This window comes from Typopeltis vanoorti, chromosome 3 (assembly GCF_054136105.1).
Source record: "Typopeltis vanoorti isolate ZY-2024b chromosome 3, IOZ_Tvanoo_1.0, whole genome shotgun sequence".
Lineage (NCBI taxonomy): Eukaryota > Metazoa > Arthropoda > Arachnida > Uropygi > Thelyphonidae > Typopeltis > Typopeltis vanoorti.
In genome coordinates this window covers 29,541,038-29,685,216 of record NC_143551.1, presented here as the reverse complement: position 1 = coordinate 29,685,216, position 144,179 = coordinate 29,541,038, and positions in this window count along the sequence as shown.

Genomic DNA, 144,179 nt, shown 5'->3' with positions numbered 1-144,179 from the left:
CCCTCTAAATGACTTAAATGTTTGGCTAAATCTTTAAGTTAATTTTATTATTAAACAGTTATTAGGAATTATTTTATATTATCATCTCGTCGTTAAAAATCCATTTTCACCTAAAGAATAACAAAATATGTATTTCGCATTAATCGAAAGAACTGATGATTGCACTAAGAATCGTTTAACTTTCTAAATTAATTGCGCTTTTGGCAAGTTTATATTGCACAAATAATTTCTTAAGTCCTATAATTATAAGTTCATTTCATTGCTTTTGTTTAATCGTCAAACAAATCTGAATCTGAATCTTTCAAACTCCTTGGATTTTTTCATAAAAACCAAGAAAATTGCAGTAGTTCATATCAGAAGTTATTCATTTTATACGGACGCCATCAACTGGACAGTTGAGGTTGCATATTTTAAGGAAAAACTTTAAGAAAAGTACATATTGTAAATTATATTCAGTTTTAAAGAATAAAGAAATTAGAGCGATATTTGTAAACTGTCAATCCTAAAACTTTTTAAAGTTATATTTTAGCAAATCAAATTAAAATATTCGAATTATGAAGTATTGAGTTCTTTCTATTTTCCTTTGTTTATTTATTATTTTTTTAAATTCTTAGTCCTTATTCTCCAATGTTTATTTTTCACTAGTTTCAGTGTTGTTTATTCAACTAGAAGAGATTACCATTGTTGATTCATGGTTTTCTAGTTATATGTAATTCGATATTTATGAAATAAATCCGATCATTTACGATGACTGTATGCGCTCATATTCTTGATAACCATTGAAAATATTAAAATGTTCTAAAATTAAATTTAAAAAATGTGCTTTTATTCCTCTTTTTATTAAAGTGTTAAAGTGAATAATAATAGAATTCGGTATTGAAAACAGTGATATACAGTAACTAATTATTTTAGAAAATGTCTACTGGTATATTGATAAATATTTTCCCACAGTTTCCACAATCGAGCCAAAGACCCCAACACTTGACTAAATATCCTCACAGAATTCTAATCTCTAATCATTATCCATAACGCCACACTCGAACAAAAAACTAATCCGATATCAATGACAAACATAACCACACCCCAGGATTCCACGCCCTGACCATTATCCACAAGCCCACACTCGTACCAAACACACAGCACATGGCGTTACTTATCTAATTCTTATCTTGTCTACATCTCAATCTTGTCAGAATTCCATACTCTAACCATTACCCAGGATTCCATACTCTAATCATCACCCAGAATTCCATACTCGAATCTTTACGACAATTTCACACTCGAACCAAACACACAACGTTATATCATTGAGGGATGTTTCACCAAGGGAAATTCCATGGATTTCATACTGTATCTTATCTCTAACCATTACCCACAATTCCATACGAACAATTACCCAGAATTCCATACTAGAACCAAAACACACAACGTGATGTCACAGCTACATGTGCCCCCACCCAGGGAAATTCCATATTCGATCTTATCTGTATCCTTCACCCACTATTCCATACCCAATCAGTTACCCAGAATTCCGAACAAAAAGCCAACGCGACGTCACAGACAGATGTGTCCCCAGTGAAATTTCAAACATTCAATAGTCAAGAAGTCACTGATCTTATCAAACAATGAGGTCACGGATCCTTATCTTGATCTTGATCTGTTTCAGAGTGTCACCCAGACTAATGGCATATTATAATAGCAGGGTTATGGTACAAGAAACTGAGAAGGCAAGCGCTCTAGGTGTATCTGTGAATAGGTATGTAAGTTCGAAGGTCATATAGCAAACGTTTTCAAATACAAGTCAGAGCATAATTGCGATGTTGAAGGGAACCTTGCCATGTAAGGATATTGAAGTCATTTTCATTTTGCTACTTTATAAGGCAGTGATAGACTAGACCACACTTGGATTACTGTGCACAGATTTGGTCTCCTGGTTAAATAGGGGATAAAGAAACTGAGGAATGGGCGTAAAGAAGAGTTACAAAGATTATATCCGGATTATGGGATTTTGTTAGGAGAACAGACCGTGCGTTCGTGGATTTCTGACTCTGGTTAACAGGCCAAAGAGGGGGGTGATACGATAGAGGTCTATAACCTTTTCAATGGGTATTATAGGATATGATCTGATAAAATTTTTCGTTATATGGAAGATAGGGAAAGAACACAGGGGCATCCATGAACGATAAGTTTGTTTATAGTCAAGAAAGGGCTAAGAACTAGGTTTTTCCCCAGGAGAGTGAGTGGGTGGATTAGTTCGCCTTTAGGAGTAGTAAGTGCGTCGAGTGTGAATGAATTTAAGGGAAGGTATGATAGCTGGTTCGGTTGATTTATATTCTCCCTCGTGAGTCCTTGACTCACTAGGGGTCTTAAATAATAATAATAAATGTCCTACGGTTTAATAAATTGCCAGAGATGGAATTAGAAACTAAATGAAAATACTACTGAAATAATTAAAATTAATAATAGTTTAGTTTATTAGCAGGTAACAGAAACAAAGCACGATTTTTTATGCGGATTACCCTGTCTTCATTTTCGAATGGCATAAGTGGCTGCAAACAATAACTCAAGGAGGAAAAACAACCTCATGAGGCTTTTTTAAGCAGTTTCTGAATACTTTCAGATATAACACGATATATACCAACATTTTGATTATGAGAAATAGACTCTGCATGCAAAAAATCTTAAAATACTTTAATAACACCGTGATCACATGAGTTACTCTCTGACTTCAGCTAATCAAGAATAATAATTATTAACTTAATCGTTAAGTATTGTGAATTATTTCGAAAAATAATAAAATCAAAAATAATCCAATACGTTTTAATTAAGCACAATATTATTATATGACGTCACAATAACAGTCTGCACTGATTGGCTGAGGAAACACCTACTCTCTCACCCAGCAACAAATTATTTCCGAAAATACGACTGTAGACCTCGAAATTCATTTTCTGAACTAACATTTCACAAATTCTAACATTTCACAAGCGGGCGGTTTTCTAAATTTTTGAAAAAATCAAGTCATGGATACTGATGAAACTTCCCAAAATCAAGTAAGATTTGATATTTCAATTTCTTGAGTATGAACGTGCTCTTTTGAGATTATTGGAACTTGAAAAAGACCTACAATCTGTAAATCATTTAAATATTCAACAAGATCTTTAAGTTAGTCCGTAATTTATAATTACACGGTTTAGTGGGAATTATTTTATATTAGTCTTTCTTAATTAAAACAACATTATACTGGTATATTCTTAATTATAGTGGTTTCGCATAAAGAATGAAAAATATGTATTTCCCAGTAAGTAAAAACCCGATGGTTGAACTAAGAATCGTTTAAATAACTTTCTAATTTAAATGGAATTTTGACACGGTTGGTATTACGCAAATAATTTCTTATGTCCTATATTTATTTTGCTGTTATTTAATGATCGCACAAAATCTGATAGTACCGTTTATAATTCGTTGGAGATCTTCATAAAGATCAAGAAAATTATAGTTCATATCGGAAGTTATATTATTTGTGCAAATCTATATTTCACAATATAAATTGTTATACTGGTGCAATTTTAACATAATTTGAAGACCACGATATAAAATTACGTACAGTTGACCTGCACAAACGTCCAAACCAAATTTTGCAACTAAAATTAAAAAGAATCTTTGGTCTGACCAAATCGGAACCATTAAGGGTCACCTTAAAGGAAGAGTGATACAAATTACTTGTCTTAAATTATCCCAAAATTCTAGAGAGTACCAATAAAGAGAGAAGAGTGTGGTCACTGCCAAAATGGGACTCGTGTATCTCGTCCAAAAATATAATTTAGCTCACTCTCTCTTATTCTATACTTTATGTGTTATTGTGGTTATTTATCCAAAGATATTTCAGAAATAACTTTCAGGTGCATTTGTCAGATGGGTTGGCTGGTTTCTCTGGGCTGTGGAGATTCGGCGTATTTGAATGTCCTCTTCCGTTTAGTGAACCTGAATTTTATATGGAATGTTATAGTCTTGTCAAACAGTTTATCTTTTGATTCCAGAGGGATACTCAATAATTTTCATATAATTGTTGATTATAATAATATGAAGGTTTGCAAGAACTTCACAACTATTAGTATAATATCTCCTGCAAAAAAGCGTTATTGAAAATCATGATAAATAAGATTGAGACGAAAGTTGAGGCAGTTATGCAAGTGGAACATACAGGGTTTAGCTAAGGGCACTAGAGATTACATTTTTTGATTTAGACAGATCATAGAAAAATATGAACACTATAGACTCCCTCTGGTATTGTGTTTATTAGAATACATTGTGGCTGTGTTCATCATATGAAACTGTGGGAAGTAATGAAAAGGATGGGTTTTCCTCAAAAACTCTCTTGTGATAGCCAACTTGTACAGGGAGCAAGAACCCAGGGAAGAACAGCTGATATATTAACTGGGTAACTTCATGCTGGAAAGAGTGTTTACTTTCTCCTGATTTGTTTAGTATATATGGTAACGATAACATGCGTTGGCTGAGCTCAAACATATATTTAGGATAGGTGGTAGACTGATCAGTAATCTGCGGAATGCTGATGATAACGTGCTACTCTGTAATGACAAGGAAGAACTAGGAACAAATACTTGATAAAGTTAACAAGGTCAGTAATAACAGAGGACATAAACTCAATTCTAGCAAGACAAAGATCATGGTTCTCAAAGGAAATAAAAAGAGCAAAGCTGTTTCTAACCAAATGTACCTTAGTGGAGAGAAAATTGAGGAAGACAGCAAGTTTCAGTATGTGAGATACAATATTAATATTAAGAACTGCTGTTCAGAAGGAGAGGAATGGCTAAGACAACAGTCGGAGACTTGTCTAAAATCTGGAAGGATGGATGTAATTAAGATGCGATGATAAGATAAATTAAGATGTGATGTTAGACAACGCTGTAGATAATATCATATACTGACAAATGTAGAGGTGTTAGAAAACACCAGTATAAATTTAAGACTTCTTAAGGATATTGATAAAAGTATAAAAGAGGACTAAATGGCGAGCATAGTGTTGTACATCACCGAGCATCAGAGTGACAGTACGATATCTGTGGTTGCCCAGTGAGTAGATGGATGCTGACTGTGATAATGAACTATTTGTCCAGATATTCGAAGTTCGTTTTATAATTTATATTGAATTTTACAGTTCTACGTCGTGGTATTTTAGTTCCTTCGTTTCTTTCTCTTTATTAACTATGATAGATAGATAGACAAAAAAAAAATTCTGTTCAGTAAATTTGTATTAAACAACTCAGGAAAACCAGGCCAGAAGTTGACGAGTAGTTAATGGAAATTCAACCTTTATTTCTTCGCCGTGATTACACAACAATCGACCCTGTACATCGACTGATATGCTAAATAAGCCATTTATAATTTTCCCATACAAATAATGTTTCATTAGGCTACACAAAGAATATTACATTAGACTATAAAACGTCGATATATATACTATAGAACTCATTTAATAATCAGTCTCTTTACTTTGTATCTAAGCTTCATGGATTTCACAAAACTACTATATAAATATAAAAAAAAAAGCCTATACTTCTACTAAAATAGTTTGATAAACAAGAGATAAATTTTGGAAATCTTAATCTTTAAGAGTGTCATATAATGTTTTTTTTTTTTTCATTTGCAGAATGTGGAAGAACACAGACCTATTTTAGCCTATAGGCATTCCGTAACATGGGATCGTCAAGATGACAAAATAAAATTTGTATCCGGATTTAATTACCTGTTGGCCGAAATGCAATGGGGGTCACAAACCAGATTCTTTACTTTCAATAGAGCCATTAATATTAGACCAGCCCTGTGCAGGTGTCAGAGCTCAAGATTCGTTCATTTGGGTGAGTGTTTATGCTGAAACTTGTACATTCGTGACGTGTTGTACTTAAAAAAAATGAGAAATAATAACTTCATGAACATTCTTATAAGCTGCTACTTTGATAACAGTTATAACAAAAATATCATTATTTATTGTTCAGAATATGGATCGGTGATAAGGAAGAATATAAGAGAAGTAGTTCTTCTTGATCCTCATGGAATCAACAAACTTCACGTAGCAGTACTCTGCCAGAATTTGGGACTTGTTAGACAACTCTTGAATAGTGGTTGCGATGTGAATGCTAGAACAGCGCACAACGAAACTCCTTTACATCTTGCTGCCAGGAATTCTTCTACACGTAAGTAATCTATAAGCAGATTGGTTACTTTTGTTTCTTATATATTAGATCAAATTATCTTAAAAATATGAATTTCGAATGTATGGAAGTGGAACAACTAGTGGGGTGTCATGAAAATTCTGTTACTTTAATTTGAACACTTAATGTGGCAAAGCTGGATAGCAAGAGTGGCAAGGAAAAAAAAAACGTTTATGATGTGTCATGAGAATTGCTTCAGTAGTCTAATACTGTGGGAAGAGGACGTGATTGCATATTTCATAATATTTATCCCAACCTTTGCTGTTTCGGACTGAAGAGATTTCAGGTAGTATACTTTATTGGTGGGAATACATTCAAGGAGATTGAATGAGACAATCACAGATATCTCCAGAAGATAGATATTCTTGTTTTACTGTTAAGTGATGGATTAGTTATAGCAGAAATGTGGTCTCATAAAACAAAAGAGCCGGAACGAAGAGGCAAATCGGTTTAGGTTGGGATGCTGAAATAAGTTTGATAAAAAATAAGATACTCGTCTTTCATTATCAAATGAACTCTCTAGAAGGAAAAACAAGTAACATGAAATTCATTGTTTTGTTGAACAACTGCACACCCGTGAATTTCAAAATATGGTTCGGTTATTAGATGAGCGATGACTGCAAATGAGCAAGAGAAAAGTCAAGACGACAACAACAGATTTCTTCTTATTTCTTTCTAATGTAATGTGAATGCTAGAACAAACTCCTTTTCCTCTGGCTTCCAGGAAAACACTTATGCGTAAGTCATCTTTAACCAAATTCTGTTACTTTTGTTTCTTATATGTTCGTTCTTTTTATTTATCTTAACAATATGAATTTCGAATATATGGTTCGTTTGTCATGAAAGATCCTTTGATTACCGCACATCATTGGCATTTACGGGCAACAGAAAAAAAAAGAGAAAGGGAAGAAATCTGTTATTGGTTTGACTTATCTGATTTAGATTGTTTATTTTTTTTAAATATCAATTGGCATCAAATAATATTTAAGAATGAATATTAACATACATTTTACAAACTGTTTACAATGTCTGATTGCAACTTTTTCTTTGTACAGAGATTACAAAAGCCCTATTGGAAGCAGGGAGTGACATTGAAGCAGAGGATAAAAGCGGACACACCCCTTTAATTACAGCCTGCTTATGGTGCAATTTCGGAACTGCACATTTGTTAATTCAGAATGGCGCTGATGTGAACAAGGCTGATGAGTGTGGTTGCACTCCGCTTTTCTACGTTGCAAGTTTGGTATGTCCACATGTGGAATTCTTAACCATACTACTGGAAAATGGAGCAGAGGTAATTATTTCAATATCTAAATTTAATATTAATTAATAAACTATAAATACTATTCAACGAAATTATGTATGTGTTATAACCAATGGCTAATAGCTATAACAAACATGTCAACTGCACGTATCGCTTGCTAACGCTGTCTCATTTATTTTCTGATGTGCAGAAAGTTTTCCAACTCTTCCTGGTATTTATTGAAGCCTTAAATTTTGAAACTTGGGATTTCAAAATTTTTATTTTTCCATTTCAAAATTGTACAGCGCATTGAAAGTTTACGTTAAAATTTAAACTATGCCGATAATAGTCAACAAGGACTAAATATGTGCGATTTACTCGTGGATTTATTGTAAAATACATATAAAATGTATTTACTGTGAAGCAACAAATTCTTAAGGATTTTTGTTTATATTTTATTTTGCTTACTTCTTTGTTCAGTATAGTTCAGTCCTTAACAATCACTTTAAATTTCATTTTACTTTCTTATCCAGAGCTTATGTAATAATAATTCGAGATTTGAATAATGAGAAAATAAATATTCTTTAATTTATATTTTAATTGAAAATGTCCATTCTGGAAAGCATATGTACATTTTCATTTCTGTCTGACCAAACGCCATTTCTTACTACTTACCTTTTTAATTAAGTAAGTTACAACTTTAACTTAAAAGTTACGACTATTCCTTGTTCTTTATTTCAATCGTGCTTTGGAAAATCTATTCTGCTATTAGTTTAAAATATCGTTTCCGCCTCCCGATGAGACCGTATCCCATTATAAACATTATCAGTTCTAGGTGTTATGAGAGGAATAACAATTATCTTAACATTCAGCAGCATCCTTCTATACAGAAATGATGACGATAAAACACCATTATCTTCAGCCAACCATTACTTCTTCAGAGAATACGCATGTTTACGTCTAGAAATCGTTTTAGTTATTTGCTCTGAACTTATTCCACACGCACACACACACACATATATATATATATATATATGGTCTTTTCGTTCTATCCTGGTATCCATCTGAAATACTGTGTTCCACTCTCGGAGAGGATATATCAACTTCATGATGAACAACCGTTATTTTAAGTGTTTAATATATTTTAGGTACACAAAATTTGTGGCGAACGCGCTGCTTCAATTTTGGGACATTCTGTAATGAAGTTTAATTTAACATAAGGTATTAAAATTGATTAAAAGAGAGAAATAGATTTTTTATTATTTTTATTCAGGATTTCTAATAGAAAACGTTCATGTGAATATTGAATAGTACATTTTTATGATTATCCATTTGTTAATACAGAGATTTTCTTTTTTCAGGTTAACGTGCAGAATCGGCACAGTTGGACACCTCTAATTGCATGTTTGGCTACTCTCAGGGCAAGAACAAATCAAGATGTATCTGTTCATCCCAATCTACAACAAGCTGTCCAACTTTTTCTCCATTACAAATGCGATGTGAACATTTTCCATCATCAGGACCTCCATCCCTTACTCTTGGTTACGGAGCACTCGTTGCATTCTTTGGTAATGGTTTTCATTCGTCATGGATGTGATGTTAACGTCACTTGCAGTTGTGGCCTTACGCCTCTGTATTATGTGGCCAAAGATAACAGACGAGACCTGGTGGAGCTTCTACTTTCATTAGACGAAAAACCACAAAATCATCGATGGGTGAAGGTACCCGAAGTACTGAATGCCATAGAAAACAAAGAAATTCGCCAATACATCCAGGAAAAGTGTAAAGAGGTCCCAACTTTGAAACTTTTATCCCGCCATTGCCTTCGAAACCAATTAGGCACAAAATTATATCAAGCAGCCGACAGTTTTAATTTACCTACTACTCTCACTTCCTATTTGAAATTGCAAGATTCCTGAACTCTCATGGATAGTCTCGGATGAACAGAGCTGTTCCTTTATTTGAAGAATGCAATGAATTGAAATGCTGAAGTGTTATTGCCATGTGGAAGACCGATGTGACCATGTAGAAATTGTTTGATGTCTTATCATATTAGTAGATTTTTTATCAACTGTGATTAGTATAACACAAAATAAATGTCTAAAAACTGAAAGGTGGTTCGTTTATACTTTTAATACTTTCACATACCTCTAATTTCGACCTTTCAGTTGAATCTGCAGGTCTTTTACGGACTCAAAGATTAATGGAAGTTTTTGGGTCAGACTAATCTGTTCACGCCTTCTCGAATTGCATGGGCTGAAAATGACAATCATATCCCTGCTATTTATTACAACAGTAAATTGTCTGTCTGGTAGGTTTAGGGTTGAGATGAATAACTTTATAATGATACATTGTCCTAAAAAGTGAAAATCTGAAATATATGGCAAGGAGAGAAGGTAAATGCTTTCCCACATCTTTGCCTTTTTTAAGATTAAGTGAAAGAGATGTGTTACTTATATTAATCTTCACTAACTCTATGAACGAGCTGTAGGAATTTGGTATTATGATGTAAGAATTTAGATCATATCTACCGTTTTTATTTATTTATGTTTAACAAACTTTCTATGAACATTAATAGAACGCTTATCAGAAAGGCTTGACATATTAACACATATCCAGTCCGAACGATGTTTAGCTGATCAATGCTGATATTACAAACATTTTCCGTGATTGTTTTTATTAATATTAATAAGATATTCTATGCACCATATTAATATTAGTAAATCAATGTAGATCATGTGTCCAAATTCATGTGATTCTCTTTCTGAGCGCCGGCATAGCGCAGTACATGCAACATTCGCCCTTCGGTTGGAAAGGGCTCAATTTGAATGTCGTTTGGGATTTGATAAATTACATAAGGGACTTATGTAATTTATCAATTGTTCGGATATTTTTAAAATTTTTGTAATCTACAAAAATTTAATTCATAGCCCTCGGATCTTGGTTATTCGCGATTCTTACATCCCATAAACCGATTCTATATCAGCAATTAGTCCATATCAAAATGATTAAAGGTCTCATGAAAGAGAAAAAATTCCTCGTTGTTCTCTACCATCAGCGTCTTTATTACGAAAGCAATTATTATCTGAGTTATCCTTTATTATCTTTCCAATATGTTTCTGATCATCAAATTCCCGTTTACCGTCACGCAAAGCACATTATCCTCCTTGATCGTTTGAAAAGCAATCCTATGAACATGATCTACCGCTGACAATCTCTTCAGTGTACGTACAATTCAAGAGCATGCATACTTATCAACATTAAACTGGTGTGCATTATCCTCTGCCGCACTTCTAATGTGTTCAAGTCCTCGTTAATTAATGTAATTTTAAAACCATTTCTTATCTCCTGTTCTAGATTCTTACCATCAGCACTTTAAAAAAAAGTGGAATTCTATTTAAAATACTCTTCTTCACTCGAGGCAAAAAACAAGAATCTTATGAAATTAATTTCGCATTAGTTTTCAAATTTACATTCCACGACTATTTTTTTGTTCTCTTATTTAATATTAAGGCCACTTGAGCAATTTCAATAAAGCTTTTCAAAACTTTAGTTAGGTTTTGATTACAAACGAAACAGTTAAAACTATGGGCTGAGCTGCAGGTAGTTTTAAGGTGATTTCCCTTTTATCAGAAAACAGTCATAGTTTTTTAGGTGGTTGTGGGAGGAAACAATGTCTCCTGTATTATGAGACCGACTAACTCACATACAATGGATAATTCGTTATAGATTTCTTTATTTCTAGAATGGACTCGTAACCAATTTTCATATACACGCTCTGTCCGAAAAGAAACCGAACTTTTCTAAAATGGAAGAAACTAGTGGCCTAACGTGTTGTATTTTTTTATTGTCGAAAGCTGCAACTTTCATTACACTTTCAAACAGAGAGCTGCGATTTACTTTTGTGTTAAACTTGGTAAAAGTTTTACCGAAACGCATCAAATGCTTAAAAAAACATACGTGATGAAGGCTTATCCCGTACTCAAGTTTACGAGTGGTCGTGAGACGCTTGAGGACGACGAAAAGCCGGGCCATGCAAAAACTGTACCGAGCTAAGTTAACATCCAAAACGTGCGTGATATACTCAATGAAAACCCGAAATCGTCGGTGAGAGTGATCGAAGATGAATTGGGTATTTCAAAATGTACTGTGCACAACATTTTTACCGAGAGTTTGTGCCTTCGTAAATTGAATTCGGGATATGTTCACCACAATTTGACCGACGACCAAAAATGTATCGAATTGAACATTGCAAGGAGCTCATTAAAATCGCTCGTAAGGACTCGAACCTCCATACACCAGTAACGATCGGTGTATGGAGGTTTGCGGAATGCGGTGTTTTGTATGAGTTTGCGCACGAAACAGGGTGCTGAGTGGAGACCCCCACAAGAGGACCATCCGAAATAAAGTCACTTGGAGAAGTCAAAAGTAAAGATAATACTGATTTGTTTCTACGATTCCAAGTGCACTATCCACAAAGAATTCATTCCGCCTGGTCAAATGGTCAATGGTGAGTTTTATTTCGAAGTTTTGAAGCAATTGATAGCGAGAATTCATCGGGTACGGCATGAGTATCGTGACCACCGACCGTTCGTCAAAACACAGTCACTCTTGGCACTATAACACGGCTTCTAATGATACAAATGCCATAAATAGTTGACACAACACTAACGACGGTTGCCGCTTTCGACAACAAAAAGATACAACAGGTGGCGCCATTAGTTTCTTCTATTATCGAAAAGTTTCGGTTTCTTTTTAGACAGAGGGTGTACAAAGGGAATCGGTGTTAGTGGCCGAGATGCCTGGATTTCAGAAATACAAGTCTTTGGAGAAACTGTTTTTTCAGCAAATTCCCTTATTGGTTTACTTTTAGCACGAGTCATAATTCTAATGTTAATTACATGATCGGTTCTTTTAACTGCCACTCCATTTATTTCAGTCTTTAGGAAATAAATCGAGTGGGAGTCAAATGCTTCTTTTCTTTTTCAAAAAACTTGCACTGTTTACAAATATATCACTGTCATCGTTTCATTTTATTTCTTCGACAACAGTATTCTTTTAAGCACCTTCAAACCTTTCTTCCCTGTAATTTAGCTTACATATCCTATCCTGGAAAAAACGATGTTTTTTTATAACAACCTTACAAAACAAAGCGATTGAAAATAGCAGCATCTTAATGGAATAACTCGTTAAGTAACAAGAGATTATTTAGAGGTGTTTTTGAACAACTGGAGATCGTCTTCCTTGGATTACTGTTCCTGAGAGCAAAGAGGAGAGATGCGATTAAAAAGCAGGATGAGAAATGGATTGGTAAATGTTAAGCTCGACTGTGTATTGATGTTCATCGAAGGTGGCTACCATGTGTACTATCAATTAATATAGTAATATAATTAAGTGTCCAGTTTATAGATAGAAGATCGTTAAAAGTATAAGATCCCGTCTCCTCCAATTAGTTCGGAACTCAAAAGTGAGGGAGCGGTACTTTTAAACTTCTAGTTACCTGTTGATGAATTTTCAACCCCCCCCCTCTCAGTAATTGCTTTGCACATATAAAAGTCATCTTCAGGTACTTGATTCTGAGAACACACAAATCCAAACCACCTTATAGAAATATACAAACATTTGAATAAGAAAATTTGGAATCCATCTTATTAAAAATGCACTAATTTTATTATCTCAGCTTATCTTCGTTGTTATGAACATTACATGCATCATCAGACAGGACCAGATATCTCTTTAGACAGACATTTACTTATAGTATCTGTTGGCATAAACATATTATATTAATTTATTGATATGATGCGTTTGTACTCAAAACAGCTTTACACCCACCCAGATACGAACTCGTGATGCTGTTCAGAGGAGAGAAATTCTTCTTATAAATGACCCTTCTTGACCCATTCACTGCTTCAGTTCTATGCCTCTTCAATAGGTTGTTTTAATGTCACTCCTCGAGTGAATCGATAAAGATCATTTCTATACTTAATGTTGGACCTTTTAAAACAAGAGCAGCAACTTCCAAACTTCCCATTTCGCTATAACTGAAAATGCATCGAACTTATTTCTACTCTTCCTCTTTTATTCAATCTATCTCTGCAGACCATACGAAGTTGGGAAGAACTACACCTACTGAGCACTGAATTAGAAACTTTGATTTAATAGCGTGTTAGGCCTCCTTTTCCTCGTACGTCTAAAACATACCAATCGTTCTAAAAATAAACTTATTAAAAAAAAAAATTATTCTTTTAACAAAAGGAATACAAAGCAGCTATAGTTCAATGTCCAGTCCAGAAATCCAACCCAGGTCATAATCCGTCACATCGTGGATGTCCTGGAGGCCATCACAGTGAAACCGCCGGCTTAGTCAGTCAATCACGATATGAGTGATCGTCTGGGCCAGTTGCAATAATGGTGGTCTGATTTATGTAGTTGGTCTCCATTTATGTAGTAGGTAGCCACATCTACTATGGTTAGTTCTGATCTTGTTGACAGATGACCAAATCATCCTAGGAAGTACGAAAGCAAGCTGCGTAGTACAGGCATCTTCAACCATGAAGCCATTTGTTGGCAGATTATTGGACCAGTTTTCTCTCCAGACGTCAGGTGTTGGTGGACTGCAGGATCTTTTTCTTCAGGTTATCTGGGGTTTTTCAGTAGACAGCAAACCGGCCTTGAGAACACAACGCCTTTACAGACATAGGATAACTGGGAGGCATATTGCTAATCAGCTTATCCTTCTATATATATAAGGACCACTTAACCTACTCTCACAAGGCATTTATTTTTTACTTCCCCAAGAACATTGTATAACATAGGAAATAGGAAAGTATACAAAACCGGAAGAAAACTCACATACAAACACTTTATTAGCGTTATTGAAAGCTACATTATTTCTGATGCTTTATTCAAATAAACAAGAATACCTCATGTTAGATTGTGATCTCTGAAGTTATCATGGAATTCCTGACATAAACGACTACCATAATTTTTAATGCTTTATCTGAAAACAAATATATATATTAGTATTTCTTTTTATTGAAAATTTTGTCATTAGTTCTATTCATGAACGAAATCCAAAATATTGGCAAAATTAGTGCCTTAAGAGACAATCCAGGAAAATACATGTTTCATGCCTGATAAAAAAAGATAAAGGCAGGGTTAAAGAGAAATCTCATCCTTCTTTCATAGTGTACGAAAACAACCTTTTCTTAGATGTATTTCTCGAAATGTATATTAGATCTTAGCAAAAACTGTGGTCATTTTAAATAAAATGAGATACTTTTAGCACTGAAAAAATTCCCCAAATTCATTGATCGAACTCAATAAATGGATAAAAGTCCAGATTTATTTATTTATTTTATTTTTTGTTGAATCTGCACAAATTTCGTTTCGATATTGCTGGTTTACTGAGAATGTTAAGATGTTTCTAAATGTAAATAATTATGCGATGTTGTCAAAAAATACATATACAGCTAATTTATCCAACTTTAGTTGCAATTACAAATAAAGCTCCACCATTTATAATTGGCTCCTTCCTCTCTTAAATCAATGAATGAATGAATGGTTCATTAATATAATGAAGTTGGACGTGTTCGTTTTGGCTTCCATTGAAGTTCCAGCTCTCTACTGGTTTCAGATGAGGCTAGGCTACTTCTAACCTTTGCGATTCCACTTCCTCAAACCATGTTGTCATTATCAGTTGGAGGATAATTAAAATGCTGCAATGGAGCAATGATCGCATATGGCAATAGAGAATAGTTTAGAAAACAAATGCAGTGTTCATTTTTTCTGCGCGCTGCGTCAAGAGATCCTATTTTTAATTAAGGAGAAATTTCATTCCACTTAACAGACAATACACTCCAGTAAATAACTCTCATATGGAAGGCAAACATTCTTTAACCTAATTTAACATTCTTTGCCTTGATCGGATTGCTTCGAGTTGTTTCCATACTTTTTACATTCTTCTTTCTGAATCATTTGTGCTTTATCCATTAAAAGATATTCTTTTATGTATGATAAATCATCCAAGGTATTTGAACATTTCTTCTAAAAGTTTATTTTCAATCATGATTTTATTTCTGACCGAAGATGTTCCTTGTAAGACCAGGATTCTGTGAAGTTTACTTCGCTTCTTATTGCGCTAATTTGGTCATCGGCAAACAAACGGATATTGAGTCTAGTTCAACGATCCAATTTAAATGTGGTTTTATATATTATTTTACATTTTTTGTTTACGATTTCTTCTATATGGATAATGGATATTAATTTTAATTAAGAGTTGGCGACATGGAGCATCCCTCAGACTCGTCTTTCTTTTTTTCCATTCTTTAAATTTTCGTTGATTCTTGCAGCTATTTTCCTGTTGTAATACATGATAATTATTACTTAGAACAACTGATTTGGAATGTATACCTTCTTGAGTATGATTCACAGCTTGTTCCTTTTAAATTAGTCAAAGGCTTTCTGGTGATCAACAAATGCTATGTTATTTGATTTTGAATTTAAGACGCTTTCCCATTAGGATTTTGAATGTAAAAGCGGGTTGATACATGATCATCTATTCCAGAGACAATTTTGCTCTTCGAAACGTTGCTTTACATATGATTGCATTTTGAAAGATACTGTTTTTAGTTATACACGTGTTTATGAGACTTTTTGAGGATGACAGATTTTGCTAAATAATTGACAAACAGGATGACTGAGTCTTCTTGCCAATTATCCTTCTTTTTGTCAATCAATGAAATGTGATGACTTTTCCGTAATACTTAGAGATCTGTTTTAGTTTAAATATGATTCCAGTCATTTCTTTGTTTTACTAACAAAGAAAGAAAGAAAGATTTTTCCTGGAATTCCAAAGAGTAAACATCTGATACAATTGGTACCGTCTGATTATTCAAAAATTATCGCTTACATGAAAAATGAATATGCACAGGCGTTTATGTAAAGTCCAGACACTGCATGTGTGGGCTAATTGTATTGCACTAAAACAGAGCAAATATTAATACCAAAATTGTTATAAAAAAGCCAAGCATAGAAATGTGAAAGTATGTTAACAAAAGCGATTATTTTTCGTTCGAAAACGAAGAAAATAACGGTTATGATTCAAATTAACTGAGCTTTTAACATCTTTGAATAGTCATATAGCAAATTTTACATTATTTCAAAGCCGAATGTGTGGAGAAACTATGAAAGTTTCGTAAACATGACCAGAGCTTACAATTCTCAGCATCGGAGTTGCCCTTAGTTTACACTACTTAAGACATTAGCGTTGCACACGCGTCCATATATTCTCTTTTTTATTCTGTGAATTTTAAGGTTTCACTGGCCTGAAAACGGTTTCGTTCTGGTTTCTCTTCACACCAGGCAGAAACCTTAAAAGCAACTCATTCAGTACTCATTCTTAAGGAAAGGAAATGTATTTCGTAAGTGAACCCTCGGTCCATGAACTAAAAAAGCCCTAATGCTTCATTTCGGTGATGTAAAATTATATATTCAAAGTAGACAGTAGATCCAACATTGGCATGTGAAAAGATATGCGAAACCTTAAAAAGTGAACTAATAGAAGGAGGCGAATATATATGGACGCTTGGTCCGCGCTTGTCTTTTAAGTAATGCAAACTAAGGCAGCTCCGATACCGGGAAATTGTATTCTCCTAAGCTCTGGTCATTTTTATGAAGCTTTCATAGTTTCTGCAAATATTCGGCTTTGAAATAATATTGGATCTAATAATCACTTTGCCTATGTAATTTTACATCGCCGAAATGAAGCCTTACGGCTTTTAGTAATTGAATCTTTGAAGAGTCCTGTAACTGGAATAATTCATTTTAGTATAATCATTTTACTTTTGTTTAATCTGAAATATCTGATATTTAACATCTTAAATGCGAGGAAAATAGCTTATCAATGGAAACTCATGCAGTAATCAGCAGCAATCCACGATTTGTGACAGGTTTAATTTGTTGGTGTTAATAGAATAACGTTTGTCCTATCACTACTCTTTGCGGCAAAGAATATTATGATCGAATATTGCGCGTGTTTCGGCTCAATTTTTACTACTTTCGTAAAAGTATTTTACTGTTGTCTCATTTTACTTTTTCCCCGTTGAATAGATGCATTTCAAAAATCAGAAAATCCATGACTTGAAATAAGGACATTTTAAAAATCTTTCTTCATTAATTCTATTTAAATATTCATGAGTGATATATAAGCGAATCCGTCATTTATATAACATTATTTTGCAGAGGACTGAGGTGATGGTAGAACTTCTCTCCATTTTGGAATAGGGTGGATATGTGATTGCTTCCACTCGACGGAGTGGATCTCTGGATCAGTGTTTGAGAACAAACGGAGAGATGCCATCAGGACTAGGAGACTTTAGTGTTCACGTTATTTACTTAACTGTTAAAACTGAAATTTTAAATTGGTACCTATAATTTGTTCATCACTCTGATGAAATTTACCTCTCTTTCGTGCTTAGCAATGTAACATCACGCGGCTCATTCTACTTTTGAATAATCAATTGTTTGTATTCCACCTTGTAAAAACTGTTCCTACAAAGCCACTGATGACGGTATGTTAATTTCAGATTGAAATATTTAGCAAATATTAAAATATTATTCTTGTGCTAACGTGGTGATAGTTCTTAATTTCATGTCACAAGTGTCTCTGAAGAATAGAATCCAGTAATAAGGGAGTATCCAACCTATTCCCTAGGATTTAGGTTCCAAATACCTACACGATAAAAAGTGTAGGTCTACTCTTGAGTGCAAATTAGGATAGAATTACATATATGACTACATGTCAACGATTTCATTCTTGAATTCAAATTCGTCACTTATGCTCAATTAGATCATGAGCCTACTAGGAGAAATCAAGAAGAGACCAGTGAGCTTTTAGGCAACAAGTTTACTGGTCCAATAGATTTTAAGAAAACGTTGAAATCAATGCACAATGTAACTCCACGACTATATGGAGTATGTAATGTTCACCAAGCAGGCATTCCTCTTAGACTTTTGCGGATGATATCATTTCACTTACATATATATTTCATCCAACACCTTCGTAATGTACTAAACAAGCATATTAGACACACGTAATCCTTCATTAAGAACACTGACCAGTGTTTCTAGAAATTATCGGAAATTTCTATCTTGCCGTTGGACATTCTATCTAGTATAGACATTACTTCTTTGATCATTCTTCCTATAGATGAAATCCAAGATCTGATAGGCAATCTCATATCTCTCAGCTATTCAAACATTGTCTTCACTCTAATTACGTCAGATAGCATAGAAGCATTTTCAAGTAGCTTTTCAGTTTTGCAATGAGCAGCTCCTTGTCTCCTACATATGATGATTTATTTATGGAAAATTTTGAAACATTTTCTTAAGTCAGCAAAGCACTATTTTTCATCTTGAAATAGTATAGTGCTGCTGATTTACAGGATTCCTTTTGTGTATCATCGCATTTCATCAAAAAACAAAATTTACTTTGTATATTGAATGAATGCTGAACAACTGACTAATTATTACTGCCCAAGTAATGAATGTTACGCCCCCCCCCCCAAAAAAAAGAGATTTTTTATTTTCAGGAATATTGCAACTCAGATGTTTCTTACATATTTTGGATTTTTTTTACTTGAATTCCATTCAGGAAAGGTTAAACTATTCTTCTCATATATCCACTAATTCTAACGACTGATAGGGTGTATATTGTGGTGTAAATTCCATTTATACAAATTGATTTCTTTAAATGGAATTGATACAAAAGGAAATTTGTACAGATTTATGGTATAAATCCTTTTTCGATTTTCTCACGTCGTTCCATTATTAAATTTATTTATTAATTTAATAAATAAATTGATAATTTATTTATTAAATTACTAATTATGTTTCTTATGACGATATTGCCTGTCTTCAATTTGGTTGAGGATAAGTTTGTTACCGAAGCTGGCTTTTCGTAGTTCACCATGGTTTCCAACGAAAGCGTCGATTCATTCTTTAACTTGGACACACTTGTCGATATGACATTTGGTCATGTTACACATTCACGTGTGTGATGACGATGACAGTACAACATATTCACATGTTGTTGTGTTGTAAATATTATTTAATCCAGAATATAGATTGGTTGGCTAAGTTGTGAATTATTAGGTTTCCTTCTTTAATAGCATTATCAGTTATTTTACATTCAATAAAATAAAGAAAGCTGCTTTACATGGAAGAAAAGTTACCTTGTGTTAACTCCTCTATTGGTCCAATTCACAGACTAGTAAAATAAAGTCAAAGTTAATAGAAATCAGTTGAATACTTAACATCAAATGTTAACAGCCAGTGAAGATCTCCTTGTAGCTTTCTAGATTACTCGATTATTGGGTGAGAGTCGCCGGTTTCGCCAAGAGAAACTACCCTATTCCAGCGATCATCATGGAGGTGGGGAGAACGCCACTGGCAATATTAATGAATTGTGCCTATAGAAATATCTCTATAAAATGTTCGAAGAAGAAGCTGAACACTTCTATGAAAGACAAAATGTTCAGATTCAAATGGATTGTGGCTGAAATCAGAACTAAATTGAAAAGATGAGAATGACTGACGACAAATTTAACTCCACTGTTCGATGATTGAATAATTCCATATGTCAATACATTTTTCCTGAAGTATCATTTTCAAGCAGCGCAAGATTCCGTCTGCTGATTATGATGTCCATAATTTATTTTATCAATAAAGAAAAAGTAATGACCATTAATACTGTTAACTATGTTACGTTAACTATGTACTAATTACTAAATATTTATTATTTAGTAATTGCACTGTGATGTAAAATAAATTCAAGTATCCATAATAAAACCAAACTACATCTGCCATTTATATTATTTTTTAAGATAGGTATAATCAGGTATAATCAGAAAGATAGTGAATGACGATGTGTTCCGAGAAGAGTTAAAAGCATGAGGAGAGAGTGGTTGCATCCGCGAAGAAAGGAAATCTTTTCATAACCTGAGTTTATATCGTCAGCAGATGGCTTTCGTGTTACTTATTGGAGCTCACATCACTTCACTTCTGGCTCTCTTGAATTTGAAAACATATCTTGTAAATTGAACTTCGCTGAAAACGACGTGCAGGTTCAAATAACTAAAATTCAGAACTACGGACTGTTAAAGATTATTTGCTTAAATATTTTTTCCCTCATGAAATAACACTTGAGGCAGTTCGTTTCTGATTACTCTGAAGTATAAATAACATATTGTTACAAATATAAAACACTCTCTTAAAGAGAAATGGGATGGCTGAAATCTTGAAATATCGTTCTTTCCATAAGGTTCTCAAATCGAAACCCACAGATAAAGATGCGTCTGAAAGTCTTTTGGAGATAGATGATTATCATCTCATAAAATCTGAGCGCAGTATAACTTTTCATCAAATTTTCCTTAACTTCTAACGTTTAGGATTCATTACTATCAATAGAGTGTTGTAAGTAGGCTTTTGTTTTATAAATTGTTTGGTTTCTTTGAAATGAGTCTCAAATAAGATTAGTTAGCGGATCAAATAAGAGGATGGTCGGAGTTTCCCTCGTTTTAAGCGAGAGTTTTCATCGAAACACAGGCCTACAGGGTACATTCATCAACAGAGATAATACACTGTTAGCCTCTTTATAGTTGTTTTAGCCGTAACCAACCACTTTCAATTCTACCAGTTAGTTTAGTCAGTTGCAGTAATTATTGTCATGTGTTTCTCTTTAAGTTAATATATTAACTTAAAGAGAAAGACATGAAAATAAGAAGAGGTGTAGAATCTAATGCTAACTTTTATCATCCGGCTCTTGTTCTTGCAAGGGACATATTTCATCCATTACAAGGACATGCAAGAACTGAGCGACAAGTACTCCGTGACATCCATTTGGAGTTTCGGCAACAGTAACAGATTTGGAGTGCTTATGCTAGTCTCCCCCCTCCTTGGAGCCTTCCGCAACATCCAGAGGACACAGAAGGGAGAGTTCTAGCCATCCACTGGAAGTACCGGGGCTGTACCACTAGGTTCATCAACATCTATGCCCTGGTAGATGCACCATGAAGATCAACAGCCTTTTAATATAAGTTAATATATTGAAACCAGCTGCTTCTGCATTCAACAAAAACACTTTCATTCTTATCTGATCCTTGTTTCCATAACTTTGTACTACAAAATACCAGTGAATGTTTGATTACTATTATCATAAAATTGGATTAAAAACACGTATTGAAAATAAGTGTAGCAAATACGTTTTCTAAAATATTCATTCGAGTATCTTCCTCTATACATTTCATAACAGTCTTCGATCATAATTGAAAGCAAGCTTTCAATTATGCTTTGTTTTTATTTATGAATTTTTTTCTGTTTAAAATTTTGAAATGAAACGAATTGAATCGCTACGAGTGGACTTGATAAAGCTACGTGAAAATACACTGCAGTATACAGCATATGATCGTGCATAGTTAATGTCTAAAAATTTTAGGAAATATCTATACATTTCCTCACGTTATATTTGGGTACAAAGCGTGCTTATAACACTCTTTACTCAAGTGCGTTGTCCAATTATGAAGTTTGAAGGTGGCATTGTAATGATGTAGTTTTGGCTTGCTTCTCGTGGTACGCCAGTCATGGTGTACGAAATCGAAGTCATACCGTTTTGAATAAGTATTCTACGATACTTGTCTTCAAATTATGTATTTATTAGCATTCCTTTGTGATATGAAGCGTTCAAGAGATCTTTTTTGTTGAAATTGTTCATGAGTGAAGTTTATCTCATTGCAGTTCGTATTGGAGGCCCCATGACTTGAATCCGATCGAGTGGAAAAGTGTGTCAACAAACATACTAAACATGGACTGTGAATACAAGAAAAACAAGCGCATTACCTCTACTGCTTTGGAATCAGTAATGAACAACCAATCAACAATTCTAAAATAGCCAATGGATTGAAAGGCTCACTAGATTATGTATACGTAAAAGAAGGCTGTCCTAATTGATTCACAAAATTCCCTGAATAGCATCTTAAACTGAAATGAAGTTGTCTGAATGATTTTTGTATTGTTGAGAAGAGCTAATAGACACTCCTTGTTCTGGAAGACAACAAATAAAGTTCATAAGTTCTGATTCTAAGATATCCGCAGCACTTCAGATCTAGAAAAACACGACCGATTGCAGACAGAAGGACAGGAATCTGTTATGTTCCGCAATATACAGTCGGAAGAGAAATTCAACTGCAGGAAGAAAAAAGGAGTGGATTTTTTACTGACTTGTAGGTTGTGTCGAAATTAAATTTTGTTTATGAGAATGGAAAAACTTTCACAAATGTGCATTTGATGACATTATTGACAGTCGTTATTACACGCATAGAAGCAAAAAGATAATTTGTTCAGCTGTTTCAGTTTTAGACTATCAGACATTTGCATCCTGCGATACATAATTACGACAATAAGTGCAATGGATGCCGTCCCATACCCAACTCCAACTAAAATGAAAGCCATTTCCAAGTGATCCAGATTTAAAACCGTATTATCACTTTCGCTTTCCAGATAAGAATAATTTTGTCTTCCTCTGTACTCCACTAGATAGATGAAATCAGTCATTTTCTTGGAAGTTATGCCAGCTTCCATAATCTTTATGATTCTGGAATAATAATGAATAATAAATAAAACGTTATGCAAAAAATGTTAATATACATTAATCTGTAATATATATATATATTACAGATTAATGAAAATTTAATTGTGACATAAACAATAAATTACTAAAGAAAAGATAAAGAGATCGTAAAATAATTATTAAAGTATTTAAAGTATATACTTTAAATATACTTGAGAAAAATATTCAGAAAGGAATTGCAGACTATGAGAAGAGATACAATAACACCCTAAAATACGTTAGAACTCTATCTGAAGGCACTTTAGATTGCATTTCCATTAGATTATGCTAAGAAAATGTTCTTTCATAAATCTGTGTATTCGAAAAAAGCTGGATTCGAACCAGGTTTTTCTGGAAAGGGTTGGTTCGAATCCAGTTCTAAGATGCGAAAATGTTCAATAATCGTTTGTTGTAGTTGAATTAGGTGACTCATCTGGGGATGCCATGTTTTTTGCCTATTGGATGTTAGAGTTTTAGATCTCGCAAAATAATCAAACTAGCCGGAGATCCTCATAATTAATAATAAAATGCTGATTTGTTGTTAGGCTTGTTAAAACAAGACAATCAACATTCCAGCATTCTTTTAAAGTGCAACTGCCAACTCATTGAATCTGCTTCTCCTTTTCTTCATTTATTCCATCTACTTCTGTCCTCTGGAATATCCTTCCCTATGCTGTGCTTCCCAATAATTTCAACATCCAACTCTTTAAGGTGGTGAAAGTGGAGTAATGCCGATCACTTTCCTTAGTATTTTACCCTAATGCAAAGCACATTCCCTTGCGGAGATGTGCGATGCTATGCATTAAAAGCAAGGGACACTACACAGACCAGTTTGCCCTTTATTGAGGTCTCGTCAGTGGGAGCCAGACCTAAAAATGCCAAGGTTGAAGTAATGCAGAGCTTATAAATATTAACTAAACAAGTTGCCACAAGGTGATTTGACCTTATTAAATAAAAACCTCAGGATGAGAGTAAGATGTAGAAAGTCTCTGCATCTGATTAATATGCATCTGATAAAATGATAAATAAACGTTTGTCTCTATCGGATCTTCTTTTTGAGTGATAGTGAGATAGGAGAGGAGTGAACAGCTGTATGCCGACAAAATTATGAAGGCAGAGATCAGCCAGAATCCTGAAAAAACGGTGAACGGAAAATATCGAAATGAAGATCTTTCATACCTGAAAAGAAATATATACTCCAGTTACTGACACATGTGATGCTAATGAATAACACTATGCAAATAATAATAATAATAATAACTATTGTTCTTCGTACTACGAGAACAAACCTGCTCTGCAATCCATTGTTTTTGCTACATCTATTCATCCGGTTTTGAAGCCGATTCTTCAGTCTAGTTACACGACATTTATTTCATATAGTTGGTGAGATTCAAATTTCTTTGATGGAGAATAAATCCGTTTTTGTTTTCACTCTTCCTCATAGCAACTTTAAGATTAACTGCCAAACGATTATCCAAGATCACAATCAATTAAGTTGAAAAATATTATATAAGATTAATATATAATAGTTGTTCTATTTTTTTCTTCTAAACCTCACTTAGAAGAATATATTCTTCTAAGTGAGGTTTAGAAGAATTGGTAATGTGATAAATCCGAAAATTTATCACATTACCAATTCCAGAATTGCACACCGATGTAGAACAGGGATAGATAGAGAGCATTTTAGTACCTGATGATCAATTGTTTAGTAGTATGCCTATATACTTTTAAGGAACTGAATACCAGTTGTCTCTTACCTTGCATCGAGAGTGTCGAAAAGAACATCCCCATGTTATATTAGCGAATGAAATACTTTCCACTTTTCTTATTCCAGAACGGAACTGAAATACGAAGTAACCAAACACGCTAGCCACTACAAAAGCAGCAGTTACCATCACCCACAGCTGGAGAAAAAAATTATTTTTTCTCAATATTTTCTATGTGTACAAGATGAATGAAATCTTATTCGAAGCTAACATATTTAAATTGAAATACTAATCGGCAAAAAAGTGATTATCTTACTAAGATCGGAAACGGTGAAATTATTGCAGTAGAACTGATCACGCGTCTTGGAGAACGGATAACAAACACTCCTGGAAATATCCAACGTGGAAACAGTTGCTCAATCACCCTATTTCTTGCATAGGTCATATCCATGAAGAGGCTTCTATGGATATGACTTCTATTTCAGCTTCCTGTCGAAAATTAGAAATAGACTGTAGACTAAAACGGATTTATTGAAACATTAAAGTACTTGATCAACAATTTTCTATTGAACTTGCTATCTTTTTGCTATGTTTTATATTTGCTATCTTTTTATAATAGAGTAACAGCAGAATTTTTTCATACAAACAGAGTCTTTTTGTTTCATAGGAAACACTGATTAATTGGATAAGAAGGGGGGGGGAGCTACCGGGCAAATATCAAAAAGTGGTATATGGAAAGGCAGAATCGAGGCGAAAGCAGGTAACTAGTCTTTTTGCTTCATAGGAAACACTGATTAATTGGATAAGAAGGGGGGGAGCTACCGGGCAAATATCAAAAAGTGGTATATGGAAAGGCAGAATTGAGGCGAAAGCAGGTAACTAGTGATGTGCTTCAAGGCCCAGTGCTGGAACCATTTCTGGTACATAAAGTTGTATATATAAATAATATAGGAAATATCCTGAAAGGAAATATTCAGTTGTTTGTTGATGATGTGGAAGAAACAGTTAAGCAAGGCGATGTGGAGAGAGCTTTTCCCATACTTACAACCGATTTAAATAGACTGTCAGTATGGGAAAAAGATAATGGATCTCAGATTAACGAGGAGAATTGTAAAGTTATTCATTTCGGGATAAACAGATTTCAAGCTGTGTATGATATTGATGACACTGTACGTTAGATAATAGATGAAGCTAGAAATTTAGGAGTAGTGGTAGACAGAGAGCTAAAGTTTAGGGGACATATTGCTAAGGTAGCCCATAAGATTACTTGGCTATTGAAGAACACATTAATAAGTAAAGATAAGGAAGTTGTTATTCCTCTTTATAAGACCTTGATACGCAAACATCTTGAATACCTACTCAAGTGTGGTCTCCTGGATATCTTGGGAATGTGGAAGTGATGGAGAACATTCAGAGGAGAGTCACCAAGATGTGATTGGTCTGTGGGATGTTCTCTATGAGGATAGATTGAGTGTGTATGGATTGCAGTAGTTGGGCTATAGAAGAAAAAGAGGGGATATGATAGAAACATTGAAGATGCTTAAAGGGTTTTTTAGGAATAATTCAGCGGAAAATGTTTCAACTCTTGGCTAGCAGTACAAAAAAAAAGAGGTCATCCCTGGAAGTTGAATAAAGATGTGGTTAGTAGGGGTGCGCGGACTAGATTTTTGTTTGAAGAATTGTGAATAAGTGTAATGGGTTGCCAGAGTCAGTTGTGAGTGCTTTGTCTATTAATGGATTCATATGTTTGATGCCCCTGCATTGAGTCTTCCGACTCCGTGGAGGTGCCCGTAAAATAATAATAATAACTGTATATATAAATTACTTTGTACAGGTGTTAGCAATAATAAATAATAGTTTTAAGAGTGCTTTTTTCTGGCATTACGCAAAGGTACGCAGTACTGGCACCCTTTTCTTACGTTTTTAAAAATTTGCGATTTATTGACAGCAAAATGTATTATAAATATTCTTGTAGACAGGACTGTGTTTACGAATTGAATTTTCAGTTTTCGTTAGTCATAAGTTGGAACCCTGCTTTCCAGTTTCATAGGGTGTTACGTAACTGGAAACAGGAAGTTGCGTTCACTTCCGATTGCTTTCAATATCAGTTTTATATTCACTCTGCAATATGCAGCTGTTCACGTGAGTTTTGAATTAATCTAAGTTAAATCAATACAATCATGCTGATGTTGGTAATATAGACGACATACTCTTAGGCATGGCATACAATGGTCTTGATCCCAGTAGCAATTGAGGACAGTGACAGCTGTCCATTTGACACGTCCTTGAGGCTATCAACTTTTGTGTTTATAAGATGTTGAATGTCGCGTCCGGGCAGTGCAGCAAATGGAACCCCCAAGATCCTGAGCGGGGGTCGTATGTAGGGACGAGACCTATATGGATGTTATTTGGGTCCAGGTTCCATACATCTTGATCTGAGTTTTGTCGGGGTTAGATATCAGTCCCGACACTTTGAACTTCTCTAAGGTTTTGAAGAAATTCCATATTGAGTCGTTGTCCCTCAGGATGGTCACCGTGTCGTCCACATCGGCTGTTACTTTGGAATCATGCGTGGTGAGCAGTTACGGAATCCCTCTGGTTGCACGGGAGTTATTAACTGCCTATAGAAATGGCTCACGGAGTAGTGCGAAAATCAGCAGACTAAGAGGTCAACCTTGTTTGTACCCTTTCTGGATGTTGATGGGGTCGGACAAATGTCAGTTGATGAGGAGGTGGGTGCAGCTGTTGTTGTAGCTTCCTCTAATGATGGAAAGTAGTCTCCTGCTGACCCTGAATTTCTCCAAGATGTCGAACAGAAAGCATTGTCGGACGCTGTCGAATTCTCGATTGCGATTGATGGATAACAATGCCATGGAATACTTTTTGATGTTAACCAGACGGAACAGTTCTCGGATCAGGATGAGATTGAACTCCATCGATCGACCAGGAACACCATTATTGTCCAGACAGCCTTGAGTAAAATTAAAACGTGTCCTGCAACAACAGCAGAAGAAACCGTTTCTCGCCATCCGCTGAGGAAACTGTTTACCCTTCCGGCACTTCCACTCTAACACCACACCACATATAAAAAAACAGTTAACAGCCGAGGGTGCAGATGAAGTTAGCATTCCACCAGCTACAACCCCCTCACCAACATCAGAGGAGAATTTATGTGTAATGTCCGAACCCAAGTTCACACCCGCAGTAGTCAGCTTTCTCTCCTGCACAAGACATACAAATTGATAAGGGGGAAACTGTCATCTCCTACAGAAACACCAAAGAAACGGAATAGGATGCTTCACCTAAAAAAAAAAAAAAAAAAAAGAAAGAAACATCGAATCCACTCCCGACGAACCGCAGATACAAAATCAGAATTGGAAATGGAGGTGTGAACCCCTCCAAAAGAAACGACATTGTCAACTTCAAAATAAGTATATAAACTGCATCCTAGTTTAATGATTATGAATATAAAATAACCGACAAGATCACTAGCTTCAAGAAAAGACAGCCGACACGAGTTCGAGGTTCTCTCGAGCTTCTACTCAAAACTGAAAGCCATCTTGCATGGGGGATGGATACGCTGCCTTCCCCTAACAGATCTAGTCCTTAATAAAGTTTGTGAAACAGCTGCAAATTAAGGACTTAGGCTGGATATAACATGCTGAAACATCATAATGCAGACACCCACATCTGTGTTGCCTTAAATAATATCAGAGGGCTCTGTTCACCAATAATACGAAGAGATGTAGAAGCTAATGCTAACTTTTATGATCCGGCTCTTGTTCCTGCAAGAGACACATTTTTTCCATTACAAGCACATGCAGGAACTGAGCCACAAGTAACGCGTGACAACTATTTGGAGTTTCAGCAACACTGAACAGAGCTAGCGTTGGGGTAGTTATGCTAGTCCCCCCCCTTCCTCGTAGCCTTCCGCAACATCCAGAGGACACAGAAAGGAGAGTTCTAGTCATCGACTGGAAGTGTTGGGCCGTACCACTAGGTTCATCAACATCTATGCCCCTGTAGAGGAATCATGAAGATCAACATACTTCCAGTCGCATTATATCTATTTGATTGCTCCCATGATGTCATCCTGATGGGGGATTTAAACTGCCTGGCGGATCCATCCTATGACAAAACAAGTTGAAATGCCAGGTATTAGCAATAATAAATAATAGTTTTAAGAGTGCTTTTTTCTGGCATTACGCAAAGGTACGCAGTACTGGCACCCTTTTCTTACGTTTTTAAAAATTTGCGATTTATTGACAGCAAAATGTATTATAAATATTCTTGTAGACAGTACTGTGTTTACGAATTGAATTTTCAGTTTTCATTACTCATAAATTGGTACCCTGCTTTCCTGTTTCATAGGTTGTTACGCAACTGGAAACAGGAAGTTGTGTTCACTTCCTATTGCTTCCAATATCAGTTTTATATTCACTCTGCAACAGCCAGGTGTTCACATGAGTTTTGATTTCATCTAGGTTAAATTAGTACAATGATTGTTCAAAATGAGTAAAATAAGTAGTTCCTTTATGCCAATGAGTAAAAAAAAAGAAGAATGAATTAGCAGATATTGTTGAATCTAGTTGTGATCCTGTAAAACAGAAAACTAGCATCGAAAATACACTTGGTAAAGTGGATCACGAAACCAAGATCGAAGATTCAAGTGGTCAAAAGGAAGCAGATTCTGATAATAATGATTGGTTCGAATGTTGGACACTTTTGTAGAAAAATGACTTCTGTGAGAGAAAGGAGTGGCTTTAAGTCAAGAATAAAATGTTGAGCTGTAAAGTGTGTCATGATGTTGGAAGTCATGCAGTCAATAAACTCATGGGAACGAAAATTTCAGCTGAGTGGGCAAGTGGAAAACAGTCATTTTGGATAATCTCACAAACAACAGAGGGCAGCACACAAAGCGTGCCAAAAATAAAATCTGAAGTAAAAAACGAAACATTAGATAAAGTTTTCCTAAATACTTTGTCTCAAAATAAAGACCTAACAGGAAAACTGTTTCTAACGGCTTACAAAGTTGCGAAGAAATCAATCATTTAACAACTTTGAAGAGGAAATAAATTTATAGGATCTTAATGGCCTCATCTCATCTCATCTCGTCCGCTTGATAACAGGTTGAGTCCATTAAGAAGAAAAGTTCTCCATTTATCGCGATATTTAGCCATCTCAATCATGACTCTATAGCTGGGTTGATGGAAATGTTCTTTCATCAACTTTCTCCAAGTACTTCTTGGTCTGCCTCTAGGTCTTTTTCTTCCCATATATCCATTCAGAGCTAAATATAGGAATCTATGAGGGGGAGCCATTCTCTGAATATGACCAAATCAGCTCATTTGATGCTTAATGCTTTAGACATGGGATATATATTGTTCATTCTGAAAATGAAATGAGAAAACCCATTAATAGATAGTATAGTGAACTCCAGGAACAAAATATCGTTACCTATTGATGAATCGACAACTCTGAGTAACACAACAATGACTGTTATTGTTCGTGTAGTTCTTCCTGAACTTTCGGTTCTTGAGAGTCGTTTCCTAGATTTGATCGAATTATCAGATTATTCTCAGAAAATTATCAGATGCTTGAGGAATTCTGAACTCTTTAATTAGTCATAGTGAATGTTTAGGATTATCTGAAGATTACTTAAAGGAGTATTTATTGTCTGTAACTTGAGATGGTGCAGCCGTGTTGTTTGGTGTGCATAATGATGTAAGGAGGCTAATGCAAGAGAAGTTTCCTAGCGTTATTTTCTGGTAATATGATAGCCATCGCCGTGAATTGTCTGCTAGTGACACAGTGAACAATGTGGAAGGAGTGAATAGCTGTAAAACGTTCATAGAAAAACGTTATGCGAGTTATCATGCTTCAACTTAGAATGCTAGGACAACTACAGGAATGTGCAGCGAGTGTGGAACTTCAACTTCTTAAAATTGGCAGAAGTTTGAGCAGTCGCTGGGTTGCACTTGCTTTCGCACTGTTTCTCTAGTGTGGCAAGACTTTGAAGCCATCGTCCATCACTTTCTGGAGACAAACCAAGACAGCAGAAGAAGCAAAACAGATCACTTTCTTTATGAGGGCCTTTTAAGAAAAATAACTTCATGCGAGTTTGTTCTTGATTTGGGCCATATGTGTGACGCTCTCCAAGAAAATAATGCACTAAGTATAGATTTACAAGAGAGAGAAACATTGACTTGTACAAAGCAGATAGGATGATAAAGAATACAGTTCAACGTTTTGTAGAAAGAATTGAAAATCCTAGTCCGTACTACAGTATTTCTCAGTAAAGGGAATTGAGCTCCACAAAAATGAAACTCACAGTCCTGCAATAAGTTCATAGGCTTTCTATAAAAGACTGAAAGATGCTGTTGGAAATCATCTGCTTGAAGGAGATGATGCTGATATGCCTGAATGTGCTAAGATTTTAGATTCCCAGTATTGGCCAGAAAATCATGGGATGCATCTGACAGTTGCTGAAGCTGCAATTAAAAAGTTACATTACAAATTTCGCTTAAACGCAAGAGAAGCAGTTCGTGGTTTCCGGGAAAAGTCACGCACATACTACTCCCTCAAAAGCACACTTTAGGCACAATTGCAATAACTTCCAGTGAATATGAAAGGGGTTTCTCTCAGATGAATTTTATAATAAACTCATCTATGTCATATCTGCTTGTACAGACAAGTTAGGCACTGATGTTCATCAGGATTGTAGGACCTGCTCTCACTGATTTCAACCCTTATTTCTTGAGGCCTGGGATTACATCCTTTCCATTCATGTGGCGCGCTACAACAACTTCCTTAACACCGGAAACGAGCAGGGAGAATTTCTTGATACTTGAGACATAGCTGATATGAAAAACTGGAGACACATCAGTCTGTCGAGTACTGATTACAAGATCCTTGCCCGTGTTCTAAACAACAGACTGAAGGTCGGGATGAAGCATATCATCAAGAGCACACAGGTGTATGGTGTTTCTGGTTGATTGATGTAGTTAAATCTCATTCTGATCAGAGACCTGTTCCATCTGGTTAACATCAAAAAGAATTCCATGTCATTGTTATCTATCGATCTCAATCGAGCATTCCACAGCGTCCGGCAATCCTTCAGCAGTGGGCTACTGTCCATCATTAGAGGAGGCTACAACAGCATCTCCATCATCAACGGACATTTATCCGACGCCATCAATATCCAAAAAGGGGTCAAACAAGATTGTCCTCTTAGTCCCCCTACTTTATGCACTAGCCCTAGAGCCATTCCTATAGGCCAGGGTTCGGCAACCTGCGGCTCGCGAGCCACATGCGGCTCTTTGGATGTGAAGCTGCGGCTCTTTAGTTTCATACGCAAATATTATTTATTTTATCAAAAAAAAAATATTTAAAAATCGTTCTGAATCGATTAACGAGGGGATTAGGCACCGATTCTATCTCTCAGCCACTTGTACTCGCTTTTCACCGCACCCCTCCCCCGTGACACTCATCGTCACTGTCGTCAGTCCGTCGAAAGCGTTCGGAAGTTTATATGTTTGGCAATTTTCATTGATTTCGGCATAGCTGGGCATAACACCTTTACTCGTAAACTAAGTATCTAATATTTGCCAAAATTAAAAAAAAAAAACTAAAATGTGCAGACTGCGCCGTGATAAACACGTTCTGACAAGTCCGTTCGTGCCAGTCGGCGATCACCGCACACGGGAGGCGACCACAGATGCGACGAAACTATGTACTTATAGTCAATCAGTACGTGAGAGAGCGAGACAAACAGTGTTTCGTGTCTAAATTATTTATTTTAATAATTAAATTATTAGAGAATTATTTATTTTATTTAGGTAGGTATTTTTAATTGGGAAATATCGTTGTAAAATGTTTTTTGATAAATTATATTTCATTATGCCCAGCTTGTCGTATCCGCTAAAACAGTACAAGATAGAATAGCTAAAATGTCTTCAAATGTAACATATTTGCAGGTGGAAGATATTCAACCTTCTTCTGCCTTATCACTTGCTATAGATGAGTCTTGCGACATAAAAGACACTGCACAAGTTGCCCTTTTTGTCAGGTATATGTCTTCCCAAGGTCCAAAAGAAGAACTTCTAGGATTGCTACCGCTCTCGGGACAAACTAGAGGGGAAGATATAGCGAATGCCGTGCAAAAATGCCTTGAAGACAATAAGATATTGTGGCTCTTTAAAAACTTTTTAAAATTTTGTGGCTCTTTAAAAACTTTGAAATTTTGTAAATTGCAATTTTTGACTCTTCAGACTCAAAAGGTTCCCGACCCCGGCTATAGGCAATTAACAACTCGCCTGCCACCAGAGCGATTCTGTAACCGCTCACCACAGGTGATTCCAAAGGAACAGCCTACGTGTACTCGACAAAACTCACGTTAAGACATTTGAAAACTGGGATCCAAATAACATTCCCATTGGTCTTGTCCTACAGGAGACCTCCTCACGATCTTTATTAATATAATTAAAATATATAATATAGTGAATGGTGTACTACATTTTCTGGTTAGGGAGGATTATCAGAGATCGACTTTGTTGGGCAATGGATAGCAATGCTGTAGCCAATGAAGTTCTAACTGAGGATCGGCTATTGCTGTTACCCTTCTGCCATGATCTTGTAAACACAACAGTTGAGAGCCTCAAAGACTGATCAAATGGACAGCTGCCACTTCCCTCTAGGACAACTGTGATCAAGACCATCGTATGCTCTGCCTACTAGCACGTCGTCAATATTACCAACATCAGCGAGGATCTGGAAATATCGCTCTACAGAAACCCCTCGGGCAATCTATGCAAGATGTTGACATTAAGATCCTTTAAATTCCAGAGAAGTTGTGGGGTTCGGCCTTCCTGTCCTTAACATCAGAAATCTAAGTTATACGTCCTTCTATCTCAGCAGGCTACTGCAAACCAATCATCCATGCAGCTATTCTGTGCGGTATTTCTTAGGTTTCAAACTTCTCCTGTTTGGAATTAAAGTCCACCACAGTCGCAAGGTGGATATTGTCCCAAAAGACTACAACAGACAAGATTCGGAACAGCAAGACCTGGTACGACTTGTTCAGGATCCTTCATACCGATGTTCCGGATCTAGGAATTGAAAACATCTTCATCAGCCACCCTCTCCAAACACCGAGCTACCCATCGAGAGAGGGCCTGGCTTTTAGGATAGCTGTCGAGTCGTCTTCCCCTGTTTAGGATCACAGTACCAAGGCACATAGAACAGTCTTTGCCACCTAGTACAACAACTCCACTCGTCAGGTGTTAACACCGCCGAGATCCAGAACAGCAAGTCCTGGTACGAACACTTCGTCAACATCCTCCGTACCGGATATAGGAATTGACAACAACAACTTCTTTGGCCACAACTCCAAACACCGAGCTGCCCGTCGAGAAAGCATCTTGCTTGAAGGAGAGCCTTGACAATGACAAAGGTTTTTAGTGCTTTCTCAGAGCGACTAGCATTTCCCAATAGTTGGGGTTATCACTTAATGCGCATCCTATCAACTAGCTGTGAGTTAATTTCCTATGAATTCTTCTTACATTAGTTTTTAACTATAATTCCGTAACAGTAGTCATCTTAAAAAAAATTAAGCAAAAAAACAGAGAAATTAGTCATTTCTCTGAGGATGTCAAAATATCATAAAAGCAATATTATCTAGATAGAATAAATTATCACATCAATTAAGAATAAATTTTAAATTATATTTTTATTTGTTTATGTCACGAAAGGTGATAAAGATATGTTATTAAATTCGCGTAACATCTGTAACTTTTGATTTTGGAAATAAAAATTATATTTTTGAAAACAATTTATGGCAAACTTTCAACCTGAAATTTTGCAACCTGCTGTCTCTGGGTTGTGGAACGGTATAATTTGGTACTATGCTATACTAGATTCATCTTACAATTTCATTTTAAAAATTAACAAGAAACACAATTAGAAGTAACTATCAGGTTCAAATAAATGTTTGAAGAAAAAATTACTCATTATTAACACTAACCCAGAGGTTTGTAAAAAAGACAATATTTCTATGCACATGTAAGACAACTGATTTAGAAATAAGAGTAAACACACTCATAATTATATTTATTAAATATTTATTTTTTCATTTTACTGATAACAAAAGCAATTTAATATGGTGATAAATGAATCAGCTTCTCAAATTGAAAATTTGAATGGCAGTCAGTATTGTATCTTGTTGCAATCTTCAAATAAATCTAGAATTCTCTTCATCTGGTGTTTATCTCCCCACATCAGCAATCTTGTAATTTCAAATACGAAACTAGAGTGTGGGGTAGGCTAAAACTATCCGCTGCCTGATATAGTTTTAAGCCTAGTTGTTTTCGAAGGCAATGCCGGGATAACAGCTTTAAACTTGGGACCTGTTTACACTTTTCCTGGATGTATTTGCGAATTTCTTCGTTCTCTATGAAATTAAATAGTTCGGGTTTTTTCACCCATCCATGACTTTGGGGGTTTTCGTCTAATGAAAGTAGAATCTCCACTAGGTCTCGTCTGTTATCATACGCCACATAAAACAGCGGCGTCATGCTACAGCAGCAGGTGACATGCACATCACATCCATGATTAATGAAATCCCAGGTCAGGGAATGCAAGGAATTCTTCGTAACTAACAGTAATGGATGAAGTTCTGGATAAGGAGGAAGAATACTCAGGTCACATTTGTATTGGAGTAGAACTTGAACAGCTTGTTGGAGTTTTGGATGTTCATATACGTCATGATCTGTTCTTGTCTTCAGAGTAGCCAAACATGCAATTAAAGGTGTGTATCTATGACAATTCTGCAAATTGACCTGAAAAACAGATATATATTATTTAGATCATGTTATTAATATATTATATGAATAACGTTGTTAATATTTTTATTGAATAATTAGTAATAGTTCTCGTGCAAAAAAGGAAAATGTTAGAAAAGTTTATTATATTAATATATTAAAGCTAATGTTTAACCCGAGATAGATTGGAGAATTTGGATTACAACTGTAAGAAAGCGTTTTGTCAAAAATGTTAACAGAGAGGCCATTTTGAAGATGAAGAAGCAAAATTTATCAGAATATCAACATAAGATTCTATCCTTAATAATGAAGTAACACCTTTTGAAAAAGTGGAAATTTAAATGATAAGGAACTGAACATTATCACAATACTTCTCTCTCTCTTTCTATATATATATATATTCATATACTCGTACTCCCGATAATAATTAATTGCCCTAATGAAAGTACTCTAAAATACCGAATGCATCTGTGTGAATTATAATGAGTGCATAAATTAATCTTACTATTAATTTCAGATATTGAAATAATTACCTGTGCACCATTTTCCAGTAGCATGGTCAAAAGTTCAACAGACGGACATATCGAACTTGCAACGTAGAAAAGTGGACTGCACCCACATTTATCAGGCTTGTTGGGATCAGCACCATTCCTAATCAAAAACTTTGCATTTCTGAAATTGCACCATAAGCAGGCAATAACTAGAGGTGTGTGACCGTCTTGATCCACTGCGTTGATATCACTTCCAGCATTTAATAGAGCTTTTAATATTTCTATAAGGATGAAAAAGATATATATCTTTCAGAGGTTGTGAGATGTTTGCACAACGTTTGTTAAATCTCCTACTTATATATTATTATATAACATATAATATAAAATAAATGACGAATATACTAGAAAGAGAAGAAAGGCAAATTGATTAAGAATAACTTACGTTTAGTCGCATTCATGGCAGCGAGATGTAAAGGAGTTTCCTGATGCGCTGTCCTAGCATTCACATCAGCACCAATTCTCAAGAGTTGTTTAACTTGGCGTACTTTTCGGTAGAGCACAGCTAGATGAAGCAAGCTCATTCCATGAGGATCATGAAGGATCACATCTCTTATATTCTTCCATACCAATGATCCATATCCTGAATAATGAGGAATAAGAATGTTATTAGAACTATTATGCAACTGACATATTAGAATAATATTTATGAGCATTTCGCATTTTGTTATTTATTATTACAAATGCAGAAAATTGTAGCAAGGAAACTTACCCTTATGAACGAATCTTGAGTGAAAACACTCGCACAGAGCTGGTCTAATATTAATGGCTGTTAAGCAGGAATCCCATGTAGTTTGTGATCTCCACTGCATTTCAGCCAAAACTGGATTCAACCCTCTTACATAAATTATTTTGTCAGCTTGAGGATTCCATTCTACAGAATGTCTGTAAGCAAAATCAGGATCGTATTCTTCCAAATTCTGCAACATAATAAAAAATAATTATCATTATGATTATCTTAAAATAAATAACGTATTTTGCAAATTTATTTTATAATTTATATGAAGCTGATGTTATTACTCTACCTAATAACCTGAACATATAGAATTAAAATAAGATTTTTTACTGCAAGACATACATGAATATAAAAAGAAGATCACTATTTATTTCAATTTTCTGGAGTGGATAGCAGGGAAAAAAACTAACATTATATGAGATTGGTTGGACATTACAGAGAACAATAAACAGTTTATTTTTTCGTTTTATGTCAGCAGTTAGAAATGAAGTGAAGCGTAAGAATATTCTGTGCGAGTCTTTAACTGAAACTGAATTTGGCATGAAAATGAGAAAAGAAAAGAACAAAAAACATGAAAACAGGTAAGAACACACACACACAGATGGAATTCTTGATGCCAATCCTATACGACAAGTAAAACTTTTCAGCTGGTTAAAATATTTAGTTTTAACAAAGGCGGCTTATTGAATTTGGAGAATAGATAAACAGAATAAGCAAAACTTTTATGGTGGAAATCAGCTAAATAAATTCATATATACAAGAATAAAGAAATTAATCAAAATACTAACTCATAATCTATTCAAACTAATATTAATTTACAGATCGGAGACTATTGACAGATACGAGTGTTGTGATAAAACTTAGGTGTCACAACTGTATAAACTAAATAAAGTAACAAACGAATACTGAAGTTTTCTGGATTTTTAATAAGAATTTAGCCGAATTCGAAATTGAACTGTCTTATCTGTGCAACCATGAATCAAAAGAAAAGCGATCAAAAAAGCATGCAGAAATTTACGAAATAATTAAAGTAGTGCATTACCAAAGCAACTCGTGCTAAAACTCAGTACCATTACTAGAGAAAATTATTTAAAAGATTCTCAGTTGGAGCATCCTTATCCTACTTGAAATGAATATTTTTCTTTCTTGTAAAACTAATAAAGTTCAATCATACTATTTAAAGAGTAAAATTTTAAATTATCTTAAGGATCCAACTATTTGTTTTAAACTGTTTTAAGAGAACTGATTCACTTAATGGAAATATGGAAACTTACTTGATTTTCGGGCGCTTCTTCTATGTTGGCTTCAACAAATTCCATCACCCACCGGTATCAGATCAGTATCAAAAAATAAAATTTTAAAGATTTGAAGTGTATCCATTTTTTTCCTTTTAAGTACAGATAAATCACTTCTGGGTTAGAGAATAGGAATCGCTTTCACCAATCAATGCAGACGATTAAAATGACGTCATTAGTCCTATATCCCAATACAATGGGTTAAAGGTTAATATTGTTCTTCAGGGATTCCGTTTTAACACGTTTATTGCCAATCACGCGATATCGCGCGATGCGAGATCTCACAAAACGGCCGATCACGCGTTATCGCGTGGAAGTCGTTAACTAAATAAAAAAATAAAAAAAATTTGGCCACCACACGAAATTCCAATTTTCAGCTTGGCAATGAAAGTGTTAAAAATGATACATGTATTGTTTTTTTTGCATTGTATTCTATGCTAAATTCTCTTTTTTTTTTATTTAGCACACAATTCAGACCACACAAGACTAACAGAAACGGCGTGCGCTATTATTTGTTTATTAATTGATTTTGCATATCAACCAGGAATAATTAGTAAATGATTACGTTTTATATCGTTCCTGTTGGCTGAACTCACTAAAAAATCAGGTGATCAAATCCCATTTTAGGATTTAGCTATTTCTTTGTATTCAATATCTATATACTTATATTAAAATGACAAATATTCGACGAAGCTAAGATTTTATATTTTCTGGTATACTAATATCGTTATCATAAACAAACTATTATGAAATTGCTGTGGAAAGAAACGAGTAGTATCTCTTAATCTAATACAACTGTTCGCAGATAGCTTATGAGTTTGAAAAAAAATCTTCACAATAAAACCATCTTTTCCATATATGCTTTCTACTGAAAGACAAAAGAATAATATAAATTACCATTAGTGATGAAACACATCACATGATTTCTTAAATCTCAGCACATTTCGGATTGTTAGGGTCTAAGTAGCTGGGCATAGAACAGAAAGAATGGAAATACCGTAGGCACGAATAAGTCTCATTGTCCAGTTCCCCATTCTCATATTTGCCCACATCACTGTACTTGAGACTGCCTGCCACACGTAGAACGAGAACGAATACGATGTCCTATGTATTAATTATTCCAATCATTAAATATTTAAGCGCAACACTTATTCTTCTGAAAAAAAAAAAAGGATGTCTTCACTCAAGGGCAACAATTTTTATTAACGTAACTATTACGGATACCTGCGCGTGATGTTACTGAAGAATTGGTTCTCACCCTGTTCTTAGCGGCATTAATTCTCAGCTTGCAAGGATGCGACCTTTTGATTTCCTCACCCTCTAATTACTGAAAAATTCCATCAGTCGATATCCTGTATGGAACTTTCAGAAGTTTGTATGTCTCAATCATGTCACCCTTCTTTTACTTGTTTGCTGGTGTCTACAGATTACAAATTCTCCACCTGTCTTCATAATCCGTATTCCACCATCCCAGTATCATTTTAACAATCACATTTGCAGTCTCTCCAAAATATCAGAATCACAACGAATAACCAGGGCACATTTCTGCGCAGCGTAGTCCAAATGATGTCTTATCAACTCCTTGTAAAGTGGCAAAATGACATCTTTATCTTCAAATGCGAACGTACTGTTCAGCATTGCAATTATCTTTTGAGTTCAAATCATTGTGCAAGTACTGCATATCAGAATCATCGTGATTACCCTACCAATCTTTGCGTAATCAGCAAGTAGCTGTATGTCGCTTGTCAAATCCTTCCCAATATCATTAATGTACAGATTGAATAACAGTGGACCAAGCAATGATTCTTGTGGCACATCACTGGTTACCTTAAAACTTGCAGACTCATATCCCTTGATTTTGCAAGTATTTTTGGTAATTGCCAGTCAGCCATCTTCTTATCTACATTAATATTCTATAATCCAAACCCATATTCTACAAATTATGCAACAGTCAACCATGCTGTATTCTGTCAAAAGCCTTAACAAAATCCAAAAGTATCATGGCGTATCCATTCCACTTGTCTAGTTGAATGGTAACATTATTATAGAAAGTGAGCATGTTGCTAAATCATGACCTCCCTTACTAACCATTTAACAGATTGGACGATAATTGAATACATCGCTCTTTGTATGGAATTACAATACCTTCTTTCGATTCCTGTGGAATATTTCCTGTTCTGAGACTTATATTAAACAGCCTGGTCAAAGGCATAAACATATTAAACAGCCTGGTCAAACATCACTCTTATAGCAGACGTGATGATATCCCATTAGTCCGAGAGGTAGCAGTGAGCTCAATGTCGCATACAGCAATTTGGTATTTTTCAACAAAATGGGCAGTCATTAGTTGAAGAACCTCTTCTGCATCTGTAACCCTCACGCCATCTGCATTTAGAAAAGTTATTTTTTCAAATTCATTCGTTTACTTCCTTGCTTTCCTTTACTTATATCGATAGAATTCTTGTGGGTTGGCGTTAGCACGGAGAGCAAGTTTTTTCATACTCAGACTTTGCTTTCCTTACAACAGCTGTGACTATTCTGGCATGCTGCTTATAATTTTCCTAACGGACATCATTCGAATGCACACAGTATTCCCATCACATCATCTTTTTCTTACGAATCTCTTTCTTAATAACATTGCATATCCATTGACTTCTACCCTGTTTATTCTACGAATTCTTGGGGCACATTCTGATATCGCATCATTTAAGTATTTTTTAAATTCTTCCGATCCAACAACGAATCCCATTCCACTGAACTCAGTATATTCCTGTTGGTCATAATTTCCTGCTTTGTAGTTCAGCATGTAACCATATAAACGGAACGTTATAAACTTAGTCACTTCCCAAGTGAGTATCGCATGACCACTGTCTCACCAACCGGAGGCAGAATAGTAAGTTTTCAACTGAAACTCCCCCTGACACTGTAATCATATCTAACACTCTTTGACCTGGAGTTATCGCTGAAGATGATTTTGTTCGAAAAATACGCATCCACTTGTTGTTGTTCCATAATCCATTCAACGAACTCTCTTTGCTGTGTGTGGTTAGTAGGCTTCAGTTCTTGAGTCAATTGAACTTTGTAAGCATAATGATGCAAATCTTTCGTGAGAATATGCTGTAGAGAGCTTTTCGAAATGCCGAATTCAAGACCACGGTGCCGAATTGATGTTCCTGGACTCTCAGCAACACTCTCTCACGAACTGCTTCGATGTTTTCTGTTGAACGACTTGTTGAAGGACGGCCAGAGTGTATAAGATCACTAATTGATCCGGTTTCCTTGAATTTTTAAATTAATCTTTTCACAGTTGATGAAGTTAAATCACTATTCCGACTATATTTTATACGAAAATTGCGAACTATAGCTGCCAAGCCTTCATTTTTTTTAAAATGTTGCTCAACAATGAAAATGCATTGTCCTTTCGTGTAGCGCTCCATTTTTATAACCCTGAACTGTCAGCTGTCACGCTATCTTTTTTTTTTTTTTTTTGTTGGCAACACTTTACCGCACAAATGGCGCTAAATTTAAATCTTGCAAGAATTTTGGGACACCCTTTATATTTATATTTCCACTTAACTTAGTTGTATCCCCCCTCTATTGGCATTATAATAATATTTAAAATGAGGGTTGACATACATTTTACAAATTATTTACAATGTCTGAGTTCATCTTTTCTTTGTATAGAGATTACAAAAGCCTTCTTAGGAGTAGGGAGTGACATTGAAGCAGATGATAAAAGGGATCATATTCCTTTAATTACAGCCTGCTTATGGGAGGATTTCGGAACTGCATATTTTTTAATTCAGAATGGCGCCGATGTGAACAAACTTGATAAGTGTGGTTGCACTCCGCTTTTCTACGTTCCAAGTTTGGTATGTCCACATGCGAATTCTGAAACATGCTACTGGAAAATGGAGCAGAGTTAATTATTTCATTATCGAAACTTAATACTAATTAATAAACTATGAATACTATGCATCCAAACTATGTATGTTTTATAACCATTGGTTATAACAAACAGATCAAATGGGCATATCGGAAATTATCTTGTTAACGATAGTTTCTCATTTCTTTCATTATTTTTGTTCTGGAGAAACTTCCAACTCTTCAGGGTATTTCTTGAAGCCTTAACATTTGGAAAATTTGTCAACATTTTTATTAAAGCATTCAAAAATTTTCCTCCAACAATGAAAGTTTAGTTCGAAATAATTATAATAGTTAACAAGAACTCTACAAATGCTAGATTGTCTAATGAATTTATTTATTGTAAAATAGGCATATAATATATGTTTCGATGTCATCTAGCAAATTCGTCAGGATGTTTATTTATTCTTCAGTTTGCTTTGTTATTTGTTCAAAACAATCTAGTGTAGGTCATAAGAATCACTTTAAATTGATTTCAGGTTCTAATGCAGAATTTTATCTAACAACAATACGAGGTTTGAATAATGAGAAAATAAATATTAATTTATTGATATTCTAATTGAAAATGGCTATTCTGGGAATCATTCATACATTTCGATTTCTGTCTGATCAAACGGCATTTCTTACTACTTACAGTGTACATGAAGGCGCGAGTATTAGCTTCTTTCTTTGTTTAGGTCATTCAATGGTAATTCGTACGATGCACTGCATCTTTTTCACATCCAAAATCTGATGAGGTCTGCACTAACGCTCCATATATTATCAGTTCTAGGCTTTACGTGAGTAATGAAAACTATCGTATATCTAATACCCGGAGGAATCCTTCTAAATAAAAATAATGAGGATAAAATACCAGGATCTATATTCAACTATCAATTCTTTACGAATTACGGTTTCAGTTATATAAACTAAACATATTGCCTCGATGTTCTTTTTTTTTATTCGATTTAATTAAGTGACTTTTTTATGCAGGAAGTAGTTAACAAGTGCGTTGTTACTACGACATATACACCCTCTGTCCAAAAAAGAAACCGCATTTTTTTCCAAAATAGAAGAAACTAGTGGGGTCACCAGTTGTATCTTTTTGTTGTCGAAAGCGGCAACCTTCATTAGTGTTGTCGTTTGTTTCAAACAGACAGCTGCAATTGACGTTTGTGTAAAACTTGGTAAAATGTTTACCAAAACGCATCAAATGCTTCAAAAATAATACGGTGATGAATGAGTATCCCGTACTCAAATTTACAAGTGGTTTAATCGATTTCAAAGTGGTTGTGAGACGTTTGAGGACGACGAAAAGTCGGGCCATCCAAAAACTGGACTGAGCGAAGTTAACATTCAAAAAGTGCGTGATGTCTTCAAAGAAAACCTGAAATTGTCCATGAGATTGATTGAAGATGAATTGGGGATTCCAAAATGAACTGCAACATTTTGATCGAGAGTTTCGGCCTTCGTAAATTGAATTCGCGATTTGTTCCCCACAAGTTGACAAACGACCAAAAAATGAACATTGAATTGAATTATTGAATTGAACATTGCAAGGACCTCATTAAAACCGCTCAAAGCTCAAACGTCCTTGAAACGATCGTTACTGGTGAAGAAACTTGGTGTTTTCCGTACGAGCCCGAAACAGAGTACTGAGTGAAGACCATCAGCAAAGGGGCATCTGAAAAAAAGTCGCTTAGAGAAGTAAAAAGAAAACACAATGCTAGTTTTGTTTCTACGATTCCAAGGGCATTATTCACAAACAATTCGTTCCGCCTAGCCAAACAGTCAATGGTGAGTTTTATCTCGAAATTTTGAGATAGTATTTGAAATTACAAGATTCCTGAAATCCAGAGGAGAACAACGGATGAAGAATTATTGTTAATTTATAAAATGTGATGAGTTATACAGAAGTTTTTTGGCGTGTGGAAGACAGATTATGACTATGTAGAAATTGGTTGAGGTCTTACCATAGTAAATGCTTCGTTTTAACTGTAATTAGAATAATTCAAAATAAATGTCTAAAAAATGAAAGGTGTTTTTGAAAGAAATTTTTTTTGGTCTTATTAAGCTATCACACTTTCTCGAATTGCATGGGATGAAAACGGAAATCATATCCCTGCGATTTATTAAAAAAGCAAGTTGTTTCTCTGGTTAGCAATGAGATGACTCATATTGTATTATTGTTATTATTATACAAGGTGTCTCCATGGAGTCAAAAGACTCAACTCATCGCGGGAGACTCAACATTGACACAGTAATCGTTATTCACACAATACCTGTGTGAATAATCGTTATTCACACATACTCCCCCTTAAACTCATTCAGAGATGAAGCATTAACAACCACCTCTGGCAACGCATTCCATCCATTTAAAACTCTGCAAGCAAAAAAATCTAGTCCTAACAGCTTTATTAACCACAGTCTCCAGGAATGACCCCTCGTTCTCTCCCTTCCTGCACTGGCCTTAAAAAGGTTATTACTATCAATCCTATAAAATCCTTTTAATAATTTATATGCCTCTATCATATTCCCTCTCCTACGTCTATCAACTAGTTTTTGTAGGCCACAGACCTTCAATCTATCCTCTTAGGAGACATCCCACAGGCCTGCAACAATTTTCTTAACCCGCCTCTGAATCCTCTCCACCATTTCCACATCACCAAGATATCCAGGTGACCAGATCTGTGCACAATAGTCCAAATGAGGTCTTATTAATGCTTTATAAAATGGGACAATCACTTCCTTATCCCTGCTTGTCAGTGTGTTCCTCGATAACCATGTAATCTGATGTGAAGTTTTGGCAACCTTTGCAATATGCCCTCAAAACTTAAGTTCTCTGTCCACAATAACTCCCAAGTCCCTAGCCTCATCAACTTCCTGGAGTTCAGTTCCATCAATATAATAAACAGCATGTGATCTCATCCTTCCGAAGTGCATCACCTTACACTTGTCCACATTAAACTGGCAAACATTTAGCGTAGCCCAAAACGTCAGCCTATTTAAGTCATCCTGCAAGATATCGACATCATCTGAATTAAATATCGCTCTTCCCTGTTTTGCATCATCAGCAAACAAGTGGATATCACCTTTTAAAATATTATAAAGATAAAGATTGGCAGAACAATTGAAAATCTGAAATATAGTCAGAGGAGAGCATATGAATGTGATAACAGATCCTTGGTTTATTTTTTAATATTACATAAAGGGATGAGTTAGATTAAATTTCACAAGCTCTATCAGTAAGCTTGTATTTTACTATTATGTTGTAACAGTTGAAATCTTGCCTACCATTTATATTTATTTATTCTTTAGCAATCCTTCTATGAACATGAAAGAAAACACTTTTCAGAAAAGTTTAATATATTAACACATATCCAATCCGAACGATGTTTATTTGGTCTAAGCCGATACTAGAAACACTATCAGGTGATTAGTTTTATTAGTATTAATTCTGCACTCTAGCTGCAAGAGGATCATTCCATTTAAATCAATGTAGATCATGTTCAAATCCATGTGATTTTCTTGCTGAGTGTCCTCATGGTGCAGCATTTGCCTTTTAGTTGAAAAAAATCTGCGACTTGATTCTTGTCTGGGATTTGATAAATTACATAAGGGAGTTCAAATGAAATGGGTTATTGCTCTCATATTGAAGTAACAGTCTTCTCTTTCTGAAAATCGAACACCATATTTATAGACGTATAAGATTGCGTGTCCTCCAGTAGTGGGGAACTCAAGAGAGAGAGAGAGAGAGAGAGACGTATTTTTAAACTTCTAGTTTTGTGAAGATGAATTTTTATTTCGCATCCTTGCCTTGCTAATTCTGAGTACACATATATCTGAATCATCTCTCTTATACAAATCCGCCAATTTTCCTCTGAAGATTCAAATGTGCATTACCTTGCATAAACTGCTCTTTGGATATTTTGGGTTCACAAATGTTTTCCTTCTGGACATATTTCTATCCAGAAATAAGAATTGGTTCATTCTTTTAATTTTCTTAAGAATTTCGTAGTCTTTTCTTTCACCCCCTTTTCTAACAAGATGGGGGATGAAGATCATTCAGTAACGATATAATTGAACATAGGTCTTTCGTAGGGTTGCCTAGCACTGAGGAAACAATTGGAAATTATAATTAGCTACACAGGCCTCAGATAATTTTTTAATTAAACAATTTTAAATTTTAAATCGCTAGTTATATAGATATACTGCTTCAGAGATATACTTCTTGAGCTTGCAGCTTATACATGTACTATACATCTGGTTTGCTATTAGAAACGCTGTACAGTATACAGAATTGTTACACGTGGGATGAGATCTGGAGTCACTATTCCTTTCCACAGATCGAGTATTTCTATTGCAATGATGACTCAGACATCTGCGTTTAGCGAGTCGCAGAAATCCTCAACAACTTAAAATAACCTTCATACCACCTAAACTGTTTGTCCTCGTTTCTGGTTCAACGGAGGTTGTATGAAAGTAGTTTAAGAAAAAATATCTGTTTTAATGCAGGTAGCGTGCATCAGGAACTCCCGCTTCATACTCAGCCCGTGCTGAATAATGCAATAAATGTAAAGCAAATACCAGCAAATCCAAATCCAGTTTCAAAAGAACAATAACTGACGATTTGCTTCCTGACCAAATAGAAGTCGTACCTTCTTGTTTCTTACAAACGCCATTAAATGCAACTTCTGCTCACCTGTGCTTTCTCTTTCTCTCTCTCTCTCTCTTTCATCAAAATGGTACAACAGTTATAACACCGAAACATATAGCTGACATAAGCTGTGATAAGTAATAAATAAAGCTGTGATACTCCTGTATTATGCACACAAATATGGTTGAACTATTTGGATGTTTCGTGGATGAAATTCCCGAGTTTCAGTGATTGGAAAATGTCCCGTGTCCTTACAGACCGGCCTACCTACATCAGTTTAAAAAGTTGTTAGACTTGCTCTTGAATCCCTCTATACACTGGATTAAAGTGAGGTACTTCTGACCAAATGGCGTTTTGAATATCAACTACGACAGATTTGTAGAATACTGTGAATGATACTGTACGTAGTGATGAGCAATTCAATCTGATTCTTAGAGGTCGATAGTACCATAGAAGCGGTACCATAGTACCATACAATAGTTCGGAGCCTGAAAATCCTCCTTATCTTCCTCTAAATTTTGAAATTGGGGGTGCTTAAGGGTCAAAGCTGTATAACTGAGAGGAGACCTCCACATAGCCTTTAAAGGAATGCGGAGAACCGACCAGGGCTTCTGACCTAATGTCCAATCCTCACCTTCTCGTGGTGCACCCTGTTGGGTATCTACTTTGATACTGAACGAACGAGGATGGGCTGGCAATTTGGGATTTAGCCGACCAAATTGTATTCTTATTGGTTAAACCAAAATAAAAAATGATGGTACAACATGACAAAATTTCATGCCGGCTGGGGCGTCGCCCGGTTAAACAAGGCCCCCGTTGTTTTCGCCAGGGAACCAGGGCGAACAGCGAAAAGTCAGCTACTGGAACAAATCTGAAAACAAACCCCAACTCAACATCACCAGAGTTAAAGATCTGTACTATCAACGTAAGAAGCCTGAATGGCAAAGAAATGGAGCTAGCGGAGGAATTAGATAAGTACCAGATCGACATAATAGGGGTGAATGAAACAAAAAAGACCAAAACTGGTGAGATCTTTCTGAGCAATAAATACAAAATGTTATATTCAGGCAATGACAATCAAGGAAAAGAAGGAGTAGCCATAGTATTCAACACAAAATACGAGGCTAATCTTCTTGAATGGCAGTCAGTCTCAAGTAGAGTAATGTGGGCAAATATGAGAATGGGGAACTGGACAATGAGACTTATTTGTGCCTATGGTCCCACAGAAGGTTCTACTAAGGTAGAAGTGGAGGAATTTTTTGAGGCTTTAGAAAAAGCAACTGACACAATGAAAAAGGAAAAGTTGATCCTTGTTGGGGATCTAAATAGTAGAGTAGGAAATGATTGTGAGACATACAAAAATATTTTGGGAAAATTTGGAGAAAAGAGCAAAGCTAATAATAATGGCAAATATCTGTTGGATTTCTGCTCAGGACATGGACTGGTTATTACTAACACCATGTTCCAACATAAAAATGTGCACAAATTCACATGGAGAGAAGAGGCTAGGAATAAGAAAAGTCTCATTGACTATGTTATTGTTGATAGTGATGTTTTCTCCCTGGTGCAGGACACCAGAGTGTACAGAGGATTTGAAATTGGAAGTGATCACTATTTAGTCTTGAGCAGGATAAAATTGAATTTCATATTGAAAAGAATAACATGTAAGAAAGTTTTAAAGCGAATAAAAGTTGAGCAGCTCTCAGATGTGAACTGTAGACTAAAATACAGAAATATTATTGAAAAGAAAATGAAAGAGTTTGAGAACAGGAATCAAACCTTGGAGATTCAGTGGAAAACTCTAAAGGAAACATTGATTGATTCTGCCAGAGAGGCATGTGGTGAGGTTGTGTGCAAGGATAAAAAAATCAGAACTCCCTGGTGGACACAGGAAGTTAAAGAGGTAGTGAAGGAAAAGAAGAAAGCATATCAAAAGTTCCTGGCAAATAAGTCAGCTTTTACTCTTACAGAATACAGAGACAAATGTAAGAAAGCTAAATAGTGTGTAAAACTAGCTAAACAAAAGTCATGGGAGGACTTTGGCAAGAATATAGAAAATAAATATCAAGAAGGTGGCAAAATATTCTGGAGGTTGTTGAAGAAGCTTAGGAATGGAGGAAAGAGTGCTGTAAAAGGAATTAGCGATGATAAAGGTGAAATGAAAACAGGAGAAAAAGATATCCTTGAAGTATGGAGTAATTACTTTGAAAAACTGCTAAATGAAACAAGCAGTGATGACAGCACAGTGATAAAAAACACTGACCAGGCATGCAGTCAGGAATACATATCCATACTTGAAGTAGAAAAAGCCATCAAAGGCTTGAAATGTGGAAAGGCAGCAGGAGTAGATGATATTCGACCAGAAATGCTGAAGTATGGTGGTATAAGAGTCTTACAGTGGCTGCACTGCATAGTTCAGAAAGCCTGGACAGAGGGACGAATTCCCGATGATTGGAGTAGAGCTCTCATAGTACCCATATATAAAAAGGGAAATAAAACTGAATGTGAGAATTACAGAGGTATTTCCCTACTGAGTGTTCCTGGCAAGATCTATGCAAGTATACTTGAGAAACGGTTGAGAAGAATTGTGGAAGAAAAGCTTGGTGAAGAACAAGCTGGATTCAGGCCAAATAGAGGCTGTCAGGATCAGATCTTCACTTTACGACAAACAGTCGAGAAAGCATGGGAATATAACAAAGATCTGTATTTAAGTTTTGTCGATTTGGAAAAGGCATATGACAAGGTGCCAAGAGAGAAGCTATTCAATACGCTGCAGTTATATGGTGTCAATGGGGCATTATATCAAGCGGTACCTAGTCTTTATTTGAGTTGTGAGTCAGCAGTTAGAATTGAAGGAAGTACAGGAAGATGGTTTAATGTTAAATCTGGTGTGAGACAAGGATGTACATTATCCCCTCTGCTATTCATTATCTATATGGATCACATTATGAAGGAATGTGGTATTAAATCTGATATCAAAATTGGAGATGTTAATGTCAGCTCTTTGCTTTATGCGGATGATGTTATACTTCTAAATAAATCCGCTACAAGTCTGCAAGATTCTCTGACTAAATTGAATAGCTGTTGTAATAGATATGGTATGAAGGTCAGCAATAAAAAGACAAAGACAATGAAAATAGGGAGAATCATTGAAAATGTCAACTGTGTTGTGAATGGAGAACCTCTGGAACAAGTAAAACATTTCAGCTACTTAGGCACAAGTTTTACTGAAGATGGTAAACTAAATATAGAAATAGACAACAGAATCAACAAAGCTGGTATGGTGGGAAGTCAATTGAATAAATTCATATGGAATAAGAGAGAAATTAGTCGGAACACTAAATTAGCTGTATACAAGACTGTGTTCAAACCAATTTTAACTTATGGATCTGAGAGCTGGGTCAGAAGTAAAACACTTGACCAAAGACTAGAGACAGCAGATATGAGAGTCCTGAGAAAGATTAGAGGCGTGAACAGATGGCATCAATGGCAATATCATATTAAAAATGAGGATATTAGAAAAGAACTTGACATTGTCAGCATCCAGGAATGCGTTAGCAGAGCTAATCTCAGATGGTATGGTCACTTAAATAGAATGGGAGAGGAAAGATTAGCAAAACAAGTGTTCTCTGCCAGGTTGGCAGGAAAACGAGCCAGAGGAAGACCAAGATATAGGTGGATTGATACGGTACAAAGTGCCTTAGACGATAGAAATATAAGATCTGATAATGTTGGAGTCTTGACAAGTAACAGACTGATTTGGAGGAAAATTGTAGATAGGAAGTTAGTAATGATGTAATTTTTTCATGTAGTACTGTCATATCCTGTACACCCCTTGAGGGTACATGGCAGGAATTTGATGATGATGATGATGATCTTCCTCTAAAAGAAAGAAAAACATTTCAGTGCTATCACGAAACGAAGACCTTTATATTATATATCATCAGATTCCTGCTGTGTTTTTATCCTCATTGGATGTATAGAATATTATGATATAACTTCACGAAAAGTTTCATTATCAACTTTACATTATCATGTAATATCATTTGCATAAGGATGATGTCTTTTATGAACGTCTAAGCAGCAGGCTAGAATAGTCACAACCGTTGTACGAAAAGCAATGTTTGAGTATGAAAAGAAATTGGCTCTGCGTGCTAAACACCACCCACAAAAATTCTGTCGATAGGCTGCAAGTAAAAGAAATAATGAATATGAAAGGATAACTCTTCTAAATCCAGATGGCATGAGGGTTACAGACACAGAGAAAGTTGTTCAGTTAATGAGTGCCCATTCTGATAAAAGTTATCAAACTGGTATACGCAACATTCAGCTCACTCTTACCTCTTCACTAAATGAAGAAATGCAGGTTTATGAGGACGAGGTATTAGACCTGTTGCACAAATTGAATCAGAATTTAGAAACAGGAACTGATGGAATATCAGCAAGTGTGCTAAACGTGTTCAGCTGAACTGGCCATTCCTTTGACTAGGAAGGTTAATATGAGTTTAAGAACAGAGATGATTCCGCAGGAATGGAAGGAATGTATGGTAATTCCATTGCACAAAGATGGCGCAAAGACTGATGTATCGAATTATCAACCAATTAGTATCTCAGGATTGGTGGTGAAGATTTTTGAAAAAGTTGTTAGGGCTCGCATTTAGTAATGGGTTGACAGTGAATCTCTGCTTCGCAATAAACAACATGAGTTTACTAAGGGAACGTCATGTTTTAGAAACTTGCTCATAACAATGTTACCATTGAACTAGACAAGGGGAAAGGATACGCCATGATATTTTTGGATTTTGCTAAGGCTTCTGACAAAATACAGCATGGTAGACTGTTGCATGAATTGGAGAAAATGGGTTTGAATAATAGAATATTAACATGGATAAGAGGATGGCTGACTAACAGTTAATAAAAAGTGGCATACGGGGGATGTGAGTCTTCAATATTTAAGGTAATGAGTGGTGTGCCACAAGGATCAGTGTTTGGCCCACTGTTATTCAGTCTGTACATTAATGATATTGGAAGACAAGCGACATACCGCTATTTGCTTATGATGCAAAGATAGGAGAATAATCAGAAATGATGCAGATATGCAGTACTTGCAGAATGATTTGAATAGCCTGGAACTGCGTTCATGGGAAACTGGATGTCAGTAAATGTAAAGAGTCATTGAATTCGGCCTGATTAGATATCCAATTTCGTACTATATTGGTGAGATGAGGCTAAGGATTTTGGAGTGTTAATAGATAGGAGTTGAAGTTCAGGGGCCATGTGGCAAAGATTGCAAATAAAACTCAAAAGATAAATTGCAAAGCTGAATCGAATATTCACATATAAAGATAAGGATGTTATTTTGCCTCTTTACAAAGCGTTGATAAGACCTTATTTAGACTATTATGCACAAGTCTGGTCTCCTGCTTTCCGTTGTTATTTTGATATATTAAAGAGAGTAAAAGAAGAGTGTTAAAAATGATGTCAGGGTTTTAGAATACCGATTATGAAGAAAGAATGAGAATTTGTAGACTGCAGGCACTAACAAATAGGAGAAAGAGGGAAGATATGATTGAAACTTACAAATTTCTGAAAGGGTCATACAGGATTTCAATTGATGGAATTTTTCAATTTATGGAGGGTGGAGAAAGAACGAAAGGGCATTTTCGGAAGCAGAGATTTAAGCCGCTAAGAAGGTGGTAAGACGTAGAATTTTCTCTCATAGGGTGGTGCTTGATTGGAATGGATTGCCATTGGATGTTTTGATTGCAAGCATTATGAATGAATTCAATAATAAGTATGATAGCGGGTGTGTGTAGTATGTAGCCTGAATCGATGAGTATCTGACTCCCTGGAGGCCTCTAGTAATAATAATAATAATAATAATAATAATAATAATAATAATAATAATAATAATAATAATAATTTTTGTTTTTAAACATTTTATTATGTCTCAGTATAAATTACATACAATAATAATATTTACAATATTTACAATAAGGTTTATACAGAATTTTTGAATTTAGAATATAATAATAATAATAATAATAATAATAATTTTTTTTTATAAACTTATTTGTTTTTACAATGAAAATGATAAGGTTTACTATCACACAGAGTATCTGCACACACATAATGAAAAACATATTATCTTTTCTGTACAGTACGAAAATTCGATATACAAAATGCAGAGTACATTTTATAAATATGAATATACATTTTTTTAAACTAGCTAAATATGGATTGGCACCAATGTGCACACAATTCACGATACAATGCAGTAATGCAGCATACACACACAGTTCAATAATAATAATAATAATAATAATAATAATTTTTTTTTTTTTTTTTACATTTTATTTTGTCTCAGTATAAGTTACATACAATAATAATATTTACAGTATTTACAATAAGGATTATACAGAATTTTTTTTTTTTTTTATGTCTCAGATGAATTGCATACATAGTTGCTGTAGTAATTATATGTATATAATATTTATAACGCATTACAAGTGTGTATAGCAGATATTTGCAAGTTAGTAATTTTCTTCCTCGAAGCTTAGCAGAGCTTATCTGAGGAAGATAATAGATGACAGAGGGTGGTGGTTTCATGGTTGTGTTCCTATAGTGGTCCACAAGCCAGGTGTTGATTTTACTGTTTGTTGGTACGTGCTTGGAATAATAATAATAATAATAATAATAATAATATTAATAATAATAATAATAATAATAATAATAATAATAATAATAATAACTTCCGATTAATAATTGTCTTCAAAATTAATATATTATCATTGAAGACTCCAGTATCATTAGCTCTAAATTTCTGTTCTTCCAAAACACTTCTTATTGCATCAATCTCCACCAACATATTTGTCTTCCTCTGGGCCTTCTCTCCCTTCCCGGTATTATAATCGCTCTTATGTGCTAACATTTGTTCTTTTTTTTTTTTTCGTTAATGTTACTAAGCTCTCCTTCGATAACATTTTTTTATTCTTGTTCCTTTCATAAGTCCATAAAAATTAACCCCCTAACACAATGAAGTTAAACCTCTGCACTTGATACAACATTGTTTTAAAAACGCTACCAAAATAAGAAATATCAATTCTGCATTGGGAATACATTAACATTTTGAAGGAGGATTGATTGTTTTACATTGTGAGTATGTAATTATGAAGCGCGAAAGTAAAACGTTGGTGTGTAAATGAAAGTCATAAGCGAGGTTAAATCAAAGTAGGCGCTTTGATTAGCTAGTTACTCGTCTAGTTATTTTCACCTACTTCACATCAGTTAATATCAGTATTATTCAAGACAAGAACAATTTATGATGCATAGGAAATACAACGGACCAACCCTATTATTATTTACTAAAATAAACCGCCAAAAGACTTCATTTCGGCAATGGAAATTATATAAGTAAAGTGGATATTAAATCCAGCAATATTTCAGAGCTGAATGTAGAAACTACGAAAATTTCTTTAAAAAATGACCAGCGAACTTTCTGAAATACCCCTAGGGGTATTTATGAGTTGCCTTAGCTCGGACCACTTAGGAGACATAAACGCTTCCTAAGCGTCTATTCGCCTTTTATTGGTCCATTTTGATAAGGTTTCACTAGCCTGACAGTTGTTTCGAACTGGTTAGTTCTCCTCAGAGACCAGGAACTGTTTAAGTAAAGCCCCTCACTAAAACTTTGGCCATGTACCAGACTACTTCCCACGAGTCACCCAAAGATCGTCCAATTCAGTGTTGGTTCTACTCAGTGACAGGCTCACTCTACCATTGAGCCGAACCGCTCATATTCCAGGAAAAAGTGCCCACCGACACGCCCGCAATAGAGTCCCTGCTGGAAGCGCCAATCCGCAGAGACTTTGCTCTCTCAAGGCAAAACCTCCCGAAATCTTAATACCCCCCCTCATTTGAGCCAGACCCAGAAGAAAACCTTAAGAGAGCAAAAGCTCTCATTCAGTACTGAGGAACTTGAAATGTCAGGTGCATTTTTCGTAAGCGAGCTCTCGGTGGGTATTTAAATAATTTGCATCGCCTTTTGGCTCTTTATTTTAATAAATACTGTTACGCATCGACCGAGATTCGCTCACGAAAAATGCACCTCTCCGATATTTCAAGTTCCTTAGTACTGAACGAGAGTTTTTGCTCTCTTAAGGTTTCTTCCGGGTTTGGCTCCTGCTGAGGGGGGGGGGATGGCTTATGTTTTCATGAGTTTTGTCTTGAGAGAGTAATTTGAGTCTTTGTGGATTAGCGTTTTCTGGTAGAGTCTCTATCAGGGCGGTGTCGGTAGGTGCTTTTCCCTGGAATATAAGCGGTTCTTCGAAGTGGTAGGGTGATCCTGTCCCTGGGTGGAACCAAAGCAGTGTTGGACGGTCTTTCGATCACACGTCGGAAGTGGTCTGGGACATCGCCTAAGTTTTAGCGAGGGGCATTATTTAAACAGTTCCTGGTCTCTGAGAACCAATCAGTTCAAAACAGTTGTTAGGCTAGTGAAATCTTATCAAAATGGACCAACAGAAGGCGAATATATAGACACTTAGGAAGCATTTATGTCTCCTAAGTGGTCCTCACTGAGGCAACTCGTGAATGTCGGTGAGAGTATTCCCGTAATCTCTCTGATCATCTTTTTTTTTTTTTACTAAACTTTCATAGTTTCTGCATTCGGCATTTCATATCTTTTCTTTTAGTGTTGCACGGTCATTTTTATTTATTTTTTCTTTTTTATTTAGATCACTTAATACATGGCCCGAAGATACAGTCAAAAATTACTTCGGCACTACGCTCGTATTCTGAGAATTTACAGTCTACCAAAAATTCACAAACAAAACACACCACTCTGGCAAATAGTAGAGAGTATAGACAGCCCGAATTATCACGTACCCAAGAAATTAGCGTCCACACTCAAGGAGTTGGTAGGTCATTCTCCCCTCTTATATCAGAAACAATCAACCCTTTATAAATATAATCAAAGACATTACATTAGAAAAAGATGATTTATTAGTCAGTTTTGATACGAATGTACCAATCAATGACACAATCATTCTTTTACAGGACAAATTCCCTGATATCACGGCGCTCTTTGTGCATGTATTACGTTCTGGTTATTTTGTGTGGCAAAATGCTTTCTATTTACAAACAGAAGGCTCGCCATTATCCCCCACTACCTATTGCTAACTTTTATGTGGAATATTTTGAGCAACATACTCTAGATTCCTCTCCTTTAAAACCCAAAGTTGGCTTATATACGTTGATGATTTTTTCGCTATCTGGCCCCATGGTCGCCAGATATTAGACACTTTCTTCAGCCACCTAAACAAACAACACAAGAGCATACAGTTCGCAAAAGAGATTAAAAAGCATAACACTTCATTTTCTAGATACACTTGGCACACGTATTCCTTCTGCCAGTTTTTCCTTCACTGTTTACGGGAAACCGACACATACTGGTCAACATATACACGTAAACTCCTACCTCCACCCAACACAAAAACGAGGTGTCATTAATACTCTAAAAAAAGGGTTATGAAGATTTGCTCCAATGAACAAGCACTTAAAGACGAATATAGAGATATCAGCATTTTCCTAAAAAATGGTTACAGCCAAAACACTATCAACAAAATTATCTATAAGACCTCACTAAAAAACAAAGATAAACTAGTATACAATAAAACTATAACCATTCCATACATTAAAGGGACATCAGATAAAATAAACAGAATACAACCTCAAAGCCACCTGTAAACCTCCTTTCAAATTCAAAGACTCACTCCCTCCGCTGGCGCACCCTGAAATATACGGTATTTATTGCACCTACAATCTACAAATATTTTCCCCATATATAGGGAAAAGTGAACCCACAATTCCTATCAGACAAAAGGAACATAAACGACACATTAGATATAATAACTGTGATAAAGCTAGCCTTTCTGATCTTGCCCTGAACACTTTACATAGAATTGATTGCAAAAGCACCAGTTGTTTACACCACACCAAAACATGGTATGAACGTAAATTTAAGAAAGCCTGTGAGATTATTATCAACCAACCTAATCTTAACAATAATGATGGTCTAAAATACTCAAGCATATGGAAGGTACATATGCTAGAGTCTTTATCCCTAAGAGTTAACTATAAACAGGAGTGTAGATAATTCAGAATCTTAAAGCTAATATAAGAGTTGTGTTAAATTAGGACATCATTGTTACTGTAAGAAAGCTATCTATATGAAAAAATATTTCTCTCTGATGTTATCTTAAATAGACTATAGCTTTGATGTAGTTTTAATTAATTAATTAATTAATTATTACATATATATATGAATCACTATATATATATATATATATACACAACATGTTAAATGGACCTTTGAAAGCAATGGCTACTCTTTAAAAAGTATCAACAAACAGTTATCCCACCGTCAACGTAGAGACACAGGACGACTCCAAAGGTTATATCTCCTTGCCATATATCAGCACACTATCCAAAAATCTGAAAATCTTAAAGAAATTTAACATACAAACGTGCTTCTCGACTCTTCCAAAAATAAGATCAAATTTCAGCAACTGCAAACAATCTCACAACCGTCTACAATTCCCAGATGTATACAAAGTCACATGTGAGTGCGAAAAACTTTACCATGCCCAAATGGAGAAATCTATCCTCCTACGTATCGAAGAACACCAGAGAAACATTGCTTACAAGAGAACCAGAGCTACTGCACTATCAGGCCATGTCCTGTTTTCAATAAACACGAACAACGAAAGCCGCCAACATGAAGTAAATTGGACAACAACTTCAGACCTACACATTTGCCACGATGAGGTAGAATGCCGCATTGTGGAGTCAAAAGAAATCACCTTGGACCCTCTTCATATGAACAATAATCTGAACTATAATTTGCCTGACTCTTTCAGCTCTACTATCAGATACTGGAGATCGCGTGGTTCCACATAGGCACGAGTGTATGACAATAGAACTTTAACAGTTCATAATAACTGTAATTTACAGTCGAATGTTATAGCTTTATAATTGTACAGCTTTAGAGAGTCTCAATGTTTTTTTCAGTGTCTTTTAATAGCTTTCTATGTTCTTAACGCCTGATGAAGTCAATCCCGACGAAACATGTCGCGTTTTCAAATAAATCTCAATTTGTTATAATTCTCGGATTTTTAGTCAGTTTATATTAAAATATATATTTTTATAAATATAAATATTTTAATATAAAATATTTATATTTATAAAATTATAAATATTAAATATTTTAATTTAATATAAATATATATATATATATATTTATATTAAATATATATATATATATATATATACACACACACCAGGGTGATCTGAAAAGTTCTCGGCCTAAAAATGAAGTGATTCTCAGTAAGATCTGTAAGATACGCGTTTTAGCAATTTGCTCATATTTAATAATGACCGAGTTGGATAAATTGAATAGACACACTATGATTGGATTTTTCAAAGGCCTTTTGTAGGATAACCACACGAAAGTCTGTTGCGTAAGCTGGAGAATATGGGATTGGAATATAAACTCTTGACTTGGAGCAGGGGACGCTTAACAGACAAATATCAAAAAAGTAGTATAGAGTAGGTGTGAATCTGTCAGTTTTAAGATGACCAGTAGTGTACCTTAGGGTTCAGTCCTTCGGCCATTATTGTTCATTCTATACATTAATGACATCGGGTAGGGTCTAACATGAGATGTGCAACTGCTTTCCGATGATTCAGGATAGTCAGGGCAATCTGTGATGCTACTGATATTCAGCACTTACAAAAATAATTTGAATAGTCTCGGAATTTGGGCAAACAAAAATGGCTTTACACTTAATAACAGTTTAATATTAGTAAGTGTAAATATTTTCAGCGGCATATTATATCTGCGTTATATTACAAGGAACTGAGAAAGCAAGGGATCTAAGCGTATCTAAGAATAAGTATTTGAAATTCAAAGGTCACATAGCAAAAGATTCAAATATAACTCATAGGGTAATTGCGAAGTTGAAGCAAAACTTGATATGTATGGATATGGAAGTCATTTTGCTACTTTATAAGACCACACCTGGATTACCGTGCACAGCATGTGGATAGCAAACTCTGGTTAACAGGAGTGATATGATAGAGATATATAACCTTTTGAATGGCTCTTATAGGATATGGTCGGATGAAATATTTCGTTATATGGAAGATGTGGAGTCTTCTCTGAATGTCCACGGGGGCATCCGTGGACGATAGGTTTGTTCATTGTCAAGAAAGAGGTAAGAACGAGGTTTATCTCCCGGAGAGCAGTGAGTGAGTGGAATTGTTTGTCTTTAGGGGTAGTTAGTGCATGCAGTGTGTATGAATTTAACGGAGGGTATGACAGCTGGTTTGGACCATTTTATAGTCTCCCTCGATGAGTCCTTGACTGCTTGGAAGTCTCACATTATAACAGTAATTATAATAAATGTCTTACGTTTATTATCTTACACTGATAATAGTTTAGTTTATTAGCAGGGAACAGAAACAAAACACGATTTTATTATGAGGATTACTTTGCCTTCCTTTTCGAATGGCATAGATGGCCTGCAAACAGTAACCCCAGGAGGAGAGACAACCTGATGAGGCTTTTCACAAACATTTATGAATACATCCAGATAACACGATATATACCAACATTTTAATTAAGAGAAATATACGCTGCATGCAAAAAGTCATAAAATACTTTAATAACACTCTGATCACGAGTTATTCCCCTTGACTTCAGCTAATCAAGAATTATAATTACATACTTAATCATCAATTAATTATGGGAATTATTTCAAAAGATAATAAAAACAAAAATAATCCAAGACGTTTTTGTGCCTAATATGATGACGTCACAATAATAGTATGCACCGATTGGTCGAGGAAACAGCTACTCTCTCGCCCAGAAAAAATTATTTCCGAAAAGTTGACTGCAGACTTCAAAATTTATTTTCAGCACTAAACTTTCACAAATAATTATATAGAAGACTTGGTTTCGAGTGTAGTCATTGACTAGAAGAAATTTTTCTAAGCCTTTTTTCGACCGGTTCCCGAGTTAGTCGATCTCTGGCACAGGCAAGCAGGACGAAAGGAGTTTACGGGACGAAAAACCCGAAAACTCGGGTTTTTCGTCCTGTAAACTCAAGAAAATCGACCGTAGAAGCCACATTATTTCAGACATTAAATATATTGTGTTAGGGTTAGGGACCACGAGATGGCGGCACATTTGAGCCGTCTCTCTTCACTGCGTGCCGCTTAATTAGTGATAGCCTTGGGCCATCTGTCTCTGATTGGGTACCAGTGGAGATTGAATTGCCCACTCAGTCTCCAAAAAAAGTTAGATAGGGCTAAATGGCCTCGCCTACTAACGTATACTGGAATAAAAAGGCGTTAGCTGATTTTTTTTTTTGATTTTTTTATCTGTGTAGAGCACCCAGGAGCGGTTATTTTTTAATTTTTGGAGACAATCATGGATACTGAGGAAATTTCCCCAAATCAAGTAAGTTTTGATATTTCAATTTCTTAAGTGCCATTGCGTTCTGTTAAGATTATGGGAACTTTAAAAGCCCTACCGTCTAAATAATTTAATCATTCAGCTAGATCTTAGAAGTTAATGAAAGAGTGTTGTTAGATTAATGGTTTATTGGAAATTATTTTATATTATACTCCCCTCGTAATTAAAAAGCCATTATATATTCTTATTCATAGAGGTTTCACATAAAGAATAAAAAATATGTATTTCTCACTAAGTAAAAAAAACCGATGGTTGAACTATGAATCATTTAGTTAACTTTGTAAACTAATTGCAGTTTTCGCACAAGTTTGTGTTGCAAAAATAATTTGTATAGTCGTATGTTTATAAATTCTTTTCATTGCTTTGTTTAATGATCACACAAAATCTGATTGTACCATTTCGAACTCGTTGGATTTGTTCAATAAAATCAAGAATATTATAGCTCATATGGGAAGTTATATCATTTTGAGCAGTTTATATTTAACAATATAAATTGCTCTACTGGTGCAATTGCAACATAGTTTGAAGAACACGATACAAAGTAACTTACGGTTGATCTGTAAAAACTTACAAACTCAAATTTTGGAACTAAAATGAAAACGAATCTTTGCGTTCACCAAATCGGAATCATTTAGGATTAACTTAAAGTAAGAAGGATCCAAATCACTTGTCTGAAATTATCCCAAACTTTTAGAGAGTCTCTGGGTCTGAAAAGGCCTCGGCCTAACCACGAAAAAACGAATTACAATTTCAAAATTATTTGTATTTTTCAACATATTCTCCCTTAAGATTTTTTTCCAGCGATGCCCCTGCGCCATTATCTCGTTCCTGTAGTGGTTCTCAGTAAGATCTGTAAAATAGCCCTCTACAGCTGCAATTGATTCGAAGAAAAACACTGAGCAACGAGGCAGAGTGTTAGTTTTTGGAAGAAACAGAAGTCACAGGCAACCAAATTTAGGGAATAGGTTGAATATTCCAACAATTCTTAGTGCTGATACCTTAATTTTCTCATTGCTAAACCACCTTTGTGGGCAGGTGAATTTTCCGAAGAAAGATTTTGTTATAACGCTCCATGCACTGTTCAGCGATTTTCATGCGAATGGTCATCTAATATCACCTGATCAATGATTTCCGGTGTTGGTTACACTTTTTGGACGTCCTTCATGCGGATCATCTTAAAGTCTGGTACGGCCACGTTTAAACTCTGCAGCCCATTTCTAAATTGTCGAAGAAGAAGAAGAAGAGTGCACATAACCTTTATGAACTTCGAATGAATTTCTTTTGGCGTTGAACTTTCTTTTACAAAGAATTTTATAACCGCGCGATACTCAATTTTATCTATTTCAAGGGATACAGACAACACTTTTGCTTCAGATAAACTGCTAGATCCAATAACTTGCATCACATGTATGCATAAGACAGATATACCAACTTAGAGAAAAAAAAAATTCTGCCGATAGTGCTGCCATTCATGATCGAGGGCAACAACGTTTGAGACCACACTCATATATTATATTTCATGTGATGGGCTAGTCATTTATCCGTAGTTATTATTTATTATTATTATTATTATTATTATTGTTCCGGGAAACTCCAAGGAGTCGTCAGACTCATCGAGGGCGGCCCTAACATCGTGTCTGGAACAACTATTTAGCATTCACACAGTATCTATCATATCTTGCCTTGAACTCATTCACGGTCGTAGCACCCACAACAGACTCTGGAAGCTTATTCCACTCATTTACCACTCTCCAAGTAAAGAACCTAGCTCTAACACCCTTGTCAACCACGCTCTTGCCCAGCTTCCATGCACGGCCCCTAGTCCTCCCACCACCAGTCATATTTTCAAAAATATCTTCTGGATCAATCTTATAAAACCCCTTCAGTAATTTGAATGTCTCAATCATATCACCCCTCCTTCGCCTATCGACCAATTTCTGCAACCCACAAATCCTCAACCTATTCTCATAAGGTTCATTCCACAGACCTGCTATCATCTTGGTCACTCGTCTCTGGACCCTCTCCACTTCCTCCCCATCACGAAGAAACCCTGTTATGTCAAAAACAACTTTCAAGTTTATTTGTCACATGTACTAATTGGTTTCTCTGTGTAGATTCGTGGCAGATCAGAATCACAAGAAAACATGCCATACACGTTTTCTTGTGTTTCTGGAACGATAACCACTAATTTTCATATCATTATTGATTGTGATAATATGATGGCTTGCATGAACTATAGAACTGTTAGTATAATGCCTCCACAAAACATTATTCAAAATAATGATAAATAGGATTGAGACCAAAGTTCAGGTAGTTATGCCAGCGGAACTAGCACGTTTTAGGAAAGGTAAGGTCGCCAGAGATCAGATCCTTTGCCTTAGACCAGGGGTCGGCAAACGTTTGAGAGGAAAGAGCCAAACCTGTCCCTTACAACAATTTAAAAATTATTCAAGAGCTATAAATATATTTTTACAAATAAGGAAAATGTATAGTAATATAACAAGTTATAATATTAATTATATCTTTATTAAATGAAGAAAAAATCACACGGGCGTCCGTGAGCTCGCTTATTAGTCACTTTGTTGCTCTAAAAATGACCTCAGATGTTGAGGCACCCTAAAACGTAATCCGAATTAGTCACCATTATGTGAATAAAATCCTTTAAAATTTTTATAAATGAAACTATGATAGTTTTATTTTCATTTTCAATTTTATTTCAGAGCCACATGTACGTACCCAAAGAGTCGCACGTGGCTCGTGAGCCGCAGTTGGCTGACCCTTGCCTTAGACAGATCATAGGAAAATATAAAGAATATAGGTTCCCTATAATAATGTGTTTCTTAGACTATTCTCTAGCTTTTGACTATGTTCAGCATGTGAAACTGTGGGGAATAATAAAAAAAGAATGGGTTTTCCTCAACAAACCATCAGGTGATAGCCAACTTATACAGGGAACAAGAAGCCTCTGTAAGAACAGCTGTTGGAAAGGAAGTTAGACAAGGATTTTTATCTTCTTGTCATTTGTTTAGTATATATATATATATATATATATATATATATATATATATATATATATATATATATATATATGCTTGTGACATCAGGAGTAAAGCATTTATGGAACTCTAGACGGAAATTAGGATAGGTGGTGGTCTGAAGACTGCTGATGATAACTTACTCCTCTCTAATGAAAAAGAAGAACTAGGACGTTTTCTTGATAATGTTAACACGATCAGCAATAACAGAAGATTTCAACTCAATCCGAGCGAAACAGAGATCATGGTTCTTAAGGGAAATACAAACAGTGAGGCTCTATAGAAACATGTGTACCTTAGTGAAGAGAGCATTGAGGAAGACAGTAAGTTTGATTAACTGAGATACATTATAAATGCGAAGAACTGCTGTTCAGAACACTGCAGAAGAAGATTAGGAATGGCTAGAGCAACATTCAGAGACTTGTCTAAAATCTAGAAAGATGGATCTATCTCCAATGGAACAACGTTGAAGATTTTGGATGGAGTTGTTTTTCCAATAGGACTCGGAATCTAAAGATGTCAGAACAAGAAAAGGATAACTGGTTTTGAGACGTGGTGTTAGAGAAGACTGTTCATCTTATCATATGCTGGAAGGAGTACAAATGAAGGGGTGTTAGAAAAATCAGTAGAACTTTCAGTATTCTTAAGAGCATTAAGAGAAGAAACGTACAGTATTTTTGTCACATTTAAAGATTGGAAGGAGGACTTCTCAGAACAGTAATAGAAGATAAAGTTCCTGACTGATCTTCAAAGAGCCTGCAGTAAACCACACAAGAAGATATACTGCATAGTGCAGTATATAACCGAGCATCGGAATGAACATATGCCATTTGTAAGCAGATGGATGTTTAGCTTGATAATTAATTATTTGTCCAGATATTCATAGTTTGTTTTATAATTTATATTGAATTTTACAGTTCTGTGTTTCGGAAGTTTAGTTCCTTAATTTCGTTCTATTTATTTACTATTTTAGACAGACAGAAAAAATTTTGTATTATTCTGTATTGAACAAATCAGGAAAACCGTCACAAGTTCACGCGTAGATAATGCGAAATAATTGGGGTTCCAAACTTTGTTGCTTCTCACGTAGTTACAGAATAATCTATCCTAAACATATCCAACACCATACGCCGTCTGATCTATTAAATAAGCCACTTTTTTCCCCCGACAAGGAATGTTTCATTAGACTATACTGCTACTCAATTATAAAACATCGATATCTACTCTAAAACTGCAAATTTAATAATCAGTGTCGTTACTTTATATCTAGGCCTCATGAATTTCACAAAATATAGAAAATTCTATACTACTAAATTAGTTTGAGAAATAAGAGATTAATTTTAAGAGTGTCATATAATTGTTATTATTTTTTTTTTTTTTTACATTTACAGAACGTGCAAGAAAACACTTCTATTTTAGCCTACAGACATTCTCTAACTTGGGACCATCAAGCTGAAAAAATAATATTTGTATACGGATTTAATTACCTCTTGGCTGAAATGCAATGGGGATCACAAACCAGATTCTACTATACCTTCAATACAGGTATTAATATTAGACCAGCTCTGTGCAAATGTCAGAGCTCAAGATTCGTTCATATCGGTGAGTTTTCATGCTGCAACTTGTATATACGTGATGAGCTGGACATAGATAACAAAAATGCGAAAAAAATAATAACTTCATGAACATTCTTATAAACTTCTTCTTTGATAACAGTTGTAATAAAAATATTATTCTTTATTTTTCAGGATATGGATCGGTGATAAGGAAGGATATAAGAGAAGTGGTTCTTCATGATTCTCATGGAATCAGCAAACTCAATGAAGTTAGTCGATCTCTGGCACGGGCAAGCAGGTTTTTCCTCCCGGAAACTCGGGTTTTTCGTCCTGTAAACTCAAGAAAATCGACCGTAGAACCCACATTATTTCAGACGTTAAATATATTGTGTTAGAGTTAGGGACCACGAGATGGCGGCACATTTGAGCCGTCTCTCTTCACTGGGTACCGCTTAATTAGTGATAGCCTTGGGCCATCTGTCTCTGATTGGGTACCAGTGGAGATTGAACTGCCCACTCAGTCTCCAAAAGTTAGATAGGGCTAAATGGCCTCGCCTACTCCCGTATATACGGAATAAAAAGGCGTTAGCTGATTTTTAGCTGATATGAATTCCGAATAAATGGAAGTCGAAAACATAGTGCAGTGTCATAAAAATTTTATTACTTCATATAGTTTTTAATTTGAACACTTGATGTGGCAAAGTTAGATAGCAAGAGGAAACGTGTGTAATGTGCCATGAGAATTGTTTCAGTAGTCTGAAACTGTGGACAGAGGACGTGATTGCAAGCTTCATATTATTTAGCCCAATCTTTGCTGTTTTTGACGGGAGAGATTTCAGGCAGTAACCTTCTTGTTGGAGCTACTCTGAGACAATCAAAGAAGATACACATATCTCTAGAAGATAGATATTTTTGTGATAATGGTAAGTCATGGGTTAGTTATAGCAGAAATGTAGTACACATAAAACAAAATATAGCTGTCAGAATAAAGAGACAAATCGGTTGGAAGGCTAAAAGAAGTTTCATAAAAATAGGATAATCGTCTTTCATTATGAAACGAACTCTCCCTTGACCGAAAAGCAAGTAACATTAAAACCATTCTTTTGCTCATCATCTGCAGACCCGTGAATTCCAGAATATGGTTTGGTTATTAAACGAGCGACGACTTTGCCAACTGAGCAAGAGGTCAACACAACAACAAATTTCTTCTCATTTTTTTTCTTCTTCAAATGCAACAAGAATACTAGAACAACGCATAACGAAATTTCTTTACGTCTTACTGCCAGGAAGACATCTACACCTAAATAATCTTTTATCAAATTATATTACTTTTATTTCTTATATAACAGTTCGTTTATTTTTTATTAATAGTAAGAATACCAAATATTTTTTTCCGTTTGTCACGAACGATCCTTTGGCATATGGCACATATGTGGCATTTGTGGGCAAACAGAAAAAAGAAAAGAAAAGAAATCTGTTGTTATCTTGACTTGTCAGTTTGATTGAAAAACAAACAAGCAAGTTAAGTGGAAATATATATTTACACTTAACCTAGTTCTTTATTTTTATCTCAATTGGCATCAAATATCTTTAAGAATAAAAATTAACATACATTTTACAAACTGTTTACAATGTCTGATTTCAACTTTTTCTTTGTACAGAGATTACAAAAGCCCTATTGGAAGCAGGGAGTGACATTGAAGCAGAGGATAAAAGCGGCCACACCCCTTTAATTACAGCCTGCTTATGGTGCAATTTCGGAACTGCACATTTTTTAATTCCGAATGGCGCTGATGTGAACAAGGCTGATAAGTGTGGTTGCACTCCGCTCTTCTACGTTGCAAGTTTGGTATGTCCACATGTGGAATTCTTATCCATGCTACTGGAAAATGGAGCAGAGGTAATTATTTCAATATCTAAATTTAATATTAATTAATAAAATGTGAATACTATACATCCAAAGTATGTATCTGTTATAACAAACATGTTATCAGCGCGTATTAGAAATGGGATTGTTAACGCTAGTGTCTCAATTCTTTCTTTATTTTCTGCAGTGGAGAAAGGTCGAACTCTTCAGCGTATTTACCGAATCCTTAAATGTATTTGATAGGTTTGATTTCTAATTTTTTTTTAAAATCAGCATTGAAAGTTAAACTTAAAAATTAAGCTATGCGGATAATAGTTAACAAGGGCTGCAAATGTCAGATTTACTCGTAAAATAGAAAAAAATATCTTTCGCTGTCAACTAAAAAATTCGTAAGGATTTTTGTGCATATTTTACTTTGCTTTGTTCAAAATAGTCCAGTGTAGATCAGTCCTTAAGAATCATTTTAAATTTCATTTCACTTTCTTATCGTGAACACTTTATTTAATGGTGGAACGAGATTTGAATAATGAGAAATGAATATTATTTTATTGTTATTCCACTTAAAAATGGCTACGCTGGAATACTTATATTTTAATCGTTCTCTGACCAAACGATATTTCTTACTACTTTCAGATTTACGTAAGTCACGAATCAAAACGCAAACTTAAAAGTTACGACTATTCTTTATTTCAATCTTGTAATGGAAAATATATTCTGCTTTATTCCGAAATTTTCATATAGTGAAGTGGTTGTTTTGTTGTCTCAATGGGGATAGTAAGCACGTTGTAAATGATACATATATACCGTCTTTTCGTTTTATCATGGTAACCATCTGCATATTTTGTTCCACACTCGGAGAGGATAGCATCAACTTCATGAAAAATAGCCTATATTGCAAGTCTGTAATCTATTTTACGTACAAAAATCTATGAGGAATCCGGTGCTTCAATTTTTGATGTTATTGAAAGAATCATAATTTAAAGTGAAATATGAAAATTGAGTATACATGTAAAACTCATGCGTAAAATAATGATGGATTTATTATCCCCTTCACTTAGAGAGAGGTTGATTTTTTATTATTTTTATTCAGGCTTTCTCAGAGAAAACGTTCATGTGAATGATGAAAAAGAAATAGGTACATTGGTAGTAATGATGTGATTTAATTTACAAACTATTACATTGTAATGATTATCCATTTGTTAATACAGATATTTATTTTCTTTTTTCAGGTTAACGTGCGCAATCGGCACAGTTGGACACCTCTAAATACATGTTTGGCTACTCTCAGGCCAAGAACAATCCAAGAGGTTTTTGAATATCAGAAAATCCACAAAGCTGTCCAAATTTTACTCCAGTACAAATGCGATGTGAACATTCTTCCTCATCCAGACCTCCAACCCTTACTGTTGGTTACGGAACACTCGATGCATTCTTTGGTAATGGATTTCATTCGTCATGGCTGTGATGTTAACGTTACTTGCAGCTGTGGCCTGACGCCTCTGTATTATGTGGCAAAAGATAACAGAAGAGATCTGGTGGAGCGTCTACTTTCATTAGACGAGAAACCCCAAAGCCATCGATGGGTGAAAGTACCCGAAGTATTGAATGCCATAGAAAACGACGAAATTCGCATATACATCCAAGAAAAGTGTAAAGAATTCCAAAGTTTGAGACTTTTATCACGGCATCGCCTTCGAAACCAATTAGGCGCAAAATTATATCAAGCAGCCGACAGTTTCAATATACCTACCACTCTCACATCTTATTTGAAATTACAGGATTCCTGAACTCTGGTGAATAGCAATAGATGAAGAGAACTGTTGCTTTATTTGAAGAATGTAATGAATTAAAATACTGAAGTGTTATTACCATACGGAAGACCGATTATATCTATATAGAAATCATTTCATGTATTTTCTGATTACAAGCTTTTTTCGCAACTGTAATTAGTATAACACAAAATAAATGTTTACAAATTGAAAAATGGTTCTGTGTATACCTTTGATACGTTCACATCCCTGTAATTTCCAACATACAGTTGAATCTGCAAGTGACAGACCTCTAAAACTGTGGAATTTTTCGAGTCAAGCTAACCTGTTCACACTTTCTCGAATTGGATGGGTTGAAAATGGCATTTCCCTGTTAATGATTACAGCAGTAAATTGCCTCTCAGGAAAATTCAGCGCTGAGATCAATAAGTTTATAAAGATACATTGACCGAACAATTTAAAATCTGAAATATAGTGAAATAAGAGTAGATAAATGTATTTCCTCATCTATGCCTTTTTAAGATTATTTGAAAGAGATGCATTACTTAGATTATACTTTATTAACTCTATCATTCAGCCGTAGGAATTTGGAATTATGTTGTAGTAGATTAAATCATGTCTGCCGTTTTTATTTATTTATTCTTTAACAAACTTTCTATGAATATTAAATGAAAGCCATCAGAAAGGTTTGATATATTAAGACATATCTCGTCCGAACGATGTTTAGCTGATCTATGCCGATATTATAAACATTTGTAATATCGACATAGATTGTTTATACTAGTATTAATACGGCACTGTAACAGAGGATCATTCTGTTTAAATCAATGTATATCACGTGTCCAAATTCATGTGGTTCTCTTCCAGAGCGCCAGCATATGGCAGTCGATGCAACAGTAGTCCTTTCGCTGTAAAGGCCTCGATTTGAATGTCGTCTGAGATTTGATAAATTACATAAGAGACTTCAAGTGAAATCAGTTATCGAGCACATACTGAACTAACAGTTTTCTCTTTCTGAAAACAGGAGTTTAAAAACATCTTAAGAGTATTTCTTGATTTGACAGAAATGTCAAACCCAAATCCCATCCTTCACTGTTATTCGACTTCCAGGACCTTTTGCCTCTTATCGTGCATTAAAAGAAGTGCTTTACATTTATCCTGAGAAACCTTTTTTCCCATCTTCTATATCTCTTTCAATTCCTCTTGTTTGGATATTTTTGTAACCTACAAAATCTCGATATTAAACATTTCAGATCCGTCGGGTCTTGGTTATTCGCGATTCTTACATCCTATAAACCAAAGATTCCATACCAGTAATTAATAGTCCATATAATACTAATTCAAGGTCTTATGAAAACGAACAGCTTTCTCGTCTTCTGCACAGTCAGAGTCTTTCTTATCAAAGCAATTATTATCTGAGGTGTCCTTTATTACCTGTCGGATATTTTAATGTTTTCTGAATATCAAATTTCCGTTTACCGTCAAACAAAACATATTAGCTTTCTTGATCTCTCTGAAATGCAATCCTATGAACATGTTCTACAGTTCTCAATTTTTTTTGTTCTACGTACAATTCTAGAGAATGCACACTCATCAACATAAAGTTGGTATGCATTTTCCTCTGCCACACTTCTAATGTGTTCATTTAAAATACTCTTCTTCACTTGAGGGTAAAAACAAGGATCATATCAAAATAATTTCACATTACTTTTAAAATTTACATTCCTCGATTATTTTTGGTCTCTTCTTCGCTTATTTACTATTAATGCCTATTGATCAACTCCCATAAAGCTAGATTTTTAAAATGTTTGTTAGGTTTTGAATTACAACCGATTCAGCTAAAACTACTGGCTGAGTTCCAAGTGTCTTTATGGCCGTGCTCCCTTTATTGGAGAAGAAACCGCAGTTTAAGAGGTGCAGGGAAACAGTGCCTCCTCTGCATTATGAGACCGGCTACTTCGCATTCAGTGGATAATCCTTTATAGATTTCTTGATTTACAGATTGGAATCGCAGCCAATTTTCTTATACAAAGGGGTTTGGTTTGAGTGACCGGGATGCCTGGATTTTAGAAAAAAAAACCTTATTTCAGAAGCTGTTTTTGTCTGCAAATTCCATTATTAGTTTACTTTTGCACGGGTCATAATCCTAATGTTAATGATATCAACGGTTCTTTTATCTGCCACCCAATTTATTGCTCTTTTAAAAAAAAAAAAAAAATGGAGTGAAAATCTAATATTTCTTTTTTTTTTCCCAAAAAACTTTCAGTGTTTATAAATATATCATTGACATCTTTTTATTTTATTTCGTCGGCAACAGTATTACTTCAATGACCTCCAAACTTTTCTACTCTGTATTTGACTTACATATCCCATTCTAAAAAAAAACACGTGCTTTTTTATAACAACTTTACAAAAAAAGAGATTGAAAATAACAGCATCTTCATTCAATAACTCGTTAAGTAACCAGAGATCAACTACTGTCTTTGAACAACTGGACATCGTATTCCGTGGAATACATGGGTCGCCTCTTCATGAGAACAGAGGGAAGTTACACAATAAAAACTCAGGATGAGAAATGGATTGTTAAGCTCGATTGTGTATAGATTTGTTTATTAAGTATAACCTAATTTTATCGTTATTTGATAAAGGAGGTTTATGAGCTCAAGAACTAGAACGGAGTGTGATCTGAGCAGCAAAACCATCAATGAGGTTTACGGAAAGGAAGAAATTAATGATTATACTTATTATTATTTCGACCAGGAGAACTATGTTCATCAACGGTGGCTGCAATATTAACTCTCAATTAATGTAGTTCTTTAATTAAGTGTGCTGTTTATAGATAGACGCTATAGTTTCGTTACAGTATACGATCCCGTGTCCTCAAGTGAGTGGGAAACTCAAAAGAGAGAAAGTCGTACTTTTAAACTTCTAATTTCCTGATGATAGATTTTTATGCCCCACCATTTGCTTTGAACTTCTCAAATTCCTATTCAGATACTTAATTCTCAGTACACATAAATCGAAAACATCTTATACAAATATTTGTAAAAGATTGTTTTTAATCCATCTTATAGAAAACCACTTTATCAACAATACGAGCATTACCGGACAGGATATATATCTCTTTGGATTGACATTACCTTCTCTTATCTCGTAGCATAAACATATTGTATTAATTTGTTGATATCATGCGTTTGTACTCAAAGTAGCTATTTTACTCCCACCCCAGCTACAATCCCTATATACAACGCCAGATCCGCGCATCCAATTCTCACATTTTCGGCGTGCAGCTGAAAAATCACTAAAACCTCGTGATGCTGTGGAGAGGAGAGCAATTTTTCTCACGAATGACATTTGCTCACATATTCGCTGTTTCAGTTCCATGTCTCTTCAATAGGTTCTTCCATGGTCATTCCTCCAGTAAACTTACAAAGATAATCGCTTCACTTACTGCTTCGCATTTTAAAACAGGAGTAGCAACTGCCAAACTTCCCTTTTTACCATAACTGCGAACACATCGAACTTACTTCTCCTTTCCTCTTTTATTCAATCTATCGCTGTTATTACACTGGGAAGGAAATGAAAACTGCTATACAGTTCGCTGCGGATGATACCAAGTTGGGAACAACTATACTTACCGACCACTGAGTTAGAAATTATTTAATTCCGTAATGGGCCTCCTTTTTCTCCTATGTATACAACATACAAAGCGTTCTAAAAATAAATTTAAGAAAAATAATTTTTTATTTATGTATTGTTATCGCAAAGGGAATACAAAGTAGCTCCAAGTCAATGTCTAGTCCAGAAGGACAATCGGGTCTCATCCGTCACCTCGTGGATGCCCTGGAGATCTCCACCATGAAATTGGCGATTTGGGCAGTCATTCACAATATGAGTGATTCGTCTGGGCCATGGGAGAACAGACACAATAACGTGGTTTGAGAATCTACATTTATGTAGTATGTAGCCACATCTGCCATGATTAGTTCTGATCCTGTTGATAGATGACAAAATCTTCTTAGGAATAGTAAAAACCGGTGGCGGATTACATGAATCTTCAACCAGTAAGCCATTTGTTGGAAGTTGTTGGATCATTATTGTCTCCACATGTCAGGTGTTGATGGCAGGCAGCTGAAGAAACATGGACAAGAAAGGATTTCTTGATTTTAGGCGAAGACTAGGTAGACTTATGAGACCTGGGTGCAGGAGCAGGAGTATGTTGCCGATTACTATTAAAATCTTTAATCGAGTCTTGTCTTCTCCGTATATTTGGTGGAGCAACGTTAGATAGGACAGGAGAGGAAGCCAAGCGAGAGAGTTGCTTCTCAGTGTCCGCTAATTGTGCACATGACACAGGTCATCTAGTGTCTTTAATGTTATTGTGTGAACTTTTTTCCTAGACGAAGGGCGCAGTGTTCTGCTTAGAGAATGAGAGAGCCAGTGCAGACAACCTCAGGACGTCTGCACCAAAACCAAAGATTGTTCCAGCAATCTTTGAAATAATATCATTTCTCGTTTTAATTTTTTTTGGACAAGTTCGTGATGAGCAGTTTATAGGTTAGACTTCTGTATTTGGTCACTACAAGGTATTTCGTGAGGCTCATGTTCTTCCATTTTGTCACAGAAAAGACTTTGAAGTGTAGATTCGTCTCTGCGTTGCTCAGATGAAACGCCATGAACACAGTTTTCGTTGGAATTGGTTAACAGGCCGGCCATTAAAACCAACATTATGAAAGCAAATATACAAAAAATTCAAGACAGTAAATGCAGATTGTACAAAGAAAAGGAAGAAACGGTAGACCACATTGTAAGCGGGTGCAGTAAAATCGCACAAAATTGAATACCGTAAAAGGCATGATAACGTAGCCAAGATAATTCACTAACTTATATGTAAAACGTATGAGTTTAAAGTGTCTAAAGATTATTGGAAGCATAAAGTCCACCAGAAATTGGTTGAGAATGAGAAAGCTAAAATACTCTGCGATTTCAAAATCCAGACTGACAAAAGCTTGGAATGTAGCACACCCGATATAACAGTGGTTGAAAAAAATGAAAACAAGGGTGTTAAGTTTATCGAAATATCAGTACCAGGAGATAGTCGGCTTGATGACAAAGAAAATGAAAATATTACAAAGTAACGCGATTTGCAAGTCAAAGTTGAACGAATCTGGCAAAAGAAAACGAACGTTGTTCCCATAATAACAGGTGCTTTAGGCGCCATCCCTAAAACATTAAAAACACATCTAGAAGCACTCGAATTAGATGGATTAAAAATTGGGCAATTGAAAAAGGCTACTTTGTTCGGCACAGGATTCATTTTCAGAAAGTATTTCCACAACTCATAGGCCCTTGGGTAGGGATCGAATTAGTGGAATATAACCAGCATTTTACTTAAGACTGAGGAAGCAAATAAAGCTTATATATATATATATATATATATATGCCAAAAATTAATTATAGAAATACAAGGGTCAAAAAATTACACGGGGGACCAGATTCTTATTCTTCTACAATGCTCCAACAGAGCCCTGTGGGAGATCATTGTAGAGGAATCTGGGCGTGTTCTTTCTTCCACAAATATTGACCCAGATCAATTTGTTGGAGAGAATGGATTCAAAAAGCTCGAAAGTTGTTTTACACCTTATAGTATTGCCTAGCTTTAGGAGGAGGTCTGATCCATACTGTCATAAGTTGATATTAGGTCAACGAAAATGACTCCGGATTTCAGTTTCTGCTAGAAGCCTGCTTCAATCTGTATTTCAGGACCTGGTCACAGCAACTTCTTCCCGGCAAGAGCCCAGCTTGTTCACTCGGGAGTATTCTTTTGATAAGTGGTGAAATTCATTTAAGGAGAATTCTTTCAGAGAGCTTAAAGGTGGAGCAAAGCAAGGAAATAGGTCATGGATTTTAGATATTATTTGAATGTTTCCCTGGTTAGAGCACGGCAATTATTTTGTCTTCCTGCCATAGTTTTGGTAGTTTTACAGTTGTGGATGATATTTTTTGAGAAAAGAGTGGTCAGCCACGTTTGGCCGAGATGTTTCAGAAATTCGGATAGGATACTACCAATTCTACAGCCTTGCCGTTCTTGGTGAGTTTTAAGGCTTCCCGTACCTCTTACAGAGAAACTGGGCATATAAGTTCAGGGTACTCGGGCACATATTCAGATTTTTTCTGATGGAAGATTAAACACCTATTTTCCTGGTAGAGCTGGGACGTATTTTTGAGGTTTTCAGTAAATGATTAGCCATTTGATCAGGAGTAATCACTGGTGGTTTCTTTGTTGTTGGTTCTGCTCTCCCCGATTTTCTCCGAAGTTTGCATCGTTTCTGACTATGATTTTCTGAAGTCAAGTTCACGAATTGTTGAGATCCATCTTTCCTTTTTTTTCTCTCGAACGTTGCCATGAGCTCCTTAGCAATAGTTACACCTTCGGTTTCTTCATATTTGGCTAAATGTTCCTCGGTATCCCTACTCCAGCATGGGATATACTATTTTCTGTGGACTCTAGTAATTGTGGCGTTGCCTACAGTTTTGATTAGCTTATTAAATCTTTAATAGCAATTAGGGGTGAGTTGTATTGCTGTAATGATTTGCTCAATTTCTTTCTTATGGATCTGCCAAGGATGCATCTAGCGATTGGTGTTTCACTGATGATAGGCGTTGATAAGCCTTTCTCTATAAGCAGAGGACAATGCTGGCTATTAGGGAATCTGTTCAGGATGGATCTGGCTGTTTGCAGTGGGTGATCTTCAGAGAGTTTGCTCAGATCTGGGATGTAGGTTCTGTTCCATCTGGCTGAGTGAAGAGTGCCTTCTTGCTTGGCGAGTTAGATCAAATACAAGTTATATGTATCCATCCAGTTAACTAGATTATCAGCATCTTGTTTGTTAGAGAAATAGCCCTACATGATGTGATGAGAGTGGAAGCCGCCATAAAAATAGCAGGGTAAGCTGGTGGCCTGCGAATGGTCACACCAGGATTGAGAATGTGGTTCGTAGACGTTGTAGATGGCGGTATTTTCAATTTTCATACCGATGGACCATTCTGCTTCAGGCACACGTTTGTTTATGTCCTTGCCAGGCCGGATGTAGGTTGAGAGGCCATGCTTGGTATGGCTCTTACAAGACACGAATTAGTACTAGGATCTTTAGTCGGTTGAGAGTTGTGTCATGCATATGGGTTTCCTGGACAGCGAAGACGTCAATCGATATGTCTTTGGCTCTTTTGTCAATGACTTCGGCTTTGGGTTTAAATAGCTCTTCTATGTTCAAGAAACAAATCTTGAGAGAGTATTGTTTAGACGACTGTGACGTATTTTTCGAAACTTTCCCCCTCCCAAACAAGCAACACGATCCTGGGCAATGATCGAACAGGCATGGAGAATTTTGAGGTGTGTATTTAGCATGGTTACTGCAAGGGGTCGATGTAGGCTTGGTACCTTTGGACGCCTGGTTTGAGTAATTAGTTTCATGTTACCAGTGCTATATCTCTGGAGCGTCTTGTGATTGAAGCACCAGCAATGTACCACGAGGGTGACTCTACTGGCGGTGGGGGTTCGGGAAAGCTCTCTCAATTCATCCAGTATTATTTGTTTCCATGCGACCTTATGTAGGGAGAGCAACAACAACAACAACTAAAAAAAGGCTTTATACAGATAGCCCGTTAGCTCGCTCAATTTACGCAAGAGGACCTTGGTCTTTTTCTAACATTTTCCATTAATTCTCAATGCAGCTCAGGTCGGTGCTTAGTCGTTGCCAGGAAAGATGTTGGAAATCATTCTCAATGGAGAGTAACATTTTCATCGACAAAATAACCGTCGTCTGCTGGCTTTTATTCAACATTTCAGGACCTGCTTCATATCAACAGAAAATGCCCGAAACAATCGCCAGAACTATGGATTGTATGTAAAAGGCAAGTTGGGTTCTTTGTTTTATGAGTACGCAACCAAACTCTTTGCTTATCTTTACGGAACACATTATACCGTGACTCGTCGTACGACATGATATTTTTCCCCAGAAATCACTGATTTCTGAAAGTCAGTCGTTTCCATATAGTTATCCGACTGATTGTTAGACTGGGAGGGGGAAGATGAGAACAAGAGGCCACCCATTGAAGCTGTTTAACGAGGTGTGAGTAAAGCTGTTACATCTGTGTTGTTTGCTTGGAGAGTCTTAGGTGTTTGAAATCCATTACCTAGAAGTGTGGTTAGTGCAAATACCATGCACAGTTAAGTCTCAGTATGATGATCGAATTATCTCTGATGGAGGACCTACCGGAATGAGCCTTTTCAAACGATGTAGGTTTATGACAATCAAGCATATGGAACTCTCTCGAAATACTACAAAAATATCCTTTTTGTTGTATTTTTACAATAGCTTTAAGATGGTTATCGTTATCTTCTCGTTCCTTCTTCTTCATCAACTTTGTCTCCAGTATTGAGTATTATATCTGACATCAGGTTATTTTAAAAAAACAGCGTTATAGAGCATCTTCCAAAATAAAGTGGCCTTTATGAAATTGTTATGTCATGGATTGCAGGGTTTTTTATTTCCTGAAACATAACTATGACCTTGATTCTCCTGTATTATGTTTAAAAATTCTGTGGGTTGTAATGGACGATTTGAATGTTTTGTGAGATGAACGATCCGAGTTTCAATGATCGAGAAATCCTCCGGTCACTTTAATGACCAGCGTATGCCACCTATAAAAATACTGCTTATAAGGTTTCTAGAATCCCACCCTAGCCAGGATTGAAAGAGAAGTACTACTACCAGCCAAAGGACGTCGTCAACATCAACTGACTCAGGATAACTAAAAGATTGTGTATGATGCTGTACATAGAGTGAGCACTTGAACCTGAGTTCTAGATGTTGAGAGTATTATACAAGCAGAGATCAGGGCCTCTGAATCCTCCACTCATATTTCTCTGAAAATAAAAAATAAGACTTAAATACTTCCAGAAAATGAAGTCTTCTGCATTCTATTACGTTCACCATCAGATTTATGCTGTGTTTGTTTCTTATTGGGTATTGAGGGTATTGTATATATAGGATATTGTGAGAGAACTACACGAAATGCTTTATTATCACCATCTTATTAATAATTTTTCTCCAAATTAATCTGTTATCTTTCAAGTCTCTAATAATATTAGTTCTTAATTTCTGTTCTTCCCGAGCACTTCGTAGTGAATCGATCCACCTACATATGGGTTCCACTTTAATTCTACACCTTTCTTAGATAATATTTTTTATTCTTGTTCCTGTAATAGCTGCATAAAAAATAACCTTCTTACACAATGGAGGTAAATTTCTACACCAGAGACAATATTTTTTCATAAACGTCATCGAAGTAAGAAACATCACTTCTGCATCGGGAATTCACGAACAATTTGAAGGGGTGACATACTGGTTTGCATTATCAGTATAAAATTAAGGGGAGGAGAGTGAAAGTGTTGGTGTCTAATATTAGAGAAAAATGTTAGTTTACATTCTTTTCCTTCTCCACTAAACAGAGAAAAACACGAAACTATGGAAAAAGTTATAAGCGGGATTTAATCAGCGTAAGCACTTTGATTAACTAGTTTCACTGCCATTATTATCATCTAATCCACATCGGTTATTATCAGTATTATTAAAATTTTAATTAGTACTAGATGAGAGTAATTCCCCAAACTGCAATGAAACTGATGATTATTATGACATCAAATGATTTCATTTCATCTAATCTTCCTTTTATCCTGTTTTACCTTGCGTTGTAGAGGGTTTATTAATCATCTGACCTCAAACCGTTCACAGGATAAGGCGGTCAGCCTTACGCCGTGGTGTATCCTATGTCCGTTGTGTTTAAGTTCTCAAGGCCGTTTTCCTGCTTTGCGCGATGAAATACCTTAGGATAAACTGGGGAAAAAAAACTTAAAGACTGGCTAACTTGGCTGTTGCTGAGGAAGATCCTTCAGCTCCTCACGTCAAAGCACACAGCCACTAGGCTAACTGCGCGTACTATATATTAATAGCAACACTCCTATCTCAGTATCTCCCATAATGCAAAATACATCTCCTTGCGGATATGTATAATGTGTTGTACCACTTTACCCCAGTCCTGAAGATACTTTCAGTTCAAACTTTGTTTGCACAAAGTTGGATAAAGGATTAAACTAAATTTATTATAGTCTGACCAAGTAAAAAATAAACTTTCAACATCTTTCTCTAAATCCAGAGTAATTTAATAAAAAGGTGGCACACCATTTGGCAGCTCATATAGGAGGAAATGACCATGATGATGCTTCTGCCTGGTATCTCCACTAAGGACTGGCTCCCACTAAAGAGATCTCAATAAAGGTCTCTTCAGTGGGAGCCAGGCATTATTTCATAACATTATACATATCCGCAAGGAGATGTGTTTTGCATTATGGAAGATACTGAGATAGGAGTGTTGGTAGCTTGCTCCACATTTGCAAGGAGTTTCCCGGTGTTGTACCACTTTACCCCAGTCCTGAAGATACTTTCAGGTGAAAACTTTGTTTGCACACACTTGGATAAAGGATTAAACTAAATTTATTATAGTCTGACCAAGTCAAAAATAAACTTTCAACACAATATTTTTAAAGTCTGAAAATAGTGTGGTTTCGACGGTCGATTTTCTTGATTTTACGGGACGAAAACCCCGAGTTTCCGAAAGAGAAAAAACCCGCTAGCCCATGCCAGAGATAGGCTAACTCGGGAACCGGTTGAAAAAAAATAGGCTTAGAAAAATTTCTTCTAGTCGCCGATTAGATTTGAACCAACAAATCCTTTCTTCGTGCGGTCAAGCGCTGTAGAGTGAAAATGCCAGTTCTACTGAGCTACACAGGCTGCTAGTGTCTAATTTCTTTCTTTATTTTCTGCTGTGGGGTGACTTCCAACTGTTCAGATTATTTACTGAAGCCTTAAATTTATTTCTAAACGTTGGCTTTCAAAAATTTTAAAAATCATTATAAATTGTTGGGGAGCATCGAAAGCTAAACTTCAAAATTAAGCTATAAGGATAATAGTTAACAAGGACTACAAATATGAGATTTACTCGTGTATTTATCGTAAAATAGTTAAAAATATCTTACGAGGTTAACTAACAAATTTGTAAGTTTTTTTTATTTTATTTTGCTTTGCTTTGTTCCTTGTTCAAAACAGTCCAGTGTAGATCAATCCTTAAGAATCATTTTAAATTTCATTTCACTTTCTTATCGAGAACTTTATCTAATGGCAACACGTGATTTGAATAATGTGAAAAATGAATATTATTTTATTGATATTCTACTTGAAAATGGCCATTCCGGGTCAGACAGAAATTCAAATTGCATTTTAATTTCTGTCTGACCAAACGCCATTTCTTACTACTTACAGGTTTACTTAAGTAAGTCAAGACTTAAACATAAACTTAAAATTTACGACCATTCCTTCTTTATTTCAATCTTGCAATGGAAAATATATTCTGCTGTTATTCCGAAATCTGACACAATTCAGCGCATTGTTATTGCCTACCCAAATCTCCATATATTATCAGTTATTGGTGTTACACGAGAAATGACAACTATATTATACTGAACACTCAGCATAAAAGAAAGCTTATCAGAAAGGTTTGACATATTTCGTCCAAACGATGAGTAGCTGATGCATGCCGATATTACGAACATTTTCCGTGATTGTTTTTTAGTAGTATTAATACGGTACTCTAACCGAAAGAGGATCATTCTGTTTAAATCAATGCATATCACTTGTCAAAATTCACGTGATTCTCTTCCTGAGCGCCGACATGGAGCAGTCGATGCAACATCAGCCCTTCGGTGGTAACGGCCCCGATTTGAATATCGTCTGAGGTTTGATAAATTACATAAGAGACTTCAAGTTAAATAAACTATCGATCACATACTCAACTACCAGTTTTCTCTTTCTAAACATAGGCGTTTAATAACATTTTAAGAGTATTTCTTGACTTGACAGAAATGTCAAACCAAATCCCATCCTTCAGTTTTATTCAACTTCAAGGATTGTTTGTATCTTATCGTGCATAAAAAACGTTCATTTGCATTTATCCTGAGAAACTGTTTTCCTCATATTCTATATCTCTTTTAAATCCCATTTTTCGGATATCTTTAAATTTTGTAATCTACAAAATCTATTGGAAATTAAACATTTCAGAGCCATCAGATCTTGGTTATTCGAAATTCCCACACTCCATAAACCAACGATTCCACACCAGCAATTAGTAGTCTATATAAAATGGATTCAAGGTCTTATGAAAACGAACAACGTTCTGGTTCTTCTTCACAATCACAGTCTTTCTCATCAAAGCAATTATTATCTAAGTTATCCTTTATTACCTATCGGATATTTTAATGTTTTCTGAATATCAAATTCTCGTTTACCATCAAACAAAACACATTAGCCACATGGAACTCTCTGAAATTCAATCCTATAAACTTGTTTTTCAGCTCACAATCTTTTAGTTTTACGTACAATTTAAATGCATGCACACTCAGCAATATTAAACTGGTGTACATTATCCTCTGCGACACTTCTAATGTGTTCAAGTCGTGAACACATTAGAAGTGTGGCATTACATCACTTCAGGTGAACTCGTGAAGTGATGTAATTTAAAAACAGGTTATTATCTCTTGTTCTATATTATTACCATCATCAGAACTTAAAAAAAGTTGGTTTCTATTGGAAATGCGCTTCTTCACTGGAGAGTAAAAGCAAGGATCTTTTCAAAATAATTTCGCATTAGTTTTCAAATTTACATTCCTCTACTATTTTTGGTCCATTTTACGCTTCATTTACTATAACCGCCTATTGATCAACTTCCATAAAGCTAGATTTTCAAAATTTTTGTTAGGTTTGGAATTACAACCGTAAGAGCTAAAACTACCGGCTGCGTTGCAAGTGTTTTTATGGCCGGTTTCCCTTTTTTTGGAAAACAAATCATAGTTTTGGAGGTTCAGGGAAACACTTCCTCCTCTGCATTAAGAGCCAAGCTAGCTCACATTCAACGGATAATCCTTTATAGATTTCTTGATTTCCAGAATGGAATCGCAACCAATTTTCTTATACAAAGGGAATCAATTTTAGTGACCGAGATGCCTGGGTTTCAGAAAAAAAAAACTTATTGCAGAAGCTGTTTTTTCTGCAAATTACATTATTATTTTACCTTTGAGCAGGTCATAATCTTAGTGTTAATAACATCATCGGTTCTTTTAACTGCCACTCCATTTAGTGCTGTTTTTATGAAATAAATGGAGTGGGAATCTAACGGTTCTTTTTTTTCCCGAAAAAACTTTCACTATTTATAAATACGCTCTGATGTCTTTTTATGCGGTGCAATATTTCATGCAAATTCGTGGTTTCCCCATTGTACTCGTACATAATGAACAGCGTGTTGCATTGTTTACACATTCTGGCCTAACGTGTAAGCAATGAGTGTCCGTGACAGTTTAATTTTGCATGTGAGTGTTTGTCTTTTCATTATCGTAAGTCTAAATTTTGCTAATTTTTATTTAAAGATTTAATTTGGCCCGATGGAGGAAAAAAAGCACCAAAGAAGAGCAATTTCTTAGGAAATGAAAATTGCAAATTTAGATCGCTTAGCAAAAGGAGAGGGTTCTACGGCTATTGGTAAACATTTTAATTTAGGCCAATCTACTATAAGAGCAATTAAAAAGAATGAAGTCGCAATACGAAGTTCTCATTTCTGGGGTAAAATTATATGCCAAACTATTATTGTAATCAAGAGATGCTCTATGAGAAAAAACGAAATGAGCGCACGTAATTTGGATTGAAGAATTAACTCAAAGGTAAATTCCTATACGTGTTACTTAATTAAACAAAAACCACTTCGGTTTTATGAAAAGATGAAGCAGTTGGACCCATCTACTTCCGCTTCCCAAGCTGATAAAGAATTTTCGGCTAGCAAAGGATGCTTATCCGGGTTTTTATAAAGGAATGCACTTTATAACGTGAAGATTACAGGAGATTGCAGCAACAGATGAAGAGGCAGCCAAAATTTTCAAGAGAAGTTAACCAAAATTATTTGAAGATGGTGGATAATGTCCCAATCAAGTGTTTAACGCTGATGAAACAGGATTGTTTTGGAAGAAAATTTCTATTCAAATTACATTGCAAAGTATGAGAAAAGAACAAGTGGGTTTAAACTAAGCAAAGATCGAGTAACTTTGTTACTTTGTTGCAATGCATCAAGGGGTCGAATGTCGAAACCCCTAACTAATAAATCAATCTCTAAAGACCACGTGCTCTAAAAGGCAAAGATCTAAAACAGCTGCCGGTACATTGGATGGCTAATACAAAGGCCTTGATAACAACAGTTGTATTTACTGAATGGTTCAATAATTGCTTTTTACCAGAAGTGGAAACATATATGAACCAAAAAGCTCTCGATTTTAGTTTTGTTAATTGTTGACAATGCACCAAGTCTACCGCATTTAGAACATTCAAATGTGCAGGTAGTGTTTTTTACACCTAATACAACAAGCATTATTCAGTTATGAGATCAAGGCATAATTGCTACTTTCAAAAAATATTACGTTAAGCACACTTTTAAATTTATATTGGATAAACTAGAAAATGAATCATTAACAGTAACTGATGTTTGGAAAAAAAATTATATTTTGGACTGTTTAAATCATGTTGTATCTGCTTTCGCTGAAATAAGACCACAGACTTTAAATGCCTGCTGGAAAGCAGCTTTTGGCTTGCACGTGTTGCAAACAGTACAACCATTCAAACATCTACATTATTAGCGGAAATTATTATTTGGCATATGAAATTGGTGGAGAAGGTTTTGATACATTTAGCCAGAATGACGTAGACGAATTGCTTGTGGATTCCTTAAGTGACGATGATATTGTTGGATATCGATTAATTTTAGATATCGTCGAAGATTCAGAAAACGAGAGTGAAGCGAAAGAAAAACCTGTCCCCCTCACTGCATATATAATGGTCTTGAACTGTGCAATAAATTGGAAAATCATATTCTTCTTAATGACACAAATTCTGAACGAGCCTTTAAATTCCAAAGTGAGCTGTATGCTTGGATATCGCGAGCTTATAAAAAATTAGTAAAATCATCATCGCAAAGTTTAATCACTGATTACATTGTCAGAAGAAAAAAATCAGCACAGAACGAGGGTGAAGCTAAGCTAATTCTGTTTGTGAAGATTTCATTGCCTTTAACATACAGATCTCATGCGCTGACTATCTCTTCTAGTGATGGAAGTGATTTAGCAAACATTGACGAATATTGTCTAATGGCGACGATAATTCTGTCGAAAAATTGTAAAACAAATTGTTATTTTTCAATACAATTAAATGAATAAAGCTTTAAAACAAACTTAAGCATTCTTATTTTCCTGAATTTTTATAAACGTTTTATGCGATTTTAGGTTTTCATTTTAATTCATTGCTTCGGTTTTAGGGGTTTTAGAAAATTATGGAACGTATTCCTAAGTTTTCAACCTAAGTTGAAAAAGTGGCTCTTTTTTGTGCGATTTTCTGTGGAACGTATCTACCACATAAAACAGAGACCCAACTGTACATCATTGACGTCTTTTTAGTTTATTTCTTCGGCAACAGTATTGCTTCAAGTACCTTCAAACTTTCCTACACTGTAATTTGACTTACATATCCCATCCTGGAAAAAACTGTGCTTTTTCATAACAACTTCACAAAAAGAAGAGATTCAAAATAACAGCATCTTCATTCAATAACTCGTTAAGTAACAAGAGATCAACTACTGGTGTGTCAACTGGACATCGTATTCCTTGGAATACAGGGGTCGCTCCTTTCCTCTGTTCTCAGAACAGAGGAAAATTACGCAATAAAAACTCTTGATGAGAAATGGATTGTTATGTGTTAAGCTTCACTGTATAAGGATGTTGATCATTAATGATAACCTCATTTTATAGTTATTTGATTAAGGAAGTTTATGAACTCTCGAAGAAGAACGGAGTGTGATCTGAGCAGCAAAACCATCAATGAGGTATACGGAAAGGAAGAAATTAATGATTATACTTATTATTATTTCGACCAGGAGAACTATGTTCATCAACGATGGCTACAATATTAACTCTCAATTAATGTAGTTCTTTAATTAAGTGTGCTGTTTATAGATAGAAGGTATAGTTTCGTTACAGAATACGATCCCGTGTCCTCAAGTGAGTAGGAAACTCAAAAGAGAGAAAGTCGTGCATTTAAACTTCTAATTTCCTGATGGTAAATTTTTATGCTCCAGCATTTGCTTTGACATTCTCGAATTCATATTCAGATACTTAATTCTCAGTACACATAAATCCAAACCATCTTATATAGTTATTTGTATATGATTTTTTTTTTTAAATTCACCTTATAGAAATACACTATTATCAATAATACGCGCATCACCAGACAGCATATATATCTCTTTGGACTAACGTTAAATGATATTATCACTTAGCATAAACTTATCGTATGAATTTGTTGTTGTCATGCGTTTGTATTCAAAATAGCTATTTTACCCAGCTGCCACTCCTATATAATAAAACACCAGATACGCCCATCAGATTATCAATTTTTCTAGGGTACAGCTGAAAAATCACTAAATCTTCTTGATGCTGTAGAGAAGAGAGCAATTCTTCTTATGGATGACCCTTCCTCACATATTCACTATTTCAGTTCCATATCTCTTCAACAGGTTCGTTCTAGGTCACTCCTCCAGTGAATTGATAAATATAATTGCTTCACTTAGTGATGGGCCTTTTAAAACAGGAAGCACAACTGCCGAACTTCCCTTTTCACTATAACTGCGAACATATCAAACTTACTTTTCCTCTTCCTCTTTAATTCAAACTATCTGTGTTACGTGGAAAGGAATTGAAAGCATGTATACAGCTCTCTGCAGATAACACAAAGTTGGGAATAACGAAATCTACCGACCACTGAATTAGAAATTATTTAATACTCTGTTGGGCCTACTTTTCCTCGTACGTATACAACATACCAAACGTTCAAAAAAATACATTTAATAAAAAAAAAGCTCTTTATCTATGCATTCTTATATTTGCGAATTTCTTCGTTTTCTATGGCATTCAGTACTTCGGTTACTTCACTCATTGATAACTTTGGGGTTTTTCGTCTAATGAAAGTAGAAGCTTCACTAGGTCTCGTCTGTGATCTTTGGCCACATAACACAGAGGCGTCAGGCCATAACTGCAGGTAACATTAATATCACATCCATGCCGAATGAAATCCATTACCAAAGAATGCAAGGAGTGCTCTGTTGGTTACACAGAACTCCTTGCATTCCTTACTCTTGGTTAGAGCACGGAATGGAGTTCAGGATGAGGAAGAATGTTTACATCCCATTTGTACTAGAGTAGAACTTGAGCAGCTTCAGGATTCGGATTCTCAAATACACATTTGTTATTGACCCTAAAGTAGCCAAACTTGCAATTAGAGATATCCATCTCTGATAATTCTGCACGTTAACCGGTAAAATACAATCGCTGTATTAACACATGGTTATTAAGATCATTTGTGGTACTTATCTGCTAATAACATAGTTATTCATTAAAATGCAATATTAATTGAATGATATAACATACTTTCTACCAATCGACCTATTTTTGTAACATTCACATGAACTTTTTCTGTCAGAAATAATTAATAAAAATAAAGAAAAAACTCAACTTCTCTCTTTTAAAACATGCATATTCAATCTTCTTACCTCACTTTAAATTTAGGTTCTGTCAACAACGTGAAAAGAATTGAAACAACTCATACGCCACAAATTTTTAACTAAAAGATATTAAAGACCAACAACATCCGCTGTTCTTTTTGGAAGCGATAGTATCCTCTCTGAGTGGAACAAACTATTTCAGATCGATACCATGCTCAAAATAAAAGACCATATATACAGGGTGTTCGGGATAAATTTGACAGTTTCGTAAGGAAAAAGAAAATCTTCTTTGTATCTATTAAATTTAATGAATTGACAAAAAAACATTACAGGCAGAGTTAATTACAATACTATCAACAAGATTTACTCAAAATAACCACCATTAGCATCGATCACAGCTTCAATTCTGCTTCGGAACCTCGAACAAGCTGATGCTACAGTCTCCCTGGGAAGGGCCGCAAAAACTGTTTTAATTTTATCCATTAACTGGGCTTTTGTATTACTGGAAGTGCGATTGGTGTCTTTTTCAACTGCGCCCCATACAAAATAATCCATGGGGTTAAGGTCTGGGGAGTTTGAAGGCCAAACATTTGGACTGGTGAAGTCGTAGAAATTTTCAGACAACCATTTTTGACTTTTCCCAGAGGTGTGGCAAGGGGCCGAATCCTGCTGCCATACATACGGCCTACCATTGGCTACCCTTGTTATCCAGGGCTTGACTACAGTTAGCAACTCCACGAACAAAGCCCGAATTCCAATGCCAGGGTTCTTCAACACCTGTTCCTGCAGATTTGCGAGGAATTCTGCTGTACGAACGCAATCAGATCGTCTGCTAGGGATCTTTCTTCTTGCTACATCCTCGTAGTCACCATTGCAAGTCTCTAGTTCATGCCTGATTGTTTTTACTGTATTCAGGGAGCATTGGGCAGCAGTCGTAATATCCTTATTTTGATGGCGGGCACGAATCATCATGATACAAGTTATTCTCTTCCATGATTCAGGTGGGTTCCAGCTATCCATCCTTTCTGACATCTTGTATATGAATGAAGAAGGGTCCAAACTTTTAAATGAAGAGAAGTGTGTGTTAATACATGTAACTTACGGAAAAATATAATTAATTATAAATATGTCAAATTTATCCCGAACACCCTGTATGTCTTATTAACAAAGCACTTGTTGACCCTCCTGCATTGGAAAGCCACTTAAATAGCGTATATGTAGGCGTATAAGACGACTCTCAAATACTACAGAAAATCCCTCGAAATCATGGTAATCTTACACGGCCAATATAAAAAGATAAGCTTAATTTTTTGGATGAACATTTAAGTAGTTACAATACATCGTTATATAAGAAAATAGGCAGAGTTTATAAAGAATTGAGATTCAGTTTTTGTTACATAAATTTATTTAAAATATTACAATAAATGTAAATCTTAAAAAATAATAATTATTAACCTCAATTTACGTATTAACTTTCTTCATAATCTGCTGAAAATGTTCAGATTCATTCTTTAAATGATCGACATATGGATCCCAGTTCGAATCCGGTGAATTGATTTCATTTTCATCATCATCAGTGTCCCACAACAGATAATCTTCCACATCATCCATAAAATTAGAGATACCACACTTTTTAAGTGATTTTATTACAGTCTCTACTTTTACTTTATTTTCCTTTGATCACAAAATTACACAACATAATCAAGTGATGCAGGGCGCATAGATCCACCTTTTGTAAATGATTTTTCAACAGTCAACATCCAATTATTCCACTCTTCCCCATGTGATCTTTAAATGATTTGTTCAAGCAGACGTCTAGTGGTTGAAATATAGAAGTTAAACCATCTGGTACAACAGCAAGCTTTGTGTTATATTTTTCTAGAAAACGTTTAGTATTCTCAGTTAAATGACTACGAAATATATCGCATAATAATAAACTGCTTTTCTTCATTATACCGCCTGGTCGCTTGTTCCACACATTCTTTATCCACCTTTTTCGAGAAAATATACAAAATCTGGAGGAAAATTTTATATTAGGTTTAGATTTACGTTTGAAGATGATCATTGGTTTTAACTTGGTTCCATCAGCCAATGATGAAAACACGACCGTAAACTTTATTTTTTCATGACTTGTACTTCGAACTAGCATACTCTTACTGCCTTTTGTCTCCATTGTTTTATTGCTTATCATATCAAAGCTCATAGGAGTTTCTACCATATTTCCAATATTTGAGAATAGAAATTTATGTTTTTGTCTCAACTGAATAATAAATTTTTGGAAACTAGTATATTTGTGGTCAGGATCGGCTGGTAGTCTTTCAGCAATTTTTGTTTTTTATCGTATTACTAGATTTTGTCTGTTTATAAAACGATTACACCATCTTGAAGTAGCTTGATATTCTATACTTTCATTCTGATTCATTCTTGACCATTTTATTGCATGTGCTCTAATTATATTTCTTGAAACAACATAACCATTCTGCCTTTGTTCGAATGCCGTGAGTTTCCAGTTGCGGCCATCGGCTGATCCCAGTTCTCATCGCACATTTTTCCTTTGGCAATTTTTTTAAAATATCTTATTTCTTCCTCCATTCTCTTACCATCTTCTCGGTTATGTCAAACTTTCCTGCAGCAGCATAGTTATTAGTTTGCTTTGCCATTTCAATTACCCTTATCTTAAACCGAACTTCATACGTTCTTCGTTCTGTTGCAGATTCCATGATTTTAAATTATAACAATTTTAATAATCCTAAAATTTAAAAAAATGCGAAATTAATAATTAATTAAAATTAGGGCTGATCACTTTTAATTAGGCTAATTCGAGTAAATATTAAATGTAAACTATGAAAAAAAAAACAGATATGCATAGATGTAAAAATAACGGATAACAACAATACTTAATGTCGCATTAGTACAAGATAGAAGATACTGGGGGTCGTCTTATACAATCGACATAAGCTTAAAACCTAAAAATAGCTTAAACTTTAGGCCTCGTCTTATACGCCGGTCGTCCTATATGCCGACATATACGGTAAATCCAATATAAAAAAAAACATCGATGTAATAAGTCCAGTTTAAATAACTAAAACCCTTTCTAGAAGTACACACGCATCGTGAAGAATTAATAGTTGAGTAAAGAGACTCGTATTTTATCGTTATTATTTCTGTTTAGAAGTATCCTGGTGAGTAGATATAAGATACTTTTCATTATTCACATAAAGTCTAGACTGATAATATATGGAGCCTTTGTGCAGATATTTTCTGATCGGATTTGGATTGTGAAAACGATTCAGTGCATCGTGCGATTTACCATTGCATGATCTAAATACAGAAAGAAGCTAATACTCGCACCTTGATATACACTGCAAGTAGTAAGAATTGTCGTTTGGTCAGACAGAAATTAAAATGTATGTATGCTTCCTAGAATGGAAAATTTCAATTAGAATATCAATAAAAAAATTTTACTTTCTCATTATTCAAACCCCGTATTGTTGTTAGATAAAATTCTGGATTCGAAGTGAAATGAAATTTACAGTGATTCTTAAGGACCGACCTATCCTGGATTGTTTTGAACAAAGAACAAAGCAAAGTGTTACTCCTGATATATTGAGAATATAATATTCTCAGTTATCATGGTGTAACATGAAAAATAAATAACAAAAATAAAAACCCCTGCATAAAAGGAATAATTTAATTAATAAAATATTCTTGCATCCAGTATAAATTGAGTAAAATGTAAAAGTCTATTGTTTAGTTAAAATAGTAAAAGAAAAGAATGTATTATGATGTATTATGACTATTAAATAAGTAGCTATCTAAGAATTAATGTTGTAATGCGATTAAGAATGAAAGTGTTAAGTACATAAGTGGAAAGGAATGAGTCATGAAATACGCTATGTGAGAGGCTACAGATTAAGCATTAAGTAGAATTCTGAGAAAGGTATTTGAAAGGGGTTAAGATAGAGGCTAACAAGAGAAATAACGGAATATCTCTTAGGGCCTACACCCGGATAGAAACTTCGTTACGAGTTGCCGATCAAAATGAAGTATGGTGGCAAAATGCTATCCAATAGGTAGAGAGACGAAAAACAAGTAGGAGGTGGGAGAAAGAAGTAAGAAAGGGCGCCGTTAGGAAAGCAGGTATAAAAGGGTTGGAAACCACCCACCCTTGAGGAGAGTAGGCTCTTTGGGTTTTTTGGAGAAGACGTTTAGATAGTCAAGGAGGCTTGAGGCTTTTTGCCAGAGGAGAAGAAACGTTTGGATAGTCGCGGTGGTTTTAGTTTGGTTTTCTAGTGGATTTCACGGTGTTCCTGAGTGGAGAGATATGGCTTATATCCTCATGCCACAACAAGGAAACGAAGGTGAGCAGGAAAGCTATTCCCGTATTCCTATGTAGAAAGCAAAGTATGCCATAGAATCATAGGAAGCTGTGAAGATATTGATGTCCTCATTTCGGATAGTACAGCCGACCGCGCAGATGTTTGTATAGCCCTGAATTGCAAGAAGTTATAGCAAGCAAGTTCGTTCAGTAGAAGATAAAGGCCCATAAGTGAAGCTAAAGAAAGGTATTGTGAATTTTATCTTATGTTAACTAGAAGTTGTTTGTGATAGGTACCTTTGTCATAACACTGAACTGTTAAAGTGATTAGGGAGAAATTATAATAGGACTTTAGAATTTGATAGCGAGTGTTAAAAGCAAGCTAACTAGTGTTGATAATTTTTGTGTAATTAATTGTCCTATGAATCTTGAGTGCCTACTATATTGTAAAAGGAAAGTTAATGACATAGTTGTGTGTTAATGAAGCGAATGGTTTTGTTAAGCTTGAGTTTGATTAGTGTGAATTGAGTAATTAAGAAGCCTGAGGAATTTGAATGCCTGATGTAATGTGTAGAAAATCGGAATCGCCATAAGTATGTGCTAGAGAAGTTAATGATTTTGTAAGTGTATGTGAAGTTGAATAATCTAATAGTGTGTAGTAATCTAATTTGTCCATGCTAAGTGAATTCATGTTTTGTACGAAATTTTGTGGCGGCATGATCGTAGTAACTTTTGTCGAATCATAGCCCAACTATGTGTATTAAGCTAATTTTAGTGTGTAAGTAATTTAGATGAGTATTTTGATATGTACCATGTTTAGAGAAATAATAAACCTTTTGTTTAATGATAAAAAATTTGTCTGATATTGCTAATCCAATGCACCGCTTAGACACATTCGAGCATAATCACGCGGGGAATTAATGTTAAGAAACGGGAAGTTTAAGAGATTAATGTTGAGTAACAAGAAATAGTGTCACGACTGCAATAGTTACACATTCAGATATTTGAGTTCTTTTTCTCTGTTTATGTATATAATATCCTAAACTAATTATCCCAAAGGGCGCAGTAATAATACAAATACTAGGGATACTACGGGGAGCAATAACTCAGATATTAGTAGAAAATTCGGTGATATCTTGAAGGTAGAAGTTAGAAGAATATAGGCGAAGGCAATTTATAAGATAAAGACTAAAGATAATAAGTTGGGACATAACAAAAGTGAAGAATAAACAAACATCCTGACGGATTTCTTAGATAATATCGAAATATATTTTATTTATTTTACAATAAATCCACGAGTCAATCTAGCATATGTAGTTCTTGTTATCTATTATCCTCTTAGTTTAATTTCGAATTAAACATTCATTGTTCGCTGACAATTTTGGAATGCCATAATAAATTTTTTTAAATAAAACGTTCCAAAATTTAAGGCTACAATAAATACTCTCAAGATGTGGAAGTTTCTGTAGATAAAAAAATAAAGAAAGAAATGAGAACCTAGCGTTAACAAGAGCATTTCCGAAATGTGCTTATGGCGCCATTCTGAATTTAAAACTGTGCTGCTCTGAAATTGCACTATAAGCAGGCTGTAATTAAAGGAGTATGGCAGCTTTTATCCTCTGCTTCAATACCACTCCCTGATGCTAATAGGACCTGCAATTTCTGAACAAAGAAAGAGATGAAATCAGACATTGTAAACAGTTTTTAAAATGTAGGTTAAACCTCGTTTTTAAATATTACTGGAATGCCAATTGAGGAAAAAAAAACATACAACTACATTAAGTGGAAATATATATATATATATATATATTTTTTTTTTTTTTACAAAGATTCTTTGGCACATCACACATCATTTCCCCTTGTTTAAAACAAAAAAAAAAGGAAGAAATCTGTCTTGGCTTTTTCGCTTTCTCAGTTGGTAAAGTTGTCGCTCGACTAATAACCAAATCTTATTCTCGAAATCACGGTGTGCAGTTTTTCATCAACATAATGACTTGCATGTTACTTGCTTTTCCATCACAAAAGTTTATTTGATATTGAAAGACGATTATACGACTTTAGGTTCATTTCGATGGCGAAGTGAGTTTGTGTTGTTGGTAAATAAAATAAAAAAAAGAGTAAAACGTTTGCCACTTCTCGAATAACATCACCCGTAGGTATTCTGAATAGTTCCATTAATAAAAATTGCCGAACCTTCAGCGAAGACATCCTTTTTTTTCAAGACGTATAAGTCATATGCTGAAGAGTTCAATGATGGGATTAATTAAACATTACGAGGTATTCTTTCTCGTTCTATTTCCATTCTTTTTGTTTTGTGCTCAGCTGCTTAGGCCTAACAATGCGAAATGTGTTGAGATTTAAGAAATTATATCATGTCTTTCATCAACACTAATGGTAATTTATATTATCTTTTGCCGTTTAGTAGAAAGCGCATTAGTAAAACGCGATCTTATTGTGATGATAGTTTTTTCAAAAGCATACGTTATCTGCAAACAATTGTACCAGATGAGAGTTTGTTTATTTTTTTCATAATACATTGTTTATGACGATGATATGAGTATACTAGAAAATATTGAATCTTAGCGTAGTTCAATGTTTGTCATTTTAATATAAATAAATATATATTGAATACAAATATTATAATCCTAAAATGGTATTTCCTCACGTGACTCTTTTAATGAGTGCAATCTACATTTAATCAACAACAATGCTCTACTTAACCCTTAATCAATTATTCTTGATGTATATGCAAAATCAATCAATAAACAAATAATAGTGCAAGCGATTTCTGTTAGTTTGGTGATATGAATACAGCGTGCGAAATAAAAAAAAGAGAATTTATCATAGAATACACTACAAAAGAAAACAATGCACTGTATGTATCTTTTCTAAAAACTGAATACCTGCAGAACAATGTTAACCTCTAACCCATTGCATTGGGAGACAGGACTAATGACGTCATTTTAATCGTGTGCATTGCTTGGTTGAAGCATACCTACTCTCTAACCCAGAAATGATTTTTCTGTACTTGAAAGAAAAACAAATTACTGCACTTAGAATCTTTAAAATTGTTTTTTTGATACTGATCTGATACCGGTGAGTGATTGAATTTGTTGAGACTATCATGGAAGAAGCGCCCCAAAACCAAATAAGTTTCCATATTTCCATTAAGTGAATTAATTCTCTTTAAACAGTCGACTAAATAATTTAAACAATTAGTTGGATCCTTAAGATAATTCAAAATTTTAATAGTATGGTTGAACGTTACTCGGTTTTACAAGAAAGAAATATATTTATTTCAATTCACTTCAACTGAGAATCTTTTAAATAATTTTCTGAAGTCATGGTGATGGGTTTTAGCACGAGTTGCTTTGGTAATGCACTACTTTAATTATTTCTTAAAATTCTGCATGCTTTTTTTAATCGTTTTTCGTTTTGATTTATGGTTGCACAGATAAGACAGTTCTATTTCGAACTCAGCTAAATTCTAATTAAAAATCCAGAAAACTTCAGTATTCGTTTAGTACTTTATTTATTTTATACGTTGTGATACATAATTTTTCTCTTTTCCTGGATGTAATTGCGAATTTCTTCGTTTTCTATGGCATTCAGTACTTCGGTTACTTTCACTCATTGATGACTTTTGGGTTTTTCTAATGAAAGTAGAAGCTTCACCAGGTCTCATCTGTGATCTTTGGCGACATAATACAGAGGCGTCAGGCCACAGCTGCAAGAAACATAAACATCACATCCATGCTGAATGAAATGCATTACCAAAGAATGCAAGGCGTGTTCTGTTGATTACAGAACACTCCTTACTCTTGGTTAGAGTAAGAAAGTTCACATCGCATTTGTACTAAAGTAGAACTTGAACAGCTTAAGGATTCGGATTCTCAAATATAACTTAATTTGTTCTTGACCCTACAGTAGACCCTGCAATTAGAGATGTCAATCTGTGATGATTCTGCACGTTAACCTGTAAAATACAATCGCTGTATTAACACATGGATATTAAGATCAATTGTGGGACTTATCTGCTAATAACATAGTTATTCATTAAAATGTAATATTAATTGAATGAAATAACATATTTTCTACTTATCGAACTATTTTTGTAACATTCACATGAAGGTTTTCTGTCAGAAATAATAAATAAAAATAAAGAAAAAACTCAACTTCTCTCTTTTAAAACATGTATATTCAATTTTCTTACCTCACTTTAAATTTAGGTTCTGTCAAGAACGTGAAAAAAATTGAAACAACTCATACACCACAAGTTTTTAACTAAACGATATTAAAGACCATCAACATCCGCTGTTCTTTTTGGAAGGGATAGTATCCTCTCTGAGTGGAACAAGCTATTTCAGATCGATACCATGATCAAAATAAAAGACATATATATATGTGTTATTAACAAAGCAATTGCTGTCTACCTCCTGCATTGGAAAGCCACTTAAATACCGTATATGTCGGCGTATAGAACGACTCTCAAATACTACAGAAAATCCCGCGAAATCATGGTAGTCTTTCATGGCGAATATAAAAAGATAAGCTTAATTTCTTGGATGAACATTTAAGTAGTTACAATACATCGTTATATAAGAAAATAGGCAGAGTTTATAAAGAAATTCAGTTTTTGTTAAATAAATGTATTTAAAATATTACAATAGATGTAAATCTTAAATAATATTAATTATTAACCTCAATTTACATAATAAGTTTCTTCATCATCTGCTGAAAATCTTCAGATTCATTCTTTAGATGATGGACATATGGATCCCAGTTCGAATCCGGTGAATTGATTTCGTTTTCATCGTCATCAGTGTCCCACAACAGATAATCTTCCACACCATCCATAAAATTAGAGATAACACACTTTTTAAGTGATTTTATTACAGTCTCTACTTTTATTTTATTTTCCTTTGATCACAAAATTGCACAACATAATCAAGTGATGCAGCACGCATAGATCCACCTTTTCTAAACGATTTTTCACCATGTTAACATCCAATTATTCCGCTCTTCCCCATGTGATCTTGAAATGATTTGTTCAAGCAGACGTCTAGTGGTTGAAATATAAAAGTTTGAAATAAAAGAAATATAAAAGTACAAAGCTTTGTACAACAAAGCTTGCTGTTGTACCATCTGGTACAACAGCAAGCTTTGTGTTATTTTTTTCTAGGTAACGTTTAGTATTCTCAGTTAAATGACTACGAAACAATCGCATAATAATAAACTGCTTTTCTTCATTATACCGCCTGGTCGCTTGTTCCACACATTATTTATCCACCTTTTTCAAGAAAATATACAAAACCTGGAGGAAAATTTTATCTTAGGTTTGGATTTACGTTTGAAGATGATCACTGGTTTTATCTTGGTTCCATCAGCCAATCAGAAAAACACCACCGTAAACCTTATTTTTTCATGACTTGTACTTCGAACTAGTACACTCTTACTGCCTTTAGCCTCTATTGTTTTATTGCTTATCATATCAAAGCTCATAGGAGTTTCTACCATATTTCCAATATTTGACAATAGAAATTTATGTTTTTGTCTCAACTGAATAATAAATTTTTGGAAACTAGTATATTTGTGGTCAGGATCGGCTGGTAGTATTTGAGCAATTTTTGTTTTTTGTCGTATTACTAGAATTTGTCTGTTTATAAAACGATTACACCATCCTGAAGTAGCTTGATATTCTATACTTTCATCCTGATTCATTCTTGACCATTTTATTGCATGTGCTCTAATTATATTTCTTGTAACAACATAACCATTCTGCCTTTGTTCGAATGCCGTGAGTTTCCATTTGTGGCCATCGGCTGATCCCAGTTCTCATCGCACATTTTTCCTTTGGCAATTTTTTTTAAATATCATATTTCTTCCTCCATTCTCCTACCATCTTCTCGGTTATGTCAAACTTTCCTGCAGCAGCATAGTTATTAGTTTGCTTTGCCATTTCAATTACCCTTATTTTAAACCGAGCTTCATACGTTCTTCGTTCTGTTGCAGATTCCATGATTTTAAATGATAAAAATTTTAATAATCCTAAAATTTAAAAAAAATGCAAAATTAATAATTAATTAAAATTATGGCTGATCACTTTTAATTAGGGTAATTTGCGTAAATACTAAATGTAAGCTATGAAAAAAATATATATGCATAGATGTAAAAATAACAGGTAACAACAATACCTAATGTCGCATTAGTACAAGATAGAAGATACTGGGGGACGTCTTATACAATCGACATAAGTTTAAAACCTAAAAATAGCTTAAAATTTAGGACTCGCCTTATACGCCGGTAGTCCTGTATGCCGACATATACGGTAAATCCAATATAAAAAAAAACATCGATGTAATAAGTCCAGTTTAAATAACTGAAACCTTTTCTAGACGTACAAATGAATATTTCGTGAAGAATTAATAGTTGAGTAAAGAGAATCGTATTTTATCGTTATTATTTCTGTTTAGAAGTATCCTGGTGAGTAGATATAAGATACATTTCATTATTCACATAAAGCCTAGACTGATAATATATGGAGCCTTTATGCAGATATTGTCTGATCGGATTTAGATTGTGAAAACGACGCATTGCATCGTGCGATTTACCATTGCATGACCTAAATACAGAAAGAAGCTAATACTCGCACCTTGATATACACTGCAAGTAGTAAGAATTGTCGTTTGGTCATACAGAAATTAAAATGTATGTATGCTTCCTAGAATGGACATTTTCAATCAGAATATCATTAAAAAAAATTATTTTCTCATCATTCAAACCTCGTATTGTTGTTAGATAAAATTTTGGATTAGAAGTGAAATGAAATTTAGAGTTAATCGCTGTCAATTACATTTCTTAAGGACCGACCTATCCTGGATTGTTTTGAACAAAGTAAAGTGAAGAATAGACAAAAATGCTGACGAATTCCTTAGATGATATCGAAACATATTTTATTCATTTATTTTACAATAAATCCGGTATCAATAATGTCCAGTATAAATTACAATAATGTAAATCGATTTAAATAAATCGAGTAAAACTTAGTTTAATTTCGAATTAAACATTCATTGTTTGCTGACAATTTTGGAATGCCATAATAAATTTTTTTAAATAAAACGTTTCAAAGTTTAAGGTTTCAATAAATACTCTCAAGAGGTGGAAGTTTCTGTAGACAAAAAAGAAAGAAAGAAATGAGAACCAAGCGTTAACAATAGCATTTCCGAAAAAAAAAATTTTGAGGAAAAAAAAACATACAACTACATTAAGTGGAAATATAAATATATATATATAGATTATTTTTTTCACAAAGATTCTTTGGCACATCACACATCATTTTCCTTTGTGGAAAACATAAAAAAAGGAAGAAATCTTTCTTGACTTTTTCGCTTTCTCAGTTGGTAATGTTGTCGCTCGACCAATAACCAAATCTTATTCTCGAAGTCACGGTGTGCAGTTGTTCATCAACATAATGACTTGCATGTTACTTGCTTTTCCATCGCAAAAGTTTATTTGATATTGAAAGACGATTATACGACTACAGGCTCATTTTGATGGCGAAGTGAGTTTGTGTTGTTGGTAAATAAAATGAAAAAAAAAAAAAAGAGTAAAATTTTGCCACTTCTCCAATAACATCACACGTAGGTATTCTGAATAGTTCCATTAATAAAAATTGTTGACCCTTCAGCGAAGACATCCTTTTTTTTTTCAAGACGTATAAGTCATATGTTGAAGAGTTTAATGATGGGAATAATTAAAACATAGGACATGGTATTTTTTCTCGTTCTATTTCCATTGTTTCTGTTTTGTGCTCGGCTGCTTAGGCCTTACAATGCGAATTATGTTGAGATTTAAGAAATTATATCATGTCTTTCACCACTAATGGAAACTTATATTATCTTTTGTCGTTTAGTAGAAAGCGCATTAGTAAAACGCGATCTTATTGTGATGATAGTTTTTTCAAAAGCGTACGTTATCTGCAAACAACTGTACCAGATGAAGAGAAAACTAAACGTTTCCATAATACTTTGTTTATGATGATGATATGAGTGTACTAGAAAATATAAAATCTAAAATCTTTGCGTAGTTCAATGTTTGTCATTTTAACATAAATAAATATATATTGAATACAAAGAAATAGTATAATCTTAAAATGGTATTTCCTCACGTGATTTTTTTATTGAGTTCAATCTACGTTCAGTGCTCTAACTTAACCCTTAATCAATTATTCTTGATGTAATGCAGAATCAGTCAATAAACAAAGAATAGTGCAAGCGATTTCTGTAAGTTTGGTGATATGAATACAGCGTGCTAAATAAAAAAAAGAGAATTTATCATAGAATACACTACAAAAGAAAACAATGTATTGTATGTATCATTTCTAATAACGGAATACCTGCAGAACATTGTAACCTCTAACCCATTGCATTGGGAAACAGGACTACTGACGTCATTTTAATCGTCTGCATTGATTGCTTGAAGCATATCTACTCTCTCACCCAGAAATGATTTATGTGTACTTAAAAGAAAAAAAAATGACTGCACTTAGAATCTTTAAACTTTTCTGTTTTGATACTGATCTGATACCGGTGAGTGATTGAATTTGTTGAGACTATCATGGAAGAAGCGCCCCAAAACCAAGTAAGTTTCCATATTTCCATTAAGTGAATCAATTCTCTTAAAACAGTCGGCTAAATAATTTAAACAATTAGTGGGATCCTTAAGATAATTCAAAATTTTACTGTTTAAATAGTATTGTTGAACTTTATTCGGTTTTGCAAGAAAGAAACATTTATTTCAAGTAGGATAAGGATGATTCATCTGAGAATCTTTTAAATAATTTTCTCAAGTAATGGTAATGGGTTCTAGCACGAGTTGCTTTGGTAATGCACTGCTTTAATTATTTCTTAAATTTCTACATGCTTTTTTTTATCATTTTTCGTTTTGATTTATGGTTGCACAGATAAGACAGTTCTATATCGAATTCGGCTAAGTTCTAATTAAAAATCCAGAAAACTTCAATATTCGTTTGTTACTTTATTTAGTGTATACGTTGTGATACCTAATGTTTCTCACGATGCTCGTATCTGTCAATAATTTTTGGTGAGCTGTTCTCCTTGAAATCTACTTCTCAGATCTATAAATTAATATTCATTTGAATGTGTTATAAGTTTAGTATTTGGATTAATTCCTTCCTTCTTTTATGTAAGTGTATTTAGGCTTTCTTCCACCATACAAGCTTTGCTTATTCTGTTTATCTATTCTCCAAATTCATAAGCCACCTTTGTTAAAACTGTAAATATTTTACCAGCTGAAATGTTTTAGCTGTCGTATAGGATTGGCATCGAGAATTCCATCAATATGTGTGTGTGTGTGTGCGTTCCTACCTAATTTCATGTTTTCTGTTCTTTTATTTTCATGCCAAATAGCGTTTTAGTTAAAATCTCGCACAGAATATTCCTACGCTTGACTTCATTTCTAACCATTGACATAAAACGTAAATATAAATTGTTTATTGTAATGTCCAACCGATTTCATATAATGTGAGTTTTTTAAACGTTTTTTCCTGCTATCTTCTCTTCCACAAAATTTGAATAAAGAGAGATCTTTTTATATTCATATATGAACAAAACAGTAAAAATCTTATTTTAATTCCATACGTTCAGTCCATTATGTAGAGTAATCTGATTCATATAAATTATAAAATAAGTTTGCAAAATAAGTTATTTATTTTAAGATAGTCAAATGCTAATTATTTTTTACTATGTTGCAGATTTCGGATGAAAACGCGCCTGCTTTAGCCTTTAGACATTCGGTAGCATGGGATCATCAAGCTGACAAAATAATTTATGTAAGAGGATCGAATCCAGTTTTGGCTGAAATACAGTGGAGATCACAAACCACATTCCAAACTTTCAATGCAGCCATTAATATTAGACCAGCTCTGTGCGGGTGTTTTACCTCAAGACTCGTTCATAAGGGTAAGTTTTCTTGTTAGAATTTTCTGCATTTGTAATAATAAATAACAAAATGCGAAATGCTCATAAATATTATTCTAATATGTCAGTTTCATAACAGTTCTAATAACATTCTTATTCCTCATTATTCAGGATATGGAACATTCGTATGGAAGGACGTAAGAGATGTGATCCTTCATGATCCTCACGGAATGAGCTTCCTTCATCTAGCAGTGCTCTTCTGTGATGTGCACTCAGTTATACAACTGTTGAGAATTGGTGCTGATGTGAATGCTAGGACAGCGCATATGGAAATTCCTTTACATCTCGCTGCCAGGAATACGACTAAACGTAAGTCATCCTTAATCAATTTGCCTTTCATCTCTTTCTAGTATATTCGTTATTTATTTTATGTTATATAATAATATATAAGTATGAGAATTAACAAACCTTTTGCAAACATCTCACAACTGCTAAAAGATGTAAAACTTTTTCATCCTTATAGAAATATTGGAAGCTCTATTAAATGGAGGAAGTGATATCGACGCAGTGGATCAAGATGGTCATACACCTCTAATTATTGCCTGCTTATGGTGCAATTTCAAAACTGCACAGTTTTTGATTCAGATGGGTGCTGATGTCAACAAGCTTGATAAGTGTGGGTGCAGTCCACTATTCTACGTTGCAAGTTCGATATGCCCATCTGTTGAACTCTTGACCATTCTACTGGAAAAGGAAGCACAGGTAATTATTTCAATATCTGAAATTAATAGTAAGATTAATTAATAAACTCTTTATAACCAATAGGCATCGAACTACACCAATGCTGGATTGGTGTAGTTGAATGCTGTATTTTAGAATAGAATACTATCATATTAGGGCATCTCTCTCTGTATATATATATACATAGAGAGAGAGAGAGGAGTATGGTGATAAGGTTTAATCCCTTATCATTTAAATTTAATTCCTCTTTTGTTCGAGATGGTTCTTCATTAATAAGGCTAGAATCTCATTTGTGATTTATTTTCCATCTTCATCTTCAAAACGGTATCTCTCTTAACATCTCCGAACAAAACATGTTCCCTTCGTTCTTTCTCCATTCAAATAATTCTTTGAATATTCTCTTATGCATCTATCGCAAAAACTCTCCAAACCAAATTCTGTATCATTATATTGTATGCTTAATATTCGTAGCTATCTTACATTTTGTAATTCAAATCCTTCAATCTCTCTCGGGTTCTTCGCTTAAAGATGAATTTAATAATTTATATTAGTGTACTACAATAGTCTAACTTTACCTGCTAGACTTGGTCAACTATTGAGTCCATATCATGTATATTTCATGTTCTTTCCTTCTCTTTATGGTATCTGATGAAACTTCTGGGTTCGACATTCATAGGGATGCTATAAAAGTTTCCTTTGTCGGAAGGGAACGATTAGCAATTATTGAATAAAAATATTATCAACGTTATTTATATAATATATTAATAACATGATCTAAATAATATACATCTATTTTTCAGGTCAACTTGCAGAATTGTCATAAATTCACACCTTTAATTGCATGTTTGGCTACTCTGAAGACAAGAACAGATCATGGCGTACGTGAACATCCACAACTCCAACAAGCTGTTCAAGTTCTACTCCAATACAAATGTGACATGAGTATTCTTCCTCATCCAGCTCTTCATCCATTACTGTTAGTTACGGAGAATTCCTTGCATTCCCTGGCATGGGATTTCATTAATCATGGAAGTAATGTGCACGTCACCTGCAGCTGTGGCATGACGCCGCTGTTTTATGTGGCGAAAGATAACAGACGAGACCTAGTGGAGATTCTACTTTCATTAGACGAAAATCCCCAAAGTCATCGATGGGTGAAAGTACCTGAAGTATTTAATTTCATAGAGAACGAAGAAATTCGCAAATACATCCAGGAAAAGTGTAAACAGGTCCCAAGTTTGAAGCTGTTATCCCGGCACCGCCTTCGAAAACAACTAGGCTTAAAACTATATCAGGCAGCGGATAGGTTTGGCCTACCCAAAACTCTCGTGTCGTATTTGAAATTGCAAGATTCCTGAACTCGGGAGGAGAATAACAAATGAAGACAATTATAGATTAATTCGAAGAATGCAACAAGGTAATACTGACTGTCATGGTGTAGGGAGATTATGAATTTTAGAAGCTGTTTCATGCATCACCAAATAAATGTTTTTTTTGTTACTTGTAATTATTAAAATACAAAATAAATATTCAAGAAATATAATTATGAGTGTGTTGTCTCTTATTTTTGAATAAGATGCTCTTAATGCGCAGAGAAATATTGTGTTTTTTTACAAATCTACCTCGGGGTTGGAGAATATTGATTATTTGTTTTCCCTTTTAGCTTCAAACATTTATTTGCACCTGAAAGTGAATTCTAATTTTTGTAAGTTGAATCTTGTTTAGCAGCGGAGCAAATCATGCCGTTACCCAAACCCATACAGCAGGTTGAAAAATGTCATTTTTATATCCAAATGCAAAGTTACAGATATTACTTCTACGCGAATTTAATATCATATGTTTATCACCTTTCGTGACATAAATAAATAAAAACATAATTTAAAAATTTATTCTGAATTAATGTGATAATTTATAACATTCTAAGTAATATTGCTTTTATGATATTTCGAGCATCCTCATCGGAAAGATTAATTTCTCTGTTGTTTGTTTTAAGACGACTACTGTTAGGGAATTATAGTTCTAATGTAATAAGAATTCAGAGGGAGAATTAACTGACATCTAATTGATAGGATAAGCATTAAGTGATAACTTCAATAGATGGCACTATTGGGAAAGGTTAGTCGATATCAGAAAGCACAAGAAAATTCTGTTGCTGTTCACTGGGTGTTCGAACTGGTAACAATTAAAAAAAGTGTACCATATACAAGCCTTCCAAACAAACACTATATCCTTTAAAAGTATTATGTACCAAAAAGTTTCAGTTTCCTCGATTATGTAATAAGTAGATTGAAATAAAAGGAAAAAAATTTCATACCAATTCCTACTTTGCATGCGAAGCAACTACATTTCGGAAACGTAAAGAGGCTCAATTATGGAATTTAGTGTAATTACAAAACGAAGATTAGGATTTCTCCGAAATGAACAAGTCTGTTATACTTCGACAGATACTGACGTGCTTGGCCGTTTTTACTTCAATCAACAGTATTATTGTAATTAATAATATTACAGTGGGGGGGGGCATAGAGTATGGGGTTCATTACATTGCATCCCTTCCACTTACACCATCACGAGTGACAAGTAATTTACAACTAACATATAACAGCAACAATTTTCATGGGTGATTATTAGTTCACGCAAGGTCTGTTTTTGAGCACCGTGTTCTCAGTCAATCCAGCGCCAACGCCCTACATCTCCTTGGTAGTGTGTGATAAACCCTTCATCCGGGGACACTGAAAAAAAAAACTTTTTCCACAACGTCAGTCTATCAAACCTTTCTGAAGAAATCCTAAAGCAGATTTAGTTTTTACAAAACTCCCCCGACTTGACTTCATCTGGAAACAACTTAATTTCTCCATTTGAATGCAAGCCATATAATTAACATATAAGTAAAATAGCATTTAACTTATATGTTGATCATATAAGCATAGTAAGTCATATTAATGAACTCATTATCATCAATTCCTGCCATGTACCCACAACGTGTGTTCAGGATATGATAGTACTACATGAACCTTACATCATTACTAACTTAATATCTGCAATTTTTCTCCAAACCAGTCTGTTACCTGTCATGAATCCAGTATTATTACATCTTATATTCCTGTACTCTAAGGCACATTATATTGTATCCATTCACTTATAGAGTGGTCTTTCTGTGAGTCTTTTCCCTGATTACCAGGCATAGAACACTTGTTTTGCTTATCTTACCTCACCATTATGTTTAAGTGACCATACCACCTCAGATTAGATCTGCTAACACACTCTTGTATGTATAATAAGAGCTTTACTAGTATCCTTATGTTTATTATGATACTGGCATTGATGCCATCTGTTCACGCGCTTAATCTTTCTCAGGACTCTTATCTGCAGTCTCTTGTCTTTGGTGAAATGTTTTATTTGTAATCTAGCTCTCAGATCGATAAGTTAAATTGGTTCGAACACTGTGTTGTATACAGCTAATTTAATGTTTTGACTAATTTACCTCTTATTCCATATAAATTTATTCAGTTGACTTCCTACCATACCAGCTTTATTGATTTTGTTGTCTATTTCCATATTTAATTTACCATCTTCATTAAAAATCGTGTAGCTGAAATGTTTGTCTTGTTCTATAGGTCCTCCATTCTCAATGCAATTGATATTTTCAATGCTTCTGCCAATTTTCATTGTCGCGTCTTGTGGGATTAGTGTTTCTGATATGAAAGTGAGTAGAAGATCGTTAGAAAAGGGAGGACTGCCCAAAGACCAAAAATGAGGGCCTGTTGACCAAGTCAGAAATGAGGCTCCAGTGGTCAAACGTGTATAAAGATTGGACTGCTGAGAAGTGGATGGTCATATTCTAGTAATATTTTAGGTGCCATTTCAGTATATTATTAGAACAGTAATTATTTCTATATTAGATACACTTCAGTTAATATGCTTAAATTTCTTATTTATTATTGTTAACAACACGTATACAAACTAATGATATATGTACAGTTATTATTTATTATTATAAACTTAACGAATTAGTAACTCTCACAAAGAAAACTTGAGTACAAGATTTGATTGCAAAACGTTTCGGTCAGGATACAAACCAGGAACTAGGAGACTCATTCAACCATGCCTTCACAAACAATATCACACAACTCAAAAAGGACAATCTACCAACGATCAACATAAAAATTACCGACACAAATTCAAACTACGAATTTTCCATCTGTAAAAAAACAGGAACTGAAAGAAGCACTCTTACAGCTGAAACCAAAGACCACTCCAGGAATAGACAAAATATGACTCACAGACCTTTTAACACACTTTGAACAAATAAATTCAAATAATTAGAGACTAGTTAACATAATATTCGACCCTGGCATTATTCCACAACAACTAAAAACTGCAATAATTACGCCAATGTACAAACATGGTAAAAGAAACGATACTCACAACTACAGACCAATAGCTACCCTACCAGTCATTTCAAAAATTCTAGAAAAAATAACACACACCAGACTAGAGAACTGTTTACAGAAGTACAACATCATCACACAAAACCAATACGGCTTTCAGAAAACCAAACGCACCAGCACTTTATTAGAAGACATCGCCGACGCAATAAACAAAGCACTCGATAAAAACAAGTACGCCGTCCTTATACTGCTTGACTTAACCAAAGCATTTGATACACTTAAACATGACATACTACTCACCAAACTATACTCAATAGGTATAAGAAGAACACTGCATACCTGGTTCAGGAACTATCTCTCAAAACAGAACACAAATAACAAAATTAGCTACATGTCACAGCCTAGGTATACAAATAAAACACGGTGTCCCTGAAGGCGTCATTTATCACCCATAATTCAACATATACATTAATGATATTCATAACATGGCCACAAGAAGTCAAATAATTCAATACGCAGATGACGCCGCACTATTGCTAATCCACACAGACATCAACATAGCTCTCTCCAGATCACAACAAGACCTAAATGAAATCAAACATACTTCTACCAAAATGCAATTGTTATCAACGGCACCAGAACAATAATACACAATAATACAAGAATCATGCGCCCCGCACCACGATTGATACACTGTCACACATACCACTGCATTAACAACAAAAAAACCTGCCTATTTACTGAAATCAATCCTGTATGACATGCAAAATACTTTGGTCTTTACATAGATCGCCACATTAAGTGAACAAAACATATAGAATACCAAACTCCACATCATCTCATCATTATTGGAAGAGTTTTCTCTTCCAAGTGAAGATATTATTCTATCTAACATAAAAAAAACTCCTATATCACGGTATCTGAGAATACCTACTCAGATACGGTAAAACAGTCTATGCAAACACATCAAACAGCCACATAACAATTAGAAATATTACATAGGAAAATTGTGTCAACAGTGATTTGGACACCTTATAGGCAATATCCGACCAGCACATGGCGATACACAAAATCCTGAGCATTAAAAATCTGAAACACTACATAATATTACTAAGAAATTATTTCAACATCACCTATCGAAACAACAGAGAAACATATCGAATAACACGACCCACAACAACACTCTACATCCCTACACTCTTCAACAACTCATACGGTTCTTTTGTGAGATCACGTCAGATACCCACGCAACTCAACAACCGACCAAGAAAGTTAAAACACACAGACAACTACAGAACATTAAAACACACAGACAACTACAGAACATTAAAACACGAATTCTGGAAAATATACCAACAAAGTTAATATATTATTAACACTAATATACACATCATATATCACTAGCATCGAATGCCTACATCGCATCCATAAACAGTAACACAACATAAATAGTAAAGGCTAATATCACACTCTCTTCATAAAAGCTAACCTAAGCTTCAAAGAAAGTGGGATTAATCTGCCTCATCCATCTACACGTAATCCTTATAATCAAAGACTTCAAATTCTGTAACAAAACAGTGTACGGTTATTAATAATAATGAAGACAGTGATGTAAAAACATTATATGAATTTCTATCCGAAGGAAAAAATATTCAAAAGAAATAATGCGCTTTAAACATGAAATACTGTGTAATATGAAAATATAAAAATTATTATTTTATTCATAATGTGTAAACATGCAAAAAAGGTCTGTAATAATCACCAATGTTAATATTATAATAATATACGTTGTAAACAATTTAAAAAAATACATGGTAGGTTCACGTATCTGTTATGAACTATAACAGATACAGATACGTATATATATTATATATATATATATATATATATATATATATATATTACTATTAATATGCAGTTCTATTAATGAAATACTATGTAATATGAAAATATAAAAATTGTTATTTTATACATAATGTGTAAACATGCAAAAAATGTCTGTAATAATCATAAATGTTAATATTATATTAATATACGTTGTAAACAATTATTATTATTTAAAAAAATACATGGTAGGTTCACGTGTCTGTTATGAACAATTGTATTCTTGTAATGTATTATAAATATTATATATATACATTATTATTATTACTATTAATATGCAGATAAAGTTGGAATAACCATATAAACTATCTATACACCAAGCTTAGGATAATAGCAAGCAAACTATACCGACTAAAAGACATAGCCCCGACACACATAAAAATACCAATCTATAAAGCATTATATGAAAACATTTTAAGATATGCAATCACATCATATGCATTCTGCGCAGATTACAGACTTAACAGGGTACAACTGTTGCAAGATAAAATGATAAAACTGATATTCTGGGAGCAAACCACACTTATGCAAGCATCACGGACCCAACACCAAATATTTAAGGTGAAACACTTATGCCACTACACAGTCATGTTAAAACATTACTACAGCCCAACATATAGAGTAACCAGAACAACATATCAGATAACAAGACCACAGTCAACAAACTACATAACATATAAGTACGGTAAAGCCAACCGAAACTTCTACGCACCTGACATGATAAAGAAACTGCCGTTCGACCACAGAATGCTATGAACATAGCTTTCTGTGGTCGAACAGAAACAGGCGCGCTATATAAATATTGTAGCGGGAATGAAAATTAGAGAAATTCCTGTTTCTTTCTCTCATATATATATATATATTTATATATATATATATATATATATATATATATACACGTTTATATGCAACTATTATTGTATCTATCTATCTATGTAATTTATCTTGTCAAGAAATGTATTATGTCAACAAAATATATATGTGAAACTATAATACATTTTATGAATGTTAGTCAAGTGAGTTTAATTTATGATCCTACTAGTTTCACCGATTTTTGCTATCGTCGGCATCTTCGTGGTGTCGGAAGCCTCAATGAAGGCATACAAACGGAGACACGGTGATATTGCTGCTCCCAGCTCCGAAATCGGCTAAGAAGAAACCAAATTTTGAGTGCTGAATATTGAACAGAGAGGGCTGTGGTCAATAAAGAACAAAGGACGTTGCCATCTTTACAATCACACTACAGTTGCTCAAGGTAAAAAAGGTGAATAGTGAAGTGCATTAAATGCCTGGAGGATTTATTGACCGATGGAAATCTTTTAACCTGTAAGAAATGCCATAGGAATCTACACTTTACATATTCCAGCCTTTCAGAAACAATCTGGCGACATACATCCAATGCAACATGCAAGGAATGAAAGTGACAACTTCCATTCCTCGCGTGTTGCATTGGATGTACGTGGAGAACAATGAAACGCACCTAAGGCAGGCACCTACGGGAAAGTAGACTATACCAGATGCAAAATCAAGCGACGAAACGAACAGACAAAAAATAAAGGTGAATCCTATAATTTGAACTTCATAATACATTAATAGAAAACAGTCTAGAAACTATGGAAGCCAGATTAGTAGATCTTGTACAAGAACTCTTTGATAAATAGAACGAACAAATAAAAAAAATATAGAGAATATGAAGATTTTGTCAAACATAATAATTTGATAGTGCAAGAAGTCTTGCAATCTGTAAAAGACATTAAAATCTGCATTAACGTACTAAAGTACTAACTGACAGGCAACACAATTTGATGAAAGAGATATCCAAACTCCGTCAAGAACTTAATTCCTTAAAATTACAATAAGAACATTTAAATCAGCAGCAATATAAAGAAGATCTTGTTTATAAATGGTCTTCCTGAAACTGCACCTACAGAAAATCTCAGAGACATAGTTTTAAATTAGGCCATGCAATCGACATCCCTCTACTGCACAACGACATTCAGACCATAAATTAGATTCCCAGGAAATGCAAAAAACAAGGCTTTCCATGACCCACACCAGTCACTTCATCTTATAAGCAAATCTGCAAGAGCCAACAGACAGAAATAACCAGTTGCCAAAGACTTGAAAGCATTGCAAGACAATGCACCTATCTGAATATATAACATCATTCAACCAGAATCTGTTGTACCAAGAAAAAACTTTTGTGGATCAGGGATGCTAAGATATTCTTGAAGAAGTCACAAACTTCAAAGTTGATACAAATTAAAAGCTCAGAAGATATAGAAAGGCTGCCACAGTGAAAAAAGTCTCCTAATTAGTTCAAAAAGAAGCCACAATAAAAATGATTGAACCACCAGACAGATGTAATAGCATCATAATATATTGGCAATTTCACTTTGATCAGGCCTTTTAGATCATTCATTTGACCTCTCAAACAGGATGCGAATTAATAAAAAATGTCTAACCGGTGTCATCCTCAGACAAGCGTACTAACAAGCATTGAGGATGCAAGATGAGACATTATCTCAACTGAGATAAATAGAAAGAAAAAAATCCATTTATTTCATTAAAGTACTGTAGTTACAGCTGTTAAATACATTAAAAGCAAAAACTATAAAATATATATAACTTATTGTTATACTACAAATACTGTTAAAATGTAATCTGATTCAACTTCCACTATAAATTACCATCTACAGTAACTATTATTGGTAATACATTATACAAAAACGAAAATTTATATGAAATTCATTGCTAAATAGAACAAGAATAACATATTTTGTAAATGCATAATATATAATCATAATTTTAATAATAAAAGTAATTGAATTTAAAACAAAATACTATTATTATTATTATACGCATGTAATTTTTAAAATTTTAACATTTTGTAATTTCTATAATTTTATAATGTAGTATTATATGTATGCAAGACATAGTAAAGTGCTTTTTTAATTATTATTATTATTGTACGGGCACCTCCATGGAGTCGGAATTCTCAATGCAGGAGCCCCAAACTATGCACACATCTATCATGCCTCTCCTTGAACACATTAACAGACAAAGCCTTCACAACTGATTCTAGCAACCCATTCCACTCATTCACAATTTTTCAAGCAAAAAATCTAGTCCTCATACCCCTACTGACCACACCTTTATTCAACTTCCAGTGATGATATCTTTTTCTGGTCCTGATAGCCAAGAACTGAAACATTTCCTGTGCGTCAATCCTAGAAAACCCTTAAATTAGCAACTTAAATGTTTCTATCATCACCCCATCTTTTTCTACTATCACCCAACTTCTACAATCCACATACCCTTAATCTATCTTCATAGGGAACATTCCACAGACAACTTATCATCTTGGTCACTTTCATCTGAATCTTCTCCACCACTCCACATCCTCAAGGAATCCAGGAGACCAGACTCGAGCTGAGTATTCCAGATAAGGGCTTACAAAGAGGTATAACAACTTCTGTATCTTTATTTGTTAATGTGTTCTTCAATACCCTAGTAATCGTATGGGCTACCTTAGCAAAATGTCCTATAAACTTTAACTCACTGTCTAAAACCACCCCTAAATTTCTAGCTTCATCTATTATCTGAAGTACAGTGGCCTCAATTCTCCACATGATTGCCATCATCTTTTGCCAATACTGACAGCCTATTTAATTAGTTTTTGAGCTCTCTCCACATCGCCTCGCTTAACTATTACTCCATGTAATTTCGTATCAACCGCACACAACTGAATATTTCCTTTGCAAGTTATTTCCTATATTGTTTATGTATATAAATTTATGTACCAGAAATGGTCCCAGCACATTGATCCTTGTGCCACACCACTAGTTACCTGATTTCGCCTCGATTCTGTCCCTCCATATACCACTTTTTGATATTTGTCCAGTAGCCACCTTCTTATCCAATTAACCAGTGTCATATCCATTTGTTCTAATTTGGGTAAATGAGTTCCACAGTATCCTGTGAAATGCCTTTGCAAAATCCAGCAGAAACACCATATGGCCCATTCCTTTATCCAACCCTTCTGTTACTCTTCTAAAATGATAGCAAATTAATTAGAAGAAACACACGTATAAACCACAGTGAAAATTATTTAATTTTAAATATTTGATATTTAATATTCATGTAAATATTCTGTGGTTTATACGTGTGTTTCTTCTAATTATGAACTCACCACAGGTTTCGTTATTTAAAAAAAAAAAAATATGATAGCAAATTACCGACCCTTCAGCAAGCTATGTTGACCCTCATACTGCATCATATTTGAATCAACCCATTCTTGATTTCTCTTGTAAACCAAGATTTCTAGTATTTTTACCACCACACCTGAGATACTGATTGGTCTGTAATTTGCTACTACAGTCTTAGAACCTCCCTTTTGCAAAGATATTATTTTGTCCTCTTTCCACTCCCTTGCAACTCTATCAGTTATGAGATTTTAATTAAAGAACCTAGTCAGAGGCATTGCCCTTGGACATTCTAGCAAAACCTAATGACATATTACATCTAATACCACACACACTGTGTGGGATTAGATGGGAAGCATGTCTTTCAGATCATGCTTGAAACTCATAGGCTTATAGCAACAACTTACTGTATATTTAAGATAAAAAGCCAAACGCTATTTTTTTCTGCCAAATTTAATTAAATTAAGGGGATAAAAATCCCTTATTATTTAAATATTTATCAGAGTTGGATAAAGGTAATGTACTAACGCTTGGATTCGCCGATAGTTCTTCGGCATGAAACTCTTAGATCGTAGTTTTCGATCTCAGAGTTTCGCATACTGGCTCTAAAATAATGAGGGTTTTTTTATCCCCTTAATTTTACTGCATATTTGACTTATTGGCCGTAATCTAATACCAGTCTGTTTCAAGTGAACATCTACTCTCCCAGCCATCTCCTGTTTCTTTTGGCTACAATCCATCTTCTGTCATCAGCAGTAACTCTCCTTCTATCTCTCTTCTGTATCTTCCCTGAAAATACTAAACTCTTCACAAACCGCATGTAACTACATCACCTGCTGTTTGCCAAGTCTCACTAATGTCTATAACGTTTGGCAAGGCTGCACTAACCAATGCCCAAAACTACTCCTGATACTTCTGACATTAGTATATAGAAATCGAAGCGCCACTGAGGAATCCCAAACACGCTTACTATTTGACTATTCACGTCAGTTACGTGAATCGAATCCAGGACACTCCTTCCCCAGGAATATGGTTGCGAAGTGCATAGGTATCTGCTAACCGCAGATACCTATGCACTTCGATTTATGGCTAAACATTTGGTCGGTCATTTATTTCCTAAAAACTGAACAAATACTGGAATAAATATATCAATCTTTTCCAATGATTTTTTTTTTATGAACCCAGGCATTTCAGTCACTGATACCAATTCCCTTCGTATACGAAAATTGGTTGCGATTCCCTACTTAAAATCAAGAAATAATGTATAATATATTATCTAGTGAAGGTGAGTTAGCCGGTATCATAAAACATTGCTTCCCCGACCTCCAAAACTATGGTTTGTTTTCCAATAAAAGGGGAAAAAATCATAGTAATTTTTTAAATAAAATAAAAGTTTTTTTTTCCTTTTATTGGAAAATTTTGGTCCCAACAAGGGACCAAAATAGTAGATGAAAGCAAATTTTAACACGAATTTGCTTGTGTGAAGAAGAGTATTTTAAATAGAATTCAACTTTTTTTAAAGTGGTCATGGTGAGAATTTAGAACAAAAGATAAGAAATGATTTTTAAATTATGTCACTTCACGACGTCTTGAACTCATTATTTGTGTGGCAGAGGATAATGCACGCCAGTTTAAAGTTGATGTGTGGGAATGCTTTTGAATGGTACGTACACCAAAGATATTGAGAACTGTATATCATGCTCATAGGATTGCTTTTCTGGAGCTGAATGAGTCTTATTTGTATGATGTGACAGTAAGCGGGGAATTTGATGTTCAGAAAACATATCGGAAAGGTAATAAAGGATAACTCAGATAATAATTGCTGTGATAAGAAATGTGCCGATTGTTGAGAAGCAAGAGTAAGTTTTTCGTTTTCATAAGACCAATAATCACTTTTATGTGTACTAGTGAGAGTTGCTATTGTCTCGTAAGTTTATCGGATGTGTGACCCGCGAATAACCAAGATCCAGACAGATTTTGTACATTAAACCAATTGTAAGAAATCCCAACAATGGGGATTGAAAGAGAAATAGAAGTTGGTAGAGGGATTTCTCAGAATAAATGGAAAAGAACGTTTTAATGCATGATAAAAGGAGTAAATACCTGGAAGTTGAATAACAGTGAATTATGGAATTTGGCTTTGTAATTTCGGTCAATTCAAGAAACACTCTCGAGATGGTATTCGAATTTCAGAAAGAGAAAACTGTTGCTTCAATATGAGAGCAAAATAAACCATTTAATTTGAAGTCCCTTATGTAATTTATCAAATCCCAGACAAGAATCTAGTCGCAGATTTTTTCAACTAAAAGGCGAATGTTGCATCGAGTGCACCATGAGGGTGCTCAGCAAGAAAATCATATGAATTTGGACACATGATTCCCTTGCGATTAGAGTGCCGAATTAATACTAAAAAAACTAATCACCTGATAATGTTTGTAGTATCGGCTTACACCAACTAAACATCGTTCGGATTGGATATGTGTTAACATATTAAACTTTACTGAAAACTGTTTTTTTTTCTTTCTATTAACACAGAAAGTTTGTTAAAGAATAAACAAACAAAAAATGTAGGCAAGATTTAAACTGTTACAACATAATAATAAAATACGACAGCTTATGACAGAGCTTGTGAAGTTTATTCAAAACAACTCATTCCTTTATGTAATATGAAAAAAAAAAGAGCAGGGATCTGGAAACACATTTATCTACTCTCCTTTCTTGCCAATCATTTCTTTATAATATGACTCATTTCAATGCTAAACATCAGAAAAACAACTTACTGCTGCAATAGTTCTAAGGGGTATGATTGCCATTTTTATCCTATGCAATTCGAGGTGTGAAACCAACTGAGTGTGACCAAAACATTTCGATTAACCTTTGGGTCACTGAATGACTTAAGGATTAAACTGAATATTCGAAATTAGAGCTGACGTGAACGCATTATAAGTATAAACAGAACCACCTTTCAGTTTTAGACATTTATTTTGTATTATTCTAATTACAGTTAAAACAAAGCATTTAATATGGTAAGACCGCATCCAATTTCCTCATAGTCATAATCGGTTTTCCACATGCCAGAACAATTTCGGTATAACTCATTACATTCTTTAAATAAAACATTAATTCTTCAGCCGTTGTTTTTCTCCCGAGATAGTTCAGGAATCTTGTAATTTCAAATACGAAACGAGAGGGCATATTGTAACTGTCGACTGCTTGATCTAATTTTGTGCCTAGTTGGTTTCGAAGGCAGTGCCAGGATAAAAGTTTCAAACTTTTATTCCTGGATGTATTTGCGAATTTCTTCGTTTTTTATGGCATTTATTGCTTCGGTTACTCTCACTCATTGATGACTTTGGGGTTTTTCGTCTAATGAAAGTAGAAGCTTCATCAGGTCTCGTCTGTGACCTTTGGTCACATAATACAGAGGCCACAGCTGCAAGTAACATTAACATCACATCCATGCTGAATGAAGTCCATTACCAAAGAATGTAACGCGTGTTCTGTTGGTTACAGAACACTCCTTACTCCTTAGATCCAAAAGGAGAATATCACCGGCGTAATTGGCATGATATATAGACAGGTAATTTGAAAATGAATGTAATCGAAACTAGTCTGAGTTAGGAAGCAGAAAATCAGATCCGACACTTAAAGAATTCGGTATGCCATTTAAAGATTCAATAGATAATTGTAGAGCAAATGCTTTAATGTTTCATCATAAATCTGTTTCAGTCTAGAGTTCATTTCTAATTTTCGGCAGGAAGCTGACATAGAATCCCTCTTCATGGACATGACCTATGAAAGAAGTACGGTTGTTGAGCAACTGTTTCCACCTTGGATATTGCCAGGAGTGTTTGTTACCCGCGCTCCAAGGCGCGTGATCAGTTCTACTGCAATAATTTCACCGTTTCTGAGCTTAGTAAGATAGTCACTTTTTCTCCTATTAGTACTTCAATTTAAATATGTTAGCGTTCGAATAAGATTCCATTCATCTTGTACATATAGAAAATATTGAGAAAAATTACTTTTTTTCCCTCCAGCTGTGGAAGATGGTAACAGTTGCCCTTGTCGCGGCCAGCGTATTTGGTTACTTCGTATTTCGCTCCTGTTCTAGTATAAGAAACGTGCAAAGTATTTCATTCGCTGATATAACATGGATGTTCTTTTCGACACTCACCATGAAAGGTAAGAGACAGCTGCTGTTCATGAAAAGCATATATACATACTATTAACAACTGATCATCAGGTACCAAACATGATTTCTATATATTTCCCTGTTCTAGTTGGTTGTGCAATTCTAGAACTGGTAATATTAATATGATAAATTTTCGAATTTATAAACCTTACTTAGAAGAATATATTCTTAACAGCATACGAATTTCAGTATGCCAAGAGTTTAAAGTTATATATATTTTTTTAAATTTAGTTGATTGCTGGTTTGTATAATTGTTTGGCAGTTAATCGTAATGTTGCTATGAGAAAGAATGAAAAAAAGACGGATTTATTCTCCCATCAAAGCAATTTGAATCTTACCAACAAGATAAAATAAACGTAGAGTAACTACATTGAAGAATCTGTTTCAAAATGATCAGATGCAGCAAAAACAATGGATTGCAGAGCAGGTTTGTTCTCGTAGCAAGCAGAATAATAGTTATTATTATTTGCATAGTGTTATTCATTAGAATAATGTATGTTAGTAACTGGAGTATATTTTTCTTTTCAGGTATGAGAGAATCTTCATTTCGATATTTCCCGTTCACAGTTTTTTCAGGATTCTGGCTGGTCTCTTCCTTCATACTTGTGTCAGCCTACAGCGGTTCACTCCTCTCCTATCTTACTGTCACTCAAAAAGAAGATCCGATTGAGACAAACGAACAAATTAGCGAAGGCATTAGTAAACAAACGGATTACTGCGGGCACAGATATTGAAATGATGGCTTACGAGCATATAATGGCACGTTTAATAAATTTAGTTTAATCCTTATTCAAGTGAGAGCAAACAAAGTTTGCGCGTGAAAGTATCTTCAGGACTGGGGTAAGGTGGTACAACACCAGGGCACTCCTTGCAAAGGTGGAGCAAGTAACCAACACTACTATCTCAGTATCTCCCATAATGCAAAACATATCTCCTTGCGGATAAGTCTAATGTTATGCATTAAGGGAAGGGCCACTACCCAGACTACTTTCGACCTTTATTGAGGTCTCCTCAGTGGGAGCCAGGCCCAAGTGGAGATACCAGGCCAAAGCATTAGCTCATATTATAGCTCCTATCTCCTCCTATAGGAGCTGCCAAACGGTGTGCCACCTTTTTCTTAAATTACTCTGGATTTAGACAAAGATGTTGAAAGTTTATTTTTCACTTGGTCAGACTATAATAAATTTAGTTTAATCCTTTATCCAAGTGTGTGCAAACAAAGTTTGCACCTGAAAGTATCTTCAGGACTGGGGTAAAGTAGTAAAACACCAGGCAACTCCTTGCAAAGGTGGAGCAAGCTACCAACACTCCTATCTCATTATCTCCCATAATGCAAAATACATCTCCTTGCGGATATGTATAATGTGTTGTACCACTTTACCCCAGTCCTGAAGATACTTTCAGTTCAAACTTTGTTTGCACAAAGTTGGATAAAGGATTGAACTAAATTTATTATAGTCTGACCAAGTAAAAAATAAACTTTCAACATCTTTCTCTAAATCCAGAGTAATTTAATAAAAAGGTGGCACACCGTTTGGCAGCTCCTATAGGAGGAAATGACCTCGCTAATGCTTCTGCGTGGTATCTCCATCTAAGGCCTGGCTCCCACTAAAGAGACCTCAATAAAGGTCTCTTCAGTGGGAGCCAGGCCTTAGTGCATAACATTATACATATCCGCAAGGAGATGTGTTTTGCATTATGGAAGATACTGAGATAGGAGTGTTGGTAGCTTACTCCAACTTTGCAAGGAGTTGCCCGGTGTTGTAACACTTTACCTGAGTCCTGAAGATACTTTCAGGTGCAAACTTCGTTTGCGCACCCTTGGAAAAAGGATTAAACTAAATTTATTATAGTCTGACCAAGTGAAAAATAAACTTTCAACACAATATTTTTAATGTCTGAAAATAGTGTGGGTACGACGGTCGATTTTCTTGATTTTACGGGACGAAAACCCCGAGTTTCCGGGAGAAAAAAAACCCGCTAATCCATACCAGAGATCGGCTAACTCGGGACCCGGTTGAAAAAAAAAGGCTTAGAAAAATTTCTCTAGTCACCGACTAGATTTGAACCAACAAGTTCTTTCTTCGTGCGGTCAAGCGCTGTAGAGTGCAATTGACACTTCTACTGAGCTACACAGGCTGCTAGTGTCTCGTTTCTTTCTTTATTTTCTGCTGTGGGGTGACTTCCAACTGTTCAGATTATTTACTGAATCCTTAAATTTATTTCGATACGTTGGCTTTCAAAAATTTTAAAATCATTATAAATTGTTGGGGAGCATCGAAAGCTAAACATCAAAATTAAGCTATAAGGATAATAGTTAAAAAGGACTACAAATATGAGATTTACTCGTGGATTTATCGTAAAATAGTTAAACATATCTTATGAGGTTAACTAACAAATTTGTAAGTTTTTTTTATTTTATTTTACTTTGCTTTGTTCCTTGTTCAAAACAGTCCAGTGTAGATTAATCCTTAAGAATCATTTTAAATTTCATTTCACTTTCTTATCGAGAACTTTATCTAATGGTAACACGTGATTTGAATAATGAGAAAATGAATATTATTTTATTGATATTTTACTTGAAAATGGCCATTCCCGGTCAGACAGAAATTCAAATTACATTTTAATTTCTGTCTGACCAAACGCCATTCCTTACTACTTACAGGTTTACTTAAGTAAGTCAAAACTTAAACATAAACTTAAAATTTACGACCATTCCTTCTTTATTTCAATCTTGCAATGGAAAATATATCCTGCTGTTATTCCGAAATCTTACACAATTCAGCGCATTGTTATTGCCTACCCAAATCTCCATATAGTATCAGTTATTGGTGTTACATGAGAAACGACAACTATATTATACTGAACACTCAGCAGCGTCCTTTAAAACACAAATGATAACGATAAAACACGAGTCTCTTTACTCAACTTTTAATTCTTCAGAGAATATGCATGTTTACTTCAAGAAATGGTTTCAGTTTCTTCGACGCTTCACTTTTTTCTTTTCATATAATGAAGTGTCTGTTTTGTTGTCTCAATGGTGATAGTAAGCACGTTGTAAAAGATACATATATACGGTCATTTCGTTTTATCATGTTATCCATCTGAATACTGTGTTCCACACTCGGAGAGGATAGCCACAACTTCCATGAAGAATAGTCGACATTGGAGTCTTTAATCTATTTTACATTCCCTTGTGGGGGGAATGCGCTGCTTCAATTTTCGACTTATTGAAAGAACCTTAATTTAATGTGAAATATGAAAATTGAGTACACATTTAAAACTCATGCTTAAAAAGAGAGAAGTTGACTTTTTTTGTTGGACACCTCCAGTTGCATGTTTGGCTACTCTCAGACCAAGAACAATCCAAGGGGTTTTTGAACTTCCGAAAATCCAACAAGCCGTCTAACTTCGACTCCAGTACAAATGCGATGTGAACATTCTTCCTCATCCGGATCTCCATCCTTTACTCTTTGTTAAGGAGCACTCGATGCATTCTCCAGTAATGGATTTCATTCGTCATGGATGTGATGTTAACGTTACTTGCAGCTGTGGCCTGACTCCTCCGTATTATGTGGCCAAAGATAACAGACGAGACCAGGTGGAGCTTCTACTTTAATTAGACGAAAAACCCCAACGTCATCGATGGGTGAAAGTCACCGAAGTATTTAATGCCATAGAAAACGAAGAAATTCGCCAATACATCCAGGAAAAGTGTAAAGAAGTTCCAAGTTTGAAACTTTTATCACGCCATTAAATTCGAAACCAATTAGGCACAAAATTATATCAAGCAGCCGACAGTTTTAGTATACCTACCACTCTCGCTTAATATTTGAAATTACATGATTCCTAAAATCTGGTGGATAGCAAAACATGAAGATTACTGTTGATTTATTTGAAGAATGTAATGAAATAATATACTAAAGTGTTATTGCCATATGGTTGACCAATTGTGACTATGTAGAAATCATTTCATGTATTTTCCTATTAGAAGTTTTTTTCGCAAACTGTAATTAGTACAACACAAAATAAATGTTTACAAATTGAAAATTGAATCTGCGTATACCTTTGATACGTTCACATTCCTCTAATTTCGACCATTCAGTTGAATCCGCAGGTAATTTGGAGATAAATCAATGGAATTTTTGGGGTCATAGTAATCCTTTGACACCTTCTAGAATTGCATGGGTGAAAAAGGACATTTCACTGCTAATTATTACAGCAGTAAATTGTCTCTCAGGGAAGTTTATCGTTGAGATGAATAATTTTATAAAGACACATTGACCGAACAATTGAAAATCTGAAATATAGTGAAAGGTTAGAGATAGGTTATACTTTATTAACGCTATCAGTGAGCCGTAGGAATTTGGCATTATATTGTAGGAGGTAAATCATCTGTACCGTTTTTATTAATTTATTGTTTAACAATTTTTCTATGAATATTAAAAGAAAGCTTATCAGAAAAGTTTGACATATTTCGTCCAAACGATGAGTAGCTGATGCATGCCGATATTACGAACATTTTCCGTGATTGTTTTTTAGTAGTATTAATACGGTACTCTAATCGAAAGAGGAACCTTCCGTTTAAATCAATGCATATCACGTGTCAAAATTCACGTGATTCTCTTCCTGAGCGCCGACATGGAGCAATCAGTGCAACATCAGCCCTTCGGTTGTAATGGCCCCGATTTGAATATCGTCTGAGGTTTGATAAATTACATAAGAGACTTCATATTAAATAAACTATCGATCACATACTCAACTACCAGTTTTCTCTTTCTAAAAATAGGCGTTTAATAACATCATAAGAGTATTTCTTGATTTGACAGAAATGTCAAACCAAATCCCATCCTTCACTTTTATTCAACTTCAAGGACTGTTTGCCTCTTATCGTGAATAAAAAATGTTCATTTGCATTTATCCTGAGAAACCGTTTTCTTCATATTCTATATCTCTTTTAAATCCCATTTTTCGGGTATCTTTAAATTTTGTTATCTACAAAATCTATGTGGATATTAAACATTTCAGAGCCATCAGATCTTGGTTATTCGAAATTCCCACACTCCATAAACCAACGATTCCACACCAGCAATTAGTTGTCTATATAAAATGGATTCAAGGTCTTATGAAAACGAACAACGTTCTGGTTCTTCTTCACAATCACAGTCTTTCTCATGAAAGCAATTATTATCTAAGTTATCCTTTATTACCTATCGGATATTTTAATGTTTTTTGAATATCAAATTCTCGTTTACCATCAAACAAAACACATTAGCCACATGGAACTCTCTGAAATTCAGTCCTATGAACTTGTTTTACAGCTCACAATCTTTTAGTTTTACGTACAATTTAAATGCATGCACACTCAGCAATATTAAACTGGTGTACATTATCCTCTGCGACACTTCTAATGTGTTCAAGTCGTGAACACATTAGAAGTGTGGCATTACATCACTTCAGGTGAACTCGTGAAGTGATGTAATTTAAAAACAGGTTATTATCTCTTGTTCTATATTATTACCATCATCAGAACTTAAAAAAAGTTGGTTTCTATTGGAAATGCGCTTCTTCACTGGAGAGTAAAAGCAAGGATCTTTTCAAAATAATTTCGCATTAGTTTTCAAATTTACATTCCTCTACTATTTTTGGTCCCTTTTTCGCTTTATTTACTATTACGGCCTATTGATCAACTTCCATAAAGCTAGATTTTCAAAATTTTTGTTAGGTTTGGAATTACAACCGTAAGAGCTAAAACTACCGGCTGCGTTGCAAGTGTTTTTATGGCCGGTTTCCCTTTTTTTGGAAAACAAATCATAGTTTTGGAGGTTCAGGGAAACACTTCCTCCTCTGCATTACGAGCCCAGCTAGCTCACATTCAATGGATAATCCTTTATAGATTCCTTGATTTCCAGAATGGAATCGCAACCAATTTTCTTATACAAAGGGAATCAATTTTAGTGACCGAGATGCCTGGGTTTCAGAAAAAAAAAACTTATTGCAGAAGCTGTTTTTTCTGCAAATTACATTATTATTTTACCTTTGAGCAGGTCATAATCCTAATATTAATAACATCATCGGTTCTTTTAACTGCCACTCCATTTAGTGCTGTTTTTATGAAATAAATGGAGTGGGAATCTAACGGTTCTTTTTTTTACCGAAAAAACTTTCACTATTTATAAATACGCTCGGATCTCTTTTTATGCGGTTTTGAAGTTATGCGGTGCATATTTCATGCAAATTCGGGGTTTCCCCGTTGTACTCGTACATAATGAACAGCGTGTTGCAGCACATTCTGGCGTAACGTGTAAGCAATGAGTGTCCGTGACAGTTTAATTTTGCATGTGAGTGTTTGTCTTTTCATTATCGTAAGTCTAAATTTTGCTAATTTTTATTTAAAGATTTAATTTGGCCCGATGGAGAAAGAAAGCACCAAATAAGAGCAATTTCTTTTGAAATGAAAATTGCAAATTTAGATTGCTTAGCAAAAGGAGAGGGATCTACGGCTATTGGTAAACATTTTAATTTAGGCCAATCTACTATAAGAGCAATTAAAAAGAATGAAGTCGCAATATGAAATTCTCATTTCTGGCGCAAAATTATATGCCAAACTATCATCGTACTCAAGAGATGCTCTATGAGAAAAAACAAAATAAGCGCACGTAATTTGGATTGAAGAATTAACTCAAAGGTGAATTCCTATAAGTGTTACTTAATTAAACAAAAAACACTTCGGTTTTATGAAACGATGAAGCAATTGGACCCATCTACTTCCGCTTCCCAAGCTGATAAAGAATTTTCGGCTAGCAAAGGATGATTATCCGGTTTTTCATAAAGGAATGCACTTTATAACGTGAAGATTACAGGAGGTTGCAGCAACAGATGAAGAGGCAGCCAAAAGTTTCAAGAGAAGTTAACCAAAATTATTTGAAGATAGTGGATAATGTCCCAATCAAGTGTTTAACGCTGATGAAACAGGATTATTTTGGAAGAAAATTTCTATTCAAACTTACATTGCAAAGTATGAGAAAAGAACAAGTGGGTTTAAAGCAAGCAAAGATCGAGTAACTTTGTTACTTTGTTGCAATGCATCAAGGGGTTGAATGTCGAAACCCCTCCTAATAAATCAATCTCTAAAGACCACGTGCTCTAAAAGGCAAAGATCTAAAACAGCTGCCGGTACATTGGATGGCTAATACAAAGGCCTGGATAACAACCGTTGTAGTTACTGAATGGTTCAATAATTGCTTTTTACCAGAAGTGGAAACATATATGAACCAAAAAGCTCTCGATTTTAGTTTTATTAATTGTTGACAATGCACCAAGTCTACCGCATTTAGAACATTCAAATGTGTAATAGTGTTTTTTCCACCTAATACAACAAGCATTATTCGGTCATGAGATCAAAGCATAATTGTTACTTTCAAAAAATATTACGCTAAGCACACTTTTGAATTTATATTGGATAAACTAGAAAATGAATCATTAACAGTAACTGACGTTTGGAAAAAAAATTATTTTTTGGACTGTTTAAATCATGTTGCATCTGCTATCGCTGAAATAAGATCACAGACTTTAAATGCCTGCTGGAAAGCAGCTTGGCCTGGACGTGTTGCAAAGAGTACAACCATTCAACCATTCAAACCATTCAATTATTAGCGGAAATCATTACTTTGGCACAGAAAATTGGTGGAGAAGGTTTTGATACATTTAGCCAGAATGACGTTGACGAATTGCTTGTGGATAATGCCTTAAGTGACGATGATATTATTGGATATCGATTAATTTTAGATATCGTCGAAGATTCAGAAAAGGAGAGTGAATAATTGGAAAATCATATTCTTCTTAATGACACAAATTCTGAACGACCCTTTAAATTCCAACGTGAGCTGTATGCCTGGATATCGCTAGCTATATAAAAAATTAGTAAAATCATCATTGCAAAGTTTAATCTCTGATTACATTGTCAGAAGAAAAAAATCAGCACAGAACGAGGGTGAAGCTAAGCTAATTCTGTTTGTGAAGATTTCATTGCCTTCAACATACAGATCTCATGCGCTGACTATCTATTCTATTGATGGAAGTGATTTCCCACCAGTTCTCAAACATTAACGAATATTGTCTAATGGTGACGATAATTCTGACGAAGAATTGTAATACAAATTGTTATTTTTCAATACAATTAAATGAATAAAGCTTTAAACAAACTTAGGCATTCTTATTTTCCTGAATTTTTATAAACTTTTTATGCGATTTTAGGTTTTAATTTTAATTCATTGCTTCGGTTTTAGGGGTTTTAGAAAATTATGGAACGTATTCCTAAGTTTTCAACGTAAGTTGAAAAATTGGCTCTTTTTTGTGCGATTTTCTGTGTAACGTATCTACCACATAAAAAGAGACCCGACTGTACATCATTGACGTCTTTTTAGTTTATTTCTTCGGCAACAGTATTTCTTCAAGTACCTTCAAACTTTCCTACACTGTAATTTGACTTACATATCCCATTCTGGAAAAAACTGTGCTTTTTCATAACAACTTCACAAAAAGAAGAGATTCAAAATAACAGCATCTTCATTCAATAACTCCTTAAGTAACAAGTGATCAACTACTGGTGTGTCAACTGGACATCGTATTCCTTGGAATACTGGGATCGCTCCTTGACTCTGTTCTCAGAACAGAGGAAAATTACGCAATAAAAACTCAGGATGAGAAACGGATTGTTGTGTTAATCTTGACTTTATACGGATGTTGATCATTAATGATAACCTCATTTTATAGTTATTTGATTAAGGAGGTTTATGAACTCTCGAAGAAGAACGGAGTGCGATCTGATCTGAGCAGCCAAACTTTCAATGAGGTTTACGGGAAGAAAGGCATTAATGATTATTCTTACTATTATTTACACCGGGAAAACTATGTTCATCAACGGTGGCTGCAATATTAACTCTCAATTAATGTAGTTCTTTAATTAAGTGTGCTGTTTATAGATAGAAGGTATAGTTTCGTTACAGTATACGATCACGTGTCCTCAAGTGAGTGGGAAACTCAAAAGAGAGAAAGTCGTACTCTTAAACTTCTAATTTCCTGATGATAAATTTTTATGCTCCAGCATTTGCTTTGACATTCTCGAATTCATATTCAGATACTTAATTCTCAGTACACATAAATCCAAACCATCTTATATAGTTATCTGTATAAGATTTTTTAAAATTCACCTTATAGAAATACACTATTATCAATAATACGCGCATCACCAGAGACAGCATATATATCTCTTTGGACTAACGTTAAATGATATTATCACTTAGCATAAACTTATCGTATGAATTTGTTGATGTCATGCGTTTGTATTCAAAATAGCTATTTTAACCAGCTGCCATCCCTATATAATAAAACACCAAATCCGCCCATCAGATTATCAATTTTTCTAGGGTGCAGCTGAAAAATCACTAAATCTTCGTGATGCTGTAGAGAAGAGAGCAATTCTTCTTATGGATGACCCTTCCTCACACATTCACTATTTCAGTTTCATATCTCTTCAACAGGTTCGTTCTTGGTCACTCCTCCAGTGAATTGATAAATATAATTGCTTCACTTAGTGATGGGCCTTTTAAAACAGGAAGCACAACTGCCGAACTTCCCTTTTCACTATAACTGTGAACATATCAAACTTACTTTTCCTCTTCCTCTTTTATTCAATCTATCTCTGTTACGTGGGAAGGAATTAAAAGCTTGTATACAGCTCTCTGCAGATAACACAAAGTTGGGAATAACGAAATCTACCGACCACTGAATTAGAAATTATTTAATACTCTGTTGGGCCTACTTTTCCTCGTACGTATACAACATACCAAACGTTATAAAAAAATAAATTTAATAAGAAGAACGTTTTCTTTATGCATTCTTATATTTGCGAATTCTTCGTTTTCTATGGCATTCAGTACTTCGGATACTTTCACTCATTGATGACTTTGGGGTTTTTCGTCTAATGAAAGTAGAAGCTTCACAAGGTCTCGTCTGTGATCTTTGGCCACATAATACAGAGGCGTCAGGCCACAGCTGCAGTTAACATTAACATCACATCCATCCATGCTGAATGAAATTCATTACCAAAGAATGCAAGGAGTGCTCTGTTAGTTACACAGAACTCCTTGCATTCCTTACTCTTGGTTAGAGCAAGGAATGAAGTTCCGGATGAGGAAGAATGTTCACATCGCATTTGTACTAGAGTAGAACTTGAGCAGCTTCAGGATTCGGATTCTCAAATAAACATTTGTTCTTGACCCTAAAGTAGCCAAACATGCAATTAGAGATATCCATCTGTGATGATTCTGCACGTTAACCAGTAAAATACAATCGCTGTATTAACACATGGTTATTAAGATCATTTGTGGTACTTATCTGCTAATAACATAGTTATTCATTAAAACGCAATACTAATTGAATGAAATAACATATTTTCTACCAATCGAACTATTTTTGTAACATTCACATGAAATTTTTCTGTCAGAAATAATAAATAAAAATAAAGAAAAAACTCAACTTCTCTCTTTTAAAACATGTATATTCAATTTTCATACCTCACTTTAAATTTAGGTTCTGTCAACAACGTGAAAAGAATTGAAACAACTCATACGCCACAAATTTTAGTTAAAAAGATATTAAAGACCAACATTCGCTGTTCTTTTTGGAAGCGACAGTATCCTCTCTGAGTGGAACAAGCTATTTCAGATCGATACCATGATCAAAATAAAAGACCATATATATTTCTTATTAACAAAGCACTTGCAGACTACCTCCTGCATTGGAAAGCCACTTAAATAGCGTATATGTCGGCGTATAGGACGACTCTCAAATACTACAGAAAATCCCGCGAAATCATGGTAGTCTTTCACGGCGAATATAAAAAGATAAGCTTAATTTTTTGGATGAACATTTAAGTAGTTACAATACATCGTTATATAAGAAAATAGGCAGAGTTTATAAAAAAATGAGATTCAGTTCTTGTTACATACATTTATTTAAAATATTACAATAGATGTAAATCTTAAATAATAATAATTATTAACCTCAATTTACATATTTATTTTCTTCATTATCTGCTGAAAATCTTCAGATTCATTCTTTAAATGGTCGACATATGGATCCCAGTTCGAATCCGGTGAATTGATTTCGTTTTCATCATCATCAGTATCCCACAACAGATCATCTTCCGCACCATCCATAAAATTAGAGATACCACACTTTTTAACATGTGGTATGGACATGCAATTTTTAGGACATGCAATTTTTGAACAAAGAAAGAGATGCAATCAGACATTGTAAACAGTTTTTAAAATGTATGTTAAACCTCGTTTTTTAAATATTACTAGAATTCCAATTGAGGAAAAAAACATACTACTACATTAAGTGGATATGTGTATATATATATATATATATATATATATATATACAGTATATATATATTATTTTTTTCATAAAAATTCTTTGGCACAAAAAATACAAAGAAATAGTATAATCTTAAAATGGTATTTCCTCACGTGATTTTTTTATTGAGTTCAATCTACGTTCAGTCAACAGCAATGCTCTAACTTATCCCTTAATCAATTATTCTTGATGTATATGCAGAATCAGTCAATAAACAAATAATAGTGTAAGCGATTTCTGTTAGTTTGGTGGTATGAATACAACCTGCGAAATAAAAAAAAGAGAATTTATCATTGAATACACTACAAAAGAAAACAAATATTGTATGTATTGTATGTGTCATTGGGGTGTCGAGGCTAGCTGGTGAACGGACGTGCTATCGGAGAGCTCCTGAGAGCTTTGTGTTTTTGTTGATTTATTGGTGTTTTGGATTCAATTTAATGGACTTACGTGTTTAATTTTGGCATATTATTGGAGCTTTATTAGCGTGGTTAGTGTACTAAAGTGTTTTATAACATAATCTATGTCGGGAAGTCGCCGCTAGATGAATTCGTAATGTGTAGTGTTCGTGCAAGCTCCAGGTAAGATAAGTATCATTTTCAGTTATCGATACAAATTACTTAATATTGTGTAGTTTTGTTTTGTTTTGTTTGCCTTGCGTATTTTAGTGCGTCTATTTTTGGTGTGTTATTACGTATAATTTGACAAAACACGTTACAGATAAATATGGCACCTGTGCGAAGGAAAATGGCGGCCAGTAATGAAGGTTCGCCATCGTTATCAAAGAACGGTAGCATAAAAGAAATGAGTCAGTGTACTAGCTGTGAAATGTACGCTTTGCGGAGTGCGGTCGGAGTGTGGTTAGATGATAATGAAGGATTGAATGTGTGTAGAAAATGTAGGGAGAATGCGGAATTGAAGTGTATTTCGGATCGTGAGTGTGATATTTTTCTCAACCTTCAGAATGAAGGAAATAGGGATATGACAAGAAACGGCAAGGTTATACATGAAAATTGTGAGAGTGTGAATGTAGAAAGTGTGAATGATAGGATAAATGGTTTCTCAGAGATCAAAAAAAGATGAGATAGATGCATTGAGTGAGATTGCGTTGTTGAATAGTGCGATAGAAAGAGCAAAACAGCAGCTAGATTGCATGAACAAAAGTAGACTGCATGAACCAACCAATAATAAAAGGTATGACAGGAAAAATAGACGTATGAATGTGAACATGAACAAAATGAAGGATAGAGTGCTGTATGGAGCCTCGTTAGTACGAGGTGTGTTAGTAGAAGATTTGACAAAATCGTACCAACCTGGTGCGACCATAAAGGACGTAACTGCGTCTATTAGAGAGCAAAAGGAAAGTGTGAAAGAAATGATTGTTGTGGCAGGTACGAATGATTTGAAAGGAGATAAAATGGAAATGATAGAAGACTTGAATGAATTGTTTGAGGTAGCAAAAGAAAAGAGTGAGAGAGTTAGAATGATTAGTCTTTTGCCACGGTATGACAGTGAAATGATTAAAAGGAGGGCTATAATTGCAAATGACTTTATGTGTGGGTTATGTATGACGAGTGGTGTGGAATTTGTGGATGTGTGGAGTGAGTTTGATGGGCGAAAGGATCTATATAAGATGGATGGCTTGCATTTGAATGGTTACGGTGTAAGAAGACTTGAGAAAGTGTTGCTGAATGTAGTGGATGTGCAAATTCAGGGAAACTAGATTTGATAGGGGGGGGGGGAGTAGAGATACAGTCCTTATGGAGGCAGTTGAATGTAAGAATGAATATAATATGCCAGAGCAAATAAGGAAAACAAATCTGAGTGGGATAGTTAATATAAGGCATCAAGGTAGGGTTGGGGCTAATGGGGGTCTTAAATTCATGTACACTAATACTGGGAGTATTAGGAACAAGAAGGAAGAGTTTTTGGCCATGGTTGGCACTTCCAGACCACAGTTTATAGGTATTAGTGAAACATGGCTGACTGTAGATGATATAACTAGTGGGATTGAATGTGATGGGTATAGGGTGTTCAGGAATGACAGAGAGAATAAAATGGGGGGAGGAGTATTGTTGATGATAGCTGATGAACTCCAGCCAAGGAGAATAGAAGTTGAATCGCAGGATAGAGAAAAGAGCACATTTGAGGCCATTTGGTGTGAGATTGTGGCTAGCAGAACTAAATATACAATTGGGTGCTGCTATAGACCAGGTGATGGAAAAGATGGTGGTGACAGTATGCACAAGCAAATAGAAGAAATAGGTGGAAGGAGGGTGATTATTATGGGAGATTTCAACTATGGTCGCATTGATTGGAGTGAGGAGAGGACACACGGGAGGAAGGAACTGGATTTTATGCGGTTATTAAGGGATAACTATCTGCGACAGCATGTAATGGAAAATACTAGGGGTCAGAGAGTGCTTGACCTAGTAATTACATCTGAGGATTTGGCTGTAACAAATATGACCACATTGCCACCAATCGGTGAGAGTGATCATAGGGTCTTAACTTAGGAGGTGGCTAAAGGTGTAGAATTTTCAATTAAGACAGGGTACATGTGGAATTATCTGGCTGGAAAGTATGACCAGCTTAGGAGTTTGATTGGTTCAGTGCCATGGCATGTACAACTGCAAGGACTAGAAGTTGATAGTGCATGGGAGGTAGTTAAGAAGTGCTTGCATGAAGCAATGGCTGACTGTATACCTAGAGTCCGAATAATAAATCAATTAGGGGTTAAATGGATGAGTAACACCATTAAGCTTGAGTTGCAAAAAAAGAAACAACTATGGAGGGAATTTAAGGAGAAGGGTGACCGGCAGGCACATGAACGGTATAAAGCGCAGGACAGAAGGGTGACGAGTGTAGTAAGAAAATCAAAAAAGGATTACGAAAGAACATTGGCCATGCAGGCTAAAGAGAATCCTAAACAGTTTTTTAGATATGTAGCAAGTAAAAGGAAAAATGTACATGGCAGATTGATTTTAAAGAATGCCAATGGTAGGGAGGTAACTGAATCAGTTGAGGTAGTTGAGTTACTGAGTGAGCACTTTGCAAAAGTATATCATCCAGGTGGTGATATTGCAGAAACGAATAAACCAGTAGATTATACGGGAATTGAGGTTAATGAAGTGGAGGTGAGTAGTCTATTGCATAACCTCAATGTCAATACATCTGTGGGATTGGATGGTATACCAGCTCGTGTAGTACGAGAAGCAGCTAAAGAATTGTCAGTACCCTTGACCATTTTGTTTAATTTGAGTCTCGGGTCTGGGTTAGTCCCGAGCGGGTGGAAAGAGGGGAAAATAGTTCCACTGCATAAAGGTGGTTCCAGGACTGCTGTTGTAAATTACCGACCAATTAGCATATCAGGAATCATTGTCAAGGTCTTAGAGAAAATAGTCAAGAGGAAAATACAGGATTGGATAGAAGAAAATGGGATACTGTATCGGGGACAGCATGGTTTTGTGAAGGTTAGGTCATGCCTCAGTAACTTGCTCACGTATTATAACACAGTGACGGCTGAACTGGATAAGGGTAATGGGTTTACGGTGATTCTACTGGACCTTGCCAAGGCCTTTGACAGGATTCCACATGGAATTCTAATCAGTAAATTGCGGCATATGGGAATGGATATAGGGTTGGTGAGATGGATAGGAGGGTGGTTGACGGTGGTTGATATCAGAGAGTGGTTTACTCGGGAGTAGAGTCCAGAAGACGGCCTGTGACTAGTGGTGTGCCACAAGGATCTGTTCTTGGACCACTGCTGTTTAATTTGTTCATAAATGATATAGGAAATGATCTGAGAGGAACAGTTCATTTGTTTGCGGATGATGCGAAGTTGGGTAGGGCAATAGTGAATGCAGATGACGTCAAAATTTTGCAGGATGATTTGGATAGATTGGTGGTCTGGGCTAAGGAGAATGGATGTCAGTTTAATGTGGCAAAATGTAAGGTTATGCATTTTGAGGTGAAAAGATTGGCGGCAGGTTACTTCATTGGTGGAACCCTGCTCCAGGAAATTGATGAGGCACGAGATTTAGGAGTGTTGGTGGATAAGGAATTGAAATTTAGGGGACACATTAGAAAAGTGACCAAAACAGCTCATCAAATCACTTGGTTGCTGAAGAATACGTTGACAAGCAGAGACAAACAGGTTATTGTTCCTCTCTATCGAGCCTTGATAAGACCCCATCTAGACTACTGTGCTCAGATTTGGTCACCTAGGTTTCTTCTTGATGGGGAGGAGGTGGAGAGGATCCAGAGGCGAGTGACCAAGATGATAGAAGGTCTGTGGAATGAACCGTATGACAACAGGTTGAGGATTTGTGGGTTGCAAAAATTGGTTGATAGGCGGAGGAGGGGAGATATGATTGAGACATTCAAATTACTGAAGAGTTTCTATAAAATTAATTCAGAAGATATTTTTGAGAAGAGGGCTGGTTGTGGGAGGACTAGGGGACATCCATGGAAACTGGGAAAAGTGTGGTTAGTAAAGGTGTTAGAGCTGGGTTCTTTACTTTAAGAGTAGTGAATGAGTGGAATGCGCTCCCTGAGTCTGTAGTGGATGCTGTGACAGTGAATGAGTTCAAGGCGAGGTATGATAGATACTGTATGAATGTCAAATAGTTGTGATGAATATGATTTGGGGCCTCCCTCGATGAGTCTAATGACTCCCTGGAGTTGCCCGTAATAATAGTAATAGTAATAATAATAATTTCTAATAACGGAATACCTGCAGAACAATGTTAACCTCTAACCCATTGCATTGGGAGACAGGACTAATGACGTCATTTTAATCTTCTGCATTGATTGGTTGAAGCATATCTACTCTCTCACCCAGAAATGATTTATGTGTACTTAAAAGAAAAAAAATGACTTCACTTAGAATCTTTAAAATTTTCTTTTTTGATACTGATCTGATACCGGTGAGTGATTGAATTTGTTGAGACTATCATGGAAGAAGCGCCCCAAAACCAAGTAAGTTTCCATATTTCCATTAAGTGAATCAATTCTCTTAAAACAGTCGACTAAATAATTTAAACAATTAGTTGGATCCTTAAGATAATTCAAAATTTTACTGTTTAAATAGTATGGTTGAACGTTATTCGGTTTTACAAGAAAGAAACATATTTATTTCAAGTAGGATAAGGATGATTCATCTGAGAATCTTTTAAATAATTTTCTCAAGTAATGGTAATGGGTTCTAGCACGAGTTGCTTTGGTAATGCACTACTTTAATAATATCTTAAATTTCTGCATGCTTCTTTTTTATCGTTTTTCGTTTTGATTTATGGTTGCCCAGATAAGACAGTTCTATATCGAATTCGGCTAAATTCTAATTAAAAATCCAGAAAACCTCAGTATTCGTTTGTTACTTTATTTAGTTTATACGTTGTGATACCTAATTTTTCTCACGATACTAGTATCTGTCAATAGTCTTTGGTGAGTTGTTCTTCTTGAAACCCACTTCTCAGATCTATAAATTAATATTAATTTGAATGTGTTATAAGTTTTGTATTTAGATTAATTCCTTCCTTCTTTTATGTAAGTGTATTTAGGCTTTCTTCCACCATACAAGCTTTGCTTATTCTGTTTATCTATTCTCCAAATTCAAGAAGCCACCTTTGTTAAAACTGTAAATATTTTACCAGCTGAAATGTTTTAGCTGTCGTATAGGATTGGCATCGAGAATTCCATCAATATGTGTGTGTGTGCGTTCCTACCTAATTTCATGTTTTCAGTTCTTTTATTTTCATGCCAAATAGCGTTTTAGTTAAAATCTCGCACAGAATATTCCTACGCTTGACTTCATTTCTAACCATTGACTTAAAACGCAAATATAAATTGTTTATTGTAATGTCCAACCAATCTCATATAATGTGAGTTTTTTAAAAGTTTTTTCCTGCTATCTTCTCTTCCACAAAATTTGAATAAAGAGAGATCTTTTTATATTCGCACATGAACAAAACAGTAAAAATCTTATTTTAATTCCATACGTTCAGTCCATTACGTAGAGTAATCTGTTTCATATAAATTATAAAATAAGTTTACAAAATAAGTTATTTATTATAAGATAGTCAAATGATAATTATTTTTTACTGTGTTGCAGAATTCGGAAGAAAACGCTCCTGCTTTAGCCTTTAGACATTCGGTAGCATGGGATCATCAAGCTGACAAAATAATTTATGTAAGAGGTTCGAATCCAGTTTTGGCTGAAATACAGTGGAGATCACAAACCACATTCCAAACTTTCAATGCAGCCATTAATATTAGACCAGCTCTGTGCGGGTGTTTTAGCTCAAGATTCGTTCATAAGGGTAAGTTTTCTTGTAAGAATTTTCTGTATTTGTAATAATAAATAACAAAATGCGAAATACTCATAAACATTATTTTAATATATCAGTTTCGTAATAGGAATAATAACATTCTTATTCCTCATTATTCAGGATATGGATCATTGGTATGGAAGGATGTAAGAGATGTGATCCTTCATGATCCTCACGGACTGAGCTTGCTTCATCTAGCAGTGCTCTTCTGTGATGTGTACTCAGTTATACAACTGTTGAGAATTGGTGCTGATGTGAATGCTAGGACAGCGCATCAGGAAACTCCTTTACATCTCGCTGCCAGGAATACGACTAAACGTAAGTCATCCTTAATCAATTTGTCTTTCTTCTCTTTCTAGTATATTCGTTATTTGTTTTATATTATATAATAATATATAAGTATGAGAATTAACAAACGTTTTGCAAACATCTCACAACCGCTAAAAGATGTATAACGTTTTCATTCTTATAGAAATATTGGAAGCTCTATTAAATGCAGGAAGTGATATCAACGCAGTGGATCAAGATGGTCACACACCTCTAATTATTGCCTGTTTATGGTGCAATTTCAGAACGGCACAGTTTTTAATTCAGAATGGTGCTGATGTCAACAAGCTTGATAAGTGTGGGTGCAGTCCACTATTCTACGTTGCAAGTTCGATATGCCCATCTGTTGAACTCTTGACCATGCTACTGGAAAAGGGAGCACAGGTAATTATTTCAATATCTGAAATTAATAGTAAGATTAATTAATAAACTCTTTATAACCAATAGGCATCGAACTACACCAATGCTGGATTGGTGTAGTTGGATGATGTATTTTAGAATAGAATACTATCATATTAGGGCATCTCTCTCTCTGTATATATATATATATATATATACATAGAGAGAGAGAGGAGTATGGTGATAAGGTTTAATCCCTTATCATTTAAATTTAATTCCTCTTTTGTTCGAGATGGTTCTTCATTAATAAGGCTAGAATCTCATTTGTGATTTATTTTCCATCTTCATCTTCAAAACGGTATCTCTCTTAACATTTCCGAACAAAACATGTTCCCTTCGTTCTTTCTCCATTCAAATAATTCCTTGAATATTCTCTTCTGCATCTATCAAGAAAACTCTCAAAACCAAATTCTGTATCATTATATTATATGCTTACTGTAGGTAGCTATCTTACATTTTGTAATCCAAATCCTCCAATCTATCTCGGATTCTTCCCTCAAACATGAATTTAATAATTCATATTTGTGTACTACTATAGTCTAACCTTACATGCCAGACTTCATGAACTATTGAGTCCATATCATGTATATTTCATGTTCTTTCCTTCTCTTTATGGTATCTGATGAAACTTCTGGGTTCGATGTTCATAGGATTGGTATAACAGTTTCCTTTTTTGGAGTTGAACGATTAGAAATTATTGAATAAAAATATTTTCAACGTTATTCATATAATATATTAATAACATGATCTAAATAATATACATCTATTTTTCAGGTCAACTTGCAGAATTGTCATAAATTCACACCTTTAATTGCATGTTTGGCTACTCTGAAGACAAGAACAGATCATGGCGTACGTGAACATCCACAACTCCAACAAGCTGTTCAAGTTCTACTCCAATACAAATGTGACCTGAGTATTCTTCCTCATCCAGCTCTTCATCCATTACTGTTAGTTACGGAGAATTCCTTGCATTCCCTGGCATGGGATTTCATTAATCATGGAAGTAATGTGCACGTTACCTGTAGCTGTGGCATGACGCCGCTGTTTTATGTGGCGAAAGATAACAGACGAGACCTAGTGGAGATTCTACTCTCCTTAGACGAAAATCCCCGAGGTCATCGATGGGTGAAAGTACCTGAAGTATTTAATTTCATAGAGAACGAAGAAATTCGCAAATACATCCAGGAAAAGTGTAAACAGGTCCCAAGTTTGAAGCTGTTATCCCGGCACCGCCTTCGAAAACAACTAGGCTTAAAACTATATCAGGCAGCGGATGGTTTTAGCCTACCCAAAACTCTCGTTTCGTATTTGAAATTACAAGATTCCTGATCTCGGGAGGAGAATAACAGATGAAGAGAATTATAGATTAATTCGAAGAATGCAACAAGGCACGATACTGAATGCCATGTTGTAGGGAGATTATGAAATTTAGAAGCTGTGTTATGTATCACCGAATAAATGTGCGTTTTTTGTTACTTGTAATTAGTAAAATACAAAATAAATATTCAAGAAATATAATTATGAGTGTGTATCCTCTTATTTCTAAATAAGTTGCTCTTAAATGTGCATAGAAATATTGTCTTCTTTTACAAACCTCGGGGTTAGTGGGAGAATAATAACTACTATTTACCCTTTTAGCTTCATAGATTTATTTGCACCTCAAAGTGAATTCTAATTTTTGTAAGTTGAATCTTGTTTAGCATCGGAGCAAATCATGCCGTTATCCAAACCCATACTGCAGGTTGAATATGTCATTTTTATATCCAAATGCAAAGTTACAGATATTACTTCTACGCGAATTTAATATCATATGTTTATCACGTTTCGTGACATAAATAAATAAAAACATAATTTAAAAATTTATTCTTAATTGATGTGATAATTTATTCTATCTAAATAATATTGCTTTTATGATATTTTGAGCATCCTCATCGGAAAGATTAATTTCTCTGTTGTTTTTTTAAGACGACTACTGTTAGGGAATTATAGTTCTAATGTAATAAGAATTCAGAGGGAGAATTAACTGATATCTAGTTGATAAGATAAGCATTAAGTGATAACTTCAAAAGATGGCACTATTGGGAAAGGTTAGTCGATATCAGAAAGCACGAGAAACTTCTGTTGCTGTTCATGGGGTGTTCGACTGGTAACAATTAAAAAAAATGTACCATATACAAGCCTTGAAAACAAACACTATATCCTTTAAAAGTATTATTTACCAAAAAGTTTCAATTCGCCCGATTATGTAATACATAGATTGAAAGAAAAAAGGAAAAAAAGTTTTATACCAATTCCTACTTTGTATGCGAAGCAACTACATTTCGGAAACGTAAAGAGGCTCAATTATGGAATTTAGTGTAATTACAAAATGAAGATTAGGATTTCTCCGAAATGAACAAGTCTGTTATACTTCGACAGATACTGACGTGCTTGGCCGTTTTTACTTCAATCAACAGTATTATTGTAATTAATAATATTGCAGTGGGGGGGCCATAGAGTATGGGGTTCATTACATTGCATCCCTTCCACTTACACCATCACGAGTGACAAGTAATTTACAACTAACATATAACAGCAACAATTTTCATGGGTGATTATTAGTTCACGCAAGGTCTGTTTTTGAGCACCGTGTTCTCAAACAATCCAGCGCCAACACCCTACATCTCCTTGGTAGTGTGTGATAATCCCTTCATCCGGGGACACTAAAAAAAAAAAACTTTGCCCACAACGTCAGTCTATCAAACCTTTCTGAATAAATCCTAAAGCAGATTTAGTTTTTACAAAACTCCCCCGACTTGACTTCATCTGGAAACAACTTAATTTCTCCATTTGAATGCAAGCCATATAATTAACATATAAGTAAAATAGCATTTAACTTATATGTTGATCATATAAGTAGTAAGTCATATTAATAAACTCATTATCATCAATTCCTGCCATGTACCCTCAACGTGTGTTCAGGATATGATAGTACTACATGAACCTTACATCATTACTAACTTAATATCTGCAATACGTTTTAACAGAGGTAAACCGTGAGTAGACATATCGGTACACAATAAATACTAATAAATAATCTTTCTACGTGAGTTTTTTCCGTTATTTATTGTGTATTAATATCTGCAATTTTTCTCCAAACCAGTCTGTTACCTGTCAAGACTCCAATATTATTACATCTTATATTCCTGTATTATAAGGCACGTTTTATTGTATGCATTCACTTATAGCGTGGTCTTTCTCTGAGTCTTTTCCCTGATTATCAGGCATAGAACACTTGTTTTGCTAATCTTACCTCACCATTCTGTTTAAGTGGCCATACCACCTCAGATTAGATCTGCTAACACACTCTTGTATGTATGATACGAGCTTTCCTAGTATCCCTATGTTTATTATGATACTGGCATTGATGCCATCTGTTCACGCGCCTAATCTTTCTCAGGACTCATATCTTGTAGTCTGTGGTCAAATGTTTTATTTGTAATCTAGCTCTCAGAACGATAAGTAGTTAAATTGGTTTGAACACTGTCTTGTATACAGCTAATTTAGTGTTGACTAATTTACCCTCTTATTCCATATAAATTTATTCAGTTGACTTCCTACCATACCAGCTTTATTGATTTTGTTGTGTATTTCCCTTTTTAATTTGCCATCTTCATTAAAAATCGTGTAGCTGAAATGATTTTCTTGTTCTATAGGTCCTCCATTCACAATGCAGTTGATATTTTCAATGCTTCTGCCAATTTTCATTGTCGTTTCTTGTGGCATTAGTGTTTCTGATATGAAAGTCAGTAGAAGATCGTTAGAAGCAGGGTGGACTGGTGAGAGACCAAAAATGAGAGCCTGTTGACCAAGTCAGAAATGAGGCTACAGTGGTCAAAGTGTACAAGGGTTGGACCGCTGAGAAATGGATGGTCATATCCTAGTAATATTTTAGGTGAAATTTCAGTATATTATTAGAATAGTAATTATTTCTATATTAGATACACTTTAGTTAATATTCTTAAAACTCTTATTTATTATTGTTAACAAGTGTACAAACTAATGATATATGTACAGTTATTATTATTACTATTTATTATTATACACTTACTGAATTAGTAACTCTCAGAAAGAAAACTTCAGTACAAGATTTGATTGTAAAAAGTTTCGGTCAGGATAAAAACCAACAGGAATTAGCAGACTCATTCAACCATGCCATCGCAAAAAATATCACACAACTCAAAAAGGACAATCTCCTAACGATAAACAAAAAAAAGTAACGACACAAAGTCAAGCTATGGATTTTTCACCTGTAACAAAACAGGAACCGAAAGAAGCACTCTTAGAGCTGAAACCAAAGACCACTCCAGGAATAGGCAAAATAAGACTCACAGATCTTTTAACACACTTTGAACAAATAAATTCAAAACGTTTGAGGCTCGTTAACATAATATTCGACACTGGAATTATTCCACAACAACTAAAAACTGCAATAATTACGCCAATGTACAAACATGGTAAAAAAACGATACTCACAACTACAGACCAATAGCTACCCTACCAGTCATTTCAAAAATTCTAGAAAAATTAACACACACCACACTAGAGAACTGTTTACAGAAGTACAACGTCATCACACAAAACCAATACAGCTTTCAGAAAACAAAAAGCACCATCACTTTATTAGAAAACATCGCCGACGCAATAAACAAAGCACTCGATAAAAACAAGTACGTCGTCCTTATATGCTTGACTTAACCAAAGCATTTGAAACACTTGAACATGACATACTACTCACCACACTATACTCAATAGGAATAAGCAGAACACTGCATACCTGGTTCAGGAACTATCTCTCAAACAGAACACAAGTAACAAAATTAAAAAAGTCAAATAATTCAGTACGCAGATGACGCCGCACTATTACTAATCCACACAGACATCAACACAGCTATCTCCAAAGCACAACAAGTTATACACTAAGAATCATACACCCCGCACCAGAATTGATACACTGTCACACATACCGCTGCATTAACAATAAAAAACCTGCCTATTTGCTGAAATCAAAGCTGTATGATATGCAAAATACTTTGGTCTTTACATAGATTGCCACATTAAATGAACAAATCATATAGAATACCAAACTCCACATCATCTCATCATTATTGGAAGAGTTTTCTCTTCCAAGTAAAGATATTATTCTATCTAACATAAAAAAAAAACTCCTATATCACGGTATCTGCAAATCCCTACTCAGATACGGTATAACCATCTATGCAAAATACATCAAACAGACACATAACAATTAGAAATATTACATAGGAAAATTGTGTCAGCAGTGATTTGGACACCTTATACACAATATCCGACCAGCACATGACGATACACAAAATCCTGAGCATTAAAAATCTGAAACACTACATAATATTACTAAGGAATTATTTTAACATCACCTATCGAAAAAACAGAGACATATCGTAAAACACGACCCACAGCAACTCTCTACATCCCTACACCCTTCAACAACTTTTGTGAGATCACATCAGATATCCACGCAACTCAATAACCTACCAATAAATTTAAAACACACAGACAACTACAGAACATTAAAACACGAATTCTGGAAAACATACCAACAAAGTTAATATACTCTTAACACTAATATACACATCACATATCACCAGCATCCAATGCCTACATCGCATCCATAAACAGTAACAAAACATAAATAGCGAAAGCTAATATCCCACTCTCTTCATAAAAGCTAACCCAAGCTTCGAAGAAAGTGGGATTAATCTGCATCATCCATCTACACGTAATCCTTATAATCAAAGACTTCAAATTCTGTAACAAAACAGTCAGTACGGTTTTTAATAATAATGAAGACAGGGATGTAAAAAAAATTATATGAATTTGTATCCAAAGAAAAAATATTCAAAAGAAATAATGTGCTTTAAACTGCTTACAGAATATTGTACAGAACATCAAGTGTAATATGCATTAATTGTAAAAATGAAATACTGTCTATTATGAAAATATAAAAATTGTTATTTTATACATAATCTGTAAACATGCAAAAATTGTCTGTAATAATCATCAATGTGAATATTCTAATAATATACATTATAAACAATTATTATTATTTAAAAAAATACTATGTACGTGCATGTATCTGTTATGAACAATTGTGTTCGTGTAATGTATTATAAATATTATATATATATATATATATATATAAATAAATAATAATTATTACTATTAATATGCTGATCAAAGTTGGAATAGCGATATAAACTATCTACACACCAAGCTTAGGATAATAGCAAGTAAACTATACCGACTAAAAGACATAGCCTCGACACACATAAAAATACCATTCTATAAAGCATTATATGAAAACATTTTAAGATATGCAATCACATCATATGCATTCTGCGCAGACTACAGACTTAACAGGGTACAACGGTTGCAAGATAAAATGATAAAACTGATATTCTGGGAACAAGCCACACTTATGCAAGCATCACGAACACAACACAAAATATTTAAGGTGAAACACTTATGCCACTACACAGTCATGTTAAAACATTACTACAGCCAAACCAATAGAGTAACCAGAACAACATATTAAATAACAAGACCGCAGTCAACAAACTACATAACATATAAATACGACAATCACTACGGCAAAGCCACCCGAATTTCTACTTACCTGACATGATAAACAAACTGCCGTTCGACGATAGAAAGATAGGAACATACAGAGTATATATATATATATATATATATATATATATATATATATATATATATATATATATATATATATATATATATATATATATATATATATATATATATAGATAGATAGATACGTGTTTATGCAACTATTATTGTATCTATCTATCTATGTAATTTATCTTGTCTAAAAATGTATTATGTCAACAAAATATGTATGTGAAACTATAATACATTTTACGAATGTTAGTCAAATGAGTTTAATTTATCATTCTACTAGTTTCACCGATTTTTGCTATCGGCATCTTCAGGGATACAATTCGTAAGCGATATGAAGGTAAACTAGGTTTTAACTCCTAGAGAAATTAGAAAAATTCCTGTTTCACACTCCTTCTCTCCTTTGAAGTTAAAACCTAATCTATTACCTTCATATCGCTTACCAATTGTATCCCTACAGATGCCGATAGCAAAAAATCGGTGAAACTAGTAGGATGATAAATTAAACTCACTTGACTAACATTCCTAAAATGTATTATATTTCTTGTACAAGTAGGCCAGAAAGAAAATCACACAAAATATGTATGTAATTTATCTGAGATATTATCCTATTATTATTATTATTATTATTATTATTATTATTATCCATTGTTCAAAGGAAAGCACGTGTTATAAATATAAATGCAAAAAATCTATTATCAAAAGTTTAATTGAAATAAAATGCAGAAAATGAATCATATATGCAGCACAGTGTTGAATTTTGTAATTTTGTAAAAATTACAAGTTGAAATGTTACTAAAGATGATTATTATAATTGTGTAAATATTTTAGAAATCAATAAAAAATTATTATTATTATTATTGTACGGGCACCTCCATGGTGTCGGAAAGCTCAATCTAGGCATACAAACGGACACATGGTGATATCGCTGCTCCCATTTTTTATAGTTTTGAAGTGGATATAACCCCTGTTTTTAATTTCAAAGTGTTCCCAAGTAACTCTACTTTCCAGGCCGAAGACAGCAATTAAACAATCATCGAAATCGGCTAAGAAGACACCAAATTTCGATTGCTGAACATTGAACAGAGAGGGCTGTGGTCAATAAAGAGCGAAGAACAAAGGATGTTGCCATCTTTACAATCACACTACAGTTGCTCAAGGCAAGAAAGGAGAAATATGAAGTGCATTAAATGCCTGAGGGATTTATCGTCCAACGGAAATCATAACCTGTAAGAAATGCCATAGGAATCTGCGCTTTACATATTCCACCCTTTCAGAAACAATCTGGCAACGTACATCCAATGCAACACGTGAGAAATGGAAGTGCCTACTCTGCAGGGAGAACAATGAAACGCACCTACAGCGAAATCGACTATACCGGATGCAAAATCAGATGATGAACTGATCAGACAAAAATACAGGTGAGTCCTATAATTTGAACTTCTTAAATACATTAATAGAAAACGGTCTAGAGACTATAAAAGCCAGCTTAGTAGATCTTGTGCAAGAACTCTTTGATAAACAGAACGAACAAATAACAACAAAATATAGAGAATATGAAGATTCGGTTAAACATAATAATTTATCAGTGAAAGAAGTCTTGCAATCGGTAAAAGACATTAAAATCAGCACTAACGTATGAACCGACAGGCACCACAATTTGATAAAAGAGACATCCGAACTCCGTCAAGAACTTAATTCCTTAAAATTACAATAGGAACGTTTAAATCAGCAGGAATATAAAGAAGATCTTGTTATAAATGGTCTTCCTGAAACTGCACCTACAGAAAATCTCAGAGACATAGTTTTAAAATTAGGTCATGCAGTCGACATCCCTCTACAGCATAACATTCAGACCGTAAATCGGATTCCCAATAAGTGCAAAAAACAAGGCTTGCCATGACCCACATCAGTCAGTTCATCTTACAAGCAAGTATGCAAGAGACAAAAGACAGAAAAAAAACAGTTGCCAAAGACTTGAAAGCATTGCAAGACAATGCACCAATCTTCCTATCTGAATATATAACATCATTCAACCAGAATCTGTTGTACCAAGAAAAAACTTTTGTGGATCAGGGATGCCAAGATATTCTTGAAGAAGTCACACACTTCAAAGTCAATACAAATTAAAAGCTTAGAAGACATAGAAAGGCTGCCACAGTGAAAAAAAATGTCTCTATTTTAGTTCAAAAAGAAGCCACAATAAAAATGATTGAACCACCAGACAGATGTAATAACATCATAATATATTGGCAATTTCAGTTTGATCAGGCCTTTCGGATCATTCATTTGACCTCTCAAACACGATGCAAATTAATAAAAGATATCTAGCCGGTGTCATCCTCAGATAAGCTTACTAACAAGGTTGAGGATGCAAAATGAGATGTTATCTCAACCGAGATATATAGAAAGAAAAAAATCCATTTATTACATTGAAGTACTGTAGTTACAGCTCTTAAATACATTAAAAGCAAAAATTGTAAAATATATATAACTTATTGTTATACTACAAATACTGTTAAAATGTAATCTGATTCAACTTCCACTATAAATTACCATCTACAGTAACTATTATTAATACATTATACAAAAACAGAAAATTTAAATGAAATTCATTGCAAAAAAGAACTAGAACAACATATTTTGTAAATGCATAATATATAGTCATAATTTTATATAATGATGTATTATCCTGTGGTTTACATATACTTCGTAGCACAATTCGATAAGTATCGTGGGTCATCTGCTATGGGTAACACTTGCAGTTGACTTTCTATGCTTCCACTTCAGCATGGTGTCTCTGATTGTTTACTTGGGATGGTCCAATTTGTCAGAAAGATAGGCCTGCAACATGGTATCCTATTACAACGCCTCTTTTAACCTCCGTCAGTTCCTTTCTCATTTTTCGCAGCGATTCCACCTGGACACAGGCAACTGTGTCTTGCACTGACTTCAGGAGCATCATATTCCTTCAATTTATACCGGCTACAAACACGTGACTTGTGACATGGCACAATGAGTACATGGGTAGTGTGCGTTGAC